Source organism: Gordionus sp. m RMFG-2023, chromosome 3 (genome assembly GCF_954871325.1).
Source record: "Gordionus sp. m RMFG-2023 chromosome 3, tfGorSpeb1-WG-v2, whole genome shotgun sequence".
Lineage (NCBI taxonomy): Eukaryota > Metazoa > Nematomorpha > Gordioida > Chordodea > Parachordodidae > Gordionus > Gordionus sp. m RMFG-2023.
The window spans coordinates 50,897,434-51,041,612 of record NC_088777.1 but is presented as its reverse complement, the minus strand read 5'-3'; the positions used below and the strand labels follow the sequence as shown (position 1 = coordinate 51,041,612).

General features: G+C 25.8%; 5 protein-coding genes and 2 long non-coding RNA genes across 8 annotated transcripts; 2 read left to right on the top strand and 5 right to left on the bottom strand.

The window, feature by feature from the left end:
* Nucleotides 1-8,993: 8,993 nt before the first annotated feature.
* Nucleotides 8,994-12,992, bottom strand: LOC135927668 (uncharacterized). The gene is made up of 3 exons (XR_010572141.1): nt 12,132-12,992; nt 9,212-9,328; nt 8,994-9,097 (listed from the first exon to the last, which is right to left on the bottom strand). It is a non-coding gene; the product is annotated as an uncharacterized LOC135927668 (long non-coding RNA).
* A 30-nt stretch (nt 12,993-13,022) lies between these two features.
* Nucleotides 13,023-16,468, bottom strand: LOC135926486 (uncharacterized). Its single transcript, XR_010571893.1, has 3 exons — nt 16,261-16,468; nt 14,260-14,338; nt 13,023-14,164 (listed from the first exon to the last, which is right to left on the bottom strand). It is a non-coding gene; the product is annotated as an uncharacterized LOC135926486 (long non-coding RNA).
* Nucleotides 16,469-58,052: 41,584 nt separating this feature from the next.
* On the top strand, nt 58,053-60,676 carry LOC135927089 (uncharacterized). The gene is made up of 6 exons (XM_065463026.1): nt 58,053-58,073; nt 58,464-58,836; nt 58,915-59,040; nt 59,103-59,247; nt 59,503-60,167; nt 60,651-60,676. Exons 1-6 carry the CDS (start codon nt 58,053-58,055, stop codon nt 60,674-60,676), a joined length of 1,356 nt encoding a protein of 451 aa, XP_065319098.1.
* Nucleotides 60,677-77,003: 16,327 nt separating this feature from the next.
* LOC135927694 (probable ATP-dependent RNA helicase DDX46) lies at nt 77,004-101,343 on the bottom strand. 2 transcript variants are annotated; one of them, XM_065463857.1, is made up of 23 exons: nt 101,266-101,343; nt 101,156-101,209; nt 100,668-100,878; nt 98,309-98,674; nt 98,021-98,155; nt 97,520-97,606; nt 97,100-97,183; nt 96,784-96,880; nt 93,508-93,628; nt 92,246-92,421; nt 91,775-91,852; nt 90,928-91,056; nt 89,855-89,937; nt 88,022-88,186; nt 87,073-87,462; nt 85,324-85,427; nt 84,299-84,461; nt 83,571-83,744; nt 82,397-82,663; nt 81,052-81,300; nt 79,579-79,669; nt 79,210-79,376; nt 77,004-77,228 (listed from the first exon to the last, which is right to left on the bottom strand). In XM_065463857.1, the coding sequence occupies exons 1-23, from the start codon at nt 101,289-101,291 to the stop codon at nt 77,178-77,180; spliced, it is 3,468 nt and encodes a 1,155-aa protein (XP_065319929.1). In that variant the 5' UTR covers nt 101,292-101,343; the 3' UTR covers nt 77,004-77,177. The 2 variants fall into 2 exon arrangements, with proteins under 2 accessions (XP_065319929.1, XP_065319930.1); XM_065463858.1 differs by lacking the exon at nt 77,004-77,228 and having other exon boundaries at nt 79,220-79,384; nt 79,586-79,669.
* An 8,141-nt stretch (nt 101,344-109,484) lies between these two features.
* On the top strand, nt 109,485-114,589 carry LOC135926620 (uncharacterized). The gene is made up of 3 exons (XM_065462546.1): nt 109,485-110,187; nt 113,559-113,637; nt 114,390-114,589. The coding sequence occupies exons 1-3, from the start codon at nt 109,627-109,629 to the stop codon at nt 114,518-114,520; spliced, it is 771 nt and encodes a 256-aa protein (XP_065318618.1). The 5' UTR covers nt 109,485-109,626; the 3' UTR covers nt 114,521-114,589.
* Nucleotides 114,590-117,612: 3,023 nt separating this feature from the next.
* LOC135927292 (uncharacterized) lies at nt 117,613-120,835 on the bottom strand. The gene is made up of 2 exons (XM_065463256.1): nt 120,032-120,835; nt 117,613-118,254 (listed from the first exon to the last, which is right to left on the bottom strand). The coding sequence occupies exons 1-2, from the start codon at nt 120,802-120,804 to the stop codon at nt 117,792-117,794; spliced, it is 1,236 nt and encodes a 411-aa protein (XP_065319328.1). The 5' UTR covers nt 120,805-120,835; the 3' UTR covers nt 117,613-117,791.
* Nucleotides 120,836-127,690: 6,855 nt separating this feature from the next.
* LOC135927293 (GTPase HRas) lies at nt 127,691-141,987 on the bottom strand. Its single transcript, XM_065463258.1, has 8 exons — nt 141,908-141,987; nt 141,750-141,798; nt 141,677-141,705; nt 141,491-141,575; nt 132,277-132,379; nt 130,291-130,330; nt 128,929-129,089; nt 127,691-128,484 (listed from the first exon to the last, which is right to left on the bottom strand). Exons 1-8 carry the CDS (start codon nt 141,936-141,938, stop codon nt 128,413-128,415), a joined length of 570 nt encoding a protein of 189 aa, XP_065319330.1. The 5' UTR covers nt 141,939-141,987; the 3' UTR covers nt 127,691-128,412.
* Nucleotides 141,988-144,179: the final 2,192 nt, after the last annotated feature.

Below are 144,179 nucleotides of genomic sequence, written 5' to 3'. Positions count from 1 at the left end.
CAAGCATAAGAAGTTCCAGTCGCTTTTTCTTTTAAAAGATTAATGCATCCTCTTCTGGGATATTATTTTGGCTGTGCAAAATATGGCATTCTTGTTCTAGATTACCAATATTGTTATAATCGTTACTTGGAAGAGAATGTTTACTAGCTAATTTAGCTATATAAGAGCTTTGTGTTTGACCATTAAAGAAAACCATTGAAAAAAACTAGTTAAGTTTTAGTTTTAATATTAAATTTTATTTCTACTTTTAAAAAATAAAATAATAATAATCATATTAATCGACTGGTATATATACTAAAACATTTCAATCAAAACATTTAAGTTCATACTCAATAAATTATTTTACAAATTTGAATAAACATAATATTAATACTCAATTACAAATTTGAATAAACACAATACGTAACATTAATACTCAATTAATTATTTTACAAAAACAACACTATTAACAACCATTAACCTAAACTTGAATTTCACTCTGTGCATTTCTATGTAATATTTTGGCTTTTAAATAGAACTCCTTTCAATACTATCTATCTCAGATAATATTGTTTCCCCAGTATGCTTTTGAGTCACATTTCTATTTGCTAGGGTAAAATATTTTAAATCAAAATTTTCTTCTAAATGATGAAGACTAAATGTGATATAATTTCGACGCTTGAAATGATCGGTCCATAAATCAAAAGTGATAGAAAAAAATTTTGGTCCAGAATCAATCAGATTTAAAACATGCGCCTATATAGATAAATAAACATCGTCTATTACACCCCCACTAAGGTTGTCCTATTTTATTCTGACGAGGAACCAATTATCTTATATTTCTATTTTTTAGGCAATTTTTATTTTAATAATCATTTTTTATAAATTTTAAACCTATAGAAAATCTGCCATTCCTTTATTGTTTATAGAATCAAATGGCATTAAAACTAAGCAGCACATCAATACATAATTTTGCCCTATTAGATTTCATATTTTTAAACATTAAAAAGATATTTAAAAAACATCAAAATAATTAGAGCTGGAATGAAACTAATTATAAATTTGATTTAGTTTTAACTTTCAAAATAAAGTTTTACATAATTAATTTAATAAATTATATATTAAGTTTATACATTAAAAAGACATTTAAAAAATACAATAATTAGATTTCGAATGAAACAAATTATGAATTTAATATAGTAGTAACTTTCAAAATAAAGTTTTACATAATTAATTTAATAAATTATATATTAAGTTTATACATTAAAATATCTCAAAATAGAGCTGGCAATAAATAAACTAAAAATTTAGTTGTTTTGAACTTTTAAAATAAAGCTTAATAAAATTAATATTACAAACCAGTTAAAAATTTTAAATGAATAATAATAAACAATAATAATAACCTAAGAGCCATTTTTTATCTTTTATATTGTTGCTGCATTATGGTGTTGGCTTTTAAAACATTTTTAGACATTGAATGGATTTATTATTATTCATTTTTTCTGTTAGTTTATGATAATTGATGAGGTGATGAGATAGATTGCTTGTACTTATCTTTTTACTGAAACATTTTATTTCATAACTAAATTATAAAATATTTATATAAATATAAGTCTAAAATAAAAATAAATTACTGTGAAAATGAATTATGTTTATTCTAATCTTCCTCATTTTTTTTCGCCAATTTTAAAGGTTCACAATAAATATAATCAGGCATTATTGTGCTTTTCTTATTTTCATTCTAAAAAATAAGATTTTCAAAGTACCTCAAGACATAGTAGAGAGAGTTGTTATTTCATAATTGTATATAGGGTGTTTTAAAACGTGCAAGTTAATAAAAATTTAATATAAATTGTTTGTGGAAATAAAATATGATGTATGAATGAATTTAAATGATATACACTAGTCTATTTTATATAGAAATAGAATACAATTCATATTTTGATTTTATTAATGTTAGTATTCAAATTAAAATAATTATAATTTAATATATAAATATAATTAATATGCTTAATCGGGGGCTTTTCAGGCGTGAATAAAAATACCGGCGGGGCACAGGTCTAGTTATAATGCAACTGATTTTTTAATTTATTTAAAGAGATACCTCACAGTTATTTCGAATTCCCTGGGAAGTATATGGAATATGCGCTAATTCTTATAAAAATACATCATATTTTATAAACTTTGCTGCGATTTCGAGTCAACTGTGAATGCAGGGAACATTTTATATTTATTTTTATATATAATTAATTATTAACGTAAAAAAATATATATAATAAGCAACTTCAAAAATATTTAAAAAAAACACATGCTGATTATTGAGAATAAAATATGACAAAGTTTAAAAAATAATGTGCTCATTCAAGAGATAATGTCGATATTGTAGATATCCTATATAAGTCCCACAAAAGTTTTGAATAGTGATAAATTTTAATATAAAAACTAATAATTATACATATAAATTTAACACAGTCTGGAAGAGAAAAAAATGGCTAGTTTAAATTGACTTCACTTCAATCAGCACCCCAATTTAAAAAAAATTTAAATGGTTAGAAAAATGAGATTAATGTAGAATAAAATAATAAACAATGCTTTAATTTATAATAATATAATAAGATTTAAGATTTGTAAGTGAGATTTATTTTTTCTTATTTTTCGTTTATCTGAACCCTCTTAACTATGGATCTGAACCACGGGTCTGCTCAGTGTTACTGTAGCTGGTTTAGTCAATTTTTAGACCCAACCCCGCGTCTGGGTTATACAGAACCAACCAATTAATAACATTAGCTACCTCCATATTAGCGAAGCTCTAACCATTTGGGATAATTCCATAGTCCAATACACTCCACGACCCTTCTCGTATTCGGATAAAAATTGGGATATGTGTTTCAATGAAGGCTTCGTCGCTTATCCATAATCAAGCATTCACGATGACAATATCACAGTTTTTCATAATTTGAATCAAGGATCCGGTTATGAATTTCTGGAAACCATCTGATCAACTGCGAAATTGTTTGGACTTCACTAAATCATTAATGATGAGGAATTTATAGACCATTGAAGTATGAGTAAAGACCATCGATGAGAATATTAAAGAATTGATAGAATTTCAAGGACCATTTAACTATATACATCATTTGAGACATAAAAATATTTTGACATCAAACATAACGATGACGACACGATATGATCTCAAGAATACAATGAGAAATAATTAGACTTGTGCAGCAGCAGGCCGGCTATTTATATTTATAATAACGCCTAAAGGCAGCAATTTAAGAAAACCACGATGACGCACTAATATTCATAACGATAGCGCATTACCGAAGCATAAATTTTTTTAAGAATAATTTTCATAATCTATACATTTTTCTAATAATATGCCATAATAATTTTTGCAATGTAAAATGTCATCAGAGAAAATGTCTAAATAAATGAGATCATGTGATAGATCTTGATAACATTGATCTATACCTATATGCTCGCGATTCCTAAAAGATAATATCAATATGAGCACTCAAATAAGAAGATTAAAATTAGATGTCCCAAACAGATGAAAGCATATCTGGAGATATTAAATATCATTAATTTTGCAAAATAATTTGGGTCTAAGGAAGAAAATATTTTTCATTGAAAAAAACTTGTAATTGAACAATGTATAGACCCTTTATATTATATATTTTGGAGTAGAGTTTGCATTACTTTATTTATACACATTGTATTATTTGCACCATTTATACATCTGTCTTATTAAATAATGAAGTTATCTTTGATTAATTAAGTTGTTTTAAAATGCAATTTGTAATGCTTTAAGCAGAAACAGCGTCTAGATCAATTATTCCTATTAAATTTCTATTTTTTCATATAATAAATAACAATTTACTCAAATTTTTACAACCTGCTTCATCTTTTGTCTTAATCAACATCAACTTTAAGGCAAAAAAAGGTATCTCACTTTTGTACTAATCTGTTATAATTAACTCCTATATAAAAAAATATTTTAATAAGAAATAATATACTAATATGGAATCATATTTCCGATTAACTTATTAACAGTTATTATATTTACCATAAAACCTTCGTTTATTAATATAAAGATCTTTATTTTAAATAATTATTATGAATAATTGATGATAAATAGCTTTAAGGGCAATAATTGATTTTAAGTTAAGGTTGTTACAGGAAATATAACTATTAACCTATTTTAATAATTAGAAAGTAATTAAAATATTATATTGAATAATATGTTCCAACGATTATGAAATGAATACAAAAAAATTATAATATTTATTGATATATTATTTTAAAATATTCTAGTAAAAAATTTCGTTAATCTTGGTAAATTTATTCAAAATAATAAATATTTTATCCAAATAAAATTTATATTATTTATAATAAAATTTATATTATTTACAATAAATAGTTGTATCTTATAGGTGGCTAGGTATTAATAAATTATCTATCTTATCTTGCCTATTATTAATCATTTTATGAAATTGATATCTATAAGTATGATATAAAGTAAAACTTTCATAAAATGACCATTCGAGTTAATATTTTCTTGACTTTTGAAATATATCTCAGAAATGAATAAATATTTTACCATATTGCAGATAAAATTTAGGTACACACATCTAGTGTATTATAAAAGGTCATACGCATGCCAACCTTAATTCTATCTCGTTTTGCCCCAACTATTCAATCGTTCCTGTTCTTTGAAATGGCATAGATCAAAGTATAGTATATTAAATTGGTAAATTATATACCCATATATAATATTGCAAATTATATAAATTATCATTTTTGTGCCCGTAAACTGTTTAGGAACATTCTGAAACATGTTGTTAAATAAAATATCTCTTTTTTTTATTCATTAATTTTTGTAATAATAAATCAAATATTATTTCTAAGCATTATTATTTAAAAAATTATCATTAATGTTTAACTGCTGGTGGTGTTATTATAAATTTATTTTTTTAAAAGAAAAACTCTTTAAACACTAATAAATGATAGACTATACTTTTGATAACAAATTGAAAGCAGATAATTCACAAATAAATCAAAATAATATTTAACAAGATTAAGGCATTATAATTGGGGAAATTAATTGTATTTTCAGATAATAAACTGTCCTCTATCAATCCCTGATATTTTCATTTATGAAAATATTTGTAAAAAATTTATATGTAATTATTTGGAAATTCTAATTCTTATCATAGCAGAAATGAGTTAGTGGCTTAAATAACCTCATCAAATCACGGACATATCTTCTGTACATACCTGAAAAGAATGGCAATTTTCAAAAATATTTTTAGTATTACTCTCTTTTATTTAAACAAATTTCTAAAATTGGGGAATTTTTGCCTGGTTTTATTTTGTCATTGGGTATTTTTTTTTCCAGTGTCTTTTTGTCTGTGTATCTTATTTTGTAATTACATCTACAGAGGTAGTATTTTTAAAATAATTAACCACTTAAATAACAACGATATTATCAATGAGATAAGTTGGAACATTTTATTTTTGAACTGATTAGAAAAACCATTCAAATAAGGATATCAATGACTTGATATCTCTCAATCTCAACCTGTTATTAAAAAAACAACTATTTTTTTATTTTAAATAAAATTAGAACTCTGATAATAAAACAACCAACTACCCAATATGGTTTCATACAAAATAATTTCACCAGATCATTTAACCATTTTCTAAAGCTTTTTTTAAACTTGGAACATAAGCCTTTGCAATCAACCAATCTTTATTTATGAAGTTAGAATAGCCCATTATAAATGCATTTACTGAAATAGCAAGATAGGATGAAAGAGACATTTCTTCAAAAGCAGATAATTATTGGACACGATATAGCAATAAATTTTTTTGTAAAATGTTTCAATAAATTGTATAATTATAGGAGTATTTTGTGCAATCTATTTCAAAAAATGACATCGTTTATAAAATACTTCAAAATAACTCCAAGAAAAAAAAATTAGATTATCTTTCAACATGAGATACTCAATTAAAACGTGCTATAGAAAAAATCAACCAACCTTCTTGTAAATATATTTAATTTGAAGAGCGTGCTCCAAGATACTGGGGTTTACCCTTCATACGGGGCCAAAATTAAATGATATAAAAATAACTGCAGTAGAACAATCTATCATGGATTATCGACAATACCTGAACAGCATAATCTTGGTTATTGCTTATTGAAATTGGACTGGAAGCTAATGTAATTTAACCTTGTGATGAAATTTTGACTAGTGTTGTTAAATAACTTAACTGACCATCTCTATTGTGACTTAATCAAGCTTTTAGCCTAAAAATTTGAATTAAGCTTCTAAGTTGAGTCTCTACTTGAAGATTGATTCGAATATTTTTAGATAAATACATTATACGATGTTTTATAGTTGATTAAAGTTAAGTGTAGTTTAACAACACGAATTTTGACTATATCATTCCTGAAAATTAAAAATGACCACCTCTCTGCTATACATGGTCTTTTTTTTACTTTACCTATTTTAGTAGGCAAAGTTATAATCAAAACCAAAATTATCCTCTTTTATATTAAATTAAAGGAAAAATTTCGTTTCATTAATAAAAAATTAATCAGAATTGCTCAAAATATGTTGTATTCCATATCAAATCAACTGAAGATTCAACCCGCTCTTCGATTTTTTTTAAAATTTGCATGATGGTAGTATATACACTAACTAGCAATAATATAAAATTTTAATTCTTAACTCAGCTTACTTCATGAGATATGGCCATCTTTAGAAACGCTTCAAAATACACCATATTTAATTTTAAATATCTCAAAAAGTAATTAAGCTAAAGGTATAATTTAAACTTTATTAAATAACTCTAGAATAGCCCTTTAATATATTATAAAATTTATTATATTAAAAACAATTTTATTACCAAAAACCGTAAATAGAAAACCAGAAATAGTTATAAAATAAAAATTGCCCTTTTTTTTTCTTTCAAAATTTTTTAACAAATAGACATTATATATCTTAATATTTGTACAAAATCCTAGATTGGGACCATTACTGGGCCAAAATTTATTACGCTTTAAATATAAATAGTATAGCTTAAATTCTTAATTATACGAAATGAGTAATTATTTTTTTAACAAAAGTGATAATATTTGTGAATAATAGTATTAAAACTGAAATCCGAACCCCATCTTAAGATTTATATTCGCCCCCCAACTCCCAAAAAAAAATTCTTCTTAAATACGAGATTTTTGACCTGGTAATTCTTTGAGTGATTTATGTCGATTATTTTCTTTGACGGATAAAAAATTATCTTTATATATTTTTTAAAAAATTAATATGATAAATTTATAATATTTTTTTTCTAAAATGAAAAGATAATTTTACCTATTAAACATTGGTCTAATAGACCAGGAAATAATTTTTATTCTAAGAACTATGAAATTTAAAAAAAAAGAACTCTGCCTATTTTTAATTAACAATAAAAATGATACGAATATTTTAAATATTATTTCATAACCATGTGTCTAAAAAACCCATAGTAAATTAGGAAAAATTTGTAGTCATTTTATAAATAGTTGTATTTTTTAATTAATTTGATATGCATAAATTTTGTATTCTAAAAATATAAAGAATTCAATGCAAGTATGCTATTTTAAATTATCACGTATATTTTTTTTATATGCATATATTATACATTAAGATATCTATTATTAAAAACTATATATTTATCCGAGATCTGCAAACAGAGCCAAAATTAGAAATGTTTCCTTTTTAGAGGGGGGGGGGCATTGGGTGAGGAAAGATTAAATTTTTGCGTATTTTGTTTAGAAATTGCATAAATCGATATGACTTGATAAGAGTTTTTTTTTCGATTTTACGTCATTTTTATGATGAAGAAACCATGAATTAAAGTCCAGCTTATCTAATTCCCTTTAATCTAACCCGATAAGAATTTTTATTTAAAAAAATTTTTTTCGATCTCGCTTGATCGAAATAAAAATTGGTAATCATTTACATTCAATTTGTTGGATAAAGATAACATTATGTTATTCGGAATTATTTAGATTATATTTTAATAAATGATTAAAAATGGATTGACGACTAGATTACTGTAGCATCACGAAAGAAATATAAAGCCAGCCCACTTAGTAAATAATAAATATTACATTACCTTCCTATTCATCCTTTCTTGTCAATTGATTAGAAACTTTAAAATAAATTGAAAATAAATAAGAAATTTATTTGTAAATGTAGTATAAGGTGTTAAACATTTACTATTTATTTTTTTCTACCATAATTTGTAATAAATAGAAATAATTAGATAAACATCATTTAAATTGTAATATCTATTATTAAATATTTAAATATAATACATTAAATTAAAATAGATTATAAATATTTTCAGTTTAAAATTTCTTGTTTGTAAGCCAATTTTAAAAATAACCTAGCTGATAGGCTCGAGCCATTTTTTTTTGATTTTTCAGGTTTCAATATCAGATAATTTTTTGCTGTAATAAATTGATAAAGTTTTCTATGCATTCAGAACCTTATATGAATAGCTCCTAGTCTGATTCCAATCCTAGTCTGTCATATGATTCGGACAGACTTAAGGAACTCTTTTTTAGGGAAATAAAATTTTGTTTTTAAATGAATTATTTAAAAAAGTATAGTGTATGAATATAATTCGGTATTCTAAAAATTTTAATCTTCAAATATATATTCTAACATTCCCAAACCTCCTGTATAACTCGTCCTTGTAATTATTTATAATTATTTTAAAGTCAACATATTAGACTTAGGTTTTCATTTTTTTTGTTAAATTATAATTAACAGGAATATCTAACGAATCAAGTAAATTTATATTTTGATTTACCTTACCATCATGGTTCATAAGTCGAGCTGAGAATTCAAGACACACTTGCTCTTGTAATAAATATGTCAGATAATAAATTTTAATATTTTTTAAAAACTGCTTCATTGTTTATATTTTCTTCCAAATAAAATTAATAATCATATCAGATCTTCTTAGCGGAACAACATATGTTAAAAGTATAAGATATCAAGCCAAAAATTGAGCGTCGTATCATAGCTTGAATATTTTTCCATACTTTAGGCATCTACACCTATATTTTTAATTTATTTTTGAAACAACAATTTGTAAAATATAAAAAAAAAATATTCAAAAATATTTATTTAAAATTTTTAAACGATTAGAATGCTCTAGTATTTAGCCTTACCGGAAATATATATTCTTCATCATGATTCTACTACTCTCATTTAAGGATGGTCAGAAAATAAATAGTTAGGCCCAATCAAAAATATTTGGTCCCATTTTATTTGCATGGTTGCCAGATCTAAATTTTTTAAAATATAAAATTATAAAGGCATCTTGTTGTTTATTATTTAAAGTTTTAACAGTTTTATTTAGCCTAATAATAATTTTTAATTAATTAAATTAACCTAATTCACTCTATAAAAACTCTTTTTAACTTTGAGAAAAATATATGGTAACTGGATGATGGCACTATCTGAGGACTATCTAAAATATTTTAACAGCGATATATTACATAGTTCAATTCTTTAAAAATAGGTCTTAATAAAGCCAAATCTGAAATATGTGTTTTAATTCAAATTCCTTCTAAGTCTTGGGGTTTAAAATTATAAAAGAAAGGGAACTTAATCTTCTTGGTTCCCCTTTAAGCAGTTTTTCCAACTGTGAGGCATTCATATAAAATTTTTCTAGAGACCTATTAGGGAAATTTAAAAAAAATTATTATTTTTACCAAAAATTTTACATATTTTCTTCTTGTATTTTTGAATAAATTATTTTGTTTTCATCAGTTTTTTATAAATACATTAAAAAATATTTTAAATATCAATATTGAAAGATTTTAACTGAGGTTTCTCTCAATTACCCTTGAAAATAATAGGTTTAAATTTTCCTTTATATGTTATATCTCTTTCTTCATCTGACAGTTTGGATATCTTTAACTTTACCTAAAGCTATGTTACCTACCGTTTGAACATATCAAACAACCTTTAATTTTTTTTAAATACTCTCATTAAATCCCCTTTTGGAATATTTTTAAAATACGAAATGCTGACCATACTAGTGTTTATGAATGGTTTGAAGCATTACTAAGCCTAATAATCTCTTATTAGATAAGCAATTAAGAGTTACTATTGATCACTAATTTGGATGTAATATTGTTCAATCACACATTCATGCATAAAAAATAAAATATCGGTTGATTCAAAAGACATGGTGATAATTTATATATAGTTCAAGGCAGACATGCAAGACGTGCAGCAATTATTAGCTGTTCTCTTCGAGGATCCGATAACCAAATATCCTGGGGTCTGCTAATATATCATCATACGATGAAGTCCAGATAGTTTAACTTCTTTACCTTAATCTTTAGTTAAATCTTTAATTTGGCACTTCACTTGTGTCTCTTCATTTCCAAAAATGTAAATTCTAATTCAGTTAATATAGATGAGAAAGAAAATATAAATAAATATTCTGAATAAACAAATTATGTCTTTTTTTTATACATATGCCATGCGGAACTTTAAATTTTTTTAAAAAATTTAAGGATTTAGCTAGAGGCAATAAAATAAGAGCCCTTACATCAGAACCTAAGAAATTTAGTTTTTTGAAACAAAATAATCATATTACGATTTTTAAAGTTCATGTTTTTTTTTGGAAGTTGTAGTCCCAATTCTATTTTATAAAACAAGCGTTTTTATTTTTAATTTATTATATTTTTATATAATATTATTTTTAATATTACTTTTTTAAAGGGATTAGAATAAAATTATTTGATTTTAATTATATAATTATTGATCATAAATTTATAAATATCATCAAAATAATTTTTATCACATATATAACTAATTAGTGCAACAATTTAAAGAAAGAGCAAGTAATAAATGTCCTTGTTTTATTTATATAAATAAGTATTATAAACCTTATAAATATCTGATGTTATAGGAGTAGCCAGACGGTGGTAAGGGGACAAGAAAAATTATCCCCTTTTGAAATTTGTATGTTCTCGTAAATATCATTTTAGGCTAATATAAATATTCCCATATGCCTACCCTCCCCACCTCCTACTCATTTCAAAAATGTTTACAAAATGTCTATTTACACATGAAAGAAAATTAAGTTGAGCTAATAATTTTTTGAAAAAGATAATTCAATTTTTAGATTATAAAGTGATAAATCTTTAATTATTTTTAAAAAATATAACAAAATCAAAGCCTCAAATAAGTAGTACTAATGATCTCTATCCCTCTTTCCCACCTCTTAACAAAATTCTGACTATGCCTATGACTTATGTATTGAGTATAAAGTTTTCTATAATGAATATAAAAATGACATATTAGCCTTAAGATTCAATAGATTTAATTTGTTATAAAAAAACATCGCAAAGCCCAATTTCGGGAAAAATTTTCTTAAGGATAGACTCAGTGGCAAAGAAGGCACTGGGAATGTTTTTCCACTTCGGAAATCTTTTTAATCTTGTAAATATCATTTTAGGCGAATGAATAAATTTCTCCAACCCTCCACTCTCATATTTCACTAAAAAGATTTATTATATGGCTAAACATTGAAAGAAAAATATTTAAAATTTTTTTTATATAGTCAAAGGCCTGTAATAAGTGGACCTAAAAACCTGCAATATAATATTGACCATTAATCTAAAAATATATATATATTTATTATATAAAATTACTATCAATTTTATTTAGAGAGTGGATTGAATATAAATGGTAGATTTATTAATAAAATGAATTAATTCTAAATTAGAGTAACTAAAATAAATTTACTTACATCCATTTAGATTTAGAAAACATTAAGCCAAGTATATTTCATTATAATTAAAAAAATAAATTTTATAAGATATATTTAAAATTTGGTTAGAGAACAGGCCTGATGAAAAAGGGGAAATTTTATTTGTTTTAAAAATAATTTAATGCAACAATTTTACTATCATTGTTGAGATTGAGAATGAAAATTTTTTATTATGTAATTTATTATGACATCTAAAGTCGCGTGTTCCAAATCTTTTAAAAAGAAATAATTAATCTTGCATATTTAAAAATTTTCACAGTTGAAATTAATTAGTTTCTGTAATAAATAATAATGAATACTTGGCATTATTTGCATTTTTTTACGCCGGCTATAGAATCATAGCTTAGGTTGTGGATTTATACAGGAATAGCCAAGGTTAAGTAATCATATTTTGATCTTTTGAGTCAACCGTAATCTGAGGCATTGAAATTAAGTAGGTTAGAGTCATATCGCAATGAAGTATGAGTCTGTGATCGTGACAAAAGTAATAAGATTACTTGAAGGGGTAGCTCCAAGGAATTGGAGGGAAGTGGGAGGGCAAGGAAAAATCCCACTTAAATCCCCCATTCTGAAATTTGTATATTCTCGATGGCTGACGGAGAGTAGGTAAGGTTACGATCTCATTAATATTTACAAAAAATAGTAAGAGACTTAAATGAACTCGATTAGTTTAATATCCTTGACGGAAAGCCAATCACCTGACTCTAATTTTAATATTATATCAAAATTGGTGAATATATAATATTCTCATATACAATAGCATATTCTTCTTTATTTCAAATCTATAATTTTTTTAAATTCTTATTAATTTTTTAAACCATAATATTTTTTATTATCTCCAATGTAATGTTTTATTATCAAAATCTTTGATTAAGACTGCTATAAAATTTTCAAAATATTCTCAATAAATTATGGGTGCTATTACTTTCTTTATGTTCTCATAATCTCTTTGTTTTCATCTTTTTATTTCCCAAACTTAGAACCTATTTTATTTTTCTAAATTGCTCTAAAAAAATACCTAATCATATCTTTATTTACTTCAGCCATCTGTTTCAACAATTTAAAAATAAAGAATAAAATAGTTGTCATTTTTTTTTACTAATCATCTAATATGATTATTTATATTGTCACTCAATTGTTTGTAAAAAAAATATTAAAAAGTTTAAAATAACTTATGAAAATTGCCATTTTTAAATGCTCGTGATTCATTTTCTTCCAAAACCTATATTTTATTTAATTTAACCCATTCAAAATAGATATATATTCATTTTATAAACTTAATTAGAAATATAAAATTTATACCATAATTGAGCTAGGTTCGAATTCTGAGTCGGGCCAAAGAAAAAAGACACCAACTTTGGGTCAGATTAAAAAAATAGAATATATATTTTACGACGAGTTTGAAAAACGACCATTACATTGGGTCAAAATGGTAATAAAGCCGTCCCAAACTTTAAGTCAAATTCAAAAAAAAAAGCGATCCAGATTTTAAGTCGAGATCTACCTTTAGCTATTACTTGGGTCGAGGTAGAAAAATCGACCTAAATTTTGAGTAGGGTTCGCGAATTGTGTCTTGTTAACAACACTATCTCTACCTAGTTAAATCCAATCCAAAGTTTTTGTAGCGATGAAAATTTTTTAAAAAAATCAAAATAATATAAATTAGTATAAAAAAAAATTTTTAATATAATTTTTGATTTTTTATTTGTTAGCTATAAATAGAAATATTAATAATTCTTTATTTTTTCCTTTCGTGTAAAATAATACATAGCGTTAAAATACTAAATTAAAATAATATAAAATAAAATAAATAAAATATTATATAAAAACCGAGGTGGGACTACAAGTTCCCAAAAAACATGTGTAATTATATTTTAAATTCTAATCCGGTTGATATAGCCGAGAAAAAAAAACAATGAAATATTCCAAATTCACAAATTATATTTTTACACCGATTGTCATCTCTTCCCTTGGACATATGCCAAGTGGAACTTTAAAGTTTTTAAAAAATATAGGGGATAAGATAAGAGTTCTTACATCAGAACCTAAAGAATCTTATTTCTTAATAGAAATATTAGTATTTCAATATATTTATTGAACTATAATTTATAAAAATATATTAATTCAATAATAATTTTTTATCAGCTTTATTAAACAAGGATATTTATTTACTTGAGAGAATACTATTCATTAATAAAATTTAAAACAAACATAATTGGCTCTAAGAGTGGCTATTGCTATCCTTTGCCTTAAATAAAGATCTTAACGAAGATCCTCCCATTTTTTTCATAATTGACTGTCTACGTCTCTTATGAAATTCTTCATCAAATTTCTATTTGTTAAAGTAGAGTAAATTATTGGTATGAAAATATAATCTGATGAATTAGAGACGTATTTGGTAAAATATAATTTCATATTAAAATTTACTTGTTGGATGAAATTTGTGTGATTCCATTAAAAAAATTTGCTATCGGGTAAAGGTTTATGAGTTCTATTGAGTTGGGAACTGATCATATATGGTTTAAATTGTTTATGTATTTAGAATAAAAATAAGTATATATTATATTTATTTATAGCCTACACTCGATGTAACGTTTATTGTTATTATTATTATTATAATATTAAATAATATTATGTTAATAAATTTTTGTGCATATTTAAAAAATTAGACATTTTATAGTGATTATGATTAATATTTGCATATCAAAAATCTCAAGATTTAAATATAATTAATTATAATATGGGACATGTTATTAGTAAAATTAATAAAATACTTACAATTTCTTTATTATACTGAAAAAATATTTCTTTCAATATTATAATTTTTAATAAATAACCAGAGAAATAAATAGGAGCCCTATAAATATATATTATTGAATTTTGCAGAATAAGATTTTCTCATTTTATCCAAGTTATTATTATAAAAATTTTTATTAAAATATTAAAGTTTTCGTGGATCCAAGTTTGAATAATTTTGTACCTATAATAAAGAATATTATAATAAGATATTACAATAGTGTACATTAATTTAATTGGTAATTGCTTGATAAAAAGAATTGTAATTTTCAAAATCAAAAAAATCATTTTCATGATAAGTAGAGTTAGTCAATTAGAAATATAATAAATATTTTATAATCCTTTTTAATATTTAGAAAGTCCAGAAGATATAAGTAAATATAAAAAATTAATTTTTTACAAATAATTCTCATTATAATATATCATTAAATATATGAAAGTTAAATTTTATAAAAAAAAAATCATTGATTATTATAAAACTATGAGAAAAAACCTATGTTTCCGAGATTTTAGACTAAATTTTTCTCAACTCAGTGGCATCTTTAGCCTGTAAAACTCGAGGGAGTCTATTATTTAATAATTTATATAATTAGAAAAAATATTAATTACATCTAAGATATTTCAAAAAAATAGGCGATGGATTTACTTCTCAGATAGTGTTCTGACATTGTTTACTAATAGGTAGAATTGCCAAAAAATATAATAATTTTTACATATTTGAAAATAATTAAATATATACTTGAAATTATTGAAAGCATGAATATATTAATGTTGTTAAAATAACTAAATTTAGACAATTATAAAACAGCGTAGCCATGTTTTTAACCAAAAATATTCCAATAAATCTTTAAGTTGAGACTCAATTTAATAATTCAATTATTTAGGCTAAAACTTGACTAAGGCTCAATATTTAACAACACTTGTAGATATTTTAGAACATTGTCAATACCTTTTATAATAGTTTTCATTTAGCAGAATGCATAATGGAAAACTACTTTGACATCCTCACTATGAAATCTGCCATATATTTAATTTTTTCTTTATCAAGATTTTAAATAGATTCGGAAGGATTTTGTGGCAATATTATCTACAGATTCGTGAGTTCTTTCTGATCACTCAAAAACCTTATATTTATTTGAGTTATAAAGATATCCAATAAAGAGAAGAGACTTATTTTATACTATTCTTTGACTTCCTATATTAATATTGGAAGGATGGGATTGCCTTTCAGTGAGATAGACAAATGTTAAATAGATAGAGCTCTTCATTTACTCAACAATAATATGTAATTTAAGAAATTTGTCATATGCTGCCCTAATTTACTTAATTTTCAATATAATGCGTTCAGCTATTCTTATAATACAATCAAATCGCTGTTATTTTTTTGAAATATTTTACTTTCGTTTTATTAAGGTGATTCAAATGATTTGGTAGAAAATTTTAGAATGTTTGATAAATATAAAGTTAACGAAAATATAAAATCAATATTAATTCGTACAAGTAGCGTGTTTATTTGTATTTAGAATTTGATAAATAAATGCAAATGAATATATATGCGATAAAAGGTAGAAATTATTAGTATAAAATATAAATTAATATATAAAACTGTAATAATTTGAAAAATATATTTACCGGCATCTGATTTTTCTAATTGGGGGGAAGGGTAAGATTTATCCCGGTGCTTGCGCGTCTGAACATAGGCACTTTCACCAAGATATTATCCTCTTGTACAAGGGTATTTTTATAACAAATGGCAGGCATCTTTGTGGAATATCCTTAACTACTTAATCCATTAGATCAAATATTTTTTGAAATAAGAAATCTTTATATCACAATTACATTCTTTTTACGATAAAGCCAATGTTTATAATATTATATTATATTTTACAGAAAATATAACTCAAGAAATATGTAATTTTTAAATAATTCTATATAATATCTAATTTAAATAACTTAATTGTGATTTAATTTTATTCTTATCCTTTTATTTATAATAAGTGAAAAAATCTAAAGATAAACTAGGTATAAATATTTTAATCAGAATATAATTTGATTAAAAACTCATCAACATGATTATTTATTCATTTGTTTATGAGATCAATCTAAATAATAATTACGATGAATTAGATATAGTTTAAAAAAGTCAATCCCAAAAAACATTCACATCTAGTCGACAACAATATTATTATAACAACTGTGGTAACACAATTTCTAGGACAATTAATCAAATGAAATTAGAGAAAATGTTAATTTTTAAAATATTCTTAACATGGTTTTTAAATTTATCCTATTTTAAAACTAGTTTGTATATTATTTATAATTACTCTCTCTATATAATATCAAAATAAATATTCATGAAATAATACTACGTTCATATTCACTTTTTATTTTATCTACCAATAGTGTTAATTAGTTGATTATCTTGGTTTGATTATAGTATTTTTAATCATTATATCTAATTACTCCAGTTAAGAACAGACCAAGATATGCTCGGCTAAAGAATACCGATAATATATTTTATTAGAATAGTTGCAATATTTTTTATAGTGTCAGAATCAGATATTTTATTTTTACTTTAAAAAATTCGAAAGAAAATATGGAATAGGAATTTTAATAAATAATTAATAAAATTTTTATTTAATTTTATAATAAAATAAATTAAAATTTCTTGGATTTGATAATTTGTAAAATTTTATGATTTTTCTCTTTTAAACTCTATACAATTATAATATCTTTTTAAGATTTTCTTTTATTAAATTATATTGAAAACGTCAAATAGTGAAATACAAAATATAATAACAATAGTTGTACTAAAACTTATTTATTAAAATTAACTATTATCAGAATAGCTAAACGTGGTTCACAGATCTTTTTAATGGTTTAAGTTTGTGTTAGATACGTATTTTAATCGTTCAGGTATGTTTGTATTAATAAAACAGGTTAAGTTTAGACTGCTTGAATTAATAATAGAATAGAGGTTTTATAAATTATGCACACAATCATTATCATTTCAATTGTGATTAATTTACACTTTAGCGGAAATCTTAAAAACTGGTAATATAAATAATTACGATTTTATAATTTTGTAACTCAATCTCATAGGGGAAAAAGAATAAATGAATTAATTGAAAATATTCCAATCGCTTAAAATAAAATTTTGGCAGCTTAATATTAATCATTTTTGTAGTAATCTGTTTCCTGATAGTGTCAAGATTTTAAAATTAAAAGTCTATCTAGTTTTATTTTAGTTTAAGGTTTGGGCATTGTCCAGTTGAAAGTTATTAAAAGATTTAATCTGAGATATAGGTAAATAAACATGAGTTTCATTTCGACCCCCTTATTTTTCTAAAATTTGTTCTATATTAAATATCATAAATGGTAGAAAAAAATTTTCAGCCTCCAACTTGCTAATAGCGGCTGGGAAAAATATTGTCAAATGTCAAAAATCTTAAATGATCATAAAATCATTTAGTAATTTTTTCATTCAATTTTTTTTATGTATAGCTTAGGATTAAATTATGATTTCAAAGTTTCAAGGGCCGAGCATGGGTTTAAATAAATGGCATATCATTAGTCAATTGTAAATATTTTTATAAATATTTTATAAATTTTTAAGTGAAATATTTTTAGGCCCAAAAATATTTTATGTATGTAAATAAAAGATTAGAAAATGTCGGTGGGAAGGAAGGGGGGGGGCTATTTAAATTTCTGTAAAATATTTACTTGGTTTCTAAAATTCGTAAATATTTTTTCCTTTATTTAAATGGTAAATTATAATCCATTTAATTTGGATAAGCATATACGTTGGGAAAAAAGAAACTACAATAGATAATAATTTAATGTATTAGAAATTTTCTAAATATAAATATCAATTATTAGGGGTTTCAATCAATAAAAAAAAATGTTCATATCAAATCAATCATGATTTGGCCGAACCCTTTTAATTGTTAAAAATTGCTAGAATTATTTAAATCAGTAAAAATGAGAAAGCCATTTATTTTAGATCGTTTGGACACCGAATAATAGGACCTAAAATGGGAATTTTGATGCCAATAAAATTTTTATATACCTTATATCTCAAAAAATATGTAAAAATAAAATAAATATAAAATTTTATTTTCGGAAAAAAATTTATTCTACCTTATATTTCAAACACTCATGCGAAAATCCTAGAAATGCTATCGGCTCTGAGGCATTTTATACCTAGACTGCGCTATACGAAATTACTACCTATGGTTAAAATTTTATTGCAAACTTACCAATATTAGGAGATTTTAACTTTTGGGCTGCTAAGCAAAGGTGTGGTGTAAAAATCCCGGTTGTTCCGAGAGGATTTAAAAAGAAAAAAATCAAACCAAAATATTTTAGAATTCAGAAATTAAAGGAAGATAAGTTTAATTTCTATTTAATTACAAAACCTGAATAAGAAATAAAAGTTAAGTAATATAATAACATACATGCATCAAATGTAAAATATTAGTTGACTCCAAAGGGAGACATGGTCTAAATTGTATATATAGTCAAGGCAGGCATGCAAGGCATGCACCAATTAATTTAGCTATTAGCCGTTCTCTTACCAGGGCCCGAATACCAAACATCCTGGAGCCTACAAATTTATCGTTAGATGATGGCTTAAGACCAAATGGCTTAACTTCCGTGCCTTGGTCTTTAGGGAAATCCTTAATTTGGGACTTCACATGCGTATCTTCTTTCCCAAAAAATTTAAATTCTAATCCGGATGATATAGCCGAGAAGAAAAATAATGAAATATTCCAAATTCACAAATTATATTTTTACACCGATCGTTATCTCTTCCCTTGGATATGCCAAGCGTAACTTTAAAGTTTTTAAAAAATATAGGGGATAAGACAAGAGCCCTTACATCAGAACCTAAAGAATTTTATTTTTTAAAACAAAACCTTCAAATCACAATTTTAAAATATAATTACTCATGTTTTTTGGGAACTTGTAGTCCCACCTCCGTTTTTATATAATATTGTTTTATTTTATTTTATATTTGATGTGAATCATAAAATTTATATTCAATATGATAGTTTTTTAATTTTAAAAAAAAAAATATATAACCTTATAGTATAATTTTAAAATATTAATTTTTTTTTAAAATATTAATTTTTTTTTAAAATTATAGTTAGCATTTTTAGATAAATAAATATAAAGTCATACCTTTATAAATTATTAAACCGATTCATATTTATGTTTGGTTCTTTCCTTTCAAAATATTCTTATGTAAAGGTTCAAATAAAGTTGGATGTCTGTAATATATAATGGCCTATTTTAGTTTCAAGGTTCGGTTTGGTTTAATTACACCCTGCATAAAATATCAGCATTTTCTATAATGTGCAATGTTTTAATTGTACATAATGAACAGGTTTATCAGAAGGATTATATCAATGTTAATTTTTTTATTAAAATTTTAGCTAAAATGGCTATGGAAATAAGTATCAAAAATTAAATAAATTTATATAGAAAGTAAAATTTTACGTTTCACCTTTCAAATTAAAAGAAAATTTATATAAGACCCAAGCGGGTGGAAAAGACCTTATATTTATAAGTATTTATTAATCCTCAGATAAGATATAAAAGAAGTTACAAGGTGTAAGGTTTATACCCTCACCTTTCTTATAAAAAGAGTTAACCTTAGATATATTTTTCGTTAATTCTTTTCAAAAAAAATAAAATTTTTTACTAAATAATAAAACGTCCCAAAGAAATCAAGAACGTAATGTTTTTATGATTAAAAAGCGATATATTTATTTTAGTTCCTCAATATGTAATTAAAAAGAATAATAATTTTATTTAAGCAGTGTCTAAAACATGAAGAAGAAAAAAAATGACAAAAATCGAAAAATATGATGAAATGTTTTAAATAGCTACAAATTAAAACATGTCGAATTAATTTTTATATCATTTTTTCTTAAATTTTGAATTAATTATACATTTGAGTTAAATTTGTAAAATTTTGCGAATTATTGTCAAATTCTTTTCAAGGCCTTTAAATAATTGATAAACAGTGCTTTTCAGATACACTAAATATTATCTAATTAATTTATTATCTAATTAATTCATTATCTAATGCGACTATATATATGCATTAATATTTGTATTTTTTTAAACAAAGTTACAAATAAAGGTAATAGTTACACTTATAATAAATCATTAAAGAAAATAAATTTTAAAAAATGTAACAAGAAGATATATTAATACTATCAATATTTGATATTTTTTTTAATAAAGTTAAAAATAACGGTAGTTGTTATACTTATATAATATATTAAAATGATAAATCATAAAAATAAATAAATTTTTAAATTATGAGATATATATTAATACAGAAAATACATTATATTATTATGTTGGGTTTAAAGGTCTATTATAGTCAATTTTGAATAATAATTTTGGTTCAACTAACGTTACTATCCCAATTTTCCAAATATAATATATTTTTTATACATGCCTTAATTCAAACTTTAGGGTGTGTCTAACAGACAGTTAACGTCTAGAAATAATCTTCTATAAAATAATCATACATAAATTTTCTCTCGAGATTTTGTGGATGCTAAAGCCTAATTAGCTGAAGAAAAAATAGGAATAATCAAATTTATATATATAAATCTTTATGAAACTTTTTTATCCCTGCACAACACAATAATATAATAAATTAATAATACAAAAAAATTAAGCAAAGATTCATTAGAAAATCTACATTCCATTCTCTCCAACTACTAATAAATCCTATAAAACCAAATATAGGTTCAAAAATTTTATGTAATCAATAAAACAAACATAGCCATCATCCTATAATCTTTAATTTGCTCCTAATTACACTTAAAAACGGAATAGGTATATTAGAATAAGATAACATTCCTTAATATTTAGCCATATTTGACCCAATAGAACTGGTTTAATAACTTGTTAGAAATAAAAGTATTCCCTAAGTATACCTTTTAAACAAAGGCTTATAAGATATTTATCTAAACTCGTATACTATTATAATAATATATATTTAACTATATAAATATTTAAAGAAAAAAATTGGAATGACTTACGTATGCAAAATAATATAAATTTAATATTTAAAAAAAAATCTAATTACAAATTTTAGATTATACATATGTTAAACTATTTAGTAAATATGTGTGGGAATTATTGTATGTTAAATAAATTATAAATATATTATATACTCTGTGATAACTGAAATGAGAAATAATCCAAAATCCTCGCATGATTATTTGGAATCTCTCAATTTTAAACCAATTACCACTGGCGAGTTATAATTAAAATTTGATTTGACAGAATGAATTCCAGCATGATTATCTACATTATAAAAATAAGACAATTTTCACCATAAACATTATTGTATTTTTTTAATTTATATATTTACAAAAATTAAATGTTTTGCTCAAAAATTCTCTGAAATATATGAGCATGCTCTCTACATGTTGGAAGGAATGTATTTCCTGCCAATCAAATTTAAAATTCACCTTCAGTAATTGATTTAAAACTGATTCGGAATCCTAATAAATTCCATATTCTAATATGAAATATACAAATATATTAAAATAACATTAGTCTGGCAAAATTTAGCTTAAAATCCATTTTGATATTTAAATTATTCTTAGATTAAATTTTTAAATTAAATTTTTAACAAAAATTGTGAGGGGAAAATTTATTTATATATTTATACCTATTTATTTATGCATACTAGTAAGTGAAGAAAAAAATAGTAATAAATATTTATTTTTTTTAAATTATATATTTTTGGTAAATTATTGAAACTCGGGAAAATCTTTATTATATGTTATTTATTTATTTATTTAATACTACAAAGATCAATAATCATACATCAGCATCACAAATAATAATATTAAATTAACCATTAAAAACACTAAAAATATATATATATTTAAAAAAACACACGCAGGCATAACGTACATTAATGTTAAAAGAATAATTTTGTGGGATGAGGCTATTCATAAAGCTAATCTAATTAACTTGCGAAAACCTTGGCGAAGGTTCATCTGTAAGTATGAATGTAAGAGTCAAGTTCCTTGAAAAAGGATAAAGGCGATTCAAAAAGGTGTTAATAGGATGGAAATTATGAAAAAATATTAGAATATTTTGCTATTTTTAATTACTTTTTTTTCTCATGAATGTTAATAGTTTGATTGGAAGGAGCCAAAAGATTAATGCCCGAGTAATCTCAGACCAGGAATTGATCTCGCTTCCAAGGAATTTCAGAAATCCACTCATGGCGTTTTCTATCAAATCTGAAAAGGTCAGACAGTTAAAGAATAAATGGAATTTTAGCCGATCTCAATATAATCGAATTTCATAAATTATGTCTAACAATTTGACCTTTACATGAACGACATTAGAGTCTTCGGCGGCACAACTTCAACAGGAACTAGTGTTGGGTTATTAGGCAGTTTAAACGAATATCAATAGTATCAATGAGCTCATTTGGTTTAGTTTTAATTGTAAATTAACTAAGGGAATGGGTTCAAGGAATTCTTGGCCAATCAATTAATTAGCAAGGAAAATAATGGATGGTCAGATAATTAAATTCTGAAAAAGAGTGATTAAACACAGTTTGTAATAATAGGTATATACCAGTACTTCTGCTAATTTGTTTCTGGAAGTGGGTAATCATCAGATCATCAATGAAGGGTCATGTTTTATCATGTAGGAATTTACAAAATTATTTGTTAATAGGCAATTGGATATCATGGGTTAAGGCAAGGAAGAATCTGATACTTACCCACTATTTTGGTGGGTAAAGAGGCTTGAGTCCAAGCATATTCAATGAATTTAAAGGATATTTATCATATTGAGTTTGCGCACTTTCATTAATTTTACTAATCAGTCATCTCTGTTTTTTTGTTATATTATCCTAAAATGCTTAGAAATTATCACAATAAGATAACTAAAGCATAACGATTAGTAGGTTTTCATTACTTTGCATAATTATATTTTTGTAGAGTTTTTAAACTTTTGTTGAAGGCTATTCTTCCTCATTGGGTCTTAAGATTTGATTAAAACTTATTATGCATAACAAATTTAAGTATTATATTCTATGTAATTTGTTATTGGAGTTGGAGACGTGAGGGTGGGGATTAATTTTAAATATAATAATATGTGTGAGATCTGATATATGGGGGAAAAAAGTATTTTCAGGTTGATTTTTTAATCAAGTTCAACTACATTACCATCATATTTTTCTAAAAATTTTTTATTTGAACATGGATAATTTACAGCTATTTAATTATTAATAAATATAAGATACATAGAAAATTTATTTTATTAGAAAAAGAAAACGGAATAGCCTATATTAGTAAAATAAATTGTTAACTTTGCCCAAAATAAATTTATCAAATGAAAAATGATAAAATAAAAAATGGGTCTAATATAAAATTTTTGGATGAAATTTATTATTTATATTTATTAATATATTTTTAATAAAATAAATTTAAGTGGACTATCTTATCTCTATATGTAAATAATGATAGATATTAATTTAATGGTTGAGTTCTATCATAAACCTTCTTATGCCTGGCCTGTCGGCCCCGAATTTTTGTTTAAAACATTCTTTTTCCCTTAGTTAATTTTATGCTCTTATCAATAGATAAACCAATGTTGGCCATCAATTAATGGCAGTAATTCTAGTAGCTATTTTAATATTATTTAATATTTTATTACTGTTTATAAATGTTTTTTTTATAAAATTAATTAGCTAATATGAATAAAATTGGCCAAATTTGATTAAAGATAGAAACTTCTGAAAACTAATATACTATTTATGCTTAGTTCTTTGTCATTTTGGTAAATAATATATAGAAAATTATCAGCTAAATAAACTCTAATTTTTCAAAACCAGTCAATATGAATGGATAACATAGAAATGTTTCAATCAATATATAGTCTTATTTAATAAATTATAATGTTTCAAACCGTTTGGTAGATAGTTTAAAAAAATATTGACATCATGCCATAACAGAAAATATTAATGGCTCATGGTGGCCATTTTTTTTAACATGAATTTGGAAATAATATTAATTATTTTTTTATATTAGATGAACTACATGGCCCAGATGGGTAGTAGGCAAATGTCTACATAATATATTGACATTTTGGGAGGTAAGTATAGATTTTTGGGAGGTTTATATTTTTTGAGGGTAAAAGTATTAATTTTTTGGGGGAGAGGGGGGGGGGTGAGGGCGGAAGATTTTGACTTGAATTATATTTTTTTTAATTTCGATATTTGATCTGTCAATTAACAAATAATGAAAACTATAATTTTTTTCTTTATTTTAAGCCCTTCTATTAATTTTTTTACCATAATATTTTACAATTTCACATGTAAAATATTAATATCATTTTTATTTGTCAATTTTCTGAAAGATGTTAAAATATATAATTAATTTTGATAAAAAATTCAATTAGAATATAATAAATTAATAAAAATTTTAGTGTGATATACTATAAATATTATTAAAAATTTGATTTTCAATAAGTAAACAAATTTTAACTATATTCTTTATTTAATAATTAGCAAACATCTAAAGTTATTGAAGATTCCCAGATTATATCTTCTTATTAAATGATTAATCCTAATGGAGTGGCTCAAACAGCTTTTCTATTGCAGATTGATTATTAGCAAGAGATTTAATTGTTATTATTAGACTATAGGACTATAGATAAAATTTTATTTTGCGTATAGCTTATTACAAAATTCTTTTTAACTAAAACATCGTAATTTGACGAATATCGTGGTCAAAGGGCATAGAATTTTTTAGGGGGGGTAGGGGTAGATTTTGTTGGGAGTTTGCCTCTATCAAATTTTCTTCCATGTAGACGCTGAATTAGATGAATTTTTTTAAAATTATTTGTTAGATATTTAAATTTTTTCTAACTTATTAATCAATTTTTAGGTCTTTTATTGATAGGCAATATTTTAATTAAATAGGCAAGTTAAAAATCATTGACAAGTGTTTAATTATTTGACAAGTTATTTATTAATTCTCGTTTTCTATTGACTTTTGGAAGGTTCTTTTATTTTTTTGGTTGCATTTTTTTGATAGTTATAATATTTATTTGGTTGGTCATCAAAGGCCATTCCCAAGCAGAATGTTTTCCAAGGTGGTTTTTGAGGCATATTTCCTGTTATTATTTTTTTTAATTTCCAAAAAAATTTAAAATGCTAATTTTATTTTGTAAGATACATAAATTTTAAAAAATATATAAAAAATTATTATATCCAAAAATTATTAAAATAAAATATAAAAATTAACCTATATAATAATATAAAAACTATATTAAATTTTAAAAAACATGTAAGGAGCGGGAAAAAAACAAAGAATTAAATAAATTAAGACATTCATTGTGAAGTGAGGAAAATAAGTGTCAGAAAACACAACAAATTTGGGCTGATCGTAAAATCTTAAAGGATGATCCAAGATCCTCATTGATATAAACAGTTTTTTTTTAAATATTAATTATTCAAAAAATGTAATTCGAGATATTATCCGTTGTTGAGAAATAAATAAAAAATTGCTAGAAACATTTCTCAATAACTGATTTTAAAAATGTTTTCTGGAAATGGCCTTAGTAAGTATTATTTAAAAATAGGGTTAGTGTTGACCATTTAATTAATAATTCTATTACATTCACATTATTTTGAATTTAGTAGTGCTGTAAACGTTACTACAAAGCAGAAACACATTACCGATACACGTTACCTAAAAAAAGAACGCTCGTTACTAATTATTCAAAAAAACGGATTACTCGCTACTTGAAAAATTAAATATGATATACAAATTTTTTTTAATTTTTTCCTACTATATATAATATAAATAGAATATATAACAAGATAAGATCTTCTTATAAAAATTTATATATAATTAAAATATAAATCAAATTATACAAAAATAATATATTAATATATATCAAATATTTTTGTAACAATTTTTTAGTTATTTTTAGCAACAATTGATTTTCAAAATTTTGAGGCGCTTAGTGCTCAAAACAGCTTTCGCCGTGCTAAACATATGTTCAATTGGCGCATGGGAGAGTTGATGTATCACTCACTAGTTTTAACCCTAGACCTATCAAAATCAGATGATTATAATTTATTGTAATTCGTTATTGTTTAGTTATAAAATTCTAGAAAATCAAAAATCTTCAAAAAATTAAATAAATAACTATTCACAATAAAAATAGAATCATCTGCAATTTCCTCAGTGATCTATCAGTGAACTTGCTTCTAAAACATTAGTCCAGAAAATACAAGGAAATTTAATAGCCAAAAAATAGATGCAGGTCATATTAATAGAGGTACCTGAATAATCTAACGGATAAAATATACTTATAGATCAACCTGAGTAAGGCTCATTTCCAATTGAATTGAGTTTAATTGTTACTATATTTCAAGGATTTAAATAAAAACTCGCTATTTTATGTTAAGCATCGTAATGGTAAATATTTGGAGATTCTTTATAATAATATCTTTTTGCTAGGTTTAGTTCAAAATAACTTGGTAATTTACTTGACAGAATTTAGATTATTTTTAAGTGATATTGTAGTAGGACTTCGCCTAAACTCGGCCAGGCAAAAGCTAAATTTCAACCGGGTCGGGGCTAATACTTTTCCTATTTGTAGACTTCTAATCTAATCAACAAAACTTTTGCTCTCTATTAACTTATATCTAGCGCCAGATGGGCTCACTGTGAGTCCATGGCATAGAGGGAGATCATCAGGCTTCCTTCCAAATAAAAACAATCAAAGATTAATATTCAACACTACTTATTTCTAATAGATTTGATATTCCAAATTTGAATGCTTTATATAATGAATATGCCAATAAATAATAATTCTAACAAACGAATTATATATTATACCTAAAACAAAAAAAATTCAATTTGAATTATTTTGAAATAATAACTGTATATGTTTTAGATTTGTTTTAATTCAGAGATATTTTTATAATAATCCCCTTTTTATATGACTAACATTTTTTTTATTAGAAAATTAATTTATATTAAATTTTAATTGTCAAAAAATATATTCGGATAATAGGTTTCGAAAAATAATTGATACATATTTAAATTATATATATATAATATTTTTTTTTAAAACTAGTCAAGAATTTAAATTATATTGGTAATTGCCATAATTAATTTTAAAATATATATTAATTAAATACACATTATCAACTAGGAGTATTTAAAAGCTTAAAATATTATCTCCTAAAAAAAATTTATATTTTTTTGGATATTTTTAAAATTTTGATAAGGGTCTTATTTTACAGCTTACGTCGTTATAGATAGTTTTATTAAATCTTTCAAATATTATATCTACGTAAAAAATGTCACTTAATTAACCTAATTAAAATATTTTAAAGTATGAATTATCTTCATACATCGTCGGTCTAGAATTGGAGTGCTCAACTCGTCATTATCAAAATTTTTTAGTTGGAAGTGGATTATAACTTATTTAATCCCAATATATAAAAATAAAAACTAGAATAAAAAATATAAATTTTTGCCAAAGATATAATCTTTTCCTATATTTTATTTTATGTTGATTTACTCATCTTAAACATTTGCGCAAGTGGAGCACTCCAATTCTAGGCCGACGATTTTTTAAATCACTACTTTTTATGGCCATATTGTGTTCAAGATTTCTTGAACAAATTAGTGAAAAGATTTTGACAGCTATAGAAAAATCATATATATAGATGGTATAGGTATAGCACTCATTTCTTCCTTATAAATATTTTTCAAAATTTTGGTTGAATTGCATATATGCATAGTATTCAATTAATTTTTAGAGAAGTTTTTACTAGTATTCTTATAAATAAATCATTATAAAATAATTACTTTACAAGACATTATTTATGAATTATATGATTTTTTTAATTATCCATTTATATAAATAGTCCATCTTATAGGGAGGACAAGTATTTAAACTATTATTTTCTATTTTATTAAATATATAAGTGAAAAATAGGGCTAACAATACTATACAATATAAATGGTTTATTTTCATATCAAATATCAAAACAACCAAGATTTTCTACTCACCTCAGATATTTTTAAAATTTTATATATGGCAGCATACAATATGAAAAAAATGAAATTTTACTTTCTTACTTATCTAAGATATGAGTATAAAGAGCGTAATGGTATATTTTTGACTAAATGAACTTTATTAATTTTCAAATATCTAAATATAAGTTGGAGCAATAATTCAGATTTTATTTAGCTCTATAATAACCTTTTAAAATGACATATAATTTTGTATACAAAATTGTAGATAAAGTCGAATACTAATCTAATAGACTTCAAATTAAATAATATAAGTTGTATGCCTTAAATCCTATATTATAATAAATTTATAGTAATTTAATTTTAAAAAAAGTGCCCGACATGAAATATAATAACATTAAAATTAAAATCTAAAAAAACATTTTGTGATTTATAACCAAATTTTATTATATAACTTTAAAAACTCAATAATTTGTTTTATAAAAAGTTGAAAATTAATTCCAAAAGCAACAGTCGTCATTTATATTGATAAATTATACATTGCCATTCATCTACAAAATTATATTACGTATTCGTTATCCAATAGAAAAAATAATTATTTCATTCAGTAGTGCTGTATCCCTATACATTTAAAATCATAATTAATAGATTATGATCTTCTGATTAATCCGTGGATGATAGAATTTAGCATATCAATTAATTAAAAAAATTACGGTTCTAGCTCGAGAAATTTCAAAAATTTTATATTTTTTTGAAGGAGTTGTTAACCAGTATAAAAACAAAATTTTTTTATAAATCTCTACAACCATGAGAATGAATTTGGAATTAAAGTAGATAGCAAATTTTTTAACGACAGTTAAGGAGGCATTACTAAGAGAAATTGTTCTAGCACTGCAACGTCTTGTTGTTTCTTTCAAAAATTTTAAAATTATTTCAAAAAAAAAATTTTATTTTGGAAATTTGAAAAAAATTACATTATATTTAAAATATAAATGATATTTTATGAATTTATATGACCAATAATTAAGGTGCAAAAAATCTTGAAGTATTTGTTCCAGTCTCGAATTTTTCACAATTAAGAAGTATATTATCTATCTATAAAAAAAAATTTGAAAGAAATAAAATAACAGTTTTCCTATTATATTTCCTGTAATCTATTTTCACTATTTGGTATTTACCATATTAAAGGGGTGTTATAGCTCTATTTAAAAAAAAATTTAAATTATGGTTTTCGCTTAGTTATTTTTTAAGATACTTAAAATTATATATAGTAAAATTTTGACTTTTCTAAAGATGACCATTTAATTTTTAATTACTATATATTCCATTCTACAGATTTAAAAAAAATTTGACTGTGGAGATTACTTTTTTAATAATTTTAATCATCGGAATGAAGTATTTTCCTAATTATTAATTATACATTTTTTAAATTTGCATAAAAAGAGAATGAGCCCAATGAAGGTAAAGATGCATTTTAATAATATTATATACAATATCGTCAAATATCATAAAAAACCATGATTGTACAATATATCATCTTAAAAATTTAAAAATTAACGCTAATTAGTATCACGAGACTCATGAACTCCATTTATATTGCTCCAATTAATTCTGACCGAAATTCTAAATAATCTTAAAAGTAAAAAATCTTAAAAAATATGATTTTTCAAGATTTTTTAAAATAAATATTTTTTTAAAAATGCCCACAAAAATATTTGATCCAATTTTACCAAAAAATACACTTTTTTTGTAAAAATATTTTATAAGTAATCTTTTAAAAATTTTAATAAATCTTTCATAATGAAATCCTAATTATTATTAAAATCTTTAATTTTATGATTTGCAAAGAATCTTTTCTCAAAATATTGGTCAAAATAATTTTTCAAAAAATCTTTGAAGATTTTTTTTCTATGAACATGCCTATATTACTAATAATTTTTCATTTTTTCCAAAGTTTATTTTCGCCAATAAAAAAAAATTAATAATTTGACTTCAGAGGTATATCGCTTTATAGTTTCTGAAACCCAAGACGATAAATATAAAATCATTTTAAGGGAATTTATTTTTATTTAACTTGAATATATGTTACCATAGAGAAAATCAAAATTCTACAAAAATAAATTAAAAGAAGGTTGCAATAATTTAAAAAAAAACCATTTGCAAATTTTTTATTTAGCCTATATTATTAAACCATTCCATATGCCAGCAAATTTTTTACAAAAAGCATTCGTTATTATAACCTAAGGTAATACTCATTTGTGAATCAACTCATCAATTATGGCTTCTTTCAACATAATCCCGATAAACTATTTAGTATATAAAATTATGAGTACTCGGTGGTATCATCCCTTCTCTAAATAATTTATATAATTTTTAACAAGACAGCATGTTGATCCTAATTGTTTTTAATTCTTTTCTTTTGAATTTACAATTCTTATGTAATCAAATATTGTAATATTAGCCATAAAATGACTACCATATATGATTTATTATAAAAAAAAGTTAAGTTAATAGCAAAAATTAATTAATACGTTGTGCAAACCATATTTATCCTGAAATTGTTATGAACTCTTAAATCAACCCCTTTGAGTTAATTTATTACTTACAAAGAATGAGCTTTGTCCATTAGACTCAGTATTGTGTTATGGCTACATCATGCTCATGTTTATTGCGCTAAAAATATGTTGAACAAAATGCTCCCTCTCTTTATATTATAAATAATGCATAAACATTAAGACTTACCAAGCAATGATACAATATCTCATCTTCTACACTCTAGCCAAATGGCCAGGAAAGTAGTGGGTGTAAATTTATGTGATTTCGTAATCCTAGTAGATTTTATTCCAAACCTTTGTATTTGAACGGATTTTCTTTGGGGAAATATTTATTTATTAATTTTAATTCGATAATTCTTATCTATTTATTTTAATTCTTTTTTAAACATAAAAAATATTATTTTATAGTGCTTATTCTGCTGAGTATTTATTGGATCCAAAATATAAGGGATTGATCTTACTAGTTGTGAGTTTAAACAAGCATGTGATACAATAAAAGAATTAGGCATTTTACAAGATGATTGATACCAAAAATTTCATAAGTAAAGGCTGTGGTATGTTTAATATTCAAAATATGTGGAAGTAAAAACAATCACATTCTGGTTACAAATTGTTGGAAATGGCTTTACCCACCTTGAATATTAATAGAATCACCTAATATTTTACTAACATTTTCTAGTTATACGTCTTTTTCAGAAAGAAATTGATTGGTTTGGAATAATATTTATAGGGAAAAAAAAATAATTAGTATATTTTCAAAGAAGGTATTTTTGTCATTTTTTAATCGTTGACTTAATTTTTTATTTAAAGGTTATTTTAATTTTTTCTTTTAAATATTATTTTAAATATAAATTTTATAAAATTGGCTAAATTTAGGCATATAACAATAGAAAAATGTCTTGAAAAAAATCAGATCTAATTTAGTTACAAAACATATAAAATTTAATAAATGTTCATATCGTATTTTATATCAAATCAAATAAATATATATAATTAATTATTGTGAAAAATTTATTTCAAGAAAGATAAATTCTAAAAATAATTAACTCACGATAGTCACTCATTAGTCGGCTAGCTCATAAAACTTATTTGAACTGCTTCAAGTCGAACTCAATATGACTAGAAACTCGATTGTAGTCACGGAATATCGACTTCATGTAGCCGTTTAACAAATTTCAATAATGATATAATAAAAATATCAGATTGGGATTTGAATAAATAATTCGGGAAAATTATATAATTGGTTGAAAATATTATAAATAAGATTTAAATAAATGATAATAACAACTGATTAAAAATCCCTATTGAGGGATTGGTGTCAAAATATAAAGGATTATATCACATGAATAGGAAGAATTTAATAAAAATTTAATGACTATTAAAATTAGATATGATATTAAATTTTGGGGTGTCAATTTTTTTTTTGGAAGAAATAAAAATTGGTTATGGAAATAATGGATAATGATGTTTATTTGATGTTTATTTGAAAGCTCATATTAAAGAATTTTATTTTGGTTGAAAAGAGTTATCCGGGTATAAATAAATGACAATATTATGCTGTGAGATAGCAACAATAGTTTTTGTAAAATGAAGAAGATAATAATAATAATGATATCGATACCCTATAGTAGCTGCCCACATTAAAGGTTTAATAAATTCTTGATGTGAATAAATTAAATTATAGATGAGGAGGAATATATAAAACGTTGTAGAGAAAAAGTATAGACTATGGTTACTACGATAATAGACCTTTAAAGAAGACGAATTTTAATATATCTTAAAAGGATGATAATGTGATGAATTATTATTATATCGAGAATAAATTATATAAATTGGATCTAGTGACCTTATGGCCATGTAAGGGAGAACAGGATTTCAAGGACCATTTTATTGTTTATAACATTTGGGAGATGAAATATTTTTGACCACAAATATAATGATGACAATGAAAGTATAAAAAAGAGGAATATTTAGACCTGTACCAACAGATCGTCCCAATATTTTTGATAACGTCAAAATTGTCTCAGTTTAAGAAAACCGCGCTAATGTACCGCTGATATACATAACGGCAACACATGGCCAGAACATAATTTTTTAAATATATATATAATCAATTTCCTACTTATTGGCCATACTCACTATTGCAATTTTATAATATCGTCAGGTCCTTATCAAATTAAATTTTAATATAAAATATTAAGCCTTAATCTTTATCGTTGAATGAATTTTTTAATCTTTCATTTTTTAATATATTAATTGTGGTTGTCAACAAAATATTTTAATCTACTTACCGAAGATTATTATTTATTGAAACATTTCTTATTAATATATATGAATTAAACCAGCCAGTTAATAATATATGTTTATGCATTGAGAAAAAAGACAAGTGACTTCTATTGAATCATGGGAAACGTCTGATTTAAGTTTTATCAGAAAAGTAAATAATATTTCAGAGCCTCAAAATTATTTCGAATAATACTTTATTTAGAAATGAGCAGAGTTCACCTAATGGCATAAAATTTTTTAAGAGTATGGCCTATATATTTATATAATATGTTTAAACTCCTAAAAAATTATAATGCGTTTGCTTAATTAAAAAAATAAAAATTAAAGGAATATTGATTATATATAAGACACCCTTTTTTATATTTTCTGGAATAAAGTTTATACTCCTCCATTTCTATTATTTGCACCATTATATGTTTGACTTAATATATTATAAATTAATCTTTGAATCATTTACTTGTTTTAAAATGTCATTTATAATGCTTTCAGCAGAGAGACTTTCTATATATATTATTCCTATAAAATTCTCTTGTATTTTTTTACAAAATAAATCGAGATTAATTGAACTCAAATTTTCACAACCTGTTGCATCCTTTGTCTTAATCAACTTTAAGGTAGAAAAAGATATCACATTTTTGTATTAAACTGTTATATACAACATTTATATAAAATATATATAATAAGTTAATAAGGAGTTTACTAATGGGGAATCATATTTCCGATTAACTTACCAACAGTCATTATATTTACCATAAAACCTTAGATAATTAATATAAAGATCTTTATTTTAAATAATTATTGTGAATAATTTGTTGATAAAGAGCTTTAAGTGCAATAAATAATTTATAAAATTTACAATATTCATTTATATTAGACGGGTATATAATTTGCCTGTTTAAAATACTAGACTAAAATAAATCGATTATCCTTCATTATTTGATCGAACGCAACCATTGAATAGCTGAGATAAAATGAGATGGGGCCCTTTAATCAAACACCATATGTGGGTACCCAAAATTTATCTTATAATTTCTGAATTCCAATATTACATAATATTTATACTTTTCTAAGATATATCACAAAATAATTTTAAGCAAAAGTTGTTTACCTGAAAAAAAACTTTCTATTAATTAAAAATTAATTAAATTAATTATTATGTTTAAAAATATGTTTCGACGATTCCATATGAAATGAATACAGAAAAATTATAATATTTATTGATATTTCTAAAATATTCTAGAAAATATTTATAAGCTTGGTAAATTTACTCAAAATAATAAATCTATTATCCAAATAAATTTTTATCTTTTAATTATATAATTTATAATAAATAGTTAAATCTTGGAATAAACAAGGTAATAGTAAAGTTTTTTTTATATTTATTTTATCTTGCCTATTATTATTAATCATTTTATAAAATTGAAATGTATGATTATGATATATTGTAAAACTTTCAAATAATGACCATTCGAGCCAGTGTTATCTTTATCTTGACAATGTAATTGAGATAAATGATATAGGCCACTCACGACATAATAAATAAATTTAAATATAATATCAGAATTTTAATATAGCGCAATTGATAATAAATTATAGATTTCACATAAATATAAAATATATATGTATAATTTCCTCTGGACAAGAAATAAAATCATTTTGTTTCACTGAACTATATCCGCTTCTTCGGAAGATTCCGAAACATGTCGCTAAATAAAATATCTATTCATTTATTTATTAATTTTTTATATTATAAATTATTTATTATTACTAATTGTTCTCTAAAAATTTATCATATTTGTTGGAACCGGTGATTATTTTATTATAAATTTATTTTCTCAAAAACCCTTTTATTTAAAACTTTATAGTAATCATTTTATAACATCATAATAATATATTTAAATCTAAAATGGGCTATAATATTGGTCAAGTACACAATTTTCTGAAAAAAAATTTTTAATTTGTGAGAAGTCTATTTTGCCTATAGTTTTCGCCTAGGATATTTTGCCGCTTTTCATATCTTACTTCATAAGGCCAAAAAACTTGAAAATAATAAATAACAAATAATTTTAAAAAAAATAAAACGCGCGTAAAACGCTTTTTAAATTCTATATCATGGTAAACGTGACAATATCGCATAGTTGTTTATCCTTTAAAAAATTGAATTTTTAAAGGGATCTCTTTAAATCCCATGATAATCCCGGATAGTTATAATCCATTTAAAAAATACGACATATATAAAAATAATTTTCAAAGATTCATTCAAAAAAAATTTATAAGATTTTTTAAACTCTGATATTTTTATTATTTTTATAATTTATATGTAATTATTTGGAAACAAATTATAATTCTTCAGGCCTCTCACCCAAAATAAATAAAACAGAATTTTGCTATTTAAACAAACGTCTACTACCTAATATAGTTGGACCCAAAATAGTTGCACCATATCATTAGCTATTTTAAGTTCAAGACAGAAAAATTTTTAGATAAATTTTTTAGGACCTTTTTTTAACTCGGAACAAATCTTATCCATTTACTGGCACATAAATACCCATTCTTAATTATCATCCTTTGAATTGTTATATTTTTACATATATTCAGCTTTTCAACTCTCTTTTCTCCTCAGATGACAGATTTGGTGGTCACAAATGACTAGAAGCATATCCTAGTCAACCCTTTACTAACCTTTTATCAGGTAACATATAAGAGTTAAAATTAGATATAAGGGGTATCACACCGTCCATCCTCATGCGTGTGTCAAATGTAATATTATAGTAGATTCAAAAGAAACACACGATCTGAACTGGTTATATATATATCATGCTATAAATAAATGTTAAGCCACTCAAATATCTAACCACGTTAAGCCCATTAACCTATCTCATGCAGAGTGACTAAGAATGACTAGAATTCCATAGATACTCGGGAAATTCTTTATGATCTAATAACAACGGTAATACTTTAGCCCTAATTGAAATAAAAAAGGATCTAAAAATACAAAGATTAATTTATATTTACACTTATAGTCATATCCAAAAACAGCCAATTTTTGCCTAAAATATTCTTTTACAAATTTCTTCTTGAAGAAATTTACTTTTTATTGATTCGTATAATATTTTATTATTTTATATTTGTATATTATATAAACTCCTAAAATAAGCCTTAAAAAATATTATCTTTCAAAATAAGGTACTCAATTAAATTGTGGCATGGGGAGAATCAACCAAACTCCCCATAAATTTGTTTAGTTTGAAGAAGGTGCTCCAAGATAATGGAGTTTACAAATTTTAGGGCGGCAAAACTTAAAGATAAAAAATTAATTTGTCATGGGTTTTTGATAATGGACAACATATTCTTGGTTATTTTGATTTATAGAAATTGGAAGCTAATTATTTTACTTTTACTTTCTCGCTTTAGGCCATGTGAATAATCATATTTTGACAAAAAAATTTCTGAAAATTAATCATGACAAATCTCTTCCAAATATGGCCATTATTTTACTTTACCTATTTTATTAGGCTAGGTTATAATCAAAATCAAAATATCCTTATTTGACTTCATCCTCCATTATAATAAATTTATTTTTTTTTAAAAATCCCTCTAAAGAAAATTTATCGGAATTGGGCTTAATAGAAAATTTTTAAATTATTTTGATAAATATATAATATTTTTTTTTCTAAAATGAAGAGATAATTTAAACATGGGTCTAATAGACCTGAAAATTATTTTTATTCTTAGAAGTATAAAAATTTTTTTTTTAAAAAAAAGAAGCAACTCTGCCTATTTTTAATATAAATAAAAACGATAAGTATATTTTAAAAATTGTTTCATATCCATGTGTCTAAAAGACCCATAGTAAATTTTGTAGTCATTATATTGGAATATAATCTTTATAAATAGTTGCATAATATTTTAATTTGATGTGCATTTGTATTCTAAAAATAAAAAAGGCTTACTTGGTTCAAGTATGATAATTTAAATTACCACTTGTATATTATTATATATATATATATTATACATTCAGATATCTATTATTAATAACTAGATAAATGTCCGAGAGATCTGCAAGCAGGGCCAAAACTATGAATGTTTCGAGGAGGGGGGGAGTGGGGAATTAGAGGAGGAAAGATTAAATTTTTTTCATGTATTGATTTAGAAATTGCATTAATCGATTGAATTTGCCCAGTTGATTTTACGACATTTTTATGGTCAAGATATATATTAGAATATGAACTAGGTAATATTAATTATAATTTATGTAATTTTAAAGCGTAATTTATGTAATACTTTGGATATTTTTTTATAATATTAAGGTTTATACTCCTTTTTTTATTACTTTTAGTCCGTTATCCAACAGAGTTGGATAAATATCCTAGAAAAGCACGGACTAAAAGTAAATAGAGAAAAGATGGTGTATATGGTGATAGAAGGAGATGGAGAGTATTGATATAAATTAATGGCGGATATTGACAATTGAAAGCTGCAAATATTTGGGCTCTACTATACAAACAAATGTCACAATCGAAAAAGAGATAAAGAGTAAAATAAATCAAGTGTGGTTGAAGTGGAGATCTTTATCTGGAGTGCTATTTGACAAAAGAATTCCACACAAATTAAAGGGAAAAATTTACAGTTCCATAGTACAACCAACTTATTCTATATAGTTCGGAAACACGGCCAACCAAAGAATTAGACGGGAGAAGTGTACAAACTATAGAGATGAGAATGCTGAGGATGATTGCTAGGGTAACAAGAAAGGATAAAGTGCGCAGTACAAGAATACTAAGTAATTTAAAGGTAGTGCCCATTAAGACTAAGTTAATGGTAAGGTGGTATGGGCACACAATGAGAAGGCCTATGAACTACATAGGAAATAAGGTTGAGAGTTTGGAAGTGATGTACAAACGTAAAAGAGGAAAGCCAAAACTTCAATGGGGCCATAAAGTTAGAGCCAATAAGAAGTATAAATTAGATAAGAGATTGTATGAATAACATAAAGTGGAAAGAGATGTTGAAGGAGCTTAACACCGAAAGGGTGAAAGCTAAAGAGAAAAAAAACAAAAAAAAATGTAAATAATATAAATAATTATTATCTTAAATGTAGTACAACATAAATGGTCAAAAAAGCAAAATGCAATGCCTTAAATTTTATCCCTCCAGAGTTTTGGTCCTGCTTGTAGAAGTTTATCTAGTTTTATTAATAGCCCGATAAGAATTTTTTTTAAATATATTTTTTTAAGATATCACTTGCTCCAAATTTTTTTAAAAATTTGTAATCAATTTACAACCAGATTTATAGGGATAACATTTAATCAATTCAAAATTATTTTGATTATATTTTAATAAATAATTAAAATTGGAAAATAGAAGCGAGTGTAAACGTATAACTATACAAGACTAGTATAAAGCATCACGAAAAAAATATAAAGCCAGCCTAGTTTGTGGCACTTAGTACAAAAAATATTAAATGTTACATTTCCTTCCTATTCTTCCTTCCTTGGATTGTCAATTATAAAATTAATTTTAAATAATAAAGAAACTTTTTTTAAAAAAGGTGTGAAGCATTTAATATTTATTTTTTTTCCACTTTTTTATAGTAAAAAGAATAATTAGATAAAGAACCTTCATTAAAATTCTCAAATATGTTTTAATGATTATTTAAATAATATAATGCATAATTAAAATGAAGAATAAATATTTTCAGTTTTCGATTTTTTGCTAAGCTATTTTTAAAATTTGCTCTAATGATAAGCTGGATTTAAATTTTTTTGATTTTTTAGACCTCAATATCCAATTATTTTTAACTGTTGATTTAAAATATTTGTTGTAATTTTTTTTAGCCCTACATAAATTATTCTTAATCTGAATCCAATCCTAAAATATGTCTAAATCAGTATTTCAAATTTCAGTGGTCAATTATACATTCTAACATTTCCTAAAACCTCCAGTATCATTGTCCTTGTCATTATTTTTGATCATTTTTAGAATAATCATTTTAGATTTAAGCATTATTTTTTGTTAAATTATAATAAACAGATATTGATCCCGTTATTAGTCAATTATTTTAATATTCATTACCATCATAGTATTAGGTATTGACAGCACAAATTGTCTGTATTTTCTTCTAAATATTAATTAAAAGCTATGCCAGAGCTAATTGGCATCTGAAAATTAAAGAGCATAAGTTAAAGTAAAAGCCAAAAATTGAGCCTTATAAGATCTTTTAAAAAATTTTCCATATTTTAAGCATCTACACCTTAAAAATATTATCGTCTCCATACTATTTGTATTAATTTGGGATAATTTTTATATTTATATAATAAATTTATTATAACATAAATTTTTTAAAGCTTTAAATACTTTAATATATCTTTAGTCTAACAAAAATTGTATCAATGATTCTACTAACTCTCATTTATGTATGGTCAGAAAATAAATATTTTAGGCCTATTTCAAAAATATTTGCTAATATGATATTTTACATGAAATTTGATGAATATTTTTAATCGATGATATGACATCGAATACAACTTTTAATAATAAATTATGTATAATGTATCAACAACATTTTAATCAACGTTATTAATTCAAAACTCTAAGATGTATATAATAACAAATTCAAAATTAATTTTTTAAACAAGTTCAATAAATTAAATATAAGAATTATAACATTAGTAATATATTTAAAGATAAAATGCATAATCTATATCATGTTTCAGGAATTATTTAATTATTATTCATCTAAAAATAGATGTCACTTTATATTTCATTTTCGATGATCAATTTTATTTCTAAGAATTATAATTATAATATTTTTATAAAATTTTCGATTATTATTATTTTTCGTAGAATAAATTTTAAAATATTTTATATATTTCCAATTTTAAAATATATGTAATCAATTGATGTCTGAAAATATATTTTATGTGAAAATAAAATAAAGTAAATAATAATTCGTTAAATAAATTAATCTTTTAGAGAACAAGAATAAGCTAAGACTCAGTAATTAGCTAGTATACATGAAAAGTCATAACCAGGAAAAATAAGGCAAAAATAAAAATCTCAATTTTATTTACTTCAGGCAAATTGAAGTCTTTCACTTATTTTTATAGAATTATAGTTTTTAATTCTCCTTTTTGAAATATTATATGAATGTTTAAAATGTTAAATTAAATATGACTACTGAATTAATTTTTTAAAATATCTTGTTTGTGGCAAATTAAAAGATAAAAATATACCAAATTTTTCAAAATAAAAATATTTTAACAACAATTTACTTTCAAATTGAAAAAATTTCTAAAACTTAATAATAACTTTAAATTAAGTTTTTATAAGACATAATAACTAAAATCTGAAGTTAAATACTAACTGATAAAATATACAAGGTTTAATAAGATTGCTCTCAGATTAAACATAGGTGAAATTATGTATTATAATATTTATTTTTTTAAATTTATTACGGATTTTTTAAATAGTTTTTTATCATTAATTTGATTGAAATATAAATATCATCAAAATAAATTTTATCACTTTTATAAATAATTAGTTTCAGATATGAAAGAAGTAGCAAAGAGTAATAAATATTCTTCATTTATATAGATAATAAGTATTATTTACCTCTAAAAATAACATTTAATGTCATAGTCATAGCCGAAAGAGGGGTGGAAATATATCTTTCCATATAATAATAAATATTATTTTAAGCTGATTATTTCAAATTTCTTAATGAAGTGAAACTTTTATGAAAATATGACATATTCAACGACTTCAATAAGTAAACCTAATGACCTCCAATAAAAATTAGCAGGAAAAAACCCACCTAATAGTTCCTCCTTCCATCTTTAGAAAATTTCTAGCTCTATGACTTTATGTGTATGTATGTAAATAATTTTCAATAATGCACATAAAAATATTAGCCTTAAGATTCAACATATTTAATTTGTTATAAAATAACATTGCAAAGCCCATTTTATCAAGAAACCAAAATATTTAAGGATATAGACTCAAGAACGAATTGGGAGGATATGGGGACGTTACACCTCTTCGAAAATTTGCCTGTTTCCTTAAATATCATTTTAAGTGAATAAATAAATTTATCATATATCCACCCCCCCCCCCCGGTTCCAACTACCAAAATAAAATATACAATGTATCATAAACTTGAAAAAAAAATATCTTAAAAAAAATTTAACATACTCAAGGGCCTGCAATAAGTGGTCTTAGAAACCTTCAATAAAATATTAGCCATTAATCTAATAAAAACTATATATATTTTTAAACAAAATTACCATAAATTCATTAAGCTGTAGGATTGAATGAAACTGGTAAATTTATTTATAAAAATGAATTTATTCTAAATTTGGATCATTATTACATCTATTTAGAATTAGATAAGATAAAAGGTATATTTCATTATAATTGAAAAACAAATTTTTTTATAAGTAAAATTCGTTAGAGATTACAGAACAGATATTGATGAGAAGGAGAAAATTTTATAACAAATTTAATGCCATTTTTTTAAAAAAAATAGAAAAACTGTACTATTCGGGCATAGAAAAAATGGTAAGAGACTATTGGGAAGAGATTTTGTTTTACTTTAGCAGTTCTATCAGTGTTGAGGTTATGAATTAAAATTCTAATGAAATTTATTATGACATCAAAAGTAATGGCTCCAGTTAATATTATATTTTAAAAAATAAATTATTTAACTTGTATATTTTAAAATTTGAATTAATTAGTATTGAATAATTAGCTAAGCAATCTTTTTAAGGTTTTTTCTTTATTAGAATTACATATGAAACGTTCAGAATTAGTTAATCAATTGCTAAGAAATAAAAAAAAAATTTTAATTTAAGACTTATTAATAATTTCTACGAAAGGCTATGGATTTTTATATTTTATTAATTTTTTTTAACACTCTTAATTATATCTTTTACAACTCTATATGTATAATAATATTATTTACAAATTAAAATAAATTTTACATATCAAAAAAAGAAAAGTATAATAAGTTTTTAAAAGGTCATATAAATCTATTTCAAAAAGCGAAAAAGAAACGAATAGGTTTTCCGAACCTTATTTGTCAAAGGTCATTTAAATTATTTTACAAATAGAAAAAGAAAGAAAAAACAAAAAGTTTTAACATTCAATACATCTTTAACATTTTCCTCTTTTTTAAGTGACTTCTTTCCTCAATTTCTTATTTTCACCACCAGTCATTTGTTTCTCAATTGCTCCATTAGTCATTTGTTAGTACGTCTTGAGTTTGTTTGTTAGACCATCGATTTGTTGAATCTTTTATTGAACATCATTAGTGCAACATCGTTGGTTGAACGTCATTGTTGATTTGCTGTTTGTATTGATCATCCCATTTCCTTAACTTTCAAATTTATATATATATATTTTTTAAAATTTTAATTTATTTTTAACAATCATTTTCTAGGTCGTTAGTCATATTCTCGCTTTTGAACTTGACTTTGAATTTTCAATTTTGAACTTGAACCTTCCCCCTCTAAAAGTTTTCTCCTTTGTTGTAGAATTTTTTTGATATTATGTTCGTTATTTAGCCGTCTTAACTTTTTCATTGGTTTGTTGGTAGCTTGTTATTTTTATCGTGTAATCATTCGCTTGAACATCATCCTCACATTAGCTTGTTCATCTTGTTATTTATTATCATTTTTATTTATTTATCAATGTTTGTAAATATATATTAGGCTCAAATCTTAAATAAAATAATTTTGGAATAATTGAAATGATGATGGAATAAATAATTTATCAGAATCATTCATATAATAAGAATCATAATTTGGGATATAGAATAATAGAATATTTTGAATTGTCGCGTTTTATATAATAATTTTTTTTAATTTATCATTCAATTTCAATTATTTTTATTTTTAAATTTTACTCCTTTATTTTTCAATTTAAACATTTTTTTATATCATAATTTATCTTCAACTTGTTTTTTATAAAAAAAATTTCTCTTTCTCCTTCCATTTTCATCATACGATCTCCATATCATATTCTTAATTTCTTTTTCAACATCAAGATATTTAATTACCTTGCCTCTCTTTTTAATATTTGTTTTAATTTTCTTATTTTCAAAGTTTTTTTAAATTTTTTATTAATTATAAAAGTTTTTATTTTATTATTTTCTTTAATTTTTATCTTATTATTGTCTTTAATCACTATTAATTTTTCAATTATTATCATATGATTTATTTCTTTAAATTTATAAGAATTTATTTCGTTTTTAACATTTGGTATTAATTTACATAATTCAATTTTATTCAAATTTTTATTATTTTGACATTTAAAATTTTTATTAGGATAAGATATATTATTTGATCTAGATTTTTCATTTATCTCCTTTACCTCTTTATAATTGCAAAAACATTTTAATATACACATTGCTTCTTCATAACTTGAACTTCCATCTTTCGGTAACATTGCATCCATAAGCAAATATAAATCATTTGGTAAATTAAATATTAAGCTTAAAACTTCTTTACTATCATGATATATTAAATAATCTTCTAATTCATCTATGCAATTTGTTTTATTCTTATTGTCCCATATAGGTTTATTCATATTTTATATATTTTATTATTAAAATTTTTTATTATATTTATTTTAAATTTTACATTTTAATCATCTCTTACGTGTTTTAGAATTAAATAAACATCATTTTCCATAATCCTCTTTCGCATAGTTTCACCTTGTTTCAGTATATATTTTGTCTTTTAAAATATCTAAAAAAATCTCTGAAGTAGCTTTTCTGCCACCATAATAATTTTTACGGAAGTCTATGGATTTTTATATTTTATTAAACACTATTAAATTATATCTTTTTACAACTCTATATACACCACCAGCCATAAATAATTGCCCACCCTGCATTTTCATAACATTTTTCTTAAAATAAGACAAATAACACACAATATGAGGTTTATCAAATTTATATATAAGTTTACATTATTGCATAAAATTACAAAAAATAAAAGCTATAGCAATTAATTAAGATCAATATTTGGTCTCATCAATATGATCACCTTTATTCTTAATATTTGCTGCAAAAATTTTGGTAATCTTTCTATGAGTTTTTAAATATTCGGAAATGATATTGTTCCATTCTCTCTGTAATACTTTCCAAAGGTGCGAATGAGAAGTTAGAGGGCTTTTTTGCGCAAGTCGATCACGGTGGTTCCATAAATGTTCGACTGGATTGAGATCGGGAGACTAGGATGGCCAAGTCATCAACTCATGTATACCGTGTTGTTGTAGACTTTGTAAATAATCTTTGCGCTGCCTGGATGTATGCGTTGGGTTATTATCTAGTTGAAATAAAAAGTTATTCCCGATCAACCAATCACATGGTCCTCAATGATTTGCAGGTATCCCTCCTTGTTAAGAATTCCTTTAATTTTGACAATGTCACCGGTTGCCCCAGCATTAATGCACCCCCACACCATAACAGACACTATCCCGAATTTGCCTGAGGAATTATGCAGTGATCCCTCATTCGCTCTCCAGTTGAGCGGCGGATATATTGCCCTTTTAAAACCGAAGATTTCGAATTTTGACTCATCACTCTATAAGATCTGGTACCAGTTGGCAGATGCCCAAAATTGATGTTTTCGTGCCTAGTTTTATCGCTTGAGTTTATTTTTTCGCTCAAGAGTGGCTTTTTAACCGCTACCCTACCATAAAGTTCAAAGCTCCTAAGGAGCCTTTTCACAGTTGTGACACTTATCGGGTTTTCCCAAGTTAGATTAATCTCCGAAGCTTTCTCTGAGGCGACAAGACGTCGATTGCGTTTACTGATCCTTGCTATATACCTATCATCGCTTAAAGTCGTTTTGCGGGGTCTTCCAGGCCTCTTTGGACGATATTGTATTATTGTTGTATAATCTTTTAAGTATACAATCGACTTTTCGTCGAGCTAGAGTTAATTATCTGGCAATTCGGCGATTATTTTAATAACTTCTGTGTAAATTAATTATTTTGCATTTTGGAATAGTTTTTCTTTATAGGTCGAATGTTCGTTAAAGTTTCTAATGACTGAAAGTTTCTTTAAACAATGATTTAAAACAAAAAGAAATCTGGGAATATTTTTAAAAATAATTAAAAATGGGTATTAATAAGCAGATTAGAATATGATTAATGATTCTTCCAAAAAAGAATAGGCAACTTAAAATTGTTGCTGAAAAAAACTAATAAACCCAATTTTGACATGTTGTTTTCAAAGGCTAAAATTTCATAGAAAAATTTATAGAATAAATATGTCTAGACATATTAAATTAATTAGTCAATTCACTTTTATCCAAATAAGTTAAAAAGATTTAAGTTATTAATTTTTTTATGTAAAAATGCAGGGTAAGCAGTCATTTATGGCCGGTAGATAATAATATTATTTACAAATTAAAATAATTTTTACATATCAAAAAAAGAAAAGTATAATAAGTTTTTAAAAGGTCTTATAAATCTATTTCAAAAAACGAAAAAGAAAGAATTACGAAAAGGTCGTCCGAACCTTATTTGTCAAAGGTCATTTAAATTATTTTACAAAAAGAAAAAGAAAGAAAAAATACAAAAAGTTTTAACATTCAAAACATCTTTGACACTTATTTTTTAAACTAAATTCCGGTCGGGGCAGTCCTGGACTTTTTAGGATAAATAAAGAAATTATGTCTAATTACTTATATAATTAAAATATAACTTATAATAAAACAAATATTCAAATTAAAAAAATATATTCAAATATCACAACAATAACGACCATATTGATTATCACTATTCCATGGTACTTAACTGAAATCTTAATTTAAAATGTTTATATATTTTTAACCCATTTAATTTAAATAATTTAAAATTAACAAATATGAAAGTTGTCACTTTTTATGGATTATCTTTACTAAAATCTTAAATGTTTACAATTTATATTCTTACCCAATTGACTAAAAAGAAATTATTTTATGCCTAAAAAATTTCAATTATAAAAATTATACTTTTCATCTATTTCATCTACAAAAAATAAAATTTATTTTAATTTAACACTTTTAAAATAAATATCTATTAAATTTTAAATTAATCAGATATATAATATTTATCCATGATTGGCTAGGGTCAAATTTTGAGTTGGGTTAAAATAAATTTAATAACTTTGTGCCGAAGTTCATAAAAAACGATCCGAACTTTGAGTGGGAGAAAACAGAGTAGATTATGGTTAGAAAATATAATCTGAATAAGTAGTGTAATTGATTAAATTTTGCGCTCTGTCCATAGCTTCTTTATTTGTTGTTGGGTAGGAATATATTTATAGGTATGAGAAATTCCATAAAAATTTATTGTAATCATAAAATTTACGTATTTTCTTCGGGACATCTAACATCAGGGAAAGAGATTAGAGAGTTCTAATGAGGTTGGAACTAGTATATGGCTTAAATTGTTTATGTATTTTCAATAAAAATAATTAGAATATGAATATAATATATTATATTTATTTATAGTCTTCCATCATGGTAACGTTTATTGAATTATATCATAAGTTAATAAATTTTGGATAAAATTTGAAGAATTAGACAATTGTAATGAATATGATTATTATTTTCATATCAAAATATTCAAAATTTAGATATAATTAATTTATAATGGAATTTATTTTATTGGTAAATGCTTTTAAATAATGTAATTATTTGATTAGTAATATAATTAAATTAATGGAGGAAATAAATATTTACTGACAAATCAAATACCGAGAAAAAAAAATTTCTGTTATAAATCTTTTAAAATATAGAAAAAAATATATATTTACTGAAAATTTTATACTAAATTCTAATAATATGACTTTTGTGAAGTGTTACGTTGAAATACAAAATTGAAAATATTTTTATATTATTAAATGTATATATATAACTATATTTTAAACTAGGAGGGAAATGGTAGTGTTTCGATGAAACATTTGTAGTTCCCCTTTAGGATTTCAAATTGGACTGTTTGTTTTGACCCCTGTCCTTAACGAAATTCTTCTACCCAATATAAACTATTTCAACGACTGCACAAATACAACCTGAAAATAAACCTACCAAAATGCAAATTCTCGCAACCGTCCGTTGAATATCTAGGACATGTAATAAGTAGTAACGGTCTATCACCAAACAACAAAACCGAAGCCATTTTAAACTGTCCTACTCCCAAAACGGTTAAAGAAGTACAATCTTATATCGGATTAATTACTTATTTTGCCAAATTCATCCCCAATTTATCCACCATCGCTCAACCTATTTACAATTTATTGAATCACGACATTGAATTTTTTTGGGATAATAATTGTGAAATAAGTAGTAAACAAATAAAAACTATTCTAACATCACCCTTAACCCTATGCCATTATAACCCCAGTTTTCCTCTGACCTTAGCCTGCGATGCATCACCCTATGGAGTTGGAGCAGTCTTATCCCATATATTTTCAGACAATAGCAAACATCCACTAGCCTAAACTTCACGCACCCTAAATACCGCCGAAATAAATTATTCCCAAATAGACAAAGAAGCCTTAGCCATCATTTTTGCAGTAAAACGATTTCGTCAATTTTTATTAGGAAGACAATTCACATTGAAAACAGATCATAAACCTTTAATCTCATTTAGCCTCCAAAAAGGTATTCCCACTATAGCCTCATCTTGTTTACAAAGATGGGGAATAATCCTATCCAGTTATCAATATAAAATCCAATACATAGAAGGACTAAAAAATAAAAATGCAGATGCGCTCTCTCGCTTACCGTTACCTGAAACTAATCCCATCAATAAAGACGACAACAATTTAAAACTCTTAATAATCAAACAAATACACCAATTACCCTTTAATTCCAAAAACTTGTCACAGGAAACTCAAACCGATCCTATCCTATCCCAAATCTTAAAATATTTAACCACGGAATGGCCTAATAGAATAAATATTAATTTGCTACCTTATCAACGTCTAAAGCATGAAATCACGATAAAGAATTCCATTTTGTTAAAGAATAACCGCATTATAATACCTCAAGCATTACAAAGTCAGACTCTCACCGAATTACACCGGGGACACGAATAATTCAAATGAAAGAATCAGCTCGTACCTACGTATGGTGGCCCTCGATTAATAAAGATATACATTCCGTGTATGAATTATGCAGACACTGCAATATATACAAAGAAAACACACCTCGTATAAAAGACTCCCCTTGGCCAAGTACAAAGTCCACCTGACCACCGCGCCTTACATACCCAAAAGCAATGGAATGGCCGAAAGATTTGTTCGAACCTTCAATAATGCAATACAAGGCATAAACCCTCTAACCGTACAGGAACAAATAACCAACTTTCTACATAACTACAACAACACCCAACACACGACAACAAAAATGGTCCCGGCAATAATATTCTTAGGCCGCCGACTTCGAAATCCCTTAGATCGACTGGAACAACATACGTCAAAAACAGCCACAACCACACCCAAGACAAGTCGAATACAAAAAGGATCAAGGGTGTGGGTACACACCCATAAGAAATCCCCCCGATTGAAACTGGGACTTACGAAGCAAACATTAGGAAATCGCATGTATCAAGTCAGAACAAAACAAGGAATGCAAATTTATCATGATAAGCAAATTAGAAAACAACGATCCCCCGATAAATCGAACAATTAATTACCAATATTCCCCCCCCCCCTTTTTATAAATATAAACGTTTTCCTCGAATATTTAATTTATTAACTATAAAGTATATTTTGAGTTTCGGGAAGTATAGGGGGTAGGTTTTATCCTCAATTATGTACGATAAAACTAGCACAACTCGTTTCCACAAAAACGTTCTTTTTTTCACTTTGCGCCAATTTAATTTTAATTTATAATTGCTTCTTTTATTTTCCCTATAAAAGGGACGAATTTTTTATAGTTTAGATATACTTTATTTTTTCTGTAAAATAATTTTGAAAATCTTTATTAATATAAACTTTTTTAGTTTTGTAAAATTTTGATAATAATTATTTTAGTTATTTTGTTAAACAATAAATTTTAATAATAAATTATTATGACTACGACCCGATCAAAAATCATTTAAACGAAGTATCCCAAAATTCTTCAGTTTCTAAGCAATATTTCTCCTTTTATCAATAGTATGCATATATTAAGTGAATATTGCAAAATAAGATTTTCTCACTTAATCCAATTTAATATTATAAAATATTTTATTGAATTAAAGAGCCCGTGGTTTCAAGTTTGAATAATTTTGTACCTTTAATAATTTATACGATTTAATTTAATGTCCTGGCTATTAAGAATAATACAAGCCTAAATAATATTTTATTTTAATCTTTTTAATTTAGAGAATATTAAAATAAGATATTACAATATGTATTTTTACATTAATTTATTGGTAATTGCTTGATATAAAGAATTATAATTTTTTAAAAAAACAATAAATTCAAATTTAATGATAAGTAGAGTTAGTCAATTAGAAATGTAATAAATATTTCATAATCCTTTTTAATATTTAGGCAATCCTAAAGAAATAAGTAAAGATAAATAATAATAATATTTCATGAATAATATGAAAATATTAAATTATAAAAAAAATTATTGATTATCATAAAACTATATTACTAACCAGATTTCGTTTAGCTCATTGCCATCTTTAGAATGTTAAAGTCAAGGGAATATATTATATAAAAATTTTTAATTAGCAAAAAATATTAATTCTATTTTAAATATTGCAGAAAATAATTTTAATTATAGGCGACGTTTTATTTTTTATAAACTTTCATTATGCACAATTATTTCTATGACCTTGAATTTTGAGGGTATTTTAGAGGATTTTGGTTGATAAATATATTAATAAATTACTACGCTGTTAATGGTGGTATAAGATTTTTTAAATTTCATAATATTATTTTTTAGAGATATGTTTATATGATAAGCGGTGCTATAATAATTTGCCTACATATATCTAATTTAGAGGTATGGGAGGAGCTTTAAGGGAGTGGATATAAAATATTTGGGAAGAGGGAAAAAATAAATCCAGAAGTGTTACTTCCAATATTTTTTCTTTAAAGGAGAAGTGAGATTGCGAAAAATATTTATACGGAAATTTTCTTAGGAATATGGTTTTTTTAAACTGAGCCTAAACTGTCCCAAACACTCCACGACCTCCTCATATTTTATAAAGGAGTGTATACTAGCGTTTTCCGAAAGTTTGGTCTCTGACAAAAAAATAGGCCTTCTAAAAAATTACGCTAAGATTCACTATTAGACTTTTAACTATAAAATTGTTTTGTCTTATCTTTTGAAAGAACACTAAAATCCGAATTATTAGTCGTTTTTGCCTATTTTACTTTTATCTACAGCAATTTTAGTGATAAAACAAACATATGATGCTTACATGCATTAATATAGGCATTTTAACCAAAATACTCTCTAGTCCTAAGGATGTATTTTTAGAACCAAACGCAAACGTCATTCTATTAGCTCATATTTTTTTTGGAAATAAGAAATCCTTATATCATAATTTAAATATTACATTGTTTTTATGATAAAACCAATGTTTTTAATATTATATTATATTTTCAGCAAAGATAACTAACGAAATAAGTAATTTTTAAATAATTTTATATAATATCTAATATAAATAACTTAATTGTAATTTATTTTTTTTCCGGTCATAGGTTACTTTATTTGAATATTTACTGATATTTAATTATATTCTTATTTTATATATAATTAGATAAAAGAGTTAACAATAAATTTGGTAAAATATTTTATTCAGATTAAAATTTGTTTAAAAACTCACTAAAGTGACTATCTATTCACTTGTTATAGGGATTATAAAAGTTTATAATATAAAAAACGTATATAAATGATGGTTTATAGAAAAATAAGAATTTGAATATAATAATTTTCAGGATTTAACTAAGAATTGGAAAGACCTGCCACTTGCGATTTTAAAAGATGAAATTGTTAGAAAACTGGCTAGACTACATGAGAGAAACGTAATGAAACTAAAAATTAATCTTTATTTCAACATATTAGTAATATTTTTAAAATACAATTATTCTCTGAGTCCATATTATTATTAGTTGTTTTTCTATTGAATTTAATTTCGCGACTAAAGGCAATTTGTGTTTCAATTTTGTTTGGTCATTTATTCAATATCTAATAAATCAGATAATTTAAAAACAGTGTTTTTTTGTTCATGTTATGTACATAAAGCTAATAATGCGATATGAAGTAGGATTATGAGGAAATAAAGGTGCAAAATTACAGTCTTTCAAATTTTGAGACTTAAAAATATTAGAATTTAAAAAATCCAATATTTATTTGATGGGGATAATTTGGAGAATTTATATTTACTGCCATCTATGACTTATAATACCGGGATATTTTTTAAAAATATACTTTAATTTTTTTGATGTCAGTCAGAACACTAAACTAACATTTTACCATTATATTCCATTTCTTCATATTTAAACAACTAGCGTCCTGATGTTTATACGTTAGCCCCATGAAATATACTTTACATGTATTGACATTTTTGCCCCATCTAACAATAATTACGATCCATTAAAACATTCTCATATAGCAGATAACAATATCTTTACACCCACTGTGGTATCATCACCAAACTGCAGAATTGGGAAAGAGGCTAAATCTTTAATCAAACTACAAGGCCAAGTCTCAAAACGACAATCTCTAGGACAATGTTTAACAAACGAAATTAATTTAAATTTTAAGTTTCCATTCTATATTAATAAAAACTTCCTGGCCGTCATCAGAGGAGAATGACTATTTTTAACTTCTTTTAATTTTATTTATTATGTTAATTTTAAAATATTTTTAATATGGTTATTAAGTCTTATTTATATTATTTTATACCTAGTTTGCATATTATTTTTAAATTACTCTCTCTATATAATATCAAAATAAATCGTCTTAAATAATACCGTTATTGTTTACTTATAATGTTCATTTTATCTTCCATTATTGTTAATGTTGATTATCTTGGCTTCATTTGATTATATTTAAAATCATGTTATCTAAATTCAATCAACATTAAGCCAAGATATGCATCGGCTTAAGAAACAATATTCAATGCTCATGTTTATACACCGATAATATTTTTTATTTTGCAAAAAATTTGAATAAATATTAATGAAATTTTAAATTTTAAGTTAAAATAAATTTAAATTTCTTTGATTTGATTATTTATAAAATTTTATGATTTGTGGCAATCTTCAGAATTTTCAGCGATATTATGGAATCTTAAACATTTTCCAGGAGTTCGCAAAATTTGTAGTGTTTTTTTCGCGACAGAAGTCCTTTTATCAGGATAGCGCAACATAAAGTGGGGAGTTTGTCAAGCCTAGACTTGACTTTATTAAGATCAAATAAAAATAACGGTTCAAGTTAGATATGTAGAAATTATAGTATGAGTTCAATTTGAACTAAAAACCGGTTAAATCTTTTCGTATCAAACTTATTAGCATATTAGGAAAGGACAAGCATATTTTTAAATAATTCTCATAAATTATTGTAGGCTATGTACAATTATAATATTTTTTATTTATAAAATTATAATATAACCTTCAAATAGAAATACAAAATTTAATAACAATAGTTGTGCTGATATTTATCCATTAAAAATGATTAATAATAATTAATTATCGAATGGCTAAATTAACTGGTTCATAGATCCTTCTAGAGTTTCAGGTTTGAATGAGATTTAATGATCAGATAACTTTGTTTTAATAAAACGGTTAATAGTGTCTAAATGGTTCGGTTAGGTTAAGTTTAGATCCCTTGAATTTAATAGAATAGGTTTTAAAATAAATTATACACGCAATCATTATAATTATTACTCTTTATTTCACTTTGTGATATTATTTTTCACTTTAGCGGAAATCTTGGAAATTGGTAATACAAATAATACGACTTTATCATTTTATAACTAAATCTCATAGGAGAAAAAGTATAAATTAATTAATTGTAAATATGCCAGTCGCTTAAAATAAATCTTTGGCACCTTTAATATTAATCATTTTTGTTAGTAATTTATTTCCAGTTAAACAACATGTCAAGATTTTACATTTTCACAAATATAGAACAATAAGTATATTTTCTTAAATTAAAGTAAGAAACTTTTTTTCAAGATTATAAAATAGTATTAGTTATACAATAATTTTCGAATACTTGATTTGATAGTATTTAGAAATAAGGTATAGTTTTGCGTCGTGGATAACATCTTCAATAAAATATAGGCCCGACCTTCAAACAAATGGATATTTTTAAAGTGACCATATTATCATTCAAGGGTTGAGCTGAAAGATGGTTTAAAGTATGTTGGCCTTTAATTTTTGCAAATTATTAGTTGATAGCTTAGTGGCTTGATTTGGTTCCGAGAGAATATTTATACAAGGTGATGAACTTTATTATCAATTGTCTAAGATCAATAAACGCAATTAGATGGGGGTAGGAGGTTACTGTGCACAGCTAGGGCTAAGTGTGATAGATAATTTCGGTTATTCTGAGAGGGTTTGAATAAAATAAACTATAATATTTAGAATTTACAAATAATAACTATTAGAAATTGAAGAAAAAAGTTTAATTTCTATTTTATTTCAAAACATGAATAAAAAATAATATTTAAGTAAATATAACATAACCACATAGTAAAGTTTTAAACTATTAATTTTTTTAAAATTTGCCAATCATTTTAAAATGAATAAATATAATTTTAAAAACCTTTATAAATTAATAAGCCGATTTATTTCCTTTCATAATATTATTATGTAACATTTCTAATATGATTGTGGGTCAGAAATATATAACAGCCTTTTTCGATTTTAAGGTTTGATTTAATTTGACACCATGTTTAAAACATCAATAATTTCTATAATGTGCAATATTTTAATTGAACATAATAAACAGGATCAACAGAATTATTTTTATATAATAAATATAAATGATAATTATTTTATATAAATTTTAGCTAATTTGGCTTTAACAAGTAATCGAAAATTAATAAATTTTACTAGAAACTAAAATTTTATGTTTCAATTTTCAAATTTAAAAAAAAAGAGACCATTTGTGGCTTTTTAAAATTTTGATTTTCATTTAGATAATATAAATAATCCCGGAAAGCAATTAGCAAAGATTAAATATTTATAAGTATTTATTAATCCTCAGGAGGTAAAATAAAATGTTATACGAGATGTCTTAGTCAGTTTGTGAACCGGATAAAAATATAAAAAGTTAGATTTAGGGGATTATTTTTGAACCCGGATTTGGTTCCAGGTTGAGCTATGGTTCGGGAATATCTAATGTATATTTAAAAAAATACATATATTTAAATCATAATTAAAAAAAACTAGACATAAATTTGCTATAAAAAATAAAATATTTATTGTATATATAGGCAAATTATATTTAAAAATAAAAGGATAGTAATGTATTTTAAAGGTTTTATAGACCTCATAGCATAAGATCTTACAAGAGTTTGGTTCATTCTCAATCTTAGAGGTAAAAAATGAATTTCAAATGTAAAAAAGGTCTTTCAACGTTAACCTAAATTTAATATATTTATATGAAAATATGATGACTTAACTTGGATTGCAGGAACATCAATTAAGATTATGGATAAAATATATAAATCAGGATGCTACAACTTAGTAGACTCCCATAATCTTTTTTCATTACGCAAAATCCAGTAATCGTTTTAATACTTTTTTCTGCAATTGTTGGTCCTTTCCTAAGTATTTGCTCCTACCTTTCATTTTATTATATTAATTTCTAAATTATATTGTTTCATAATCTCATCCGAACTATTATCATAAGATAAAATGGGCGTAAATATGGTTTTAATGTTACTCCACAAATTAACACGATACCTTTTCGCATAAATTTTATCATCATCACTAAGTAATATCTGCAATATTTAAGGATTTATATTGTTTATATTTAAATAGATTAAAAATATTATAAAATCACATCAAAAAAAATTCCGGGTTGGGTTCGGATTTTTAAAAAAGGTTTGGGCTCCTGTAGGGTAAAAAAATTTAAATTTGGGTTTTCTGTTCTCGGTTTTCGATACACTGGTAAAAAAAAATAACTTGTTCTCTTTTTAGAAAAGATTTATCATAAGAAACTGTTTACGTTTTATAATTTATAAATAACTTCGTTAAGATATGCCATCAATAAAGTAATTATTGTTCTGGCTTTATATAGTAGTTTTTTTTCTCCAAAATAAAATATATTCCTCAAGTCCGACTTTATCTTAGAAGAAACTTATTAAACCAGCCATTTATATATCTTTTCTTTTATTTCCGATTTATTTAGAATTGATGAGATATCATAAAAGACAATATACCATGTCAGATAAAGTGTTTATATCCTCACTGTAAAATAGTTAATTTTGAGTAAATTTCTTGAAACTGGTTAATTCTAAAAAAAAAATACAATTCGAATTCATGAATGTAAATTTTTTAAGATTAAGTTGCCCCATATATTTATTTAATTTCTCAATGGATAATTTTAAAAGTTCCCATCGCTCAGAATTAAAACAGAAATGCCTAGAAAAAAAAAATTCTTATAGAATAAATATTTAATGCTCAGAAAAAATATAAAAAACTCAAAATTTCTTATTACCCAACGTTAAATTTTATTTCTCAGAAAAAATAGTAATTGCTCATTATAAACCTAAACGCTCTGATTTTAAAATATAAGGGAAAATATTTAATTCCACCTCTTTAAAAAATTTAACATGAGCATTTAAGTGTCACCAAATATTATCGTACCAATTTATCATAACTTATCTAACGCCACTTCATATATGCATTATTTGATTATTATTTTAACAAAGTTACAAATGAAGGTATTAGTTATTATACTTGTAAAATATATTAAAATGAAAAATCATAAAAGAAAATAAATTTGAAATAATGTAATAAGAAGATATATATCACACACAAGTATTCTCTCATTTCATATTCCTTAAATTAGCTAAAATGAATAATCAAAATAAAATTGCAACTTTTATAAATATTTTTTATCTTCTTACAGGACAAAAAAATTAAATCTTATATATATTCTGTCGATTCATTAGAAAATCTAGATTGCATTCTCTCTATCTATTAATAAATACAATTAAAATCAAATATTGGTAGTTCAATCTTAGGCCTATCTAAATTAATTTATGTTCTCAATAAAACAAATAGCCATAATTCTGTACTTTAATTTTCTCCTAATAGTACTTAAATAAGAGTGTGTTAAAATAAGAATTTATTTAATATTTAGCTATATTTGATCTTTCAATTACACCAATTTAATATCTTGTTATAGAAGAGTATTCCTTAAATATATTTATTTCAAATACTTGTAAGATATTTTTATAAACTCTTATACCAATATAATAATTATATTATATGATATAAATAAGGGGAAGATTGGAATCGTTTAAGTATGCAATCATTAACATTTTTAATACTTAAAAAAAGTGCTCAATTTGACACTTTTATATTATATTTTTATTTTAAAATTATTTAGTAAATATGCTTCTTGTATGTGGTATGTTATTTAAATAATCAATATTTATGTACTCTCTGGTAATCAGGTCTATGTCTGGACAGAATTTTATTAATAAATATTGAGTCCGTTCTCAATCTATTGTAATAAATTATACGAAAAGTCTTAAATAAATATAATTAGTTTGAAAGTTTACGGCAAAATTTGAATTAGAAGGAAAATAGTCTTCATTAATTTTTTAAGCAGAGAGATTTTAAATCACACTGGAGAATCTAAAATAAGTCCCCATTCCAAATTAATTCATAGTAAATATAATAACCCGTTGTTTTATATTCAACCTGTCCGTTTTGAACATCGTGAATTTCAAAAATTTCTTTAGATGGAAAACTAAATATTTTATTTTATATTATTTGAATTTTTAAATTTAAATATTCTAGAAGAAATTATTTTCAAAAATATGCAAAATAGTAGATTATCTAGCACTGTAGACCTATTCTCACTTAATTAAAATTAAAATATTTTTTAAATGAATTGCTCATAATAAATTTAAAAAAAACCCATTTTTTGCCAATACTTTTGAATTAATTGTTAATCTTTGCCATTGAGATATGTAATCCATGGAACTAAATTTTATATCACTCACTGAAAAAAAATTTTAAATTTGAAAAATCTAATTTGACCGCAAATGCATTTAAGTATGTGTAGATTTACCTATCTTATAAAAATCAGACAAATTTCGTCATAAACATTTTTGTATTTTTTTTAATTTATATAAAAATTTAAATAAAAATTGATATAGTATAAAAAGAAATCAAATATTCGAGACTTCTTAGAAATTCACAGTGTGGATGTTCTATCATGTTGGAATACATTTCCATATAAGACTTTTCAAATTAAAATTTGTTCTCAATAAATAATTTAAAAATTCCATATACCAATAAAACATTTTACAAAAAAGAATAACATAAATGACTAATAAAAATACAAATGTAAATTAATGAAGAATTTGAACAGCGGGGTCATTTTTCTTCCTATCTCCTTCAGGAAAAAAAGTACCTTCTCACCAAAGTTTCTGAGGGTTGATGTGATAACAATTGTTTAAATTTAATTATTTGTATTTTTATCCCTCCCCAAGAGAATTTTAGTAGGTGTTAGATTTCCCTAAATGTCAATATAAGTGTAATCTCAAACGAAAGAGTTACCCCTTTTCAATGGAATTTAGAATTTTAAAAACAATTGTGAGAAAATGATAAAGTGATTTATATATTTACATTTATTAATTATGTATTCTAGAACTTCGTAAAAACCGTAAAAAAAATTTTTATATTGTGTTTGATTTATATTTAAAACAATTTTATCTTTTAATAAAAACTCTGCAGGGGGAATTGACGGTTTTCGCCCCTCTCCAATTTTTAATTAACCCTAAAAATCCTCATAAAGATACATTTGTAAATTCATTGGTAATACTTAGTGAAAATATATTGAACAATGATTTACCCAGTCAAATTCACCAAATCCTTTTTGGCGCAAGATTAATTGCTTTTACTAAGCCTGATGGTGGAGTTCGGCCAATCGCAATAGGGTCTTTTTTTAGGAGACTATTAGCTAAGATAATCGTTGAGCGCATCAAACCTGATGCTTCAAAAATGTTCCAAACATATCAACTAGGCTTTGGTACTAAAGGGGGATGCGAAATAGCCGCTCACTCTCTTCGCATATATATCGAAGATCCTCCTCCAGACGCCGTAGTCTGTAAGCTTGATTTTAAAAATGCTTTTAATTCTTTATCCAGAAAAACATTTTTAAACATTTTTTATGAAAAATTCCCAGTTTATGCAAGATTTATTGAACAGTCTTATGGCTGTAGAACCCCTCTCAAATTCGGGGAATATACAATTCCTTCTGACGAGGGTATTCAACAAGGAGACCCTTTGGGCCCTCTGATCTTTAGTTTAGGTATACATAACCTAGTTCATTGTCTAAAATCCTCTTTTAATTTAGATTCATATGGTATCTAGATGATGGTACCATTTGCGGACCTTCTAAAAATATTCTTGCAGCGATAGATTATATAGAGAAAAATTCTCTAAACATAGGCCTTACTCTAAATAAAGCTAAATCGGAAATATGCTTTTTAAATTCAAATACTCTCAAAGTCCAAGGGTTTAAAATCATCAAAAAAAGTGAAATTAATCTTCTAGGTTCACCTTTAAGCAGTTTTTCCAACTGTGAGGTGTTCGTGGAAAAATTTTTCGAAGGCTTATCAGGACTCGAAACTATTTTAAACGAAATTCCTTCACACCAGAGCTTTTTTCTTTTAAAAAAATATTTATTTTTACCAAAGATAGTACATATTTTTAGATCTTCTTCCTTTTTTTTAAATAATGAAATTATTAATCGTGTTCATGAATTTTTTAGAAGTTTATTAGAAAATATTTTAAATATTAAATTGGAAGATTTTAATTGGGGTTTCTCACAATTACCCTCGAAAATGGGTGGTTTAGATTTATATCCTTTAAACCTTCTATCTCTTTCCTCATTTTTGGCATCGCGTTTGATGAATAACGCCATGATATCTTCTTTTATCTCTCCTAAAGATAACCTTTTAAACTCAGCCTTGACAGCCTGGACATCTTTAGCTCCACCTGAAGCTGTCTTACCCACGATCTTAACACACCAATCTCTTTTCGAACCTTTAATTAAAAAATTTTTTAAAATAATCTCATCAAACCCCCCTTTGGAGTATATTCAACTATTACAGAATGCTGACTGTACTAGTGGCTATGAGTGGTTGGAAGCATTACCAAGTCGTAACCTAGGTAACCTCTTATCAGATGAACAATTAAGAGTTGCCATAGGCCATCGACTTGGATGTAACATTGTTCAACCACATACATGCATCAAATGTAAAACATTAGTTGACTCCAAAGGGAGACATGGTCTAAATTGTATATATAGTCAAGGCAGGCATGCAAGGCATGCAGCAATTAATTTAGCTATTAGCCGTTCTCTTACCAGGGCCCGAATACCAAACATCCTGGAGCCTACAAATTTATCGTTAGATGATGGCTTAAGACCAGATGGTTTAACTTCCGTGCCTTGGTCTTTAGGGAAATCTTTAATTTGGGACTTCACATGCGTATCTTCTTTCCCAAAAAATTTAAATTCTAATCCGGTTGATATAGCCGAGAAAAAAAAACAATGAAATATTCCAAATTCACAAATTATATTTTTACACCGATTGTCATCTCTTCCCTTGGACATATGCCAAGTGGAACTTTAAAGTTTTTAAAAAATATAGGGGATAAGATAAGAGCCCTTACATCAGAACCTAAAGAATCTTATTTCTTAAAACAAAACCTCCAAATCATAATTTTAAAATATAACTACACATGTTTTTTGGGAACTTGTAGTCCCACCTCGGTTTTTATATAATATTTTATTTATTTTATTTTATTTTATATTATTTTAATTTAGTATTTTAACGCTATGTATTATTTTACACAAATTATATCATAAATAAAACATTTTTAGATTATTATTTGTTTAATTATATGTTTAATAAGATCATTCTTCAACCGAAAATTTTTAAAAATAATTTTATAGAATAATTTACATGTTTGTTAATTGTTTATAATTCACCTAAACAGTACACCAAAATTGAAATATTTGTTTTTTGCATATTTTTTTTCAAATTATATATTTTTAAATGATACTTTAAAAATTGGTTGACGTTTCAATTTGCGTTTTAAAATAATTAAAAAAACGCGAAATAATTTGTTTTTAAAGTATTAAATTGTTGTAATGATCATTTATTTTCTATATAAAGGATTTGCCGCTGTTTTACAAGAGGAACTTTTTTATATTTTGTTCTCCGAAAATCTTAAAAAAATAAAATAAATATCATTACCTCTACCATTCTTTCGAACAAATTTTTATTTAAAAAGAGCATTTATTAAAAAATATAATATTTTACACTTAATCTCATAATTTATTTAATAATAATCCGCTGTATATCTATAAAATTATTAGAAAATTTCTAAGTAAATTTATTCCTTTTAAATATTTTTGTGTACCAATATGTATTGCATAAAAAATAATTGAAATGATCTTAAAAATATTAATTTATAACATATAATTAATATTTAAATAAATATGAATTTTTTTTTTGTTTAATAATAAATTAATTGGACATTAAGGCTAAACAAAGATTTATTTCTTTTCTTTAATTTAATAGTTATTTCTCCATTTTTATTTTTAATTTTAAAAATATTTGTATAAAGTAAATACTATTCGTTAAAATATGTTCCTTCAAAGTTCCAACAACTAATTATACCGATGAGATTACAATTTTTAATTAATATTTTTTATATCAATGAACAAATTTCTTTTTATTGTTTTCAAGATGACACAATGATGGTCTTTTTAGAAAATAAAATTATTTGATGTCATTCTTTCAAACCAACATCATTAAAAGAATTTTATTTATAGTAATTTTAGAGATATTCAGTTGATTTTTTATTAAAAAAATATAATACTTTTTTTAAATTAAATCTTCGTTTTAAATATGAATTTGTTTGAAAGAATAGTAAAAATATGGGCATTGAAATTTTGTTAATTTATTTTTTTATGATGTAAAAATTTAATGAGAACTAAATTTAAAAAAATATTATTTAAATATTGTTTTCTTTCATAATAAGAATTTCTGTTTAAAAACAACGGCAAACCCTGTATAAAATAATATGGAATTGCATTCGTTTTTTTTGAGGTTATTATGGAAATTAATCAATCAATATATATTTTCTTATTTTTAAGATATTTCGATAACTTTACTTTTGTTATCATTGTCAATCAATGTTCCATTACATATTTTTCTAATAATATTTTTTTATGGTTACATTATTTCCTCATATTTGTTTTTTTTATATCTTAAAAATTAAGACAAAAATATAAGAAAAAGGGAGATTAATTTATCTTGTTATAATAGTTGTAGCAGGTTTAAGGAATTTAAAGTTTTACTGGTATTTCTTATTTGTTAAAACTAATAAAAAATACTTTATTCACCTGTTAAAATAGATAGCTTTGATAAATAGTATTTTAATATAAAAAAAATTTTTTTTATTTAGCCATTTTACTAAGTAAATATTAAATTTTACTAAATTCCAATGAGGTTATTTTAAAAACCATGAACAATTATATATTATATTTTAAATATACATTAATCATTAGTATATGTAAATAATATACCTTTCATATATTTTATTTAAGAGAGTAAATATAAATTTAATTTTGTTAAAAAATGGAAAACAATATATTTGTAAATTTTAATTATATCTTTTAAAGGCTAGTATTTTATAAAAATAGTATAATAGATAGCCATAGATTAGATATAAACTAAGCATAAGCACTTAGCCAGTAATTTTTTATGTGGAAAGGGGGAGGGTGTTATTTTTTTATGATTTTTTGGAAAATAAAAAGTAGAACTAATCAGTATATAAAATTTATTATAACTAATTATGTTTAAAAAAATGGAGATTTCAAATAAAATAATTAAATATCGAAAAGTACAAAATATTTTGGAAGGAATATAATATTGTTATAAAATATTAGAACCGGTATGTAAATCACAATATAGAGTTAAACATTATAAAAATGATAAAAGTTAAATCTTTCATAAATAAAATTATATATTCTTTGTGATTTCGCCAATTTTAAAATAATTGTTTCTTCATTGAAGATTTAAATTCTGGAATTGATTCAGAGACATTCATATTTTTTGAATAAAATTGAGCTATATTTATAGTTTTTTAATATCATGATAATATATTCTCGCTAGGATTTCTAAGTAATGTAGATGTTAAAATAAATTTCAATATTAATTAAAGTTAAATTGAATTAAAATAAAATAAAATAAAATAGATAGAAATAAAATAAAATAGATAGAAATAAAATAAAATAGATTGAAATAATAATTATAATAAATTTGAATAAATTATAATAAATAAAAATATAATATAAATTTAAATAAACTATAATATTAATTAAAATAAATAATAAATAAATTAAAATAAATAATAAATAAATTAAAATAATTTATAATAATATTCAAATGACCTTTTATAAAATATACCGAGATTTCTACTTATGATTTTTTATAAAATATATCGTAATTTTACTAACTTATTTCATTTTATTTAAAATTGAAATTTATATTCTAAAATAATATTATATAAAATGGAAATTTTTTATATATAGGAAAACAATATAATTCTTCATTTTATTTAAATAGAATAGTTTTCTTAATCCTTCTTGCTTTCTGAATTTCTAACATTGTGGAAGAGTTAAAAGTTTATTAGTAAATATAAAAAAAAAATTCAGATCTTTTTTACAAAGGGAAATCAAAATTCTTAAATTAAAATTATAAACTTTAATTAAAACATATGGATACTTGGCTAGCTATAGATGAAAACTATTTAATTCTTGGACTAGATATTGAAATATTCAATTATATAAATTTCTTGGATGATATTTTTTTGTAAACTAATTTTGATGAGGAAAATGTAAACCAACCCCAGGCGAAAACCTATTCTTATATAATGGAGATTAAAATTACTTTGAATTTAATATGCCAATGATAATATAATGCATATTGATGTTTCTTATTGACAAACATAAAACAAGATCGTCAAACAACAAATTAACCCTAAGATTAATTCGCTATAACAAATCACAAATAAATTCATTCTCTATAACAAATTTGACGATCGATAAAATATTTAATAGATTTCTCAGAGAGGGGATTGTTATAAATATTAAAAAAAATATTTTTAATATTAAATTTAAAATAAAATAATTATTAAAATAAATTTAAATAATAATTATAATAAATTTAAATAAACTAATAGTAATTATAAAAATATAAAATTAATTTTAAAAAAATTATATAATTTCAAGTTAAAATATTTTATAATATATTATAATATTCGAATGACCTTTTATAAAATTTATCGCCAATTTTAATAATTTATTACATTTTATTTTATATTCAAATTTATATACTAAAATAATAATTTCTAACACTAAAAGTATAAATATTTATAAATTTGATAGAGCAATATTTGATGAAAATCTAATCATTCATTGATTTAAGTTAAAAATATATTTAAAAGTTCAAGAAAAACATGTTTACATTTTTTTCAAAGAAAAATGTTATACTTCGGTCCCCTCCCACAGATACGCACCTGGTTATGTATATTATTTATATTATATTTAACATCATAATATGCTTGAAGTCTATTAGAAATATAATTTTGTATATTCGATTTTCAAATTTAATATAAAATATTTATTACACAACCAAATATGAAAAAAAATATTATACTAGAGCTAGACTCTCAATGAATTGCAGTTTGTTCTTAAAAATGAAAATCATCATGAAGAAGTTTATATTCTCATTTAGCTACTGATAGATTTAAACTTTTAACCTAAACTCTTTGTAAATTATTTTTTAAAATTAAATTTATGAAATCAAGGGCCAAAAATGACTAAAAAAATGGGTTATATTATTTTATAATATGAAAGTAGAAATTTTACGCTTAACTTAAAGAGTAAATCAGATTTAACAGATCATCAACCACGAATATGTGGAAACCATAACTAATTATATTTTTATAAAAATCAACGATTTATGCATAATTTATTATTAATATTTTAAAAGTGGGGATAATTTATTTATATAAACATATATAAAATAATTTATAAAATACGGTTTTATAAAAGGCTTTTATCACTATATGTTTAATATTTCTTGTCTTATATTTTAATTCCTTTATCAATATTTAAAAGAATTATTAATAAAAAGAATGATTATTTTTAAATAATATTATATTAAAACTTATAAACTAACTAATATTACGATATTACATTAAAGCTTTGTAGGAATTAGCTCACTAATTTATTGGATGAAATTTAATAATAAAAATATTTTTAAAAAGTAATTTTATTTATGGTAAAAAAATATATATGTGTCGAAGTCCATAAATTTTAAAATATATAAATTTTTCATTATATAAACTTGTAGCAGTAAGCAATGTTACAAAGATAATTATATATAATTTTATAATTAAACAACCATTAAAAAAATATAATGTAGTATTTTATTATTACAAACTTATAGACTAATTATTTTTCACTAATATCACATTAAAACTTTTAAAAAAATTTAATTTTACCGATAAAATGATTGTTAATTATACTTGATTTTCGAGAAATCTTCCTTAAAGGAAAACTTGATAAATCAAGGAAAAATCTACCTTAGAATATAAATATTTTAATTATTAAATATAATGAAAGTCAAAACTGTAACAGCCTTGAGATACCATTATGTTTTAAACTATTTAAATACATTATTTAAAATGAATAATTATTATTTTTTTATCATTAGCAAAAAGAAAAGGCATTAACAAGACTGGTAATATATAAACTTACACTGTTTAATTATTATAAATCTTTTAATTAGTTTAATTTGAGAAACCTCTCGATGCATTTTTTTAGAAAATTTTTTTTTAACTTCCTTCCCCACAACATATCTGGATAGTAGAATTGTATTTATAAAAACCTTTATTGGCAACCAATATTACTCAATAGTAGTATTTGAAAGTGAGAGTTGCAAAATTATTTGTTAATTAAACAAATATAGTGCTACATCAGATTTGTCAAATTTTTATACCCATTTAAAAAGAAGATTTTAAAAGAAATTAATAAAGCTAATATATTACAAAACTTAAAAATAAAAATTATTAGAAATTAAAAGAAAATAAATTTAATTTTTATTTTATTACAAAACATGAATAAGGAATAAAAGTTATTACATAGTTAAATTTTAAACTATTATATATTTTTCAGTTATGACAATTATTATAAAGTTAATAAATATTATTTAAAAAACCGTTGTAAACTAAACTAACCAATTCATATTTTTGATTCTTTCCTTTTAAAATATTCTTAGGAGTCGGAAATATATAATAGCATATTTAGGTTTAAAGATTCGGCATGGTTTAGTTGACACCGTGCTTATAACTTCAAAATTTCTACAATGTCCAATATTTTAAATAAAAATTAGGTTGTTCAGACCACGAATTATTTTTATATGGTGGATTATATTAATAATAATTTTATTTTAACTTTTAGCTAATAAGAATAAGAAATCAAGTATTAAAAAATTAAATAAATTTAAATAGAAACAATTTACATTTCAACTTTCAAATTTAAAAAACTAGAACTTTGTGACCTTTAGAAACTTTATTTTAAGAGGTAATAGTACTGCTGAAAAGTGAGTGGCAAAGTCTTTACATTTATAAGTATTTAAATTCCCATAAGGTAAAAAAAAAGTCTTAAAAGAGGTGTCCTAGTCTTGAATCTCCAACTTTCAAACTGATAATATCTTGCAAAGACTGTTTAATGGCAAGAATATCGAAATATAGGATAACCATTTTGTTTTAAAATTGCGCTCAGAACTAGTTACGCAATTGCTCAGAAATATTTTTCTTAGTACTAATGATTTTAAGAATTTGTATACAATTATTTCTAAAATATATTTTCCCCTTCAGATCCCTATAAAATGCTCCCTCTAATTTTAATAGCGATATTACGTCACCCCCAACACCCACTGTTATACTCCTAGCCGGTTCCACAAAATAAAAATTATTTTTACTAAGGCTTATATGGATCTTTTGATTTGTAAATATGGTTTAAGCTATATAAAAATGGATTTAATTAAACATAGAGAAATCTTTCGAATAATACCCATGTTTGAAATGTTAGGAAGTCAGAATGCCCCTATCGAGATAGTCATGATCAAAAATTAAAATTTTATTATCAGATCTTTATATTAGCTGAGTTATTCAAAATTAAACTTTTTTTCTTTTATAAATTAATTGACTCTTTGAAATTATAAAACGAATTGTTATAAAGGATTACGACGATCAGGAATAACTTGGTTGGTGACTTGGTGAAAGAAAAAATAATGAGTCCAACTTTTAATTGAATATTAATTCTGGTTTTATTATAATTAATTTAATTTTATAAGATGATGGCATATTTGATATTTAACAAAATTGATTTTATTTATTTATTTTTCACCCAGCCTGCATGGATCTGATGAATCAAAATGTGGCAATATTTATAAAAGTCTTTTACCAGAATAAATATTACGGTAGGAGAGTATATTAAATATTGTAAGTCGGGTGCTTACGATACAAGCTAATTCATTTGTTCTTTCTGAATTCATCTTTAATAAATCTTAAGCATATTTAAATAAATTAAAATTTTCATATTCATCTTTTTTATAGTGGCATTGATAAGTTTCTTTTAAAGGCAATTCAATAATATTATTTCTCCCTACAATATATCATGAATTTATTAAAATTTATTTCATAAATTCTATAATTCATTCGAGTTTTTTTCTTAAAGTCAGAAATGGAGCAGCCTTAATACTATAATTTTTTATAGAAGTAATTATTTAAAATATTATTTTAGATATGTAATATTTATTTTTTATTAGAAGCAAGAAGAAGCACCACAATTAATAGTATTGAAAATATTTATCTTAAATTATATATTTTTCATTCTATATAAATTATTATATTATGATCATAATTTAAGACCCTAGCCGTATTTTTAAAATAGGAATTAATAATTAAAAAATAGGAGCTGTCTTCTCTATATATTATATATATTTTATGAAAAATCATTTGACTCATTTTGGTATAAATATATAAATTTTTTATAAAAGTATGACTTTTTTTTATATTCCTTGATAATATTATTTGACTAGGAATTCCAAAGTCGAAATTATTTAAAAATAAATTTATTTATAATTGAAATTTTACGATGTTTGAAGGGCTAATGTAAAAATGCGAGAATCATTTTTTTCAAATAAAATTTTAGACTTTTCAAAGCTTCAATAATAATATTAGAAAAGTTTAAATGTAAGTGTCGCTAACAATGTAATAGGATTTCAGATGTCACAACAAGAATTAATAAAATCGTATATAATTTAAAACTTAAATAGGCAACTAACGTTCAAATTATAGAAACTTGAATTTTTTTATAATATTTTAAAATTAAATTTTCAAAAAATACTTAAATTTTTAAGCCTATCAAATTTATTTTATAATATCAAATAATTAATAAACCCAATTAAAATAATCAATATAATTTAGGTTAATTAGATTATCTAGACATGATTAACTTTTTGCTATACTTTATATAAAAATTCAAATCTAGCAATTTAGTTTATATCTATAATTAACAGTGAAAACGATAATAGCTAGTTATATTATTAATATTTATAATATCTTTTTGTTTGTAACATTTAACAGAATTGAGTTATTCATAATAAAACTTAATAAATAAATTGCTTTTACAGTTCTATCTTACAAAACACATCCTGCCTCTTTTCTTTCAAAAAAAGTAACTTACGTGAAAATTCAAAAGTTATTAAAATTAAGCACATATTTTCACCTGTGTTGGGCGAATTGTTAAAATAATGCATTCAAAAAAAATATTTGAATATAAATAAAAATGCTCTAAAACAGACTGTATATAAAATATAAATAATTAATAGATACTTTTAAAAATTAAAAATACAAATAGTTTGACAAATATTTTGCAAGTCGAATTTTATAGTACTATATGAACATTATTTTTTTTTAGCTTTCTTTCCCTTATATTATATTTTTTTTACCTTAAAATTAATATTAATTTCTTTATCGTTATAAAAATAATATTAATTTCTATTTGATTAATTCAGATATGTTTAAATTTTTTTTACATAGTATAAATATTAGATTAATTTTATTTAAGAATTTTTAAAGAAATATATATACTTAAATAATGTTTTGAGGCCGCTTTTAACTAACGGTCACAAAATAAGAACAAGATAAAATTAAAAATTTAAAACATTTTTCTATTATTTTTCTTATAACTAATATATGTATAATTATAACATATATATTTTTTTTATTAATATAATTAATATATTCTCAAAATATTATTTACATAAATAAAGTATCAATTTGTAATATCTAAATATCTGTTTAGAAATAAAAAAAAAAATTTTTAAATAAATAATTTTTAATTTATAGTAAAATGAGTAAAAATCACAAAAATTATTTTGTGCATTATCATTAAACATATTATTACTTTAAATTTGATTATAATTTATAATAAAACAAATATTCAAATTAAATAAAAAAAAATATATTTAATTATCGCAATACCCTTCCACTTAAATTCGCTCAACCAGTTTATTCAAAAATATTTAAACTTTTCAATTTAAGCTAAATAAAATGCTCGTCTTTATCTTTTAAAGTTTTTTCCTCGGTTTATTATGCGACAGTTTATATTAATCATCTCATTTTTTTTTACTCTATGTTTCTACTAAGTTCTCACAACGGCTATCCTTTAATTGAGTTTTTGTAGCTTTTAACGATTTCTTGATACAATTATCAATTACTTATAGTCTCTTTTCCAGCTCTTATTTTTTATTATATCATCTTGGCGCGATTTATTCTAGTTTTTATTGTTAGTATCTAATGACCTCCTTTAAATGCTCAGATTCTGTAAACAAAAAAATGTTTTTTTCAATATTATGTTATAATAAGAGTTTCTGTTAAAAAAAACAAAGGCAAAACCTCTATTTAACAATATGGATATGTTTTGGTTTTGTTTGTGGTATGGAAATTACATTCCCTGTAAATTTTTTATTTTTATGATAGATATTAGATAGTTTTACATTTGTTATCATTGTTAATTAATGTTCAATTACATATTTTAAAATAATATTTTTGTATGGTTACATAAAATTCTCATATTTAATTATCTTTATAAATTAAAAATTAAAAATTAAGGCAAAAAAAGAAATATTTCTATGTTAATATTTTATTTTTTGAATATATTTTTTACTCCCCGTTAAAAAGTTCATACCCAAATAAAATTTCCAAAGGGCGTCAAATTTTTTTTGCCCAACTCCCTCCATGGCTAGCGTATGGATATTAAATATATTTATAAATACGTACTGACATGGAATTGTGGAATTTGAATCTCAATTAATTCATCTATAGAGTGAATTTTTGACACATTGAATAAATTTATGAGATTTTTATTTTCAACTCATATTATATTAAAATTAATAAATTTAGAGTAATATAAAAGTTCCAAGTGAATTGTCTGAAATTCGGATTATTGGTGTTTTACACATCCTGGAATATATTCTTGTCAAATCCGATTTTTTTAAAATTTAAAAATAGTTTTCAATAAATGATTTTTAAAAGGAGAAGTTACAAATACCATTGATTTATTATCTTAATACCATTATATTATATAATTAACTGCATTTGGTTTAGGTAAAGGGCCAAAGAAACTTTTAAAGAAGAAAACATAATTAATTATTGAGACATATTTACTTTAAACATTGTTCAATCTTTGGGTTCTATATAGTTCATTAATCATAACTCATTCGATAAATATTTTAAAAAGGAATTTATTATTTTATTAAAAATTAATTATTAGAAACACTTTCTATTTTTACATTGTCTAATCTTTGGGTTCTATATAATTCATTAATCATAACATATTCGATAAATATTTTAAATGGGAATTTATCATTTATCGATATTTAATTATTAGAAACACTTTTAACATTAATATATATAATATTGTTTAATCTTACGGTTTTCCATAATCATAATACCACTTACTATATATGTAAAGGGAATTAATTATATTACCAATAAAATATATTTTGCATCTAATTAATCATATTTTAATTTACACTAGAGAGCAGATTAGCGGTAAGGTTGGGTTAAGAAGTGTCATAACGACATTATTGTTGACCTTTTAATCATAAAAAAACATTATATCACCATTTTAAATATTTTTTTTATCTTACTTGAAATGAATTAAAAAATATTGAAAACTACATATAGTATGGCCCCTAGTGTTGTTAAATTGTCATGTTATTTCAAACTCTGAACTCAAACTGGAGTCGTAAAAAACTGGCAAGACTTGAGGGGCTCAATGAGCCGTATGAGCCAACTACTGAACTCCTGTGCCGATTTTATATATATAAATGTTATAAAAGTATAATATATATATGAATTCATAAAAATTAATACAATCTTATTTTAAATATATAATCGTAATAAATGTCTAACATATTTATTCAATCCAATTGAAATCTTATTAGGTAATATACAATGTATTAAGAATTAAGGACACATTTTTTTACATATTGCGAACAAGTAAAAGTGCTACAATATTCGGAGTTGGAATGGAACTCGCGAATCGCCACTAAATATGTTAACTGAACATTTGTGCAGCTTAGCATGACGCCCTGACCATATCGTAAAATTTATTTTTATTTATTTTCAAAGGTTATCTTTTTTTGATATTATAAGTATATATGTCCAATATGAGTCAATATAAAGCTATTCAAAAGATTTGTGCAATAGGAAGTCAAACTTTTTACCTTGATGGGCGAGTCTAATACCAGGGGGCCAGTAATATTTTAATAAATTTCAATTAATAAATTAATCTTAAAGGCTGATTTCAGGAAATCAATTTATTGAATATAATTTTAGATAAAATATTATTAACCATAATATATACATATTTTCTTATCAATAAAAATATAAAAATGTTCTTAGAAATAGTTATTCTTTAGACTACATGATTGTGCTTATGGTTTTCATAAGCTAATATTAATCCTTAAAAATATATTAAAATTTATATTTTTAATACTTAAATAAATAGAAATTTTGGAAATACTTTTTACATAAAATCGGTCAAAATATAATTTCATTTGCATAATTTAATAAATATTCTATATATCGTTTATTTTGATTTGGTAGTTATTAATATATAATTTAAAGAAAGTATTTCAAATGAATAAACATAGAGTAAACTACAGATGGAATTTTTTTTTACATTGGGTTTCAGGTTAAGTAAATTATCATTTAAAATTTTGAAGATTTAACCAAGAAATATATTATTATAATCTAAAATGGAAAAATCAATCTTTTAAATTGGGATATTTTTTGTTTTTAATGAAATTCCCACTTAAATACAATTATGGAATAAAGAATATCCGGGCCGGTGGACTTAATATTAAAATTAGTAAAAAAAAATATAAGCTCAAGAATTTTATTTTTTAAAAATCTAAACCAGGCCTATATCCTACTCAGGCCAATATATAAATGAAAGTAAAGTAAAATATTTATTAATAATATATAATTTAATATATTTTTTTTATTCCAATACAAATCAACGTATACATTAGTAAGTTTACAGTGGTGAAGACAGGAAGAGGTTTAACATTTAAATTTAATTAGATATTTAGATATGAAAATTATTTTCAATAAAAAAACTATCTCATAAGGTTTTTGATATTTTATTAAATTTAACTTTTTCATATATATATTAATTTCCATATAAGATACTTGATAACTCATATTAAAAAAATATGTTTATATAAATAACTAAGCAACTTTCAAATATATAATGTAAAATACAATTTTAGTTACAATTCAACTTAATTTTTTTCACTGCCCAATATTATATAATAAATACTGCCCAAATTTTTAATTTTTTTGATAAAAAAATATTGCCCATGTTTATAAATTTACTTTGCCCAAAAATTTATAAAGATTTAATTTGTTAATAAAATAAAATTTACTGCTCAAAAAAATCATAGCCTTTTCTTTATTATAAAAAAGGGTATAATTATTTTCTTCTAAGAGGCAAAAAATTTAGAAATTGAATTTAGGAAAAAGTGATAAGGGATTTTAAAAGATGGGTTTCTAAAAAGGTAAATACTATAAAATTTATATAGGAGAAAAATATAGATATATAATTTAGGAAAAGAGATTTTCAAATGAGGATGCTTTCATTTTTTTACTAAGAAAAGAAGTTAATTTTAAGTTTTTATATCTAAATATAAAACCCGAGCCAATTGGTAGCTCTACAGGTCTCCGATATATATTAAATAGATCGTATAATTCTTTACGAATTCTTATATATGATTTAACAAAATTTTTATACATAAAATTGACTCAGAAGTCGGTTGTAGTAGACTATAGAGTCTGCTTATAGGACTAGTGAGCCGCTTTAAGTCGGAGTCAATTTTTTGGCTATAAACTCGACTCGAATAATGGCTACGTCGACTCAACTTAGTCATTTAACAACACTAATGGCCCCGAGTATAAAATTCGGGCTTAAAAGTTAAAATGTTACCCATTTTGAAATTTTAGCTATATCATTGAGAGAAACTATATATGAATAGGCAGAGGAGTTTGCTAACACTTCTTTTTATGTATGCCAAATATTTTCAATTTAAAACCCATGCGGCTCTTTCATTATCAAATTCATAGTAAATTTTTGTCGAAAGTGTTGGCTATTAGCCGATATCGTTAAATTAGCCGATCTTATTTGATATATTAAAATAGCGGATCACAAACAGTATTATCTAAAATATCCAACAAATCTTTTATATTTAATCATAAATTATCATATTCAACACAAATAAAATAATTAGTATCCAAATAAAAATAGGCCTCTGCAAACGGAGGCAATGACAATACATGAAATTCAGTCATTTATTATAGATTATTTATATTTTATTATAAAGTATTGCATAAATATAATTAAATTATGAATCCAAAATGATCTTAAATCGATCCGTTAAATCGTATCAAACGTTATTATTTAAGGAATCAAAACAGATCCTATTTTTGTCTCCGGACCATTAAAAATTCTAAACTGGTTTGAACTATAGCATAGCTCTGCTGATTATTCAACGTCAGAGGGCATATGCGCTATATATCATGGATCGCGGAATTTATTTAAATACATTACAGCTATCAACTATATGTATACTTACTTTTTACAAAGAAATTTCTTATATTTTTTTGGACGTCGGAAATATTTTTAGGAAGAAAGAGGCATGGTAATTAAATTTAAAAATGAATAACATAGTTGATTAGTGATTTTGAACTTGGCACTCATTTAATAAAATATTTATATAGTCTTATTAATTTTTAAATAATAAAATCAAATCTATATATAATACTTAATAGAATTTTAAGAGAAATTATTGAGGGAGCTATCAAAAATATTAATTTTAGTTATCGGGGATATTATGGAGCCATGAAAAATAAATTTTTTGCTTCATGTAGCTACTCAAATTTTCAGGAAACGGTCCAAACGGAATTCTTCTTATAGACATTACCTCCCCATTAATAAGCGATCAGTCGTCTACCTTAACCATGGTAATTTTAGGCGGGAATGTATCTGACTTTGTGTCTCCCATGCTTTTTGGTACACAAATTGCTTTGCAAAAACCCAACTATATTATTAGGCCAATAGCTATATGGGCAACCTTTCGGTGTTTTGTCGTCAAAATGATCTACTCAAGAATCAATAATGATTAATCTTTCACTTTGAGTCCGTTTAAACTGCACAATAGTTGCGAGTGGTTGTGAGACTGCTACACTTAACCCAAATTCAACTGAAATCTATTTAATATTAATAACTATAAAAAATGACATAAGATTGTCATCTGTCAGACAGTAAATGCCATTTCTGCTTTTTAAAATTTTTAATAAATAAAAAAAAATCAAAAATGAATCTGACATTTTAATATAATGTCACGTGATATATACTAAAAGTAACTTTAGTATATAACAGGCGATAATCTATATGATGATTTTTATGAAAAAAATATTTAGTCACATCTTAGAAAAAATATCGAAATTCTTTTAAGCTTGATTTCTAATTTATTTTTTTGTTGACGATGATTGACTGTATTTACATATTATAAGGCCAAAAATCTGCAAGGTTATATAAATATAATATTATTGTATTTGTTTAAATGGTAGCTAATTATTTTAAAAAATGTTACATATCCATTTCCTAAAATTTATGTTAATTTTATAAAAGAGTGTGATTTTGCATCGTAACCATCTGCCAGTGAGGTCTAATAAAACGATTAAATATAATCCTGGGGTTGATTCCTCTTTATGGCGATCCTCAATCAGATATAATCTGAATTCATCCAACTAAACTGTTCCGCTAACGTAACGCCCAAAAATTTAAGATTCTTAGTCAACATCAACATACTTAGGACCCTCGGTTAGAGGCAACATGGCCGTTTGAACCTTTCTTCATTCAATTCTTGAAACTCTTTGCAACATGGGTCAAATCTAATTCCTACTTTGCTCTTATAAATTGTTTTATACCTTTGAAAGGCTTTTTTAATATAAAGCGGCATTCTTTACGCTCTTAGGAATACAATACCCATGTTTTTAAATATCCTACTCCTATAAACTTATATAAAACTGAAATCGAGAATGAAAGAAATTCGAAATCTTTGCTTGTTTAGCTTTAACTAATATCTCAAGCTAATTATACACTTAGAAAAGAGGTAAATTATTTTTGGAATATTCTTGTATTGATTTTTTTTTAACTTGCATAAATATTTTTGATCTTAATAGCTGTCTAAAATAAATAAATACCAAAGATCGTATTTTAAAACCCATGATCTCCTCTGCATTTTGTGGCCATGCCTTTTCCTTCTTCAAAGATCTAGGTTTCACAGATCCGTAGAATTACAGATGAACTTAGAGGAGGTTTTTTACCTCAGATAGACTTTCTATTGATATACAAATCGAATAATATCAGCTTCATTATACTAATATTTTATTTTATTTACATTATTATAAAATATTTTGATCTACATTAGAATATAAAATTTTTTGTTATTGAATTCGAAATTAAAGATTTTAATAAATAAAATGATTCAAAATCGCAAATTAAGGTCAATTATTGTAATTATGTATTCAAAATTAGTTGTAATATTATATTTCTTAGTAATTGAAGAAATAATGTTATTTTGCAATTCTCTTTAAGAAAATAATATATATAATCAACAATAGATTTTATTTTGCCTAAATTGAACTAATTTATCTATCGTTAAACAAAGACCGAGCTAATCCTTCACTGTGAAGGACAGCTTAGTGCGAACTGTTGTGAAAGTAGCCTGCCCATTTTGCACCACAGATGACTGGATGTTTTGATTCCTGACCAATGGAAACATACATTTATGTAATTATATTTTTACATTCTTAAATTCTAAATTTTATTTTATTTAAGTTCTATTTTCATATGTTAAAATTAATGAATTATTATTATAAATATACGAAGAAAATATTTTTTTTTCCCATTCCCCTAATTATTAAGGTTCATAATTTATCGAATTTGATATAACATTAATTAAATTATATTATTAAAATGGTTTGTAAAATGTGATATATAATTTAAAACCTGGATTGGAAATTATAAATTTTAAAGGCATAATAAGGAAGGATTATTATTAACTACAATTATAGATATAATAATATCAACATTGTCCTTATCCCCTTTTCTTTGATTTGGTTGGTAAGTTAGTTGATGATATATTATTACTTCACAAAATTATTTTTATAATTATTATTCAATATTTCGAAATATACAATATACATTTTTTTTGTTTATATACTGAGCTTAATTATAATACTATTAAAATATTATTTTCTTATAATAAACATTTCGCTTATATTGATCTAATTTATCTATCGTTAAAAAAAGACTGAGCTAATCCTACATAAAGAAATTATAGCAAAATTTCAAGTCGAATCCACAAATATTCTGGCCCAGTCTAAAATTTCTCTTTTGGCCTATATCCCTGTTGAGATTTATATAACGCGTTTATTATAAGCTGTAACATTTTTAAAAAAAGTTTCTGCACAATAAAGTTTATTCTTATATCATATATATATTGATTTTTACATACATATACTTTATTCGTTTAATATTAATTAACGCATATATTACAATATCAGAATAAAGTGCAATACAACATTTATAACCATATAAATATGTAATTACAAAAATTATAAAAATCCTTAAACAAATCATCCAATTCCTAAAATGAGAAAAGTAATTTTTTAAAAAAATAAATAATATGTATCGTTCCTTGGCGAAATTTTTTCTGTTCCTTAGAATAATTTGTATCTGCCGCCTTTGTTTAAATGTGTCATACTCGTTTGCTAGAAAATAATAATTAAATAAAAATATTTTATCTTAACATTTATTTATTGTTATATTTTTTTTTAAAAAAATTACAAATCTTGTTATGAATCGCCATATTGAGATGTTTTTTCCAGATTTTTCTCAAACGATATTTTAAATTAAAACTTCATATTTCTTAAAGGTATTCAATTTGGTAAGTGTGATGATTTAATGAAACATATTGACGAGAAACCCATTTATATAAAATTATAATCTTTGCAAAAATAATTAAAATATAGACGAAGCATTATTGAAATTATTTTATTCCTCCTTTTGTTATTTTAATTATTTTGGCAAACAAAATATTTTTATAATGGATGTGTTTTTAATTTAATCGTCAACATGTTTCAGTTAAATCATCCACAACACTTATAAATTTATAAATGTATGATATAACACATCCTATTTTTAATAATTTTATATTATTTATAATGGGTTTCAATGAATCCCGTTATGCAGAATGCCGTCAACTGATTGAAAGGATATCAGTTCGGAATACATTGACAAATCTTCTGCCTCATAGGATAACATGCTTCTTGTAAATTTAATATATACTCCCACATATTGGAAAAATGATACCATCTATTGACTTTAAAATTGTTATATTATTGTAAAATAATATTTTATTTTCAATTGATATTTATCACTGTTTAAGGGCGTTATTTTTATATTGTATTTCGTTCAATTGTGACTTGATATTTGGACATTATATTGTATACATTTTGAATTTAAAAGTTAATTCTTTAAAAGAAAAAGAAAATTAAAATCTTTTTATATAAAATAGATGATATTTTCTATAAAAAAAAAAATTTCTTGAATAGACTTATAATATATCATTCTTTAATAAATCGAATATCTACAATAAAAATAAGTTTACAATAAAATATATATTCTCAATCACTACTACCGCCTACCAAACTAGTCCCTACATTCATAAACTTATGAGCCGAAAAATATAGGAGATTTGCATCTGATTTTTTTCCGAAATTCTTGATATATATTTTTTTCCATTAGTACTCATATTTATTACTATTATTATTTTATAAATTTTGAATCTGCCAATATTTATTTTTGAAATTGGAATCATTTTTATTAGCGATAAATATTGCTAAAGGGAGATGAAAAAAGATGACAAGCTAACCGGGATCATTGGAGCACAATGCTCGATTTCCAAGATCAATATATATTCAAACTAATGCCTCGCCTTATAAATAGGTTTGAATGGCTTCTTATCCATATCCACACGAACGATGATAATAATAATTAATATTTTGGCCCCTCAAAGCTAATATTTTTTTTTATTATACCAAAATCTTATTATAGTGCATTCCTTGTATGACTTATAAAAAAAAAGTTTAGAAGGTCTGATATGCTTGGCAGAAATGAGTTTATGTGAACAGCCACTTATTCCTGTATGGGTCTAATCACAAATGCAATAAAAACATTCTAATTACTAAAATTATTTTTTTTTTGCAAAAAAAAATCAAGAAAATCGATTCTCTAGAAAAATTAAAGATATTGGTAGGAGCATTTATCAAATAAAAAGAGAACAAATTTCAGTCTTCAGAGTTTTCATAATATTTTATTTGATTGACATTTAGAACTCTTTTAATTAAAAACTCCGGCGAGTAGATTTTCTATAAAAGATAAAATTTCATGATAACGAGTCCAATTTGAAGATTAAATTGCCTATTTTTTTAAACTAAATCCGATGCAGACTTGGCACGTGATAATGGTTAGTTTGATTTAAATTTACCTAACGTTCAAAATTGAACAAATACCAAAAAAAACGCATGGCCCTAAATGTACTCAACTTATATGAAAATCATTAATTTTCGTAATTCCAATGAACTATTTTTTTTTCCTATCGTTTATTAATTAATTATTAAGATATCATGTTTTTATTGTCGCAAAAAAAATTAGTGTTTTTTAAAAAAAAATTATAATAATAATATTTACCATCTTGACCATTTCCTCTTTAATGAACCTCTTGATTTCGGCCTTGGCGGATTGAACACCGAAAGGAGTGCTAGACTCGATAGCCAAGTAAAGCTTGCGAGGTGGGGGAACTTCCAAAACGGTCCCGGTGGTCGTTATAACGGTTTTTTTATCTTTGGATTTCTTGCCTTTTTTTAAAAAAAAAGGGAATTATAAGGGGAATTCGGATGTATTCGAAGGATCAATGAGTGAGGGAAAAATGGGTGAGAGCAAAAAATATTATAATTTAATTTATTCGTTTTTCTCATCTATTTTCTGTCATATCCATTCATCCCTATTTAAAATAGTTTTACATTTTAAACTTCCCCCCATTAATTTTTAAATACATACCTTTTTTGCTGACATTAGTTGTTGGGTGCACGTATTGTCCTTTGACAGTTATACCCACGTCGGCAAATTCGCTGATGTAATTTACAGTGTCCTGTTTAAATATATATTATAATTAGCATATGTAACTGGACGGTCATTGATGATGCTAGTGCTGTTAAATGGCCAGATTTTGGGCGGCCCGATTAAGATTTTAGTCAAAAATAATATTACAGTGCACACAAATTGAGCGCTTACGTTTTGCCGTAATATTTAAATATAGAAAAAAAACGTAACGCGTTCCCTTGTTTAAATTGAGGTTGTCTTTTTTTTTTATTAATATCCGTCGATCCAAAATTTTAAATTAGTTCTAAAAAAAATAGAGGGTTCGTTATTTGAAAATTATATTATCGTCTGCGTTCTTATTTCTTTAATTATCTAAATATTCCTTTTTTGAGATTATAAGTAAGGTATTTACCAGAGTTGTTAAAAGATACTTTTTAAATGGATCTAGATACAACGTCTAAAATAATATCTAGATACAGATATTTTAATAAAAAATCTATCTAGATACAGATACCACATTTTTATATCTAGATACTTGTATCTAAATACAGGATCTAGATACTTGTATCTAGATCCTTTAACAACTCTGGTATTTACATTAACATTTTATATAATACAAAACGAATAATAAAAAACAAGTAAATGAAAAAAAAACAAACCTATTTGCGTTTTTTTTTAAAATGGTTGCTAACGCCAAACGGTAATTTTTACCAATTCGCACGAGTAAATTTAAAAAGCGTTACTTTGCGCTTGCAACGCAACGTTTGAAGCGCTCGATTTGCGCGCACTATTATACAGCTCCGGAAAATTTAACTCATAGGAGGCAAAAAGGTTTGAACCTTTATTTGCCAAATCTCGAGGGTTAAACAATATTATTTTGACTAAAATCCTAATCGGGGCCATAAAAATCGGGGCCATAAAAATCGGGCCGTTTAACAACATTAGATGATACCAAGGCTAAACATTATAAAATATAAGTAAAGGGGGAGGGTTGAGGGTAAGGTTGTTATAGCGGTCCCATTTATACAGAAACATCGTAAAAAAATGGTCTTTGGTCGGATCTTTGACCTATCATAGTTTTTTTTTTTCAAAATATAACAAATAATCGTTCGGATCATATACGGTTCTCATTCGAGAAAAAACATTATATAATAAATAAGGGGGATAATAAATGTACCAATCGATTATCGATTAGTGAACGTCAATCAAACAGTTTCAGATCGCTCTACGAGCATTTTATTTTCCGAATAATTTCGAATTGTGAAACAGCCTGAATCGATTTTTATTGGTTTTTACTATCCACTATTTTATGCCTTAAGAAAATGTAAAAAAAAAATAGTTCAACCAGCCCCGGTCCGTTTTAGTCCGCTATTGCTAGTCCGTATTTTTTAAAATAATTTTTTTTTCTTAATATATTTATTTATTCAATACCCTGGAAGTGATTTTCCACCTGCATTGCTGAGGCAGATCATTGATTTCGATCTCCTCTTCGTACTTACTGAGGTGGGGTATATTGGCATTCTGGTCCAGGGAACTCCCCGTTATTTGGAGGCCCACGTTATCCCCTTGATTATTGAACAAGGAAGGAAGCAGGAAGCCATCGGAGGAGGAAGAGGAAGGCAAATAATTCAATTTGGCGTTAAGTTTTTCAGCCAGAAGTTCGGCCATATTACGTTTTTTCTACATTATTTTTTTTGAAGAGAGAGATAATAGAAATCAACAGATGGTTGAAGTTGGTGATCCTTCCCAACTTTCAAACCGAGCTAACATCTCTCACGTTAATTTGGGTTACTTCGTATTTTTTTTTCAAGTTCAAACCAAAAAGTGCACACTTAACAACTTCACATTAAAAAAGTTTTTTGAGCTCCACCCCACCCTTAATCTATTAATCCTAAACGAAACAAAAAAAAATCACTCATTTAAAGTTTTAAAATTTATATAACAACCAGAGCCATTAAGAAAGAAAGAATGAAAGAAAGAATGAAAGAAAGAATGAAAGAAAGAAAGAAAGAAAGAAAGAAAGAAAGAAAGAAAGAAAGAAAGAAAGAAAGAAAGAAAGAAAGAAAGAAAGAAAGAAAGAAAGAAAGAAAGAAAGAAAGAAAGAAAGAAAGAAAGAAAGAAAGAAAGAAAGAAAGAAAGAAAGCAAATTTGCTTGTAGGATCATAAATATATCTGTTTAAGGTTCGTGCGACATTCTATCTAGTAATCAGCGTATTTTTTATCTAAAATCTTAATCTGGGCGTTATTGAAAATCCCTCAAATCGGGCCTTTTGACAATTGCTTCCCTGGATATTGTTTCTGGCCAAAAACATGGGGTTAAGAAAGATATACGTTCCTGAAGAGTTGTAAAAAAAGAAACGCCGAAAGGAGAAACATATTTTAACGTCATTTATTTTTATCGCCCAAACAAATATTGAACTAACCATACTAAGATACCATTTGAAACAACTGATAATATAGAAAAAAAAAGGCTCCACCCCACTATAATAACATTAAATAATACATTAAACCATGAATGTGGAGACCATTCACAACCGTTTACATTTTGTTAACGTAATTAAGTTGTAATTACGAGTTGTTTTTTTGAAAGGGATTTCACATCCCATGGCACAATGTCAAATTAATCCACCTAATCCCAAAAAATATTTTTATCTATTTCCTTGTTCCGCTGCCATCATACCTTAGAAAAAAAAATCTCGAGTGATGTTGAAGAGCCGAAGTTTGAGAGATTTTTCAAATTCAATTTTCTATTCTTTTAGCAGTAATTATAAAAAACCTCGTAATCTATGGGTTCGGCTTGCACTTTTCCTTTCATGAACGCCTCCGTGGCTCTTTGCACATAATCCGGTCCGCCCCCTGCTCCGCCTAGTACTAACTTAGAGGCGGCGGCTTTGGCGGCCTCGAGTTTGGGATTCGACGGGGTAGAACTATCACCGTCGTACGCTTGGTTGACCGCAATCGTTGATTGACGAGTTGAGGGGTCGAGTGACAGGAGCGATTTAGACGATTCCCCCTTGAACACTAGATCCAGGGCATGGTCCACCTTTTAATTAAAAAAAAATATATATATGATAATAGTGGATAAGTTCATTTTTATCTCTTTTTTTTCAAGGAGCCCTAAAAAAATCATTTACAACAATTTATGACCAGAAATTTCAAGATTATCGCTCTTAGATGGCACAAACGTTTAGACACCTATAGCGAAATCTCGTATTGATTAAGCCATTTTTAAAAATTGTCTCAAATAGAGCCGTTTCTCAACACCGAGATTTAAATAATACTTTGTCTCAGTATTTCCTTTAAAAAAAGGGGGCAGTGATATCCCAAAAGAAGGTAGATCATATCCTTCAAAAATGTTTTTTATATTAAACTTATCCAACGCATTTTGGTATATCATTTTTGCAAATATTTATTAAAACCCCCTTTTTTTTAAAAAAAAAAAATTTTCGCATTTGACCTTTTACAAAAATGTGTTTTATTATTTTTTAAAAAATATCGGCCCCGGGCGATAAATATATTTTTATGTCCAAACTCGAAAACGCGGAATTTGTCTTTTATCGATCGAATAGAAATGGTATGTAAGAAAAATTTTACTCGTATAAAACCTTGAAAAACGCCAATCAAGGTAAGAGGACAAATATTTTCTATGGGAGTTGCAAATTTTTTTTTTATAGGAAAATTTGATGCTTAAAATATTGATAAGTCAATAATACCTATTTTGTAAAATGTTTCAACGAGGGGGGAGGGGGTGAATCCCGCTACTTCACCCATGAAGTCGGCGCCTATGGAGGACACTCATATATTAATTTAAGGTCAAGTTTGGACGAGACCTTAAAAACATATGTTATGCCATGGCATCTGTCACTTTGTCCCCCAAAATTCCTGGTCAAGATTAGAAAAAAAGAATGAAAACGAATATTAATGTTTAAAAAAATGAATCTAAAAAATACGTTAGCGGGTAAGGTCTGAGAAGGATTCGACTCATCTTCCTCCTCCGGGTTCATCTGTTTTTTGACGTCCTTGACCAACCTTTCCTCTGTGCGGTCGAATTTAAAGCCGCGACCACCGAACCCAGTCGACGAAACGGTGTCTCCCCCTGAGCTCTCTTTGACCTCGTGACCGGCCTTTTTAAAAAAAATTAAATATGAATTCGTATGATTAAATTTTTTTTGTTTTAAAATATCCCCTCCTCCAATTGGTAAATTTCTTTCCTTCACTTTTCGAGGAAAAAAAACAAATTTGATTCAAAAATCCACGACATTTTTTCCATCTCGACATTTAAACGAATTTTTGTCACTTCAAAATATTGACTAAAAATAAAATATTCAAAAAAATAAGTATTTTTGGCATTCAAAAAAATAAGTTTTTTGACATTCAAAAAACAAGTATTTTTGACATTCAAGAAACAAGTATTTTGACATTCGAATAAACAAGTATTTTTGACATTCAAAAAAACAAGTATTTTTGACATTCAAAAAACAAGTATATTTGATATTCAAAAAAAAAATGGTTTTAAATTTTTGTTTTATATGAAAATACAATCAAAACCGACCCTCCTTAGTTTTCATCTCCTAAAGCTTGGATTCCTTAAATCAATTCTTTTCCCTTTCGCGTTATTTAATTATTTTTTTCCCGCTTCCACTCGAACAAACAATCAAAGAAAAAAATCTGGGTTTACCGCTTTCCGCTCCTCTTTGTAACTCTCCCAAAGCTTGATCAACGCTTCCGGAACGGGTGTTTTAGCCAACTCCAGGGCTTTGATCAGTTCCCCCGACATTTTGCCTTGTTGAGCCGTGACAAAGGTGTAAGAAAAACCTTTATTGCCAGCCCGACCCGTTCTCCTATACGATACATTTTGTTGTTTTTTTAAAAAAATAGGAATATATATCTCGGTTTTATATTAGATGAAAAGATTGATATAGGGGTGTTTTAAAAAAAATATATTTAAAACTGAGATGTACAAATCACTTTTTTTTAGCTGATAAGGTTACAAAAACCGATAAAACGCAAAGCAAAGTCGATATAAAAAATAATCATTTAGTGTAATTAATTAGGGAAAAAAAAACAATTACAAATTTTTTCTAAAAATTCATTTATCATAAAACTTCAAATTAATATAAAAGTTTAAAAAATAGGAAATATAAGATTAAAAATATTTTCTACCTTTTTTTTAAACGTTTATAAAAGTTAAAATAATAAAGTATCGTCTTAAAACAGTTAATATAGCCCCGATACAAGTCTAGCTGTTTTTTAGCGTTCGTATGACTAGCAGTTTCATTGATTACAAGTCCAAGCGTTTTAATCGGTTATAGGTCCAACTGTTTTTTACCGGTTCACAAGTCTAGCGGTTTGGTCATTCTAGCCACTTTTGTCGGTTACATCTTATAAGTGTGGCCAATTTTAGCCATTTTTAATCTTTAATCGGTTAGTGAATTGGCTAAATTTAAAGTTTTTCCCCATCTATCCGCCAAATCAATAACTTTTAAAAATGGGGCATAATATTACACTATTCCTATCATTTATGAGTGGGGATGGGGTGGTAGCTCGACAAGCCTGAATTTAAAATTCCGGCGAGTATAAATTATTTAGCATTCTGAAAATCTAGCTCTTTGGAGAGCCTTTTTAAAAAATGATAAGAACTAGGGGACGAACATTGAGGGGAGCAATAGCGGAGAGCAGACAAATATATATATATATCCTTACCCGCATCTATGCACGTAATCTTCGTAATGGTTAGGGCAATCGAAATTTACTACCACGTCCAAATTTTTGACGTCCAATCCTCGAGCGGCTATCGAAGTGGCTATCTGAAAAAGGTACAATATATTTATAATAATTCGATCTTAAAATTTGACAGTAATATGTGTAAATTTTTTCTTAGAAAAGCAGTTTAAACTCTATACACTTTGAACACTAATCTGAAAATTTTTGTTAATTTACGCTAAGAACACTTCCAATTAGAGATCTGCAAAAGTAGGCCGGGCCGGAAAAATAGGGCTCGGGCTGAGTCGGTAATTTTTTTGAAAAATTCGGGCCGGGTCGAATCTGGCTTTGGAAATTTTCTTAAATTTATCAATTTTATGTTGAATTTTTTTTATGTAAGGCTGAAAATCATAAATAAATTTTGAAGAAAAAAAATAACATAAGCTATTTTTAATGTAAAAATAAAATGGTGTCCAATTTCATTTTTCGGTATTTATAAAAAAATTTATTAATTTTTTAAATTTTTATTAAAAAAAATCGTATGTACAATTTTGAATGTTGTTAATTTTTTATAAATTTACTAACCCAAACGATTATAGCCTTTTATATTAATATTTTTTTTGGTCTTTATTTCATTCAAATATGTTAGAATATAATTAAAAGTTTCCACATTCATGTGAAATGTCTCACGGGAATTTATCAGGACAATAAGGTATAATATCAAATATTTTTAAAAAGTCCTTGATCTCTATAATGAATAATATATTTTCTAATTATAATATACACCTGAATTCCAAATATCTAAGCCAATTTCTATGTTCAGTCGTATCTTCGAATATTATATAATAAATAACTAATAAATGAATCATAATCAAGCATTTTAAATTATTTTAATTTTTTTTTTTTTAAAACTTAAATGTGTCAAAAGTTTTTTGTTAATAATTTGTGAAAATTTTAAATTTTTTAAGGATTTTTTTTTAAAAAAACATTTTTGAACGCAGCCCCTAAAAATAAAAATATTTTTATTTTATTTATAGAAACTAGACGCCATACAACTTATAACATATCTTTTATTTTGAGTAATCATAAAAATTAATTTCTACATTTAAAAGAAATTCGGGGAGGCCAGGCTGGTAAAATTTTTTCTAAAAAAATTTTCTGTGGTTAGGGTCGGGCCGGCAAAACTTTTTTAAAAAATATTTCGGGCCAGGCTTGAAGAATTAGGCCCGATGTTTTGTTATGAACTTTCTATTGATTTTTTCATACAAATTATTAAATTACACAAAAATCAGTAAAATTATCTATACGATTCATAAGTTAGGTATTCCAATTACGCTGGAACACGTTTCCGGCAAAATCATAACTTTTAAATTTAATAAAACCCGCTCGAAAAATTTAAAGTTGAAAAAAAATAACAACATTGCCAGAAAAAAAAGCGCATTGCGAAGATTTTAAATTTGCATAAAATAGAAGGCGCCATAAAATTATTCCTTGCCATAAATGCTTCGTATTAAAATTGAACCCACTAATATGCCCAAGCACTTATTCTCGGGATTTGGGATAGGAGGAGGAGGCTAAATGGCATCACATGAAATAGCCAAAAAGGGAAAAAAAAATATTACGCAAACGTAAAGATTTTGCTATCATATCAAGCCTGTGTAAAGTTAACGGTTCGTAACCTCGAGAGTTTTCCTGATATATTTAGATGGCAAAATGCGATATTATAACAATAGATCAAAAAACGCTCACCAGTATCTTCACGTGCCCCGCCTTGAAATCGCTTATAACGCTGTCCCTGTCAGCCTGATCAAGTCCGCCGTGGAGCGCGAGGCAAGAATAACCGGCCGTAGTTATGAGATTTTTGAGCAATTCGTCGGCCCTCTCCTGCTTCTCCACGAACACTAAAATCTTACTGGGCTCCCGCCATTGGCTTATCTGGTTACCGGGAATAATCGCCAGCTGCATGTTTCGATCGCTTACGGTATGCTCGGTCTTATCCGATTTCAAGAAGCGGGTTATGCTGAGCGGATTGGCGGCATTTTCGGATGTTTGGTTGCGAGCGGGTGGGCGATCCCCGTAAAAGTGCCCTAAAATTTCGAGGAGTTTGAGGTATTTTTGTTGATCGTTCTCCATGACGAGCTAAGTAAAATTGAAATAGATGCGATATATGTCGTAAGGGGAGTGAAAGTAACTTGTAGCTAGTTACATTGCAAAAGTAATTAATTATTTTGCAAGCTACCTTCATATATTTTTGATTAAATAAATAACTTTTGTTATTTTAAAAAATTGTAATATGGTATAGTAGTTTAAAAGAAATAATTGCCCTGAGAAAAATATACCACAAAATAATAATTGTTTTATCTCCAAATATAAACCTTCCTAGGCTAAAAAAAAAAACATCCTACAGGAGTAATTTTAAATCAGATATTATATATATATATATATAATATAATAAACCAGTGATTATATATTTTAAGTAACTTAAAAGTTAGAAAATATAGCTTGTTACCAAACTGTAGGGCTTAGAGTAATTTTAGAGTGATGCACTAAAGATTAGACAAATAATTATCTCACCCCCCCCCCCGATAAAAAAAAAGTGTTGGGCGGGGCATAAGAACAATTTAAAAATCTCTGGAGATACCGTAATCTTATTCTCGTAAGAGTTCACATATTTATTATATAAGATATAATTATTTACTATGTTTTGTTGAACGGTGTCGGTAACGACGGAACGACTACCCACTTGAATTTCGATAGGCTTCTTCAGTATTCTACGGGCCAGGGCTTCCATCTGCCGGGGAAAAGTGGCGCTAAGTAGCACGGTCTGTCGGTCGGGTCTGACCAATTCAATTATACGCATAACCTTTTTTTTTAAAGATAAATTGTATTGAAACCTTTTATTTGGGGTAATTGAAGCAGGTGCCCAGACCATACTGGAATGATCGATTTATGGCCAGATTTTTTAAAAAAGAAAAAAAATGGTTGCGATACTATGACCGACGTCTTGTAAAAAAAGATGAAGGGCAGAATTAGCCCGTTTAACCCATCCTACTCCATTAATTGTATAATTTTTTTATGTTGGAAAGTTAAAGAACATATATTTCAAAAATTAGTGGTTAGAAACATTTTCTATAAACCAAATTTGAATCCAGATAATCGCCATTGTTATTTCTGCTTAGAGTTCCCTTCCTGTGAAGATTAAGTCATTTTGAGGTAACTTGTTTAATCTCACTCATAAATTGGGAGGGTTATCGCAAATTATCATTTGAAACAAAGTATCATTTCAATACTTAAGGACTATATTTGGGCAGTATTGCTGATACTTAGATATAAGATAGTTACTTATATATCTCGTTTTTTTTTAATATTTTAGAAAGTAACTTGTATCTAAAGAAATAATTTTTGAAAATTGCATCTTAATCTAATGTAAATTTTTTTTTAAAGATCATATGGATGGAAGGGGGTGGTAATTATTGTAGGGGGTCGTCCAATTTTGAAAAAAGAAAATTGTTATTTATTTATTGTTATAGATTAGTAATTAATCAAGTTATATTAGTGATATATTTTCTACGATTATAATTTCTGCGAAACAATATTATTATTAATGTTGTAAACGGCTCGTTTTGAGCCGATTTTTAAAAAGGGCTAACTCATTATTGCCAGAAATATATTGACTAAGCCTCGAAATTTCGATACTATAATGTCTGGACCTTTGCTCCTTCTATGAGCAAAATTTTCAGACTTGTGTAATTATTATTATTATTTTACTTTGTTGTTTGCATAAACTATAATCGTAAAAAAACATATCACTAATATAACTTGATTACTAATCTAAAAAAAAATTTTCTTTTTCAAATTGAACGACCACACTAAATCACTTCAACCAACTATAAAATAGTTTTTAGCGCCAAGTTCATATCGTAAAAAAAAATTCGTTTCAATCCTTAAAGTCGAGTCTCACATAAAAAAAGTCTTAGGCTAAAAGCTTGGCTAAATAGTATTAGAATTGGCGTCAAAAGCTTGGCTAAATAGTATTGGAATTGGCGCCAAAAGCTAGGTATTAGTGGGGGCGGGAGGGCGGAATTGTGAAATAATTATGAGGAGTATTTCATCAGTTACTAAAAGTGTTCAGGAAACAATATTCATACAAGGTCCCCATCGTTTCTGGGAATCTAGATATTTATTCCTAGATGATTTTACCTTCATAGAGTTCCAAGTTCCGGTTCCAAACTCTAGCCATATTAACAAAATTACAAGATACTATGATACTACAAATAATAGGAAACCATCTTGACAAACGAGATATGATAAGAAAACTACATACATTTATTATCCGATAAAACCACTTCATTCGAACCAACGCAAACCCGGTTTAGTCGAGTTTTTCACCGAAAAAACGGCTTGCGCAGATGGGAGAAAAGTGTGGGGTTCTTTTTTGGGGCAAATGGAGTGAAAAGGAGGAAAATGAGAACTATAAATGTGTCAAAATCTTTTTTTGTTTTTCAAAAAAAAAAGTATTTAATATTTTTACTTGTGGCTCGAAACCCATGTCAAACATTCGATCAGCTTCGTCTAGTACGCAATAAGTTATCCGTTTGAGATTTGTAACTTTACCTAGAAAAAAAAGTAAATTTTTTTTTAGAGGGGTTAGTTTGTGTGCTACGTGTCAATAAAATGTCGTATCTGCGCCTTATAGCACTTAAATAAGCTACCTATATAAAAATGCGATTCGAGCAAACCAAAACATGGGCGTGCTAATTTCACTCTTCTAAATAGAATGCTAAAGAATAGGTTGGATTTGAGAACATATAAAAATCAGGACTTTCAAGAACATTGCCATAGTCATAAATTTGATTTCTTATAAATTAAATTATATTGGGAGGTATTATAACATCATTTATTCGCTTCATAAATCAGCCATTTCTAATTCTCTAATCCTATTTTTCATTCTATCTGCTATGATTTTCCATCTATATTATCAGATGTTAAATCACGATCTATGCTAAAAAACCAAATAATTATGCCGAGAACCGAGCCTGGCGATCTCCAATCGCACCTCATATTAGTTTCAACATTTTTTTACTATCAATAGATCCAGATATGTTGTCATATTATTGAAAATTACTCCTATTTAGGCTTTGCCCAAATCCATAATTTCCGATATAATGAGAATTTAAAATTTTATAAGTATTATATCTGTTGATTGATATGTAATTGACAGATATAGGCGTTTTTCAATTAATTTCGAATAGGATATAGATATAGATAACATTTATACATTCTTTGTTTTAGATCATGTGTTATTATTAGATAAAATAAAAATGGAATTATTCTTTGAAACGTATTTTTTTTAAAATATTTATATATATTTATTTTGTATTATTATTATTGTTTAGGATAATAAGTAGTAAGCAGAAAAAAAAAAATTTAATAAAACGCGGAATGCTGTCAATAAATAAGTTTTTTTTGAACGAAAAATTCTAATTTGCAAACATACAAAAAAAAACAGTTTTTAAATCTTTATACATTATTCGCTTCTATCATTCCTAACACTTTTTGGTCTATGTTTTTTTTAAACAAAAAAAAATGGAGGAAAAGATATACCGCTGTTAGAGGCGAGCATATCGATCATCCTCCCTGGTGTTGCAACAACGATGCTTGGACTCCTTTTCAGGGAGGCTATTTGTTCACTGATTCCCGCTCCGCCATATATGCAAACCACTTCTCCCAGATCTATTTTCAAAAAAAAATTAATAAATAAATGTATAAAAAGAAAAAGAGAGATATGTCAGCTGATCATTTTCCAAGTGTAAGCAAGCGATGGTTACACACCAACCTAGGAGTAGAGTGTTGTCAAACGGCTCGTTTTGCCGATTTTTTAAAAACGGGTTAACTAAGTATTTTAGCCAGAAAAAATATTGCCTATTAGATTTTGCTAATAGATGTCCAAACCTTTGTTCCTTCTACTACAAACAAAATTTTCAGGCTTGCGTAATATTATTCTAGATGAAATATTGAGTTAGCCATTTTTAAAAATCTGCTCAAAAAACAAGCCGTTTAACAACACTAGCTAGGAAAGGGACTTCTTCAAAAATGTCACCCACCATGTTTTAGATAAACATGTGACCGGAAAAGGAAGCGCGATTGTTTTTTTTTTAAAAAAAGTTTACCCGGAATATGTTCCGGGAGGTTAGGTTTCTCGTTAAATATTTCGGTTCTGAGGAAAAGTTTCCAATATGCGAATCTGAAGAGTATCTGAAACCGAACATTTTAAATCGTAAAAGAATTAGAAAGGAATGGGTAATTCGGATCCCTTGTAAATGCACATTATACAGGTCTTCAGGGCAGTGAGATACCAAATAATGCTGGTTCACTATGCCCCGCATTTCAAATTGATTCGATAAAAAGGAAGAAAACAAGTAATCGAAATGGAAACAAAAAGATTTTTTACTGCTGATTCTGGAGACGAATTTCCTGGCATCCTTATAAATTTGAGTGGCTAATTCACGGGTCGGCGTCATTATCAAAGCTGTTTTTTCAGATTTTTTTTTCGCGAAATAAAAAAAAAAACCAAAAATTAAAATTGGAAGAAAATGATAATTTCCTTTTAAAAAAAATCTGGGTAAATAATATGTAATATTAACTATTTTTCTTATAAAAATTTAAGCATATTTTGGTGCATAATTAATTATCGCGAGGCGAATTCGGCTCAAATGGGTTAAAAGTTTTGCTCTCAAATTAGGGATATCTATCATAAATAATTACGTGCTTCGTGCTAAAATAATGCTTTTCAATAAAATTTGAAAGAATTGGAGAGAAAGAAACGTTGTTATTTTTATTTGACATATACAAAAATTATTTTTCTTTGATGAATATTAGAAAGGAAAAAAAATGAGGAATTTAAGAGAAAAAAAATTTTAACCTATAGGTCCCTCGTTTTCCCCCGGTAATTCTTGGTGAGCTATATGCCTAAAAAGGGGTAAGAGAAAGGCTAAAGTTTTACCGCTACCAGTTTTAGCTATGGCTATAACGTCCCGCCCACTCATTATAGCGGGTAAGGCTTGGGTTTGAATCGGAGTGGGAGTCGTCATGTTCAACCTAAAGAAGAAGAAAAAATTTTTTTAGCTTATCGTTTAATGGAAAACAGGAATTATATCAATACAGATATTACGGTTGGGATAATTTCAGCTTCCCATAATCCTAGCGTTCAAAAATGGCCCTTTATGTAGTGTTGTTAAACGGCCCGATTTTACGCCGATTTTTAAAAGCGGCTAACTTCCATATTTTAGCCAGAAAAATATTGGCCTCGCCAATAGATGTATAAACCTTTCGAGCTATCCACGACCAAAATCTTCAGTCTTCGCGTTAATATCTTTTCTGGCTGATAAGTATTTTTTTTTTAAATCGGCTAAAATAAAGCCGTTTAACAAGACTACCCCCAAGTCGAAAACTATCAGTTTCATTTTGTTCAAGAACTAAAAAACGATTGGGGTGGGAAAAACCCAAAAAATGGTAATGTAATGTGGGTACATCTTTTCCTTTCCCCACACTCTAAAACTGTTAAGAATCTTTCAATTTTTTTTGTTTTTTATAATATTACGCTTTAACTATTTAGATTTACCAAGACACTTATAAAAATTAACCACATAGTATATATAATTTGAATATTTTTATGTAAAGTTGGTGCTAAAATAAATCGAAAATTGGCATAAATAATAAATTTTCGTATTTTTTTTTTACTTACAAAAAAAAATCATTATAAAGTAGGGAAAAAGTTTTCATCACCGAATCAAATATGTATAGCAATATATGTGAATCTAATCTGATATGGATTGATGGAATGCCAAACATACATGGATCTATGTAGAAAAATGGCATTTAATGCTAACATAGGCAAACGATTCAATCATTAAAATGCGCGTGTGCATATACTGAAGTCCGCCCCTGAAAAGGCATTTAGACAAAATGTGAAAGGCATTTAAACCCCATGACTTTCAGTGGCGTCCACCACTGTAGCCAAAGACATCGATTACAGCTGATTTCAAATGTATGCATGTAAACTTTTAATATATGAATCGTCGGTTAGCATAAAAAAGGAGGTTACGGAAATATGAAAAATATTTCAAGTGGGATTAAAGTCGATAATGGGTTACGTTTAAATAATAAAATAATTTGTTTCGTAACTTTTTGAGTATGTCTATTATTCGAACTGAAAGACCGGCTTGCGCCCATGTTTTAATCGGTCTGGGACAATTTTTGCCTCTGACTTGGATGTCCTCTAGCTTAGTTCGGTATTCGGCGACCTCTGCGTAACGGGAAATACAAATGTCAATTTTAATAATGATTTATTTCTTTCTTTCTTTCTATCTTTTCCTTTCTTTCTTTATAATGCATTTTGTTTTTAACTATTTATTTTCTATTTCTTTCTTTTACATCTTTCCTAATAATATCTGTTGTAAATAATATTAATTTATTATTTACAACATCTCACCCCTTTATTTGGGATGAATTATAGGTTTGATTCCCAAATTTTCGTCCTCAGGGTTGGCCAATAACATATCCTCAATTTTTTGTATTTCCCTCAATGATGCTTCTGCTTCCGATGTTGTAAAGTGATCATTAGCCACCCTGTAGAAAAAATGTTCTGGGCTCCCCGGATACTTGTCTCATAAAGTTATTCGTATTAGAATTTGAGACAATTCCCTTTGCCGCTAAACTCGGAACTCTCCATACCCTTTTTCTCGGTAACGGTCCATAGTTGGCTCGACAGTCTACAATCTTATGTCCCACTACCACATAAAAAAAACATTGGATATTGCTTATAGGTGTTCGTGATTGTTCTCTCATCATTGAATATCGAGTCAGATCCTCTTCTTCTCCCATATAATTGTGTTATAATTATTTGTCAAAGTTAATGTGTACAGAGCCCCTCGTCCATTTATTGAAAATTAAGGCTTGGGTGTAATCGTACCTTGTTGCTGTATTAACCATCTATCTAACCAGGCATCGGCCAATGGACTCCCTAAATTAGCCTGGTTCACTTGTATTATGGATTGTAGCGTTCTGATGTAGAAAGTCATCATATTTTCCATTATTTTTAGAAATTTTATTATAAATTCAAAACTTTCTTTAAAATTAAATTATTTTATTTAGAAATAAAAAACCAAAAATTTCTTTAAAATTGAATTATTTTATTTAGAAATCAAAAAAAATTTTTTTTTTTAATAAATGATTTTGTTAACCTTCCTTAAAATATATTTTTTTTTATTTCTAACCTCTTTTCAATTCCTTTTTCATAAAATCGCATTAAATAAATTTACTACTATACCCCACATAATAAATACCCTATTTCTTGTTTTTATTTTTACTATATTTTTTCTTTTAAATCAAACTTAACCTTCGAAAAAAAATACATATTAATTCAATTTCAATAATCTTCATAAATATGTTCAGTTCAGATTCATTTTTTTTAAAATTATTGACCCATCCCAACACCAAAAATAAAATTTAACCTAGCGTATTTATTTATCAACTGCTTATTCGCGACATTTTAACAGATCTCTTTGGCGACGCACTTCCGTCATATCTTCCAATCTTATTTTACATAATTTATTACCTTATTCCCCTTTCCCATTTTTTACCACTCCCATACATTGTCACCCAGACCATTTGATCATCTATATATTCATATTCCACATTATTTTCAATTTCTAAAATTTTCGAAACAGGTTTCAACATATCTAAAAAAGTATTAGTTTTTCTTCCCAACATTTTTCCTGAAGGAGATTTACCATCCCTTCCTACCCCATTATTATAATATAAATGAGCAATCCAAATTTCTTCTTTCTTCGGCCTTTCTCAACCAACTCTTAACAACAGCCACCAATCTTTCTGCCTGTCCGTTAGAACTAAGGTGATACAGTGGTGCCAACATATGTTGCACATTATTTCTCAAACAAAAACTTCCACTCACGAACCCCGGACCACCATCCGAAACCACCCATTTCGGAATGCCGAATCTAGACCATAATTTTTTCAGATGTTTAATAACAATTCCCGTAGTACCTCTTCAAATTCAATCCACTTTGAAAAAGCATCTACACCTAAAATAAATTTTTTATCATTACACTCAAAAAAATCCATATGCACTGTTTCCCAAGTTTTATTTACTTTGGGGCCAAACACTTTTCTTATCCCGACACGGCATGTTTGCCCATGCGTTACAGACTTCACAATTTTTTCCTATTTTTCCAATTATGTCGCGAATAAACTTAGTTGATAAAAAAATACGCTAGGTTAAATTTTATTTTTGGTGTTGGGATGGGTCAATAATTTAAAAAATAAAGAATCTGAACTGAACATTATTTATAAAGATTATTGAAATTGAATTAATATATATTTTTTTCGAAGGTTAAGTTTGATTTAAAAGAAAAAATATAGTAAAAATAAAAACAAGAAATAGGGTATTTATTATGTGGGGTATAGTAGTAAATTTATTTAATGCGATTTTATGAAAAAGGAATTGAAAAGAGGTTAGAAATAAAAAAAAATTATTTTAAAGAAGGTTAACAAAATCATTTATTAAAAAAAATTTTTTTTATTAATAAATAAAATAATTCAATTTTAAAGAAAGTTTTGGTTTTTTATTTCTAAATTAAATAATTTATAAAGAAAGTTTCGGTTTTTTAATTCTAAATAAAATAATTTAATTTAAAAGAAAGTTTTGAATTTAAAATAAAATTTCTAAAAATAATGGAAAATGTGATGACTTTCTACATTAGAACGCCACAATCCATAATACAAGTGAACCAGGCTAATTTAGGGAGTCCATTGGCCGATGCCTGGTTAGATAGATGGTTGTTAATACAGCAACAAGGTATGATTACACCCAAGCCTCAATTTTGCTAAAATGGACGAGGGGCTCCGTACACATTACCTTCGACAAACAATTATAACACAATTATGATGGGAGAAGAAGAGGATTTGACTCGATATTCAATGATGAGAGAACAATCACGAACACCTATAAGCAATATCCATTGATTTTTTTATGTGGTAGACTGGGACATAAGTGTGTAGACTGTCGAGTGAACTATGGACCGTTACCGAGAATAAGGGTATGGAGAGTTCCAAGTTTAGCGGCAAAGGGAATTGTCTCAAATTCTAATAAGAATAACTTTATGAGACAAGTATCCGGGGAGCCCAGAACAATTTTTTCTACAGGATCTATGGCTAATGATCACTTTACAACATCGGAAGCAGAAGCATCATTGAGGAAAGTGAGATAAATTTAAAAATAAAGAAAAAAATTGTTTGTATAATTAGTTGTGTCCAATTCCTATAGCAAAAAGTTGCAACAATATCAATATCGCACTATTTCAAAATCTTCTGTAAAAAAAAAAATTACAAGATGTATCATAGAAATATATATTCCGATAAATAAATTTTAAAAAAGAAAACCTTGTGGAGTCATATTGGTAATTTCTGGGACTTCCTTGTAAAAATCTTTTTGGAAAGGTTCGTATTCTACGTATGTTTTGTCCATAGATGTGATGAACTTAGGAAGAAAAAAAAATTAATTTAAAACGTGTATAATTGCTTTCCTCTTCTTTTATATGAAGTATTTTTATGTTTTCCAAACCCTTAACCTGAACCGAACCCTTTTTTGTGGAAGGGTTCACACACACACCCCTTTTCTTTCGTTTTATCCATTTTTTTCCCCTAATTTTATTCCCTTTAATATATTATGGTGTATCATATCTATCAAAAAAAAAACCTTGTCTAATTTGCTTTGGTTAGAGTTGCTATTCAGCATGGCCGTCATCTCGTGGTAATTCATCTCTTCCTCTTCAGACGAATACTATCGTTACATAATTTGTTGGTCAAAATTTTTTATGTAATAAAATAAATACAATATTCGATTTTAATGTATATGTGTGCTCTAATCTACGAATATATATCTGGCATGGTGATGATATTTTTAAAAAGTCTGAAGAATTAACCCCAATCTACAAGGTGAATTTTTATCATTTTTCTTCCTGGGAAATCTCGAACAAGACTAGCAAACTTAAATGGACCCATCTTTATACCCTCCCCCACCTCATTGTCATTTCAAATCTGATTTTGAACGATATCATCACTAATAATAAAAAATAATAATATGAGAGCAAAATAACAAGGAATTAAAAAAAATAACTTCCAAAAGATCTTCTCCTTGTTCCATCAATTCTCCCCTGACAGACTTGGGAATGGGTTGTCTAATTACAGGTATTGGCTTCTCTATCTACGAGAAAAATAAATAAAAACATTTAGCATGAAAAGTTAAAGTGTAGTTCAATTAGCAACTAGGGCTGAGAATGATAATAGCCCCCCCCCAAGATTTAACCGAACCAGAACCCTTTTTGAAATTTGAACAAGATTATTTATTCATTCTCCCAATTGTGATATTTTGAAAGATATCATGATAATCTGCAAAGAAAAATGTTTAAAATACAAATATAATAATTTTTTAAATTTTAATTGTGTTATTCTAATTATGATTATGAATTAATTTTACTAAAAGAAACGGATGTTTCTGTTAATTTTACTACATTTTTTTTTTGGATAACCTTCACTGAACCAAAATCCATTTTTTTAGAATTGACAGCCCTGATTTAAACAATATCCTATATATATATATATAATCAATAAGGTGAACTTGTAAAGGGATATCGAATTCTGTCTGATCGATGGGTAGAATGGCGGGATTGATAGGTGAAGGAATGACAGTTTTTTGGGAAATGATTTTGGCTCTGTCGGCTTGTTTGATTTTTTTGACCTCTTCTTTGATTCCCTATAAAAGGTATTGGGAAAGGAAGGGAAATATTTTTTTTCAGAGTTAACAGATTATCTATAACCTTTGTTACTTTTTTTTCTTTCTTTCTCTTCTTTTGCTTTCTTTTCTAAATTGAAAATGAAACAAAGACAATTTTAATTTTTTACTTACCACCATAAAAGCATCCAAGGGGTCAACCTCGATCTCTTCCTTCTCCTCCAATAGCTGTATCGTATTCGTTTCCATGACCACCGCCACAGGTTTAACTGACTCTTCATTTGCGTCAGACTCTCCGTTAATCACTTTTCCCGCTTCTTCGCCATTTTCTTCTCCCTTCATTTCGGCGTCGTTTTCCGTGACGTCGTCTTCGTCGTCTTCCAGGGTCCAAGTGCTTTTAGAAGCCAGGTCATCCGGTTGAACTTCCAGCGAATTATCAGCCAGGCCCTCTTGCGATTGTTTTTTCTTTTCCTGCCTCCATTTTTCTATCCTGTCTCTACGTTTTTTCATTTCCGCTTCCAGCTTCGCGTTTTCCCTCTCCTTTGTCGCGAAAACCAAAAAAAAAATTAGGTTAGCTCAGTTAGATTATCAAGAATCTCGATATTAGACCTGGGATTGTTCCAAAAAAAACCCCGTTCGGGTCGATTTTTAAAAACGATCCGAATGGGATTTTGGCCTAAAATGATATTTACGAAAACCTCGAGATTCGGCAAATAGAAAGTCTAGAACTTTCTTGAAGCATTTTTTTTTATAACAAAACTCTGATAAAAATTAAGGTTATTTAATTTTTTTTAAAAAAAGAAGAAGAGAGAAATGAAATGAAATGAAATGAAAAGAAATGATTTTTTAAAAAAAAATTTACGAGTCTCGTTTCAAGCGAGTGTTGTTTTTTAAAAACGGCTAAACTCAATATTTCATTCAAGAAGAATATTACGCAAGCCTGAAGATTTTGCTCATAGAAGGAACAAAGGGTCTAGAACATATATTATAGAAATTTCGAGGCTTTAGGGCAATATTTTTCTGGCTAAAATATCGAGTTAGCCGGTTTTAAAAAACGGCTCAATTCGAGCCGTTTAACAACACTGGCGCCATTTAATCTATTTTACACCCACTCTTGGGAGATTTCGCACATAGGTTGACAGACAGGTTTTGGATTATTAGCGAAATTTCGAGACCTCGAGGGTAAGTCATATTTTGGTAGTGTTGTTAAAATGGCAAACTCAATATTTTAGCAGGAGAAATATTGCCTAAGGCCTCGAGATTTCGATAATATATGTTCTAGATAGGGCTGTCCACATATTTTTCTCCAATCCGATATTTTCCGATTTTTTTTAAATCGCTTGAATTAATTTGCAATTTAAATCATTATAAAATAAAATATACAAAAAAATTATATTGATTGAATAGTAAAGCAAACTTAAATAATAAAAAAAGACCGGTACGGACCGTAGGACCAAACCGTTGACCTTCACTAATATCGACTTTTATTTTGCACCCTGCCTTTGGATAAAATTTTAGTGGCGAACTTTGATTTTATTCACTGGCAACATGGTAAATAATATGAGATGGATGATGACGATGAAAAAAAAATTTAGACTAATTTGGTCAATAAAATTATGGTTTGAATCGAAAAGTTAGAAAACCCCAGTTTCAAGCCTAGAAAAAATGGAGCCTTGATTCCTAAAATTGTAGAACACTATTACAAAGGTTAAGCTTGGCAATCAAAAAAAAATTTAAATGAAGCATTGATTCCCCTCATAATTTTTCATAAAACAATTATCTAATATAATTAACTATTTATATGAATACATTTTTTAAAAAAATATTTTTTTACTACTAACATTGGTAAATGGCCCAATTTGGGTGGATTTTTAAGAATGGGATTTTAGAACAAAATAATCTTGTGAAATCCTGGAGACTTTATTCGTAGATGTCAGAAGAATTTGGATCTCTATTTACCAAATCTTGAGAATTATAATAATATCATCTTGGCTAAAATCTTAATTGGCCCATTTTTAAAAATTAATCTAGGGGGGGGGGGGGGCATTGAATACAACTATTTACTGTTTAAAATAAAAATTATCAGGAAACAAAGTTAGATTGTTTATTTTTATAAAAATCATGTCAGATATGTTATATTTCTTATATCAATTAAAATGAAAAGTATGAATGGTTCAATGAATAGCAAATTCCAAGCATTTCACACTAACTAAATTAAATTAAACTCATTCTCAATTTTTTAATTTGCACAAGCTTGAAACTAAATTAACGGTATTGTTTTTTAGAGATAATTAATTCAAAAAGAATATCAATAAAATATTTGGTAAAATTTTAATTGGAATGATCTAATGTTTAAGTTTTTTTAAATTTCAAACATAAAGATATTATCTTGAAAAAAATAAACTGATGCTTTGTCAAAATTATATATATTATATTTTGTAATAAACATAAGAGATAACTTTTAAGAATTGACTAATACACCAATTAACAACTTTTTAATATAAAATATTTGATTATCAATTTACATGATTACCTTTTTAATTTCCTCTTTAGTCTTAATAGGTTTGATTTCTTTTTTGACCTTTGATTGTTTAGCATTTTTTAGACTACTATTAGAAGAACTATCTGAGTAATCACTTGATTCTGATTTTTTTCCTCTTCCTCGGCTTTTATCTTTATATCTATAATGTTTCGATTGTTTTTTATGCTTTTTTACATCAGAAGCTCTATGTTTACGGCGATAGCTTAAAGTTAATCAGAAAATATATTGTATAATTAAAATCAATATATGTAATTTTAAACAAAAGTAATGTTAAGATATTTGAATAAGGTTAAAATTTTACCAATCACTATGCTATGATCATATTTGGAAAAACCCATTTGTATCTAAATATTTAAAAAAATTTTAACTCGTCTTAAGATAAAAACTGATTAGAGAAATAATAAAATAAAGCTTAAAATTTATTTGCTAAATTTAAGAATTAACAATTAATTATATATTTATCTAAAAACTATTCATACTCATCTGAATCTGAAGAATATCGAGATCGTTTGCTACTTTGATGATATGATGATCTATTTTAATATTTTTAAGTATATGTACACAATCACTATATCATTGATCAATTTACCTTGATGATCTAGGCGATCTAGGCATCGTAAAAAAATTGAATATAATAATTTACACTATATAATTTATTGAATGGCACATTATAGGACTCAAATTTGGCATAATGACGTGAAGATATTTTAATGACTTGATTTATCACTGAAAAATATCTTATTTTTCCTCGATACATTCAATCAATTGTATTTTATGTTCATCTATTTGATATCACTAATTTAGGCAAATTTTGCTTATAACCTACCATTATGTTCAAGTTACAATATACAGGAAAACGATCTCAAAATAAATCAAAATAATTGTAATATAATATAAAATTATTTTATATAAATTATAATATTAATTAAAATAAGTTTTAATATTTATAAAAAAACAAATTTCACAAATTTAATTAATTTATATAAATTATAATATTAGTCAAAATAAATTATCAAATTATAATAAATAAATTACCATAAAAGATTATAATAAAAATTAGTGAATATTAGAATTTCAAATGACAATTTATACAATATGTAATAATTTATATTATACTTTTATTTTGTTATATATTACTTTATTACTTTGAATTAAAATTAAGGTAGTTAATTTTACTATAAATAAATTGTATTATAGATGAAAACACCTAATATGTAATTTCGTACGTATATTTTGCCAAAATCAAAATGGATGATGAATTGCAAAAATAGAAATAAAGATCAGTAAAATATAATAGGAGTAATAAACCCAAATTTCATCATGGTACCAAATCACTGGATGATGAAAAAATAAAGATATATATATATTATTTTACCAGTGATACTTAAAAAAAATCTAACAGTATAAAAATAAATATAAATGAGGGAATTAAATTTAATATTGCTTATTTTTTAAAATAAATAAAAGAAAAAAAATCATGCTCATACGATATTTTTAGTGTAAATTTTTTTTTATTACATTAAATAATATAAAATTGAGGAAATAAGCGTTGAGTAAACGAATAAAAAATGCTTAATAATAAATAAAAGAAGAAATATTTTTTTATTACATTATATATTTTTTTAAATAAACAATTACTTCTTTTTTTAAAGAATTAATTAATTGAAAATATCAAAATTGCAATTGTATTATTAAAAATGATATTTATCTCAATATAATTATTAAATAAGGATGAGCAAAACCAATTTTACAAAAGTTGAGATCGATAATTGCATTAGTAATTTTTCTATTTTAAATATAAATAATATGAGAGGATCACTGAAAATTTTCTAATTCTCTTTGCTGACTATGTTTATTATTCCTAAAGGAATAATATATTGAATGATAAAAGATTATTTTATATGAATAATTAGGTCAATTTAACGATATAAAGAACCAACAGCTCATTTGAAGTCGATGATTCTAATAAAATCACAAAAATCTAATTAAAATGATGATAGATTCGATGCCCAAAATATAAATCGAAATTTTCGCGAAAAACAAAGACGAATTTCGATTATCTAAAATCTCAATTTTTTGTATGGTTTGACTATAAAAAATGATTATTCATTCGCTTCCTAGCAGTAAACTTGACGCTTCTAAGAAATATATAAAAAGTAAAATTATAAAAGGTAATTAAAAGTATAATCTTGAACTTACACAATTCACATACTGAGCAATACATTAATTGAAAATATAAAGAATAATTTAAATTAAATATGAATATAATAATTTAAAAATTTATAAAGGAATTCAAAACTGATTTATTTAACAATATTTTTTCGAGTCTATTATTACATTCTCTTCTTAATGAATATGAAATGGAATTCTCAAAATATTTTTTATATTTTTTTATTTTAAGTTTTAGTTTTATTATTATATTTATTCTAGTTTTAAAGTTTTAATGTATTACGGCAATAACAAAATATCATAAACACGATTTATATTAAATTTTTGCTTAACTAAAATTCAGTTAATATCATCGTTTAAATTGTATTTTATTTTCCGTAACTCAAAATGATTGATCATTTACTTATTCATTTATAAAATATTTAAATTGTTGACAAAATGGGTTATAAAAAGACGTAAAGTATTTATTTTAAAAAAAGTGATATATATTTTGAAGCATGATTTAATAAATGATAAATACAGCGTTCTCCACACCAATTCTCTCTTTATACAACATTATATATGTTCTATTTAAGAATTTAATAAATTAGAGACCACGTTCCTAAGAATGTTTGCATATATGTTTAACTATATGAATGGTTATTTTTATATGTTTACATTTAAATGCTAATGTTTATATTTATTAATCATGGATATAAATAAATGTGTAATGAATATTAATACTAAATGTAGTATTGTGCATATCAAATTATGATAGAATCATAAAAATTTAGACCTTGTTCGTTATTTAATCTGTTCACTAACTCTGGATCATATAGTATATATGATTTTAACAAAATGCTAAAAATAATTGATTTGGATTTATGGGAGGTTATGAATAGAGCAAAGGATATTGTTGAAATATTAACAAATATCAGAGAAAATTTGGATAAAAATTTCATGAAATATATATAAAAGTAAAGGAGATTGCTAATATGTTTGGCATTGAAATTTTTAAACTTAGAGTAGTTTCTAGACAATCCAATTGCTCAAATATTGATTTATCTACGATTGAGGATTTTTATAAAATAAACATTTTTATTCTTCTTATTAAAACATTTTTATTTAAATTAAAGAAAAGAAAAGATTTATTGTCATAATTTTATTTTAAAGCTTTTATTTTCTTTTGCCGTTTGAGTCTAAACTGTTGATTACGCTTGAAATACGAGAGGTTTTTAGGAAAATCTCAGAATTTTACGCTAGTAGGCTCATATGATAAGTTATTTTGTGATGTCTGATTTTCATAAATTTCTTAAATCTAGACAGAATAGAGTATATTTTTTTAGACTATTTATTATTTTAGCTACATTACCTATTAGTACCTGCACTAATGAAACGTTTTCTTCACTTTAAAAAGGTTAAAAACCTATTTAAGAAATGCTATCGGTGAAAAATATATAAATTGATTAGCCCTATTAAATATTTATAAGAAGATTATTTTAGATTAAAATTTGATTCTAGATAAATTAGCAAAATCTCAGAGAAAAGTAGACCTCTGTTAAACTGCCAAATTTGGGTCTATTTTTAAAATTGTCGATTAAGATTTTAACCAAAATAATATGTATACTAGTGATCTGCATCGGGCCTAGTTTTTCTACCCGGCCCGTACCCGAAATTTTTTTTAAAAAAATTTACCGGCCCGACCAGGCCCGAATCTATTTAAATATAGAAATTAATTTTTATAATTACTCAAAATAAAAGACATATGTTATATGGAATCTAGTTTCTATAAATACAATCAAATATTTTTATTTTACATAAAAAATTCAAAATAAAATTGATAAATTTAGATATATTTTAAAAAAATTCCAAAGCCCGACCGGACCCGGCCCGAAGCCTTATAATGTGATAAATTGGTCTACTAAAGTAATCGGTATAAATATTGGTTGTTAATTTTTTTTTGATATTATTAAATTTCGTTATTGATAATGCACATTTAATAAATATAATTGAAATTTTTGTAAAAAAAAAAATATAAAGAAATAATTAATAGGACTAAAATTCAAAATGACTTATATTTAATCATCCTTTTTTTTATACTAATAAATTTTTTAATAAATTGTAGCTGCGTTAGATACGCGACGAATTATCGCTGCACCAAATTGAAGCCGCACTGAATTGACGCCGCGCTGAATTGACGGCGCGCCGAATTGACGTAATACCATGATTGAACCATAATAAAAATAATTATCATTGAAATAAGTACCATTTAAACGTGATAATTAAACGCCTATATAATGTTATACATAAACGGACATGAATATGATAAAATATGAATGAATGAGGATTTATTATAGGATAAAAATGAAACAGGATAGGAAGAAATTTACAAACTAGACATGTTTTTCGAATAAATATTTAAAATTTATTTAAAAAATATAAAAATATTCAATTACAAAATTTTTTTTTAAATTTGGGGTGTCGGAAAAATTTATGGTAGCCATTTTTGGTTGCCATGTTTTATTCTGGGGGCCAGATTTAGGGGACGAAGGAATTTTTTTTGGGGGAGGGGGGGGGCTGCCCCTCCCGGGGCCTCCCCCTTGGCTATGGGCCTGCTGATAATAAGAGATGTAGCGAAAATAGTTCTGTAAAGGTGTATTTCTATAAATATTATTTGTTGTAATTAAAATGTTAAAGGTAAAATCTGGGAGTAAAAATTTCAAAGTAATCAGATATTATTCCCTTCCTATATTAATCCTTCTACTATTCTTTTTTAAAAGTTTAATAGATTTTTTTTTTAAATCTTTTAATTATTAACTTGTCATATCAAAAATCTTTTTCGGTTATATAAAATCAGCTGATCCAATAAAATTTCTTTGTTTCCATTGGTACAAACTTAAGGAAAATAATGGATCGGATAGAAGGAGAGGTTTTTTATAGAGGGAATGGGAGGGGTGGGGGGGGGGGGGTTGTTGAAATTAGATAATTATGAATAATAAGATTTATTTCCTTATTCAGTAGTTAACTATATAAAATCCATGCAATTTTTTTCCATTGAATTAATTGTATACCTTCCAACGTATTTGGTATATGCCAGGACTCTAATTATAAAAAAAAGGATTGCTATTCGTACTATCAAAAAACTTTCCTGTATGAAGATATATATATATATACAACCTATACTAGAAGAGACAAAGAGAGGTAATATAAAGGTTAATTCTTTAGAGATCTCTACTAAAGCTATAAAACGAATTTTTCTATTATCGGTTCGAGTACTTTTTCAAAGTCGGGCTCGATAAAAATATCATTTTTTTTCTTTTGGTAATTATAAAAACAAAAATATCCATATTTTTACTTATTGGAAAGGGGGAAGTCGTAAAGGTTATGGTTTATAAATATATGTATTTGCTAGTTGCTGACGAATATAAAATGTATTTTTAATATGGAAAAAATAAAATGCACATAAATAAATTATTATATATATAAATATATATTTGATACATAAATATTACAATTTTTTTTAAAAGTAATTATTTAGCTATAACAACAATAATAATAATATAAATTAACATTATATAGCAATAAAAAAACAATTTTTTAATTCGAGAGAAGAGAAAAGAGAATCCTTGAGAGAATTCTCTCCCCCCCCCCTCACTCCCCAAAAATCAATAAAACTTTTTCTAATAAAAAAAAAAGATTTTTTTTGACCGACAGAATATCAAAATTCGAAAAATTTTTTGTCTTTTTCCAACTAGCAAATTAATGTTTTTAAATTTTAATAAATTTTCCAAATTTATTTTCAAAAAAAAATTTTTTTTTTTTACAGATATGGGAATTAGTTTAAAAATTTTTTAAAAGCACCCCTATCCCTATGGTTTAGCCAGATTATATCAGAACCAATGTCATATATAATAACTAGACTGACGATTCATTCATTAAAATGCATTTATAAGTGTCGTTAAAAGCAAATCAGCTGGACCCGCCATTTTGGTAACACATATAGTAATTATTCTCATGTAAAAACTACTATTAAATTGATATCTTGCTTCTTTATTATTTCGATGATCAGGTAATTCTTTAATAAAGTTTGCATCAGATATAGGAATAAATTAGGCTCTCGTTTAAAATTTTAATAATGATTAGTGTAACCAAGATGGCGTCTCCAGTTGATTTGCATTGATGTACACTTTTAATGAATGAATCGTCAGTCTAGGTATTATATATATCATTGATCGGAACAGATGTTTATTGAATGATGTATTTTTTTATTAGCCATTCCTTGTTCATTGGCATACGTCAATTATAACGTTCGATTCAGGACTTTTTCAGGTTCTGCCTGATCTGAGCATACCCGGAATTTTTATCTCTCAAAGATCCATATCCGGATATAATTATTGAGATGTTTAAAATTAAGGGCCGACCGAGCCAAGGAAAGATTTTCTTATCTCTTCGAAAAAACTCATCTGACTTTTTGCAGGTCAGTGTCTCAAGGCCCCAAACAATTATCGCCTTAGTAAACATTCGTAACATGTATTGACCTGCCTAAATTTATGAAATAGGATAATTTTTAAAATTATAGAAATATTTAGATCCACTTAGAACCTGAAAGAAGTTTACAAACTAATCTCATTATATTTTTTTAAAGAAAAAAATGAATGCTAATGTTCTTTACACATTGTGATAATGTGTAGCGCATTATTCTGTTTATAGTTGTTTTTTATTTTACCTTACTCTACCTCCAAAGCGAACAAAATTTTGAACCGGATGTATTGAAGCCCTCGGCGGACAGATCTAGAAACCGGAACTAGATCTCAGAACCCTCTTTCAAAATTTTCAGGGACCCTTTCTGGAATCAATTATTGCAAGTAATTTAATGTGTACTTATATTATTTCATTTTACTTTACAAGAGAACGAAACTGGAAACTCAGAACCCATAAAACCTCTTCAACTTTAAGAATCAAGCGGATAAATCTAGAAGCCGGAACTAGAACTTGGAACCTTCTTTCAAAATTTTTAGGGCCCTTTCTGAAACCTATTCACGTAAGTAAATTTATGTGTATACCTATATTATTTAATTTTACTTCATCAGAGTACGAAACCGGAAACTCAAAACCCTCGAAACCGCGTCAAATCTAACCGAAAATCTACAATCCTTTTTTTTATTTAGTCCAGGCTCAAAAGTCCGATTTAAGACATAGCAAATCTGTGTTTGAATTATTATTTTTTTGCCAGAGTCAGGTGATTAGTTTTGGCTTTTAATTTTTCACAATTTGTTTCCAACAAAAAAATTTATAAATGATAACTTAGATTTTTATTATTTTTTTTAAAAAAACGACTCCATAAAAAAATTATTTTTTTTGGTCCTTGTAGAATACTGTAGCCTAATAGTGCGCATGCGCATAAATTAGCGTTTTACGTTTTGCCGTAATTTTTTAATAAAAAAACGTAACGCGTCCCTTGTTTAAATTGAAGTTGTCTTTTTTATTAATATCCGTCGATTCAAAATTTTAAATAAGTTCTAAAAAAAAAGTTTTTAACTTAGAAAATTATATTATATCGTCTGCGTTCTTATTTCTTTAATTTTCTAAATTATTCCCTTTTTTAGGATTATAAGTAAGTTATTTCACTTGTTTAAATTGAGATTGTCTTTTTATTAATATCCGTCGATTCAAAATTTTAAATAAGTTCTAAAAAAAATGTTTTGACTTTGATACTATCGTCTGCGTTCTTATTTCTTCTATTTTCTGAATATTCCCTTTTTTAGGATTTATAAGTAAGTTATTTTATATTACATTTTATTATATAATATTACAAAGCGAAGAATAAAAAACAGTAATGAAAAAAACAAACCTATTTGCGTTTTTTTTAAAATGGTTGCTAACGCCAAACGGTAATTTTACCAATTTGCACGAGGCCATTCGAAATGCATTATTTACGCTTGCAACGCAGCGTTTGAAGCGATACTACAATATTATTATTTTAAAAACCAAGATTATTTCTCCATCTTATAATTCCTTTTTTGTTTTGTAAATTTTTAAAATTTTATATTAATAATATTGATATTGGTATAATTTTTTAAAAAAAGATATAACACTAAAATATTAGAATAACTATTTAAAAATATATAAAATTACTAAATAAAAATATATATTAATAGTATAGAAGGCTCTAAAAAGAGCTTAATTTAATAATGAAAATGTACCTAAAAAAACAAGTATAATTGTGTTTAAAAATTTCCAATTGAAGTTTTTGTTTAAGAAATGGAAGGTTTATTTATTATTTTTATATTTTTTTTCAAAAAGAATTCAATTAAATTTTTATATAAGTTTTTTTAATTTAAAAAATAAAACATGAAACATTTTTTTTAAAAAAAAATAATAAAATAATAATTGAAAAATTGAAGCATCAAAACTATGATGAAGAAATATCGAAAAATTGAAAAAATATTTTTAAAAAAAAAAAATTAGAATATTAAAAATAAAATGATAATAAATAAATTGAAATCGATACAAATGATTTTTTTAAAAAAAAATGTAACTTTTTGAAAAAAATAAAATAATTTTTCATAAATTTGTAACTACTTTTGTTTTAAAAGATTATCATTTTTTGAATATATTTGTTTATGAATAAATTATCAATCTAGGAAAATATATATTTTTTATTGATAAAATAACTTTATTGGCTAACTCGATGGAAACCTGAATGGCAAAAAAAAATTTTCTACCTATTCCCTAAACGTAATATAAAAAAAAATTCTAGAATTTAATATCATTTTTACCGCTAATAAACGGTTTTTTACAAATGCTATTTATTATCGCGACAACATCGGGGAACCTAGATTCATTCATACACAAATCGACTCCGGCCTTCATATTCTACCACTTTTACGCCATTTTTTTAAATCTCGTTATACCTACTTCAAATACCTTCTTCAAATCGGAGGACAAAAATAATTTGCCCATGATAGAATGTTATTCTTGTGGCTATTATCCGGGATGGGCCCCTAGCTTATTGAACAGAGTTATTAATGCAATAGAATTGAGTGACGTTAAACTTGATAACGCCGAAAAGTCACTCTCACCGCGCAACGCTAAAAACCTTAGTTACACTTCAAGAATCTCGACAAGAAAGGAGCGAACCAAAGCGGTAAAAGAGATAATCTCATGTTTCCACACGGAAGAGGAAAATGATCAAAGGGTTGATTCTTCCGTAAACAAAATGTATGGTTATTCTAGCAAAAAGCCGTGTACTTTCTATAAAAATGGGAAAACTTTGAAAAGTTATCTGGAAAATTCTAGGTATAAAAGGCAAGTTATCAATCGAAGAACCATCGATAGCAAAAGTTGCAATGGGTTTTGTGCGGTAAAATTTTTATTTTTAAAAACAGATTGGATAAAAAATAAATTGATAAAAATTTACTTATTTTTATTTTAAAAAAATGTTAAATAACTTTTTTTGTGGACACCAAAATTTCAATCAATTTCTAATAGATATAATTCTGTTTTTATATGGGTTTTTTTCCAATAAAAAAAACATAAAAAACAAACATAAAAAAATAAATATAAAAAACAAACATAAAAAAACAAACATAAAAAAACAAACATAAAAAAACTAACATAAAAAAACTAACATAAAAAAACTAACATAAAAAAACTAACATAAAAAAACTAACATAAAAAAACTAACATAAAAAAACAAACATAAAAAAACAAACATAAAAAAACAAACATAAAAAAACAAACATAAAAAAACAAACATAAAAAAACAAACATAAAAAAACAAACATAAAAAAACAAACATAAAAAAACAAACATAAAAAAACAAACATAAAAAAACAAACATAAAAAAACAAACATAAAAAAACAAACATAAAAAAACAAACATAAAAAAACAAACATAAAAAAACAAACATAAAAAAACAAACATAAAAAAACAAACATAAAAAAACAAACATAAAAAAACAAACATAAAAAAACAAACATAAAAAAATAAACATAAAAAAACAAACATAAAAAACAAACATAAAAAAACAAACATAAAAAAACAAACATAAAAAAACAAACATAAAAAAACAAACATAAAAAAACAAACATAAAAAAACACGCTTATCATTTTAACGAAATTTCGAAACAGCCCGCAATAATTAATTTATATAATAAATTTAGCAAAATTATTTTTTTTCTATAATTCAATTTAATTAAATGAGCATGTTAAATGAAAAATTTCATATAAATATATTCTTAGATTTAAAATCTTTACAAGGAGATTAATAATTTATAAAAAAAAAATTCCTGACAAAAAAAACACTATTTATCATCTCCCCCTACCTCCCCCCCCAATTAAGAAAACTGAATTTTTTATTGCTGGACATTTATATCTTGCTTTTAAGAAAAGATTTTAGCTTTGGAAGTAGTTTTAAAGAGAAATTATTTAGTCTAACTCTAGGGAGGGATTGGGTGAAATAAATGACATATAATAATACCTAGACTGACGATGCACTTATTAAAAGTGAACATCAATGAAAACTGCAGGGGACGCCATTTTAGTTACTCATAAATTAAAATTTTTAAACTAGGGTCCAATTTATTCCTAAGTCACACGCAAACTTTAAGAATTACTGGATCGTCGAGATAATAAGGAAGCAAATTATCAATTTAATAGTATATTTTTAACATGACAATTAATATGGGTTACCAAAATGGCGGGTCCAGCTGATTTGCATTAAAGGAGCTTTCGTCAGTCTAGTTATCATTATATGTCATTGGGTGGAATCTAGCAGCTTTTATTTTACTTTTAAAAAAAAGTATTTATTATACTGTCTACCGTCCATTTTTGTTAAAATAAAAAAATCATTTTATGCAAAATTGGTTATACTAATTTTAGCAACGCATAATGGAACAGACAAATTTGAATAACATTTAATTCCTAAATTCGGCCAAATATACTTAACTAATTTCAGTGAGGCTTAGGACTGGGGGTTTTATAAAAATACAAAATAATGTCATAAATTTTCCTTATATACAATTCATAGTTTACGGAGTAGCGTGTGAGGCTCAGAAGCCAGATAGCTAAGCTGGAAAACTGCATTATGCGAATTTGAATGACAGTTTTTTCCTCCGAAATAGGCTATAGATATATTTAAACATGGATCTTATTGAATTTTGATATAATTTAAGCATTGCATAACAGACAGCTTTATGTTGACCGACGTCGTATGTCATTATTACTCCAAGGGTAGAAGAGAAAGTGAGTGGTACTTTGAAAGTCCTTAACTTTAGAAAAAAAAGTTATATATTATAATGTTTTAGGTTTTAAGAGCGTGCGAGCGTTAAATGTATCCAATCAAGACGCAGCTTTCAGATCGTTCCCTCAATTATTTAAGAATGTAGAGTTATTGTTGAGCCAATTTAACAATTTCCCTTTTTTTAACCAAATTGAAAAATATCAACTGCTTTTGGCAGACGAGATTTGTTCATATTTAATAAAAACGAAACAACAACTTGTTTTTATGAATAAATTTTTTTTCTTATTATTTTTTTTTGTTCAAAAAATAAACAGGGTAAAAATATAAGAATAAAGAATTTAATTAAAAGCCTTAAAAAAATATTTATGACGGAGAGTTCTAACGTTATGCTAATTTCATGCCTATTGTATTTATACTTTATTATAATTATTCATCAATGGCGTCCATCAGACTGTGAATCATTTAGGTATATAGAGAAGAGAAGAGAAGAGAAGAGAAGAGAAGAGAAGAGAAGAGAAGAGAAGAGAAGAGAAGAGAGAGAGAAGAAGAAGAGAAGAGAAGAGAAGAGAAGAGAAGAGAAGAGAAGAGAAGAGAAGAGAAGAGAAGAGAAGAGAAGAGAAGAGAAGAGAAGAGAAGAGAAGAGAAGAGAAGAGAAGAGAAGAGAAGAGAAGATTAAGAAAGAAAATAAAAATCAATTTTTTTTATTAAAAAAGATTATTATATAAATCCTGCCTAGAAAATGTTAGGTGCCGAGCACATTCAAATGGGCAGATAATTTGAGCCGCGTGTTAAATAATTTTAGTCTAGTCAGCTGACTGCAAATATTGATCAATATATAGTTAGAGCTTCCATTTTTTTCCCCCTTCTCGGCATAGCTATAGTTTGTAGCGCAGCATAGTTTTTTATAGGCAAGTCTAACTTGTAGTAAGTCCGGCTATCTCCTCATTATAGCTGCGCCCAATTGCTTACTATAATACTGGTTCGATGACTCTAAGGGATGCTAAATTACAACTTCAACTAATTCTTTTTTTATAAAATTTATAACCAATTTTGCTTTATTAATTATTGTTTACTACAAAAGGGGGTTAAACAGTTAACCTTGCATGCACCGCTATCGTGAAATAGCGGCAAAGTAATGTTTGTTTAAAGGTTCGATTTAAAAAAAAAGGGCTAATCCGATATTTTAGACAAAAAAATATAATGCAAGCCTGGAGATTTTGCTCATAAATGGCAAGAATGGTTTGGACATTTATTAACGAAATCTTATTAAGTAATTTTGGAAAAGCCGTTTTTAAAAATAGGGCCGTTTAGCAACACCACTGCAAAAAACTTGTGGATGAAAGATTAGCATTTTTAGCAAGTTGCTTGGTTCTGCTATTTTATACATCTTTTTTAATAGAGATGCCAATCATTGGTCAATTCTCATTATTCTTCCATTTTTTTTTCAAATTTACTATTTATTTTTCTTTGAAAAAAAAACAAAAAAAAGAAAATCAATTTTAAAGATTCTATGGATACATGGGTGACGGCTAAAAGTTGTCTAAAATATTGCGACGAAAGTCAAGAAGGTACATAGATATATTTTTATGGGTTCGGACCAAAGTTAGCTAATTAATTAGACAAATTCATATCATTATCGTTAAAAAAAAATCCTTAAAAGTTGTACGAAATATATTTTAACTGACATGCTGATTTACGGGCATGGCCGAAAAACGCGCATAAAATACTTTCACTTATTACCAACCGCAAATAAATGTCTTACAGGGACGAGATTGGTAGGAACAATTTGTCATTCATTCACGAAGGTCGAGATGAGGGCGTAGAGAATGAAGAAAATGATTTTTGGGATTGGTGGGGCAAGGGAGATAATCTTAGGGTTATCTCTTGGAATCATTTTTTTTACGTGATATCTTTTTTATGTTACTAGGGGATCTAGAAGAACAGAAAAAGAGAAAAAAAACAAGGTTGAAAATTATTTTAGCGAAATTTTGAAACACTCGCAAAATGAGATTTAAAAATAGATTTCATTTCAATTTGCACAAAATGTTTCTTTCTTTATTTCTGAAAGAATTTGAAAAATTTCCAAATAAATATACTTTCCCATTGCAAAAATCTTGAATATTTTTTGTTTAAAGAACAAGAAAAAAAAACAGGTTTTCATTTTTGATCCCCTTTATTTTCAAAAAAATAAATAGATTAACTCTAACTGATAGTTTAGATGGTTAACCTAAACATATTGTTATAATAATTTGAAGATTAGTTGTCTAGTTTGTAATGAATGTATATTCTCTAATTTTATTTTTATTTTCATTTATTTCAGATGAAATAGAACTGTATTGCTGTAACGATAAAGACAAATGCAATTCTGCTTACAAGATTCGCTGTCCTAGCATCTTATTAAAGGCGTTTCTCCTAGCATATTTATTACGAAGGGGGTATTTAATTTTTTAAAACTTAATATCTACCTTTTAATTAATAAAAAAATATTTTTAAAGTCAAATTATTTTCAAATAATTTTATATTTATTACTCAAATTGTAAAGTTATATATATATATTATACTATATGTAACCTTTCGTAAATTAAATGATGGCTTGTCCATCCAAAAAATGTGTATTATAAAAATATATTTTTTGATATAAATGATAACGAAATATTTTGGACATAAAATATATGATTATTGTATAAATGTTGGTTAGAGTTTATGCATAGACTGCGATAACTTTATCAACAATAAAATATTAATGTTATATTTCCTATATATGCTATGAGGTGGAAAATATTTACCATTCATTGTCATATCATATACATCACTTAAATTATCGAAGTCATAGAGAGGAATCATATTTTAAATTAAATGATTCACATTATAAAATAGAGAATAAATTTAAATAATTTTAAATTTGAGACTTTTTTTTTCCTTTATAAATTATTCATTTTTAAAAAAATTGTGGTTATATACGACAGGCCTAGATCTAAAATTAATTGCTTATCAGAGCCTCAGACAGGCGCGGATAGAAAAAATCAATTGTGCGAAGTCTAACGTATTTTCAATTATGTGTTAGAGTATCTACCATATGAATTTCCGACAACTTTGCCACGTTCTGGCGTTTTTATTAAAATTATTTTGGAAGAAATATGAACTTGAATTTTGGCTTTTATTTTTTCTTCATCAGATTAAAAACGTGTAATATCCGCCAAAAAACTTTCAATGCGCTTTCCTTTCTCAACTCGTGTTTTTTTCATTCTAATATAGTTTAATAAATTATTACGTTTATAAGTTTACAAATTTTATTTTAAGGATAGATGATATCGAATGAGAACTCAGATGTTAAGGTATTTTAATTCCACGATACATTCTGGTATTTAATGCCTAATAAGGCTTTCCACGATTGATTAAATAAATAAAAAAAATATATATTTAAAAAGCTCGTAGTGAACCAAAAAATGTAGACCCTTCAGAGTTCGGTTATTGATAGGTACTAGCTAGAGCGGAATCTATTAGGTTGGTATTTTGTTTATTTTTTGGCTAGTCACTGCCAAACTTATTTTTAATATATATATATTTAAAAAATCGTGATTTTCGGAAAGCGTCTTTGGCCGAGTAGATAAGAGCGTCGTGCCAATCCGATAGAGACCTTGGGGTGGGGGTGATATATAGGAGATCGGACTCGGCCAGGTGATTCAGTTAATATATATTAAATAATAAGTAGATTTTATTAAATTTTAATAAATTTATCTCGGTATTTAGCAAATTAGGTTGTTATTTAGAAAAATTGCTACATGTTGACTTGGCAGTATTAACCACAGAATCCTGACGATGATTGACTATCGACATTTTTCGGCACAATAGGTAAAAACATTAAATATTTCCAATAAATTTCCAGAAAAGACATTTATTTATCAAGGAATTGCAATACAACTACATCCTATACAGGTGGATTTTGGTAGCAAATTAGGTTTGTTTAAACTATAAAAACATTTTTTGCTTATTACAAGGATCAAAATTTTAAAAAATAATTCTTATTTAAAAATTAATAGAAAAATTTTAACTAACAAGTATTATAATTTAAATCTTATATTATTATTACAAAAATAAAAGATATTAATCCAAAGGATAAACATGATGTTATTATTTGTCATGTTATATATTTTAAAAATACATATCTATTTTTTAGATAAGAATAAGCAAAAAGGTGTTCACGAATTCGAACACGTTCCTTATCTTTTGGCGAGTAAAATTTGAACCGTGAAAGTATTTAAAAAAATTTCCAAATGAATGACGAATTCCTTTTTTTACAAAAAAATTCAAAGCCTAAATCAAAAGATCCAATAATTGAGTTCAAGCAAGCTATTTCATATTCGTAGCCTGAAGAGTTTTTCGGCAAATCATGGTGCAGTATATGAATGGGAAAACGATTAGAAAAGGGAGCTTCTACGTTTTGACCAGGTGATAACTGTACCAGCAATTTAGGTGGTGCTTGATAAATACCATGATCTAGATGGGGAAAAATTAAAATGTTGGGTATAAGTTTGTGAGCTTGATAAAAAGGGTGGAAAAGAAGTCGCAACCATGGTTGTACCAAACCTTGTTAGCTTCGTTTCCTATAAGGTAATATAGAACGCCTATTGAGTAAAGCTTCTAATTGAGAACCGAACCTTAGATACATGAGCATGCGTGGTACATAAAATAATACATATTTATTAGTGAACCTCCTCCCCCCCCCACCCCGGCGCATTACTTGAGTATAGTTGTATAGCGTCGAACATTATTGATTTTTATTTGGTTTTATAAAAATATTTGTAGTAACTAAATAATCCTTACATAGAAAAATCGTTACTTTCGAGTGACGCGTATGGCTTAGAGTGAGACCTTAATTGAAGCACTATGAGCTTCGATCATTAGATATATATCAAGGCATGATTTGGATGATATCCGTTAATATATTAAGATAGGTTTTATTACAATTTAACAAAATTTAGGCGTTGTTTACCAAAAAAGCAAATTCTTAATTTTTTTTAAAAAATCGTTCTGGTTCCGGTATGCGGTTTCAAGTGTTCCTTAACCAATATTTCCAAATAACTCGCACTTTTTTAAAACCGTTCAGATACCGGTTTCCAAAAATTTCTAAATTGGTTCCGGTTTTTAGAAGAGAATTTCATTTCCGCTTTTATTCAAATTTAATTTTTCCAGCCGGGTAGGATTTGAAGACCCGATCCCGGCCCAAATATTCATTTTAAGTTCAAAACCGGTCCTTAAAAATATGATGCACCTCAAGTTGCCTAACCCGACGCAATTTAGGTCTCCCGACTTTAAATAGGAAATGGCGATCTTTTACGTTCAAACCCACTTCGAGATTTAATCAAAAGAGGGCTAAAACCTTATGCAATATCTCGTGACTTAAAAAAATATTTTCCTGACTATAATTTTGATTTATCCATTTACATTTATCAATTTTTTTTCTTTTAAAAAAAATAATATTAAACAACACTATTATTATAAATATGTAAATTTTGTATCAATAATATTTGTTTCCATCGTGGTTAATATATAATGTATAAAATACATTTTAAAAAATAAATAAAAATAATTATACTAAAACACCATTTATATATAAAAGTATTCTCTTGCTGCGACTTATATGTAAAATACGAAAATGATTATGGGTTATATATATATATATTTTGATAATTTAAAAGAATTTTTATCTAGTATTTATAGTTTAGGTAAAGCTAGGAAGGATAAAATCGCTTTCTGCTATAATAGGTATCTGTCTCCCAAAGGCGGTTAACGGAATATTACAAGAACGCCCCTCCATATTAAGCCCCCGCTTTCCTTTCGAGTCAAAAGAGCCCTCCTCAACACCCATCAACAGTTTAAGCATTCTGATTTCGAATATGTGCGGCCAGTGCGAGTAATTGGGCAGAAAGGTTTCGTTTTGTTGATCGACGTTCCCTTCATTGTGATGGACAGTCAGGGGACTTTGAACGACATTATCGGCGGCACGATCTCGGTCGAGATGTTTGAGCCTCCATTCTTTGTCGCGTTTTTTGTATTCCCTTTCGAGCGCCTCGCACTTTTCGTGATATTTTAGCAAGGTGAGTTGATGGTCTGCGCTATCTTCCTTATATTCGCTCGATTCAGAGGGTCGAAGTTGGGGAGATGATCGAATATCTGTCTTATTACTTAATATTATATTTTGTTTTCAAGATGTAATAAAGAATAACAATTACAAATTTCGATCTTTCTTTCTTACAGGGATGTGAACCCGAACCCTGAAGCCTCGTATTTTGGCTGTACTCGAACTCGGACCCCTTTTAAAAGTGGAGGGTCTAAGGGTTCTAGACATAAAAAAAATTTAGAAATAAAATATTTTAAATATAAAAGTCTAAAAAATAATCACTTTAAAACTATCATTGATAAAGAAAGCATGGGATGTTGCAAAATATTTAAGAACTCCCAGAATTGTAAGAATATTATAATCAATGAAAAGGTCAGTGGCAATATTAGATTGCACAACAAGTTTTGGTCGTCAATTTGTATGATGCTAGAACGATTATTAAGTTTGAAAGATTTCTGTAATGATTTTATAATAGGAGCATGCAAGTCATTTTGTCGGAAGATGATTGGTACCAAAAGTTCCTTTAAAAATAACAACATTAAGATAACAATCAGAACAATTATGTTTATCTGTGGTATATGGATTAGATGCCGATAAGATTTAGAAAGATTTACTAATCCTTTTTCATACAAAAATATTAGAAAACATGAAAATTCTAAAGCAATAATATTTGCAAAATAGTGTTGTATATATGCTTCTATATATTTAAACTCTCGATATCAAGTTTTATTGAGTATTGAGCAAAACCAAATGGCTAAAGACCATCTTAAGTATTTATGGCATATGCAAAACTTCATTATTTAATATATATTGGAGGTTACGATACCTATTAGTTGTAGTGATAACAATTATAATGATAGCAAACATTGATGATCTTGAAATTTTACTTTTAGTTAGAGAAAAAAAAATCAAATTATCATCAGATAGAAAGGAGGATCAAAAAATATCTATTGCATCTTTTATAAAGTTCTCAGAAGTTAAGAGAATAAAAAGGATACAAATATTTTAAGATTTTGGGAAGAAAATTCTTCAATATATCCAGAATTATATATCTTGTTTAGAATTGTCATAGCTGTACTAGCAACACAAGTACAATAATTTATGTATTATAAAGATAACTATCTATTTTAGGTAAGTGTAGAACGCGGATTTTCATCTTTGAAATATATATTGTCTAATGTGGAAATCTCAAAGATGATATTTTAGAAGATATTATGATTGTCTGATCAAATAAAACATTTAAAATATAAATTATTCATTTAAAAAAATTTTATTTGTAAATTATGAATGTGAATATATTGAAGTATAATAATAAATGAATGAAAAAAAAGTCTTATTTTAAGTCATTTTTTATGTTCCCTGAACCTGGACCCAACCCTTTAAATTTTATTACTGTACCCAAACTAAGACCCTTTTTTTGTCAAAAAGTTCACATACGTGCTTTCTTATCTCTTTATGAAAGAAAGAAACTTAAAAATATTATGTTCAAATCAATGGACGATTCATTAAAATGAATTTTGAATAGTCAAAGAATACAAATCAGCTGGTGACATGCCATTTTGATTTTTGGCAAAAAAAATTTTTTTTTTAAATGTTTTAATAATTTTGTTTTTAATTTAATTATTAAAAATAACTGTCAGCAAGGCATCAATTTTTAACTAGTTTAATTGATAAAATTAAAAGGATTTATTAAACTGAGGTTTTTTTCAAAATTAAAAATTATTGGAACTGAACTTAATTTTAAAAATCATAGATTTAACAACCTCTACAAAATATTAAAGTGAAAATAATTTTCCACAATTAAATTACAATAAGAGCCCCAAACGGAATATATTTTTTACCTTCGATTTTTATTTCTTCCAACTTTTTTAGAAACTTTCTTTAAAGAAATTGGAAAATCTTTGTCAATGCTCCAGCCTTTGACATCATACCCAGGGATTATGTGCTGGCTTGCCAATTCATTTTCACATTCATCACTGGTTGGGAGATGGTTTGTGATATTGTAACTATGATTATTGAATGGACTACGAAGGGAGTTAGGATTGGGATTGTAGAATGAATGAGCAAATTTATTGACATATTTATTCCTAAAAATCTCGTAGATTTGATTTACATATAAAAGGGAGTCAAGATGATCTATAGAGCAGCATTTTTTGTTTGTGTGAGGGGAAACATTTTGCAGTACATAACATAGTATGGTTGATATAGAGGGAGCAAGATTAGGATCTGTGTAATTCATATCATTAGCATTGTATATGAGGGATTTTGATTTGTCAATTGTGTAATTTGGTAAAAGTGTGGGAGATTTTGGTGATGAATCATTTATCTCTTTATTTTGCACACTTTGCAAAATATTCCTTTTTTTTAACTTGATTCTTCTAATCTTCTTAATAATCATGGGTTTATTATCCAACAGATATATATTTCCCACTAAACTCTCAGAAGATTCTTTTTTGATATGATTTAAATTCTTTGGTAGTCCAATTTTATTGAGATTTTTGCTTCTTAATTCTATTTTGGTCTTTTTTCTAGCATTCTCATCTTTGGTATTTACCTTCTTTCTTTTAGGTGTTTTATCATTGGAGAATTGTCCATCATCAAATTTAGGCTTCATCTTTCTAAAATAAATAATAAAGAAGGCTTTGTCTGATAACTGAAGTGAGTATTTAAAAATAATACAAAAATATAAATTATTGCAATTAGATAAGCATTTTGTTTTTATCCCAATACTAATATATTGAGAAGAAGGATTGTAAACTATCTAATAAAATAATTATTACTTAGTTAAATTTTTAAAAAAATTGATTTTCTTTACGTATATGTTGAAAATAAATTCATCTCATTGATAGCACATGTCATAAATAGTTAGGTTATTTCAACGAATTATGTCAATCATATCAGTGAAGTACTTCGATAGGTAAATAATATATACAATTTTAAATGTATAAATACTCATAATTAATATTCGATAATTCTCTTGAAGTTGGACCAGAGCTAGGTAAACTACAAGGGAGGACACTACATTTGAATACCTTTCTATGCATTATAGAATATACTTGGGTTGATAAGAATTATTTGAATAATGTTCAAAGAAATACACAGACTTTTTCTAAACATTATATAGGATATAATTAGTGTTATATATATATTTTATTTTTTGCTTGAGCCGATCCAGCTAATCGACACAAAAGACCCAATGGATCGGGTTGGGTCGTAGTCAATTTTTGAACCTGGCTCTTTTAACAGTCCATTTGGGTTCTGGGTCGAAAAAAACCAACCATTTAACAACACTACTCAATCATGGCATGATTTAAAACATTTTAGTTTAATTTACATTATTATTTTATTATCTACGATATTAATTGTCTGCGGACTAAATTATTATCAATTTATAATTTTAATACACAAATCTATTTTTTTTCTTTCTTTTTTATACTAATGTCCTTTATTTTTAAATTAAAAATATATATAGAAATAAAATTAATATTAAAATTAACATATCAAATATAAAATAAAATAAAACAATATTAAATAAAAACGGAGGTGGGACTACAAGTTCCCAAAAAACATGAGTAATTATATTTTAAAATAGTGATTTGAAGGTTTTGTTTTAAAAAATAGAATTCTTTTGGTTCTGATGTAAGGGCTCTTGTCTTATCCCCTATATTTTTAAGAACTTTAAAGTTCCGCTTGGCATATGTCCAAGGGAAGAAATAACGGTGTAAAAATATAATTTCTGAATATGGAATATTTCATTGTTTATTTTTCTCGGTTATATCAACCGGATTAGAATTTAATTTTTTTGGGAAATAAGATACCATGTGAAGTCCCAAATTAAGGATTTCCCTAAAGACCAAGGCACGGAACTTAAGCCATCTGGTCTTAAGCCATCATCTAATGATAGATTTGTAGGCTCCAGGATGTTTGGTATTCGGGCTTTGTAAAGAGAACGGCTAATAGCTAAATTAATTGCTGCAAGCCTTTCATGCCTGCCTTGACTATATATACAATTTAGACCATGTCTCCCTTTGGAGTCAACTAATATTTTACATTTGATACATTTTTAATTAAAGGTTCGAAAATAGATTGGTATGTTAAGATTGTGGGTAAGACAACTTCAGGTGGGGCTAAAGATACCCAGGCTGTCAAGGCTGAGTATAAAAGGTTATCTTTAGGAGAGATAAAAGAAGATATCATGGCGTTATTCATCAAACGCGATGCCAAAAATGAGGAAAGAGATATAAGATTATAAATTTAAACCACCCATTTTCGAGGGTAATTGTGAGAAACCCCAATTAAAATCTTCCAATTTAATATTTAAAATATTTTCTAATAAACTTTTAAAAAATTCATGAACACGATTAATAATTTCATTATTTAAAAAAAAAGCAAGAAGATCTAAAAATATGTAAAATCTTTGGTAAAAATAAATATTTTTTAAAAGAAAAAAGCTCTGGTGTGAAGGAATTTCGTTAAGATAGTTTCAAGTCCTAATAAGCCTCGAAAAATTTTTCCACGTACACCTCACAGTTGGAAAAACTGAAGATTAATTTCACTTTTTTTAATGATTTTAAACCGAGTATTTGAATTTAAAAAGCATATTTCCGATTTAGCTTTATTTAGAGTAAAGCCTATGTTTAGAGAATTATTCTATATATATTCTATCGCTGGAAGAATATTTTTAAAAGGTCCAGTACCATCTAGTGTTGTTAAAGGGTTTGTTCAATACTTCACTTATACGCAAGCCTGAAGATTTTGCTCATAGAAGGAACAAAGGTCCATATATATATTATCGAAATCTCAAGGCTTAGGCTATATTTTTCTGGCTAAAATATTGAGTTAGCCGTTTTTCGGCTCAAAACGAGGCGTTTAACAACACTAGTACCATCATCTAGATACCATATGTTTAAATAAGAGGATTTTAGACAATAAACTAGGTTATGTATGCCTAAACTATAGATCAGAGGGCCCAGAGGGTCTCCTTGTTGAATACCTTCGTCAGAAGGAATTGTTTATTCCCGAATTTGAGAGGGGTTCTACAGCCATAAGACTGTTCAATAAATCTTGCATAAACTGGGAATTTTTCACAAAAAATATTCAAAAATGCTTTTCTGGATAAAAAATTAAAAGCATTTTTAAAATCAAGCTTACAGACAACGACGTCTGGATGAGGATCTTCGATATATATGCGAAGAGAGTGAGCGGCTATTTCGCATCCCCCTTTAGTACCAAAGCCTAGTTGATATGTTTGGAACATTTTTGAAGCATCAGGTTTGATGCGCTCAACGATTATCTTAGCTAATAGTCTCCTAAAAAAAGACCCTATTGCAATTACTCAAAGCAATTAATCTTGCGCCAAAAAGAATTTGGTGAACTTGACTAGGTAAATAAGTTCAATATATTTTCACTAAGTATTACCAATGAATTTACAAATGAATCTTGATAAAGATTTTTAGGGTTAATTAAAAATTGGAAATAAGAGGGGCGAAAACCGTCAATTCCTCCTGCAGAGTTTTTATTAAAAGATAAAACTGTTTTAATTAGTTCTTCCTTACCTATTTCAATTAAATTAGATTTTATAGGGATGGGAATCAGGAAAAGCCTGAGGGTGCAATTCTTTTAATAAAGTAAAAGTATGTTCATCAAATGGAGCCAATTTATCATTAGATGAAGCTAATTTAAGAGCTCCACATACCCTCCCTTGGTCTATTTTTTTTATATAATTTTGCATTTATGGGCAAAATTAGATGTAGCCCTTACATCAGGAACGTAATTTTCCATTTCTAAGTCATAAAAATGGTCTATTTTATATTTTATACATTCATGCAAAATAGTTTTTTATTTTTATCTGTAGGTTTAATTAAGACTTGAAAAGGAAAGGTTAAAAGATTCTGACAAGCTTTAAGGGAATTTATATTTGAATTAACTTCCATAATAAGTGTTGTTAAAAACTTAGAAATTAAAGACCTTGATTTAAGGGGTAGATGGATTAAGGTTGGTGGCTTTTCCCACTTTAAAAAATTATCATAAAAATCAGGATAAAAATTTTGAGTTACAATGGGGGTTGTTTCAATTTTGTTGTACAAAATTTTATTTGAAGGGGGGTTTACCAGAGTTTATACATGGTTTTGACCTGGGCCCATGTTTATAAAAACAAATATTTCGTTATTTAAGAGGAATCATGTAATATACTCTTCAAATTATTATAGCGGATTTAAACAAAACTTTTCTTTTATTTATATTTCCAAAACAAAAACTAAAAATTATAAAACAAACTTTTTCTTTATATAAACACAAAATCAATCATCATAATAGAAAAAAAAAACTTTATTATAATACATTCGATTAAAATCAAATTATTAATGCGTCCTTTACCATTATATATATATCTTTATTTATCTATATTATTAAAATTTTCTAACCACATACAACATTTATCACTTACTTGAATAAAGGACATCTTTACATTTTATTTTATCACTTAATTAAATTCAGTTTGAAATAAAGAACAACTTTTTATTATTTTATTTTCGTTTCGCATAACCTAAATTGATAATTATTTTATTCTTTTTATATATATTGATTTAGATATATAAAAGCCATTTTTAAATTTTAGAGATATATATTTTGTAATGTGAAAAGTTATAGCTATATATTTAAAATCTGACTTGATGACAATTATAGATTTTAAATACATTATTTAATAAAGATAAATCTGTTCTCTAATCACCATCAAATTCTCTCGTAAAATGGCAATTAGAGAAATAGACTTCTAAAAAATTTCCTAATAAATATATTGATAATTGGGTATACGTTATTTTTAAGCCAAAAATTTATAAACGGTTATTCTATAAATGATATCCCTTATATTTAATAATTGAAGTAATTATTTGAGCTATAGGACCATATATTTTTCGAACATACATAATTATGTTATAAACAAACGCTTTCATTAACGTATTCGTGATTAAAATAATTTTTTTAAATACAGGGTAAAAAATGGACCTTTGATTTTAGGGGAGCAAATATATGAATGATAATATAACTTATTTAATATTAAATTGATGTTTGAAACGTTATATACATTGATTTTTATTTAATATTAAATTGATGTTAATTTTGTATATATACCAAAAATAATTATGATGACTTTTACTTTTGTTGTTTTTATTTGATCTTAGATGAAAATAAAGAACTAAATTATTAATATTTCTAATCTTCACGGATTCAACATTCTAAAATTGATGATATATTATTAACCTTCAATCTTACGTAGTTATTCAATACAATCGCCCACAATTTATTCTATATTATTTATTCTTGTTCATTAGATTTTAAAGACTCTATTGAGCCACAGCAAAATCGAAAAGTCTAATCCATAACAAAAGAATTGGCGACAAATTTAGGAGATAATTGTCAATCAAATTTTAGGACAAAAGATAATACATTGAATACCAATAAATATGTGGATTAATGGTCATACATAACACTTCAAACCAATACCACCCTCAGCTCTAAATTTAGAATTAGTTATTAAAAATTATTGCTAAGAGGATGAAAATTTAGAAAAACGATTATTAAAATATTTTTTTTAGATAGTATGATTCGACCTTTCTTTTCAAATGAACTTGAAAGGAAAACGTATTCATTCTTTTGCCAATGAATTATAAACTAGAACGAATGTTTTTTTTTTAATTTTTGAACTAAAATTTATACTAACAATATCATTTATATTTCTTAGAATGTTACCCTTTAGGAGCGCAAGCCCAAATTAAAACTGACATGCTGCCATTATGGAAACCCAAAGAGCTAGAATTGCCCAATTTAGTAATACTCTCAAGAAAAATATTTTCCATCCCGCTAATAGCACCCCGAGCGAAGGTATTTTCCTGCTGCTGGTATAAATGTTCAATTCAAAAATATCTTCATTAGCTACAGATAACTTAGATAAAATCATATTCATGATAACTAAAATGATATATTTTCTGATATAAATTCAATTTATGTAGAATGTTTTTGTGTATCCAATATTATAGTATTCCCTTTTTATAGACAATTTTTCAATCATCTTGTGACAGGCATTGCATATAAGTTGATGATTCAATTCTGTTATTTGTTGAAAATATTTTTCAGAGACCACGGGCCTGGCCGAGCCATATATTTTAAAACCAAATTGAAATGGCCATTATTAGCTATGAAAATCAAAAATAAATAAAATATATTTTTTAAAAAAAACCTCGGGCCGAAAATAATTTTCGAAAAAAAAATTCCGGGCCTGGTCTTACAAATGATTACTCTGCAGGTCTCTGATATTTTTTAATAAACATTTATAAATTTTTATTCATACGCAATGAAAATGCATTTTAGATTCTTCTTAATTTAGTTAGCCAATAAACATATCAGTATTTATCATATTTCAGCGAGTCAATGTGCCACCAGCATAAAAATACATTTAGATTCTTCTTAATTTAGTTAACCAATAAACATATCGGTATTTATCATATTTCAGCGAGTCAATGTGCCACCAGCATAAAAATGCATTTAGATTCTTCTTAACTTAGTTAACCAATAAACATATCAGTATTTATCATATTTCAGCAAGTCAATGTGCCACCAGCATAAAAATGCATTTAGATTCTTCTTAATTTAGTTAGCCAATAAACATATCAGTATTTATCATATTTCAGCGAGTCAATGTGCCACCAGCATAAAAATGCATTTAGATTCTTCTTAACTTAGTTAACCAATAAACATATCGGTATTTATCATATTTCAGCGAGTCAATGTGCCACCAGTATAAAAATGCATTTAGATTCTTCTTAATTTTGTTAGCCAATAAACATATCAGTATTTATCATATTTCAGCGAGTCAATGTGCCACCAGTATAAAAATGCAATCGTGCAACCACCGAATAATATAAGGACGTTTCTCCCAAAATCTGAACTGTCACCTTTTTTATGAAAAAACCTCGAGGCCATGGTTATAGTTTCTGGCAAAATATTTAGTTTAGCTCGCTAAGAATATAGTAATTACACAAAAAATATACTAAAAGGATGAGTAGTTCTAGTAAAATAAAAATTGTGTATGGCTCAATACCTGTCATCGGCAAATCTCTCATCAAAACGAATGTCAATCATATTTTGAAATGAAATAAATATTATGGTTACTTCGAGAGGAATATTTCCAAAACCTAAACGAGAAAAGGATATTTTTGTAACTTAATAATTTTTTTTGTAACGAGAAATCGTAATTACCATTATTCAAAGATTTTAAAAAAAATTCCGGAATAACCTGGGTGAATATTCCTGCTGCACAAATCTCTGATTTTGATAATAGTTTGTTCCAAGTTAATCAACACGTTAAAAAAATAGTTTAAGTGTCAAATAAAAACTAATAAGATTCCACTAAATTTTACCCCGCACACAAAAAATAATGAAAGCATCTATACATCTTTAGTATAAAAAAAATTTATTGTAAAAAAAATATGTAACGATTATTTTTTTGCCACTATTTTTAAATACAATAAAATGCTTTATGTATCGATCACACAATTGATTAATAACAATAAAAAAAATTTATACATGCGAATTTAGAGTAAAATTTATGTTTATATTAAATGAATTTTACTTCTCGCCAGCTCTAATCTATATTTTTTTTAGTGCCACTGCCCAAAGTTATTTGTTGGGTAGTTATATCGAGAATTGATTAGAGCTAGCTTGAAGAATCAGAGTAAAATGAAGGCTTTACTGGGCAGCCTAAAAATTATAATAATGTAGATATAAGTTTGTACAAAACATTTGTAAAATGGGAGAAAAAAAGTATTTTAAAAAAAATTAGAGAAAAGAAATAAAAAGAATATTTTTATTGGATTTATCCGTCATCCTATAATATTTGTTTGAATTTTTTGCAATAAGTATTTCTTTGATGATTGGTAAAACGCGAAAGAGAAAAATTATAAATTCATGCAATATTTCGGTCATATCGATGTTTAAAACGCGTTTAATCGAATAAATTTGAAGCGTTTAAATAATAAATAAATAGAATATACTTTTTTAAAAAAATGAATATTATAAATCACCGAAGATAAATTATTGACAAGTATCCAGAAAATAATAATTTCATTTTTTGTATAATTTTTGAGTTTTGAAAGATATAAAAAAAATATAAGACGGAACAAATAAAAAAAAATGTGAGACGGGGGGGGGGCGATGAAATCTTTTATCACATGAGACAGCATTTGCGTTTTTTCGATTTAATTTTTTTCGTCTTTTTGTCGGCTCCAGTTTGTTGATGCTAAAAAAAATGAAAATATGTTAATAATTGTTCGAGGCAAATTAAATATCATATTAGTAATTAATTGTGAAATTAAAAAAAAATTCTGATCTTGAATATTTTTTCAAAAAAGAAGATTCTAGATTAAGTTAAGGCATTTGATCACGGTTCCTAGACTCTGAATTATTTCTGAGGGTTTTGTAATATCTTAATTGTCCCTATCTCACCCTCATGTATCATTCTCGATCTCTCTTATATTACTCTGCCTTCTCGCGCAATCGCAAGTCGACGATTTCTTAGATGAAAAACTAGATAGAAAGGTGACACTTATAAAGTAATATAAAAATGGTGTCAGAGAATATTTAGGAGAAAATTACTAAATCAACCATTTTGAAAGGAAGGAAAGTTAATAATCTAGAGTAGGGAAACGGCTAAAAAAAAAGTGGCATCAAAGGTGAGACATACGTGAGTCCGAATTTGCCTGACGAGAGTGAAGAAGGCTTCGTCGACTCCCACGCGAGTTTTAGCGCTGCTCTCTACGAAAGGCATAGAGCGTGCCGAGGCGTAATCGCGAGCTAAATTGAGGTCTAATGCGCGGGTCCCTAAATCGCACTTATTTCCTACCACTTATAAGAAGAGGGGGGGGGGGGAAACATTTTTAGAAAAATATTAGGGCTGTGCCGATTCCGATATTGTTTCAAAACCGATCCGATATTGTTTCAAAACCGATCCGATATCGATCCGATATTTTTACTGATTTTTAATCACCCCCGTTTGAACCAAATGTAATTAAGAAATCAATATTTTTTGTGCAAAAAATCGAATTATGAATAATTTAATATTTTTATTTCAACAATTAAGACTATAATAAAAAAATATATATTTAATAATATATCTATTTTATGTTGGAATTATAAAATTGTAATATTTAATATATAAAATTATATTATATTAGATTAGATTTTTTTAATAGATATGAGAGCCTCTAGATTTTCTGGGAATAAGCTTCTACGATATGGACTATCTATATCTCCTGCCGTACTGAAGGCAGACCACCTATTTTGATATTTTTTTCGGTGTTTTGAAGCAATGTTAACTATGGTTGACCTTCACTTAATTTAATCAGATTCCTACAAGCACAGCCCAGAATCTTAACCCATAAAATGGTATGAAATTTTAAAAAAAATTAAACGACCTAGCTAAATACAAAAAATTTTTTTAATGACCACAAATTAACTAGTAGGGAAATATTTATATGACGCGTTTATAAAGATTAATTAAATGCCAAAGTTATTTATCCGGGCCAACCTATTTTTTAAAAAAATTATCCGGCTTTAATTTTTTTTTTTAAGAATTAGCCTGAGATCTAAAAGTTCGATCTATGCATCTATGCAGGGCCTCTGAAGCAATGACATATAATAATACCTAGACTGACGATTAGTGCATAAAAAAGCATCTGAAAGCGTCATTGAATGCAAATCAGTGGACCCGCCATTTTGGTAACCCATATAGTAATTATTTTCATGTTAAAAACTACTATTAAATTGATAAATTGCTTCCTTAATATCTTGATGATCAAGCAATTATTTAATAAAGTTTGCGTCGGATATAGAAATAAATTGGCCTCCCGTTTTTAAATTTTTAATGATATGAGTAATCAAAATGGCGTCCCCAGCTGTTTTTATTGATGTACACTATTAATGAACGCGTAGTCAGTCTAGGTATTATTGTTTGTTATTGCTTTGAAGATAAAAATATTGGGGATGAATTAAAAATATAATTGCAAAATAAAAAAAAAACAACATAAATAATAATCATGTGACTTACACACCATGGGGACATTTTGAGCATCTTTGACACGTTTAATCTGGATTAATGATATAGAGAAAAAAAATTAGAATTATCAACAATCTTATATGATTTGTAGCATTGCGATAAAAGTTATTCGAATATTTATTTAAACCCAAAAAGTCAAAATCTTTCCTCAGAACTTCACTGGTTAGGGGAGGGGCGGGGGTGCATTTTGAGGTTTTCTCCCCAAATTTTTTTGCCACCCCCTAACGAAATATTGCAGATTTCATGTTTCGTGAAATGAATTATAAATAATAAAATATATATATATGTATTTAATACATAAATTAACCTTTAAAAATATATAAATTATTAATAATCTTTCCTAATTTTGTCATTTTTACCAACTATTCATATATTGCCACGATAAAATTCAAATTTTATTTGTCTGAATTCATATTCTGATCCGCTTATTCATGGCTTCCACCACAAAAAAAAATGGCGAAGAGAGATAGAAAATATGTAATTCCCTGTCAAATAATCCGATCGATATGTATATAACCCCTGATCAAAAGGCTTACATACTTTTTTTTTAGTTATGATCATGTCTTTCCCTCTTCATATTTATATAGGTCTTTATAATTCATTAAATTTTATAACCAAAATTCGTTTAGGGGGCTGTGCCGATCCACAATTTTTTTTTAACGTAGATATTCATACCCAAACTGATATTTCGATTTTGTCATCCACATTTTTTAACTAAATGTCTCGAAAATTTTTTTTATTAAATATCTTCCATTCAAAAAATTTGCAAACTATAAAAATACAGAGTAATCAGGCAGATGTGACCCGGACAAAAGTACCCAATATACAAAAAATAAATTTAAATGCTTAAAAATGGAAAAGTAATTGCCCTAATCGTGGTAATTTGTTAAGAGGTCTGTGCAGATCCACACAAATTTTTCACCGATCCGATATTTCCGGATATTACTATAAAACCGAACCACCAATCTTTGAATATCAGTCTCATAAAAAAAAAATTATCAATACTTACTATTCAATAAAGATCCCAACTAACTTTCATGAATGATTCCCAGGAAAGTTAACCTTCTCATATAAAAATATGGGCACATGACTGAATAATTATGTTAAACGACTCACCCGTTTAAACGTCGGCTAAATCGAGCGATTTAACAACACTAACCGAATGCGACTACGTTAGATATTTTTAAAATTCCGTAGATAATTATAACATCCGGTATTTTTTAGCTACAAAAACAACAAATATCGAATAGATTTTTTTCCAAGCTCAATTTTTGTCCAGGACATTTCTGGCCAATCATGTTGTCTAAACGGCTGGATTAAGATATTAACCAGAATAATAGTGCACACAAATTGAGCGTTTACGTTTTGCGGTAATTTTTTGATAAAAAAACATAACGCATAGGTTGCCATAAATATTGTCGATTCAAATTTTAAATAAGGTTTAAAAAAATGAATTTGTCTTTGAAAATCATAGTATCGTCTGCTTTGTCATTTCTTTAAATTCTAAATATTTTTTAAAGGGCTTGATATTTTTAGTACTTTTATCTAGGTGAATTTTACATAATTTTGGGCCTAGATTTCTTTTAGTTATATATAAAATAATATTAAACTCTAAGGCACCGTTTATAGCAAGCGCAAAATACCGCTATGTCGCTCGAGGAATGCCTAATTTACAAATATAGATAAATGCTAAATTACATCGCTATACTATCGTTTAGCGACAAATTATAAGTCGCCTTGAGCGATATCGTGCCTATTATTAACGAGACCTAAGGGTAGTAGAATAGTTTACGTCGTCCGAGTTTCATAGAGTATGCCGTAGGTACTCTAGCCATTGGAATACGATTCCAACATAATTCTTTCCCAAAATTTAAACAAAAAAAACCCACTCAATAAATGTTTTAAGTTTAAAAGATTTTATAAACACCTTACGACATATATGTATTATACTGATTAATAATATATATATATATATACCTGTTCACGATAAGAATTTATGTCTTCGAAAGATTTGGCGTTGTTGACAGCGAAGACTAGGAGAAATCCTTCTCCAGTTCTCATGTATTGGTCCCTCATGGCACTATTCACGTTATATTCATAAATACATACATATATACACATAATAGAATTTAGCATTTTTGATAATAGGAGTAAAGGTGGCCTGGCCCATAGATATTTTTGAAAGGGGTACCTTACCTTCTGTAAAATAAACTTCCCGCTCCTCCCTACGCTTTTGGACTTAAAGCAGGGTGACGCCACTAAATACGAGTTTTTTTAAAAAAATAATAACCCACGCTGCATATTATTTAGGTGGGTTCAATGGCACATAATACCTAGACTGACGATGAATTCATAATAATGTATTTGAAAGCGCCGTTTAATGCAAATCAGCTGAACCCGCCATTTTGGTAATTAATAAAAAAAACTATTAAATCGATAACTTGCTTCCTTGTTATTTCGATGATCAGGCAAAATTCTTTAATAAAATTTGTGTCAGACATAGGAATAAATTGGTCGCCCGTTTAAAATTTTTAATAATGATACGGGTAACCAAAATGGCGTCCCCAGCTGTTTTTCATTTGATGTACACTTTCAATGAATGCATCGTCAGTCTAGGTAATACTATGTCATTGGGTGGGTTATGGTGCTTATGATTCGATCATTCTCGATTAATATTGCGATTCAAAAAAATAAATAATAAAGCAATATTATTGAAATAGAGGCCATATTGAAAATTTAAAATAATAAACGGCAAACTTATTCGCTTTTCTAAATAATTTGACGCAACGGTAATCGCGCCAAAGCTTTTTGAAATTCTTATTTGCGATTAAATGCAGCGAGAAAATCGCGCAATTTTGAAAGCACTATTGCGATATATAAATAAGGCTCATCAACTGTTTCAACGTTTAACACTTAAAAACAAAATAACATATTTATGATTGAAATTTAAATCTAATAGTCAATCAAATCATAAAATGTTAGGTAACTAACGGTATCTCGGGGAAATTTTCGATATTATTATTTTTTTTATTTTTATTTATTTTTTTTATTAATAAATAAAAAAATAGATAAAACTAGATATTCATAATATACTAGAGAATTAAGATTTTTTCTTGAAATTTTCAATTATTTAAGATTTTATTTAAGATTTATTCTTAAAATTTTCAATTATTTAAGATTCATTTAAAAATTTTCAAATACTAGATATTTAAGATTTTTTTCTTAAAATTTTAATTTTCTAAAACTATATAATCATAGAGAATTAAGATTTTTTCTTGAAATTTTCAATTATTTAAGATTCATTCTAAAAATTTTCAATTTAATTTAAAATTATGAATCAATACTAAATATTTAAGATAAAAATATAATCATAATATACTAGAGAATTAAGATTTTTTCTTGAAATTTTCAATCAAATTCTAGATAAATAACCAATCTATTTGAATAAACACTGATAATATAGTTATATATATAATTTTTTTTCTTAAAATTTTCAATCAAATTCTAGATAATTAACCAATTTATTTCAATAAACAATGATAATATAGATATATATATTTTAAGGAAAAACAAAAATACTTTTATACATATTTATATCATTTAAAAATTTAATTAATTTATTTAAATTGGACATATTTTTAATTTTGCGAAAATAACTGTATTGACATATATACAAATGAGTTGAAGATTTTTTTCCATTTCTGGGTATGCTTGCCTTAAGATCCCTCCATAAACGCTCAATGCGTTGAGTATAAGTTGATATATCATTAGGGTCTACAAAATTTTGACTGTGATTCACTGAGTAATGGTCATAGCCATTTTCATATAGATTGTTATAACTTAACAAATATTAAATTTTAAGATTTATCAATATTTAAATTACCCCTTCCATTTGTCCGTCATTATAGTTGAATCAGTATGGGCATGTTTGCTGATTATACCTAGAAGGGTATCTTTATCTCTTTTTTCTGTATGAGAAATAAAAAAATTCCCATCATTTCTTGAAATTCCTCCTACAACCCAAATGGCATTAGATTTTAGAATCCTCCCTGTGTTATTTTTCCTTTTAAAAATATGGGATTCATCTATTTCAATCACATGCCCAGGGCCCCCTATTTTGTCAAAATTAATTGCCTGTGAATGGCAGCAAATCTTTCTAAATATAGCATACCTAAAAAATACTTATTGACAAATTTTACAAATAAATATATACCATTTTCCAATGGTACATTTTGCTAACTCTATTAAAGGAAGGCTGTCGGATATTGACGTCAAGGACACAAAAAGATATATTAGATGTATAAATTTGTTAACAGGGATATTAACATTTTCAAATATAGAGCCTAATTAATAAAATAAATTTAAAAAATAATATATTGTTAAACCCTTCCATATAGAATTGCTGCTTGTACATATTTTGCATCTTACTCTATAAGATGCTGCATTTCTCTGCATTATCATATTATTATTACAACACGTGTGATTATCTAGAAGTTTGTGGTCTTTTAAAAAAGCTATGGTTCTTGTATAACAATTTATGATATCGGTAAAAATAAGATATTCCATTATAATATTATAATTATGGTCTTTTAAAAAAGCTATAATTAAAAATAACAACAATAAATAAAAATAAATAAATAAATAAAAAATAAATAAATTTATAAAAAAAGATGAAAAATTTCCCCGAGATACCGTTAGTTACCAAATTTCATTATGTTTTATTTTTAAATTAGGGTTCAATGAATAGTAAACCTAGTTATAAATCTGTGTACCTCAAAATTTACAGCTAATTTTTTAGGCATAAATATCCTAGAATATTGAAATAACATAAAACTTATTGTTTAAAAGAATAATTTTATGAAGGCTTAGAATTGGCTGCTTAAAAATTTGTTCAATATCAGATCCACAAAAAATTGACAAAAACTACATCCAAAACCAACATAAATAACTTTGGTAACTAACGGTATCTCGGGGAAATTTTTCATCTATTTTTATAAATTTATTTTTTATTTATTGTTGTTATTTTTAACCCGTTACTGGTTAACGGTGCATATATGCACCACCTCCTATATACCTTATTTTAACATAGTAGTTTTTTTTTAAAAAATAATAAAAAAGATTTTTATATAGTTCAGACATTGTACTTCAAAACTGGAAAAGAAAAATATGAAAAAAATATTTTTTTATGCCCCTAAGAAACCCTCAAACTTTGCGAATTTATGAGGTCTAAAATGCAAAATTTTCTAAGTGATCTCACGAGCATATTATAAAATTATTTCGATGAAAACTAGTGTGTATATATTCTTTATAGATATATCAATATTTATCAATCATTTTTGAATTTTTAAATAATTAATATTTTAGTAGGTAACCACATAAAGTTGACTGGTGCATATATGCACCGTTAACCATCTAGCAGTATATATTATTTAAAAAAATTCAAACAAATGAAATTTAACATAATGAATTATAATTTTTTATATTATACTTAAAACCACTACCGTCACTAAGGGTGGGAAGGGGAGGGGTGGGTGGCTCGAGCCCCTTAAGAATTTTTAAAAAAAATTTTATAACCAAAAAAGACCTTTTGAAAATAATTTAAAAAAATTTTTTTCCCCTGAGATTAAATCGAATAAAATATTGTTCCTATTATAATTTTTTATCCCGATCAAATTATATGAAATTATTAGGTTCATAAATATTCAAAAGTTTAAAATTATTTTTAGCCTCTTCCTTTCTGAAGATTTTATTTTATTTATATAAAATATTATGCACCTGTTTTGTCAATTCAATCAAAATTATCAAAATAATAGATGACTAATAAAAAAATTAAGATTCTACGAAAATAATTTGTCTAGATATTTAATTTTTAATAAATTTTTTTAATGAAACGTTTTCTAACAATTGAACAAGCGCTTGCTCAACTTTTTGAAGAGGAACCAATTGAAGAAAGAGATATGGTTATAATTCCGCCAAACCCCTCTGCAGTTAGTGATGAAGAAGATTTAGATGAAAATGACTTAACAAATGTCGGAGTTTTGCCTTCAGATACAGCTGGAGAATTGGAGATTCATAATTCAGTTGATGACGACCTTCCAGAACCATATTCTACAAGAAGCTATTCTCGAATTTCTCACAATTTAAAATGGAGAAAAACGGATGCAATATATTCTTCAAGCCCTTTCAATGGAGAAAAGGAAGATGTAATAAAACTTGAAAATGATTTACATGGTAAAAGTCCATCAGATATATTTTGTTTAATTTTCGACGAAGACTTATATTCCCTAATTGTAGAACAAAGTAATATTTATGCTAAACAAATGAATAGACCTAACATATGCATAACCATCCAAGATATTCAGAGATTTATTGGAATTCTATTATTTACTGGATATCATTCTCTCCCACAAGAAAAAATGTACTGGTCTAATGACAGCGATATTTCTATTCCAATAATCCGGGATACAATGACCCAATTACAATTTCGAAATTTGAAATATAATATCCATTTGGCAGACAATACTAAAATAGATATACATGATAGATTTTATAAAGTTAGGCCTTACATTAATATATTGAATAATAAATTTCAGCAATTCGGAATTTTTAAACATCATTTATCAATAGATGAACAGATGATACCATATCGAGGAAGACATTCTTGCAAAATGTTCATAAAAGGAAAACCAATTAGATTCGGATACAAGTCTTGGATATTGGCCTCTTCCGACGGTTACGTATTCTCATTTGATATATATCAAGGAAAAAGCGAAAATAAATATGAATATGGATTAGGTGGAAATGTAATCATAAAATTATTAAAGGCATTGCAAAAACCAAATTATCATAAAATATATTTTGATAATTTCTTTACATCATTTAAACTCTTGTCATACTTAAAACAAATGGGATATTTTGCAACTGGAACTGTGAGGGACAATAGAATAGAGCATTGCCCAGTTGAATCTATAAAGGTTGTAGCAAAAAAAGAAAGAGGATATTATGATTATAGGTTTGAAAAATTAAACGAAATATTTGTAGTTCGTTGGAATGATAATTCGGTGGTGACCGTTGCATCGACATGCCACACTATCTCTTTGCTTTCTAATGTTTCAAGGTATTCTAAGAAAATATCTTCTAAAATAAAAATTCCTCAGCCAAATATGGTAACTGCTTATAACAAACACATGGGTGGAGTTGATCTATGTGATAATCTAATATCTACATATAGAATAAAAATAAGAGGAAAAAAATGGTGGTGGCCAATATTCACCAATTTTATTGATGTAGCTTTGGTAAATTCATGGAAAATCTGGAAATTCGTGAATCGAGATGACAAGAAGAGTTTGCTTGCATTTAGACGAGAAGTTACTAACTACCTCCTTCGAACGCCAGTAAAAATTGAAAAAAATTCAAGTACAGGTCACGCCAGCCAGTTTGCATTACAGTGTGAAAACCCTATTGATTCATCTGGACATTATTTATCCAAAATTATAGATGGAAAAAGACGAAGATGCAGATATTGCCATACGCACTCAAGATATATGTGCCAAACATGTCAAATCGCACTCCATATTAAATGTTTCAAGGATTTTCATAATATATAAACATTTTCTCGTTTTTATTATAAATTACAAAAAAAGAATAAAGATATTTGTTGTTTTTTTGATCTTATAGTATTTTATATAATTTTTATCTTTTTTAACCTCTTAATGGTTAACGGTGCATATATGCACCAGGCTAGATTTTCTATTTAGGATTATTTTTTTTGGCTGATTTTTTTAGAATATCATATTTGAGCATTAATCAATATAATTTGAAAAAATTGAGCATTTTTATCCACTAGAAAAATCTTGACCATTAATGGGTTAATTATAGCTTTTTTAAAAGACCATAATTATAATATTATAATGGAATATCTTATTTTTACCGATATCATAAATTGTTATACAAGAACCATAGCTTTTTTAAAAGGCCACGAACTTCTAGATAATCACACGTGTTGTAATAATAATATGATAATGGAGAGAAATGCAGCATCTTATAGAGTAAGATGCAAAATTGTACAAGCAGCAATTATATATGGAAGGGTTTAACAATATATTATTTTTTAAATTTATTTTATTAATTAAGGCTCTATATTTAAAAATGTTAATATCCCTGTTAACAAATTTATACATCTAATATATCTTTTTGTGTCCTTGACGTCAATATCCGACAGCCTTCCTTTTAGAGTTAGCACAATGTACCATTGGAAAATGGTATATATTTATTTGTAAAATTTGTCAATAAGTATTTTTTAGGTATGCTATATTTAGAAAGATTTGCTGCCATACACAGGCAATTAATTTTGACAAAATAGGGGGCCCTGGCATGTGATTGAAATAGATGAATCCCATATTTTTAAAAGGAAAAATAACACAAGGAGGATCCTAAAATCTAATGCCATTTGGGTTGTAGGAGGAATTTCAAGAAATGATGGGAATTTTTTTATTTCTCATACAGAAAAAAGAGATAAAGATACCCTTCTAGGTATAATCAGCAAACATGCCCATACTGATTCAACTATAATGACGGACAAATGGAAGGGGTAATTTAAATATTGATAAATCTTAAAATTTAATATTTGTTAAGTTATAACAATCTAAATGATAATGGCTATGACCATTACTCAGTGAATCACAGTCAAAATTTTGTAGACCCTAATAATATATCAACCCATACTCAACGCATTGAGCGTTTATGGAGGGATCTTAAGGCAAGCATACCCAGAAATGGAAAAAAATCTTCAACTCATTTGTATATATGTCAATACAGTTATTTTCGCAAAATTAAAAATATGTCCAATTTAAATAAATTAATTAAATTTTTAAATGATATAAATATGTATAAAACTATTTTTGTTTTTCCTTAAAATTATATATATCTATATTATCATTGTTTATTGAAATAAATTGGTTAATTATCTAGAATTTGATTGAAAATTTTAAGAAAAAAAATTATATATATAACTATATTATGAGTGTTTATTCAAATAAATTGGTTATTTATCTAGAATTTGATTGAAAATTTCAAGAAAAAATCTTAATTCTCTAGTATATTATGGTTATATTTTTATCTTAAATATTTAGTATTTGATTCAAAATTTTAAATTAAATTGAAAATTTTTAGAATGAATCTTAAATAATTGAAAATTTCAAGAAAAAATCTTAATTCTCTAGTATATTATGATTATATAGTTTTCGAAAATTTAAATTTTAAGAAAAAAATCTTAAATATCTAGTATTTGAAAATTTTTAAATGAATCTTAAATAATTGAAAATTTTAAGAATAAATCTTAAATATCTTAAATAATTGAAAATTTCAAGAAAAAATCTTAATTCTCTAGTATATTATGAATATCTAGTTTTATCTATTTTTTTATTTATTAATAAAAAAAATTAATAAAAAAAAATAATAAAAAAAATATTTAAAAAAAAACAATAAAAAAAATAATAATATCGAAAATTTCCCCGAGATACCGTTAGTTACCTGAAATTTATAAAAAACCTTAATTTATAAAACTCAGAAGAATTTAAAATTATTCTTGTGGCTTCCTGTAATTTTTTATCCTAAAAAAAAATTTGTGTATATTATTCACATATCAGATCATTTAGGCTGTTTTATCTTTCGCAGCCCTAAAAATAAAAGTCAAACATAAATTTTTAAGAAGTTAATACATCAACATATTATCTAACATTAAATGTATCTTATTCTCCAAATTTTTTAAATTATCGTATCTTTTAAGCACTATTTGTTTTCAAGTAGGTTAATTCTCCCAGCCTATCATAATTTTTCTGCGAAAGAAAACATTATTTTGCACATGTAATTTTTATACATAAATCCTATTGACTAATTAATTATACATTTTCTTATTGCCAAAGGCCTGTCCCCTAGACCAATGCTGGGGCCCTCCTAAGAATAAATATAAAATGATTTAATTATAATATATACAAAAAATATATTGTATGTTTTGATAAGCATCTGTGGCTTAGTTGATGAATGTGTATATCATTTGTCATATAGATCTGGGTTTAAATTCAGCAAGGATCGAGAATTTTTTTTGAAGTGCTATGGGATATTTATATATAGTAGAACAGGGCCCATATAATTTCTTATTGCATTTAAGACAATATATATGGTTGTTATTTGACAAATTTCTACATGCTACGGATCATAAGAATATTTTTTCATTGATTTTCCAGAGGGATAGTTCTAGTAACAGTCTTAAGTTACTTTATTGAAATCTTAACACGAATTAGTAAGTCCTCCTTAAAATAAAATATTTTTTGCTTGATAACTTATTCTACATTTAACATTTCATAATGGTTTTGGCATTAAAAATTTCTTCTTAACTTCCAATATATACATTTTTTATAATCCATAGAGCCATAGTTTATCTCTAAAATTCTTTTTAATTATTTTATCTTTTTTATATATACATTAAAACCTTTATATATGTATATATTTTTTTAAAGTATAGTCAAAAACGTTTGAAGGAAATTAAAATAATATAGATATTATTTCTTAGTTAGAAAAGAACTTTAAAAAATATATATATTAAAGATGAATAGAAACAACTTTTATTTTAAATTTCATCGTATTTTTAAAATATGCTATATTTCATTTGAATAATTTTTAAGTAATCTTGATCAAAATCTGAGGAACTATTAAAATGTTATAAATTATAAAATTTGGGTGCTGATAACAAATATAATCAGACTTTATATATTGACGATAATGATATTGAGACCAATCAGAATCAAGATTTAAAAATGACACAATTAAGATTTAAATCAAATATTGTTAGCTTAAAGATTTAGATGGTAGAAAGGTTTTGACTTCAATTTGCCCAATCTCAAAGCTTGCATAATAATATTTTAACCAAAATTTTAATTACACTTTAAAAATTATCCCGAATCATCATTTTAACAACACTAATAGTACTACTAATAAAATTGGAAAACATTCCATTATTAGAGTGATTAATAAATTTAGTAAAAGATATAATTTAATATATAAATATATTGAATCAATAAATAACATTTTACCATGCATGATTTAAAATTTTTTAAATATATCTCTCGATAGCTTTGTTTTCTTAAAATATCAATTAGACTAATTTATATTCAAGTTATAAAAGAATAAATACCTATATTCCTCTTGACCTGCAGTATCAAGTATGTCAAGTAAACAGGTCTCGCCATCTATAATTACTTGCTTTCTATATGAGTCCTCTAAACCAATTTATAAAACAAATTAATATATTTCTATTATTTTATAAAAAGAATATAGATTTATTATAAAAGCAATAAATATTATTTATGAGCACAAATACCTATTGTTGGGTCATATTCCTCAACAAAACTATATATTAGATTAATAAAATTAATGTATATAAAAAAGTTAACTGGTTTTGAATAAGTTGAATTGTCAAAGCACTTTTTCCAACACCACCTGCTGAAAAAAATAAGATAAAAATAATAAAATTATTAATAATTAAAATATATGGAGAAGTATTTATTATAAAGATAATATATGTCAGCAAATGAGAAAATGTTTTTTTTACCTCCCACAACTACTAATTTATATTCAGTCATAAAATATTTCAATTATGGCACAACAAATTACTCCACTTTAAAAATAAAATGATTTTAAATAAAATATTTATCGAACTAAATATAGAACTTTTTCATTTCGTAATAAAATTTAATAAAATAAAATTGAGTAATTTTTTTTTAACTTACACCAAAATATAGATTTTATTTAAATTGACATTTATAAATAACAGATTTCTATTTTTTGTTCATATTCTCGTACTGATCTACGATATACCAAATTCAACCAACCATAAGTATATTAATGATTTTGCGAATAGGGGGAGAAGCACTATTTGAGGTTTTCCTCAATTCTTTTATTGGAGGTTCTTTAGGGGCACTTATTGTTGGAATATAATATTGCATTTTTTTAAAAAATTTGGTGCAATTTCTTTAGTTTTCATGATCAAAATTCGATATTTTTTGAGCCTTTTATTCTTAAATTTTATGCTTTTGGCTACTTTTAAATAGAAAAGAGTATAGGCAATAAGTTTGTATCACAATCAGTAGATAAATAACTAAGCTAATGTTTTATCCTGTAATAGATAAATCTTTCGGCTTTTGCTATATTATCATCACATAAATCATTTGAAATTACTTGATAGCATTCTTTCAAACCTCTTTCATTAAAAGAATTTGATTTTATATTACTTTTCAAATCTTTTAAGGTAAGATCCTTGTAAAAAATATCTGGCTATTCTTTTCTATAAAAAATCACAAATATCTTTTTATCAAAAAATAAGTTTATAGATGTTTTTTTATTTAAAAAAAGTATAGCTTCAAGTATTATATATTTTTAATGCAGCACTAAATTTATGCAAATAAACTTATTTAGAATTTTTTAAAATAATTTAATAAAGCTGTTTTTATGGAATAAATGATAAGCTTAGTGTAAAAATTTATATTCTTTAATAAATGCTAGTTTTGTAAATTTGTTTAAAAGAATGATGTAAATAGGGGTGTTGGTATTTATTTCTAAGATGATCTAATAAAATGAGAACAAAATATAAAAATGTTGTTTGCTTAATTTGTGCTCTCATAATAAGAGTTTATGTTCGAGATATAAGTGATAATGGACCGGGATATATAAATGTTTTATTTGATAGACAATTTAATTCAAGTATGATAATATCAAATCAGTCAAATAAATCTATACAAAGAAAATTATAAAAGTTATATTTAATATTGAGCATCACATTTTTGCTATCCTTTTGTTTTTATTTTACAACTCTTTATTTATGATATTTATTATTATATTAATATAAAATAATAAAAACTATCATTTATTAACATTTTCGATTTTAAGTTAATCGATCAAAGTATTAAAAAGATAATAAAAGAAACTATTAAGTTAATATACAATATTGTAATGTATAATATAAGAAATAATAAAAAATCAATCGACAAAGTAAAAGGTTACTTTATGGTAAAATTTAATCTAAAAACGATATATTAACAAAAATAATGGCGCGTCCTGATTGATTCCATTTCTTAATTTCAAATGATTAATTGTCCAATCAAATTTTTCTCCTGAAAGTTGATAATATATGCAAAATTTAAAAAAAAATACATTTACCTTATCATTTAAAAAAATGAATAGATAATCATGTGAATTCTCATATTAAATTTGAATTTTAAGAAAACTTTCTTGAACCAAAATCCGCTTATTTAAAATATCTTCGAGTATTTTTTATAAAATTTTTTTACCATTCTTTCTTTGAGCTCGATCATATATTTCAGGTGTATTTTTAGATTTTTATAGCAACTGTCCTCAACACTGTATATGCCATTTTATCTTAGAATAATATATTGAATGACTAAATTTGGTTCTTTCATAATCTTCAACTTAAGATTTTGTGTAAATAGTAAACTGGGGTGAACCAGGCATTCTATGACCAACCATGACAGATCCGGATAACTTAATCAATCATGATCATATTAATTAATGTTTTATGATTCTGAGAAGTAGTCAGATTAAAAAAACAGGGTTAAAAATTTTCCTAAAATTATCATACTAAAATTCTAAAAGCTTTATTTATAAATCTAAACGATAAAGTTTGTAATTATTTTTTGGTAGACTTGAAACTAGTGTTGTTAAATGGCTCGTTTTGAGACGATTTTTAAAAACGGCTAACTCAATATTTTAGTCAGAAAAATATTTCCTAAGCCTTGAGATTTCGATAATATATGTATAGAGTTCCTTCTATGAGCAAAATCTTCAGGCTTGCGTAATATTTTTCTGGT

What these genes read in the sequence shown, in the direction of transcription:
- LOC135927089 (XM_065463026.1), top strand. Translation starts at nt 58,053, where the DNA reads ATGACTAATAAAAATACAAAT. An exon ending in TCCTCCAGACGCCGTAGTCT is followed by an intron (nt 58,837 to 58,914) that starts GTAAGCTTGATT and finishes AAAAATTCCCAG; the next exon opens with TTTATGCAAGATTTATTGAA. An exon ending in TGATGGCTTAAGACCAGATG is followed by an intron (nt 60,168 to 60,650) that starts GTTTAACTTCCG and finishes ATGTTTAATAAG; the next exon opens with ATCATTCTTCAACCGAAAAT.
- LOC135927694 (XM_065463857.1), bottom strand. Translation starts at nt 101,291, where the DNA reads ATGCCTAGATCGCCTAGATCATCAAG. An exon ending in AGATCGCCTAGATCATCAAG is followed by an intron (nt 101,210 to 101,265) that starts GTAAATTGATCA and finishes ATATTAAAATAG; the next exon opens with ATCATCATATCATCAAAGTA. An exon ending in ATTCGTCTCCAGAATCAGCA is followed by an intron (nt 91,057 to 91,774) that starts GTAAAAAATCTT and finishes TTTTGAAAATAG; the next exon opens with ATCTGGGAGAAGTGGTTTGC.
- LOC135926620 (XM_065462546.1), top strand. Translation starts at nt 109,627, where the DNA reads ATGCTATTTATTATCGCGACAACATCGGGGAACCTAGATTCATTCATA. An exon ending in GTTGCAATGGGTTTTGTGCG is followed by an intron (nt 110,188 to 113,558) that starts GTAAAATTTTTA and finishes AACAAAAAAAAG; the next exon opens with AAAATCAATTTTAAAGATTC. An exon ending in TTGCGACGAAAGTCAAGAAG is followed by an intron (nt 113,638 to 114,389) that starts GTACATAGATAT and finishes CATTTATTTCAG; the next exon opens with ATGAAATAGAACTGTATTGC.
- LOC135927292 (XM_065463256.1), bottom strand. Translation starts at nt 120,804, where the DNA reads ATGAAGCCTAAATTTGATGATGGACAATTCTCCAATGATAAAACACCT. An exon ending in GGAAGAAATAAAAATCGAAG is followed by an intron (nt 118,255 to 120,031) that starts GTAAAAAATATA and finishes TATAATATTAAG; the next exon opens with TAATAAGACAGATATTCGAT.
- LOC135927293 (XM_065463258.1), bottom strand. Translation starts at nt 141,938, where the DNA reads ATGACTGAATATAAATTAGTAGTTGTGGGAG. An exon ending in GCAGGTCAAGAGGAATATAG is followed by an intron (nt 132,380 to 141,490) that starts GTATTTATTCTT and finishes TAACGTGAATAG; the next exon opens with TGCCATGAGGGACCAATACA. An exon ending in TAAATTCTTATCGTGAACAG is followed by an intron (nt 130,331 to 132,276) that starts GTATATATATAT and finishes TCATTAATCCAG; the next exon opens with ATTAAACGTGTCAAAGATGC.